At 42.9% G+C, this 118380-nt stretch overlaps 1 protein-coding gene across 1 annotated transcript; it reads right to left on the minus strand.

The window, feature by feature from the left end:
• Positions 1-10902: 10902 nt before the first annotated feature.
• cmya5 (cardiomyopathy associated 5) lies at positions 10903-107048 on the minus strand. The gene is made up of 14 exons (XM_045709108.1): positions 106173-107048; positions 94873-97696; positions 90713-91297; positions 76263-76358; positions 75747-75971; positions 71728-71750; positions 66001-66122; positions 65788-65922; positions 63739-63885; positions 63490-63637; positions 55355-55488; positions 55157-55274; positions 54823-54999; positions 10903-12124 (listed from the first exon to the last, which is right to left on the minus strand). Exons 1-14 carry the CDS (start codon positions 106268-106270, stop codon positions 11872-11874), a joined length of 5085 nt encoding a protein of 1694 aa, XP_045565064.1. The 5' UTR covers positions 106271-107048; the 3' UTR covers positions 10903-11871.
• Positions 107049-118380: the final 11332 nt, after the last annotated feature.

A 118380-nucleotide genomic window follows, 5' to 3' on the forward strand; every position in this document is an offset into this window, starting at 1 on the left:
GGCACAGCCAGAAGAGGACTGGCCACCCCTCATAGCCTGGTTCCTCTCTAGGTTTCTTCCTAGGTTCTGGCCTTCCTAGGGAGTTTTTCCTAGCCACCGTGCTTATACACCTGCATTGCTTGCTGTTTGGGGTTTTAGGCTGGGTTTCTGTACAGCACTTTGTGACATCAGCTGATGTAAGAAGGGCTTTATAAATACATTTGATTGACTGATTGATGTACAGCAATTCAACACAAAACTGCTGCCGACATCTTTCTCAATGCTATCAGTCTCAAACACAGACTAAATCCTCGATCAAGTGAGCATATGATAGTTCCATCATTATTATATCGAAAGAGAGCCCTTACAACACACACTCTATTGAATTTAGACTCCAATATGTTGCATTTAACGTAACAGGCGTGTGGATCACTTCTATATTCTGCACAGCCAGATACGGCTTATCGCCCTTTCCAGTGGTTGACAAACTTAAAAAAAAAAAAATGTAAGGAACTCAGTCCGGCTTTTAACTTACTCTTGAAAGTTGTAATAGTAGAATGCACAAATTGGGAAGTGCATCATCAGTTTTTTCTCGTCATGTCAGTCATTGCATACCTTTCCCCAATCCTGGAAGGGGGGCCTGAGTGAAAAAGTTTGGGAACACTTGACCCATTGTACAACATCAGGTCTTACCAACACAAGCCCCAGGATCTCTTTACACCATGATCACTCACTTTTCAAAACAAATGCCAGATGCACACAGAGGACATGTCTCAACTTTTCATTGAGAGGATTTTAGCATCTCAATTTTGTCTTTTCTTTAATGAAATTCCTGTACGGTTAAAATGTGTTTTGTACAGGAATCCTTATAGAATCCATTATGTTATTTTTCTTCTCATGTTTTCTTAATATAGTGTTATCCTGTTAGGTTGGCTCTGCATTCATAAACAAAATGTCATTGTTTGCTGTATATGTCATTGTTGAGTATTCAATCTTGTTCAAAGTAAATAGCCTACTTCCTGACCTTAAATAGAAACATTTTATAGAGAAGCCTAGACTTAACTATATCCTTTTAATACCAACAACCATGACATGACTGTGCTAAGCACAGAAAGAAAAGTTAGACGCATAGAATGTGGGATTAGGGACATGATTGCAGTGGCGACCCGTCATTCAGGGCAGCTGAGGCTAAACCCCACCTGTTCTGAGACACCTGTTTAGCAAAAAAATATATATACAGTACCAGTCAAAAGTTTGGACACACCTTATCATTCAAGGGTTTTTCTTTATTTTTTACTATTTTCTACAATGTAGAATAATAGAGAAGACATCTAAACTATGAAATAACACATATGGAATCATGTTGTAACCCAAAAAGTGTTAAACAAATCAATATATATATATATTTTTTAGATTCTTCAAAGGAGCCACCCTTTGCCTTGATGACAGCTTTGCACACTCTTGGCATTCTCTCAACCAGCTTCATGAGGAATGCTTTTCCAACGCATATGCTGAACTACTTTTCCTTCACTCCGCGGTCCAACTCATCCAAAACCATCTCAATTGGGTTGAGTTCGGGTGATTGGGGAGGCCAGGTCATCTGATGCAGCACTCCATCACTCTCCTTAAGGGTTAAATAACCCTTAAACAGCCTGGAAGTGTGTTTTGGGTCATTGTACTGTTGAAAAACAAGTGATAGTCCCACTAAGCGCAAACCAGATTGGATGGCGTATCGCTGAAGAATGCTGTGGTAGCCATGCTGTTGTCCTTAAGCCATTTTACCACAACTTTGGAAGTATGCTTGGGGTCATTGTCCATTTGGAAGACCTATTTGCGACCAAGCTTTAACTTCCTGACTGATGTCTTGAGATGTTGCTTCAATATATCCACATAATTTTCCTGCCTCATGATGCCATCTATTTTGTGATGTGCACCAGTCCCTTCTGGTCATTGCAAGAAATGTAATTAAATGCATGTCAAATGCAATAGAAAAAGGCACACAAAACAAACGATTAGGACAAAAAAAATGTATTGTTTCCCTTTGTGAGCTCAGAAAGTCACTGGAAGGTCGCATCTGAAAAACTAAATATAATGTACAAATTGTCTCTGTGCACTTATCATGTGTATTTGAAAATAAGGTATTTAAGCTACTTGACAGTTATGTGACAGACTCAGTGCACAGAAATCTACAAAAGATGAAGAATTAGAGGTTAATGTGTGACTACCCAATGAGGCCAGGTTACCTGATTTGGTTGGGCACCACTGTTAGCAACGGTTCCATCGGGTGAATTACAGGTTAGGACAACAAAATTGACAGGTGAGGATAATTAAAGTAGCAGGTTAGGTGAATTTACATGGCAGGTTAGGAGAAGTAGGTTAAGGTTAGGAAAAGGATTAGGGTAAGGCTTAGCTACAATGCACCCCGACCAAATCTGGTAGCCCAACCTAAACGTGATTCCAAGATTGCGTAGCAGTCGGAAGTGTGTTTGTCTTGTCCCGTGTTAGTCTGTAAATATTCTTTCTTTCGTTTTATCGTATATATTTTTATCTCACTTTCCATCTACGAACATACTTTCCTGCAACCCGCCTCACCCAATGTGGTACGGATCTGCTATTTTTTTATTCCTCATAACTGAAACCTCCATCAGCAGCTAGCCTGCAAACTAGCTACTAGTCATTGCTTGCCACCGGTAGCAGTCTTCACCTTTAGCTCAGACACTAGCCAGCTTTAGCTCGGACAATTCCCTGCCAGTCTGCACAGCGCAGTATCAACCCAGAGCATATTGGACTGCTTTTCTCCATCACATCACCGGATTCCTGCTGGCTTGCTAGCTAACGTTACGTGTATGATCTGTGTAGTAATATTATTCTTATCTCAGAAACCCATTTGCATTGCTAGTTATAGCCTAATGTTATCTAGCTAGCTAACATTAAACTTAGTTGGCTAGCTTTAGTTACCTGGAGATTCATGCATGGTGGCTAGCTATGACAATCAGTATGGGTTGGGATTATTGCCAAGTTCAAAACAACTGGGAACTCGGAAATCTACAACTTCCAACTTCAGTTCGTTCAAAACAACGGGGAACTCGAAAATAATTTTTTATAAAAAAAATAAAAACAAGCTCTGACTGGAATTTTGAACTGTCGTCCAACTTGGAATTTCAGCTCAGGAACTTGAGCCTCTTTCTAGAGCCCCGACTTTCCGATCTGAATATCACTGACATCCTGATTTGACTTCATATTTTTCCAAGTTCGCAGTTGTTTTGAAAGCACCATTGGGTTCAATGTTTAGCTAACTAGCTACATGTCTAAACAAAATACTCTACTTTGCCAGATGATTACATGACCCATCAAGTTAGCCCAGTGTGTCTGGGGGTGATTACGGTCATCTATTGTATTTCATGAACATGCGTACATGTTTAGACAATAGTGACCCATCCACTTAGCTGGCTATAGCCTTTCTTTCACATGACCCATATATTTATACAAGTGTGTCTGGGTAAGAATCATCTAATAATTATAAAATATTTATACAATATTTATCTGGACACTTTCTATTTTTTATATTGCTACTATGCAACTAACCATTTCACTGTACCGTTTACACCTTCTGTATCCTGTGCATGTGACAAATAAACATAGATTTTATTTCATATAGTGTGTGTTTACCAGAGGCGGTAATGTGAAGAAGAACATGACCTACACCAAAGTCAGATTAGGATATAGGCCAATGACTAGATAGTGTATTTTTCTTCTACTTTCACCACTTTTGTCTTGAAATATTTGGTTATTAACTACACTACCTTACTCACTCTGTTTAGCACATAGCCTCACATGTGAATCCTTAAAGAGATGGCCGGGGCTAAGGCTTAAGAGGTTGTGAACAATGTTGAATGGGTGTAGACAAAGAAGAGCTCTCCAGTGGATGTACCAAAACATTCAAGGGCCATTTTCTCAAAAGTGGGGTTACATGTTTATAAACTTTCAAAGCAGAATTACTTTCCCATTGTTCCTCAACTGCAGTGTATGATATACACTTTTCTAGCTCTGAACCTCTACTCTTTTATCCAATGTAAAAAACACAATTTCAAATTTTGCTACATAGGACCGGATCGAGCTGTTTGGTCACAAATGTTAATGAACATCAAACGTATACCTACAATGCAGATTCCTTGACCTCCAGTGTCTAATTTTTGACTCACAAGTTGACAGTTCCCATGTGGATAATGCAGAGACAGAGAGTCAGTAAAACAATTCCACACATCAGCGAGCTAAATTATACAAAATACTAACTTCCATTGGATGGGGTCTGTCCATAGGCAGTTAGGCTCCAGATCAGAAGGCTCCACTGCAGGGAAAAATGTGATTATTTCTAGCTAGAAATAATCTAGCTAGCTACAGTAGCTAACCAGTTCTGGCTATATTGCTGTCAGAGACACCCAGCCCTCACTAAAAAGATAGCTAGCAAGACGCATATTGCTTTGCAAGCAACATTTACCATTAACTAGCTAGTGTTGGCAATACAATTATATCTAACACATATGAACTCAAAGGTTTAATATCCCAAAAGTCTTACCTTGGTCAGTTACATTGTTCTGGTGGCAAGCTAAAGGAGCTAGCTAACTAACTAGATGTGTTAGCTAGCTCGGTGAAAACTCTTGCTTGCAGGCAGTTTAAGAAAATATCTTCTTCCTCTGTCACCCGTCAGGTGAAAAACACATTTTAAATTAATGTTATGATTATATTATCAAATAAAATGCCATTATCCATGAGAACGATTTTTGGCGCTGAAACCTGCAGTTCTTCATCTGGAGAACTTTCAAAATTGCAACAGCTGCTCTGTCAGTTGGAGGTGGGCTGGGGGCAGAGCTCAGAAGCATTTCAAATTGTGATTTACAGCTCAGGAGAAATATATTTCTAGGTTCATGTATCTCTTTTGGAAATAAACATAGCTAATATTAGTATGTTTAATAAATGGCAGGTAGCCTCAATAGCTGCATAATTGATTTTAAACTTTTGCATGCAAACCCCACTTTGGGATCCTAATGCCAAGCTACCAGAGGTCAATAGACTCAACATTAAACAATTCAGCATGATACATGTGGCGCAAAAATCTATTTAATTAACATATATAAATTGTATATATTTACATATATATTTTATGATGTGCTCACTTTCTATATTTAATGAATATATTCTGGAAATGTATGTTAATACATGTTGAATTCCCCGCATATATGTACACATTATAAAAAATGAGTTTTCCATATGGGGAAACAATTAGTGTGTAGACGATACTACTGTAAAAAGCTGTATGAGCTGTGGAATAGCAGAGTTTCCTGCACTTTGTAACACAGTGATGCAGCATTCCAGCAGCCTTACTCACCAACAGCTTTTTTTCTTTGTTTCTTTCTTTCAGAAACTCTGACTGCAATCTTTTTTCGTAAGGTAAGAGTTATAAATAAAGAGAGAGAGAGAGAGAAACTACAGTAAACTATTGCTCTCGTGAGATGTCAACAAAAGACCACATTACCTAATTTCGCATGTCACAAAAATTTGGTTCTGATGAACGCACGTCCCAATGGAAAAAGCTACAATGGAAAAGTATCCTATGCATCAAAATGTGTTTTTCACAAAAAAAATGTACTTGCCTAAGAGAGAAAGTTACCAGGCAGGACAATTCATTCGTTCAAGGCGCCCTATATGCTGCTCCTTGATCTGCGCGGTGAGGTATGGGGGGGTGCAGCTTTGTGAGCAAAAAGCCTTCAGCACACGGAGGGCAATATAACGTGACGCAAGACTACTTTTTGGTTGAGTACCCACTGAATCATCAATGCAATAATTCCAGACTGACTGTACAAACATAATAGAATTGATAAACATTTACCGGTCCGAAGCTTTGGTGGCTATCTTGGAGCTTTCATATCTGTGAACTGCTGCTGTGCTGTGCTCCTGACTGAGCTCTCACCTTAAGTAGCCTAGGGTCTATACTTGGGTCTAGTGACCTCTCGTGGACGTTTGGAGCCTTTCCATGCTGTAGATGTCACAACCAACGCCTCGACCACACTTAAAGTGTTTTTTTTGCGCATAATGGTAAACTGCCTCATCTGTATATATGTGCAACAGAAGTTCAACATTCACTTTCTGATACCATTTCTGTAAAGCAGCCTACGCATACAATTTGACAGATACGTTCGATAAATCCAACATATGCACCACATAGAAGCACTGCCTCTGCAACGCAATGCAGCAAGACAAAGGCAGCGTTCTATTGGAAATGAACGTACTTCTGGTGTACCAAAACGCAAGAACACTGTCGGTGTGATCAATGTGTAAGTGCAGTATGGGTGCATCCCAAAAATAGTTGGACGTATTGCCAAATTCTCTAAAACAACTTTGGAGGCGGCTTATGGTAGAGAAATGAACATTCAATTATCTGGCAACAGCTCTGGTGGACATTCCTGCAGGCAGCATGCTAATTTCACGCTCCCTCAAAACTTGAGAAATCTGTGGCAATATGTTGTGTGACAAAACTGCACATTTTAGGGTGGCCTTTTATTGTCCCCAGCAGCTTCTTGATATGCCACACCTGTCAGGTGGATGGATTATCTTGACAAAGGATAAATGCTCACTATCAGGGATGTAAGCAAATTTGTGCACAACAATTTTGAGAAATATGCTTTTTGTGCGTATGGAACATTTCTGGGATCTTTTATTTAACCTTATAAAACTCTTTAAATGATGTGTTTATATTTTTGTTCAGTGTACTTGATTACTGATTCCCCCTCTCTCTTTCCCTCTCTTTCTCTCTCTCACGAATATACACCGACAGGACTATTCACACAGTTCAGTCACTCAGCCATATCCAATGGACATGATGCTCTAAAGGTCCTGCACTACCATCTCCTACAACATCCTGATGAGAAGCATTAACCCTAGCCCCATGACTGTAAGTCTGCATATCTCTCTAACCCTGCTGTACCCTACTGTGCTGAGACAATATGACTAGAAGTGTTTTACAGTATTTTACAAATTTAATGCTCAACTGTGATTATTCTCTCTCTCTCTCAATTCAATTCAAAGGGGCTTTATTGGCGTGGGAAACACATGTTAACATTGCCAAAGCAAGTGGAATAAAGAATCACAAATTAACATTTAACTCTCCCTTTATCTCTTTCTCTCCCTCTCACTCTCTCTCTCTCTCTGTCTTGACAATCCTTACAGTTCACTCACAGATGATTCAGTTGAAGTCGGAAGTTTACATACACCTTAGCCAAATACATTTAAACTCAGTTTTTCACAATTCCTGACATTTAATCCTAGTAAAAATTCCCTGTTTTAGGTCAGTTAGGATCACCACTTTATTTTAATATAAGAATGTGAATTGTCAGCATAATAGTAGAGATTGATTTATTTCAGCTTTATTTAAATTTTATCACATTCCCAGTGGATCAGAAGTTTACATACGCTCAATTAGTATTTGGTAGCATTGCCTTTAAATTTGGTCAAACGTTTCGGGTAGCCTTCCACAAGCTTCTCACAATAAGTTGGGTGAATTTTGGCCCATTCCTCCTGACAGAGCTGGTGTAACTGAGTCAGGTTTGTAGGCCTCCTTGCTCGCACACACTTTTTCAGTTCTGCCCACAAATTTTCTATGGGATTGAGGTTAGGGCTTTGTGATGGCCACTCCAATACCTTGATTTTGTTGTCCTTAAGCCATTTTGCCACAACTTTGGAAGTATGCTTGGGGTCATTGTCCATTTGGAAGACCCATTTGCGACTAAGCTTTAACTTCCTGACTGATGTCTTGAGATGTTGCTTCAATATATCCACGTAATTTTCCTTTCTCATGATGCCATATATTTTGTGAAGTGCACCAGTCCCTCCTGCAGCAAAGCAGGATGCTGCCACCCCCGTACTTCACGGTTGGGATGGTGTTCTTCTGCTTGCAAGCCTTCCCCTTTTTCCTCCAAACATAAAAATGGTCATTATGGCCAAACAGTTCTATTTTTGTCTGGCTTTTTTATGTCGGGTTTGGAGCAGTGGCTTCTTCCTTGCTGAGCGGCCTTTCAGGTTATGTCGATATAGGACTCGTTTTACTGTGGATATAGATACTTTTGTACCTGTTTCCTCCAGCATCTTCACAAGGTCCTTTGCTGTTGTTCTGGGATTGATTTGCACTTTTCACACCAATGTACTTTAATCTCTAGGAGACAGAACGCGTATGCTTCCTGAGTGGTATGACGTCTGCGTGGTCCCATGGTGTTTATACTTGCATACTATTGTTTGTGCAGATGAACGTGGTACCTTCAGGTGTTTGGAAATTGCTCCCAAGGATGAACCAGACTTGTGGAGGTCCACAATTGTATTTCTGAGGTCTTGGCTGATTTACTTTGATTTTCCCATGATGTCAAGCAAAGAGGCACTGAGTTTGAAGGTAGACCTTGAAATACATCCACAGATACACCTCCAATTGACTCAAATGATGTCAATTAGCCTATCAGAAACTTCTAAAGCCATGACATCATTTTCTGTTTAAAGACACAGTCAATGAGTGTATGTAAACTTCTGACCCACTGGAATAGTGATACAGTGAATTATAAGTGAAATAATCTGTCTGTAAACAATTGTTGGAAAAATGTGTCTTGTGTCATGCACAAAGTAGATGTCCTAACCGACTTGCCAAAACTATAGTTTGTAAACAAGACATTTGTGGAGTGGTTGAAAAACTAGTTTTAATGACTCCAACCTTACTGTATGTAAACTTCTGACTTAAACTGTATGTAGGCTGGTTGATTGCACCTGCAGGCCTGTTTGAGAGACAACTGGACAGAACATATCAGAATTATTGTACTTCAGCTTAGATCCTCCTCTCCTTCCCTGTCTTTTAAGAAAATACCCTTCTTTACACTTCCTATTAGGCATGATGCTATCAGTGTGTCTGTCCATTTCTCTCATGTCGTGTGGTATTATCTCTCTTTCTCTCCAGGATACAGAATCCAGGATTCTCTCCAGGATCAGGGGAAGTTGTCTTGCTGTTGACACCAATTCCATCCTGCCAGGCCTTATTCCCCTCATACTAAACTTTGTTCTCTCTTGTTCAACTGCCCAATGTTTAAATTTGTTTCAAATGTGTTTTTTACTAAAGGGTGACAGATGACACTTGTATGGGGGATGTGGGTGTGGGGGAGAGAATGGATAGATGAGTGTAGATGGGTTTGGTTGAAGAAACTCCCTCTCCCCTACCTTCCTTCCTTCTCTTGATAGGGAATAAAAGTGAATGTTATTGCTGCATTTTACCTGTGATCCCAAATCAAATATTTTATGAGTTACAAGCTAAGACAAAATACATATATATATATATATATATATGACATTACTTTCTTACACATCTATTCACTACTGGCCAAATGCAGTCACCAATCTCTTCAGACAGCGTTTCTAGTTTTTAGGCCTGTTTAAAAAATCTAAGGTAAAGCACTTTATATTTCACATAATAATAATATTCGTCATTTAGCAGACACTTTTATCTAAAGCAACTTACAGTCATGTGTGCATACATTTTACGTATGGATGGTCCCGGGAATCAAACCCACCAGCCTGGCATTATAAGCACCATGATCTACCAACTGAACTACAAAGGACCACTTTGGATTAAGCTTAAAAAATGTGATACAGACTGTATTATTATGCTTATGTATGTGTTGGTACTGTATGTACAATGAGGAATCGAATATTCTTCAATCTGTCATGGGTTGAAGTTACCATTATAAATCCTGTGCCAAGTCTCATATATGGCTGAATTGTAGTGTATTTAAAGAATACACCTTGCGTTGTACAAATCTTATATGCTAGATGGCAGTAACATGCTACCACCTTCAAAGAGGTCTGTAAGAGTTTTTCTATTCGCCCTTCAAGTACTGAGCAAATGTCCAAATTAATGAATTCTCTGAATTTGCATTGCGAATGTTGCTTTTATGGATACTTGATATGACTGGTTGTGATCCAGTCACATATGGAACATGTGACATGCAATGTTGAGCCCCCAACTCCTGTCTGTCACTCACCCCATTAATAACTTAAACATATACAGTGGTGACCTGTCATTTTGAGCCTTCCTGTTTTGCATGTTATTTTGGCATTATTATGTGTCACATATCAGATTGCAAACAATGTAAAAATGTATATATATATATGATTGAGTTAACTTGTGTTGCAACACTTTTCCATGCCACATTTTTTGCATTCAGATCACGGTACGCATGGTAGCTTGTGTCAAATATAGTGGGGTGCCCTAAAACAGCCAAAATCAAGCTCTCTTGCAAGTTGCGTGACTCAGTGAGTCACGCAGTTTGTTTGCACGAGCCTTAAGAAGCATATTTGCTATTTTCTTTGTCTCCTGTATTTTATTTTAGGGTGGGTTGGGTTAGGTCTTTGCTGCATTGTCATGTATGCTTGTTCATCCTGTTTATTAAAAATAAATTGATATTTTCCAGCAAATATCTCCTTGAATTTGTCCAAGAATATTAATCTTTAATTTTGACCTAATGTTGCTCATTCATGATATTGTTTTAGGGCCAGATTCAATCCATAACGCTGAAGTTCAGCGCTATAGTGTAATTGAAATGTAATGGCAATGTTCTCTGTTCGTGGAGACTGCATTCATGGTAAAACGTGCATATGTCAGCTCAATTGAAAATTACCTTTAAAAATCAAGCGCGCTACAGCGCTGAACTTCAGAGACACGGATTGAATTGAGTCCTTAATCTTTTAGGAAGTGATGACATTATTTGTTGTAATTGCTCCTGATAACGGCATTCTCTGGTTCAGTGCATGCTGTCACATCAGTCCCAAGCTGTTGCAGTTGTCAGGAGTCGCCTGTGTTACAATGTGTTGTCTTTCAGTTCATAAAATTAAAGATCCTTCTAGATCACCTTAGGAGTTTATTCAGTGCTGTCTCAAATACAAAAATAACCATCTCTTCATCAGACTCTAACATGAACACATTCAACAAAGAGAAAAAACTCAAATTCATCATCATTCAGAAATGATTCCAAACAAATACACAAAAGAGATTGAACATATCTGTTTACAAGGTTATTTATACACCAGTATTCACAACATGAAACACAAGTAGTGCTATGGCATTAAACAAAATAGTTACTAGTGTCTTTATCCACACAATCTCCAAGTAATGCTAAATGACTTAAATGTAAATGTAAATGTAATGACCTTGCCTTGCTTTTACATGTAGCTCAGTGGGCTAACACAGTATTGAGTCACACAGATTACCTGGGTTCAATACCCTGGTAGTTGCATACAGTTTAATGTGCATCTCGGCAGTCTGTGCCTACTAAAGGCTCTAGGAGAGATGAGTAAGACTGCTGAGAAAAGAGAGAAGAAGATACTGGAGAAATTAAAGCACGCAAAACAATTGACAAAATATGTTAAAAAAATATAGCCAAAAGATGACTTAATACTAATCTCAGATGAAACATTTCACCTCAACAAGAACACACTCAGTCAAATTCACAAGAGAAATAAAACAGCAATAATTGATCGATAGATATTGACTATTGCTCCGATTATGTTTTTCCTATTTATAAAATATTTTTCCAATTACCTTAAAGAATTGCACTTACTTTCAAATCTATACTACTGAAGCAACTACAGTTCTTCCTCTCTCAGTCCTGTCTCTCTTTCATCACTGAGTCAGGGAATGTCCTGATACAGCTATAGGCACCACCCTCATCGGGGAGAGTCCAGAGAGACTGGCTATTGATTCCATTAAAACTGTAGCTATCACTGTTCTAGCTTTATAAAATGTGATTTCTATTAAATTCATGGGTACTTATGATCACATATCTTGCATAGGGAAGATGTGGTGCTTGGCTAGCTGTGCTTGGCGAAGTCGGCCACCTCCAGGGCCATGCTGACTTTCAGGCTGCCTGGCTGCTCCATGCCCAGGACAGGGTGGCATGGTTGGGTGAAGCAGTGGGCGAGGGTCCCGAGCAGCTGGCCACGCTGGGTGTCATAGAAGGACAGACGGCCATGCTTGTAGTCTAGCAGTGTGCCAATATGAGAGGGCACCTCCCCCACGAACACATCTGACTGAACACTGCCATGGAGCAGCTCAAACCGACAACTACAGAAAGACATGAGGGAATAAGAGAGAGGGAGTGAGAAAAACATTTTTTGTGATAATCTCACTGTCAGTTAACATTAGCCTAACGCAGGACTGTTTTAGTACCGTATCAGTAAAGGTTGCATAAAAAAACGCAGCAACAATGGTTTTCGATGGAGGTAGTACGTAGTGGGAGGGCCTTTGTGATGCTCTGTTTTTCCATCAGAAAAGTTGCATTTCCATCAAACAATTGAAAACGTAGAACACCGTTTTTACCTAATAACTTCTCCTCACCACTACGCCCTCAGAGCAGGCATATCGCTGGTTCAACACGTACCTGTGATTTTGTTTCAACGTGATTGCAATGTCAAAATAGGCTCCATTTCACCTTACAAAAACAATGTTTTAATACAGGGCGGGGCCATACTTGAACATTAGAAACAGTTTAACTTTAAAGAGAAATCAGCAGTTTAAACAATAACAATGAGTTCTCCACACCACTGTTGGGCAAATTCTAATTTGTTACCTTTATTTTACCAGGAAGACATATTGAGACCTAGGTCTCCTTTTCAAATGTGCCCTGCACAATACAACACATTAATACACTACATACAGTACCAGTCAAAAGTTGACACACCTACTCATTCAAGGGTTTCTTTTATTTTTACTATTTTCTACACTGTAGAATAATAGTGAAGACATCAAACTATGAAATAACACAGAATCATGTAGTAACCCAAAAAGTGTTAACCAAATGCCTTGATGACAGCTTTGCACACTCTTGGCATTCTCTCAACCAGCTTCATGAGGTAGTCACCTGGAATGCATTTCAATGAACTGGTATGCATTGTTAAAAGTTATTTTGTGGAATTTATTTCCTTCTTAATGTGTTTGAGCCAATCAGTTGTGTTGTGACAAGGTAGGGGTGGTATACTTTGTTAAAAGTTCATTTGTGTAATTTATTTCCTTCTTAATGCGTTTGAGCCAACCAGTTGTGTTGTGACAAGGTAGGGATGGTATACAGAAGATAGCCCTATTTGGTAAAAGACCAAGTCCATATTATGGCAAAAACAGCTCAAATAAGCAAAGAGAAATGACAGTCCATCATTACTTTAAGACATGAAGGTCAGTCAATCTGGACATTTTCAATGAACTTTGAAGGTTTCTTCAAGTGCAGTTGAAAAAACCATCAGCACTATTATGAAACTGGCTCTCATGAGGACCACCACAGGAAAGGAAGACCCAGAGTTACATCTGCTGCAGAGGATAAGTTCATTAGAGTTAACAACCTCAGAAATCAGGAATTAACCGCACCTTAGATTGCAGCCCAAATAAATGACTGATTTATTTAGAATTTAAGGCACACTTAACCAACATGGCTACCACAGCATTCTGCAGTGATACGCGATCCCATCTGATTTGCACTTAGTGAGACTATCATTTGTTTTTCAACAGGACAATGATTCAAAACACACCTCTAGGCTGTGTAAGGGCTATTTGACTAAGCAGGAGAGTGATGAAGTGATGGAGTGCTGCATCAGATGACCTGGCCTCCACAATCACCCGACCTCAACCCAATTAAGATGGTTTGGGATAAGTTGGACCGCAGAGTAAAGGAAAAGCAGCCAACAAGTGCTCAGCATATGTGGGAACACCTTCAAGACTGTTGGAAAAGCATTCCAGGTGACTACCTCATGAAGCTGGTTGAGAGAATGCCAAGAGTGTGCAAAGCTGTCATCAAGGCAAAGGGTTGCTACCTTGAAGAATATCAAATATATTTGATTTCCAATGGAAAGTATAGGGGCATATCCAAATCCAGCTCCCAGATTGCAATTCCTATGGCTTCCACTAGATGTCAACAGTCTTTGTTCAAGGTTTCAGGCTTGTTTCTTCCAAAATGACGAAGAATTATGAGTTTTAATACTGGGAGTTGTAAATCAGTTTGTGCGCGCACCTGCTAATATCGTTTTCCTACTGAACATAATATTTCATGCGGAACGAAGTATAGTTTAACTACATTTTAGGGTACCTGCGGAATACATAGAAACGTATTTTTCACTTGTTTTAACAAGATTTAGCCGTAGCTTTTTGGATTCTTTTCTCTGCATGTTGAACGAGTGGATTACTCAAAAATCGATGACGCCAACTAAACTGACTTTTTGGGATATAAAGAAGGATTTTATCTAACAAAACGACACTACATGTTGTAGCTGGGACCCTTTGGATTGCAAATCAGAGGAAGATTTTCAAAAAGTGAGTATTTAAATCGCTATTTGTGATTTTATGACGCCTGTGCCGGTGGAAAAATATTTTGATGTTGGGCACCGTTCTCAAACAATCGCATTGCATGCTTGCGCTCTAACTGCACTGTCCGATACTGTAAATCGGACAGTGCAGTTAGAACAAGAATTTAAGCGTTTAACCGATAAGACACTAGTATGTACCTAAATGTTTAATATCCATAATTTGTATGATTATTTATTTGAATTGTGCGCCCTCCAGTTTCACCGGAAGTGGTCGACAGGTGCCCCGCTAGCGAGACGCCTAGCCCTAAGTCTCCTAACCTGCTATGAAGAAGTCATAGCTATAGCGAAGTGGCTTGTTTTTAGGGAATCTCATCCATGGACTTTTTGGTAAGGACCAAATCTGAATCAACCATAGGCGTTTATTTTTGGTTCAGATTTGGTCTGATCCGGACTGGCCTTCATTTGGCCCAAACATAAACATCTTTGTTTGGTTTAGATTTGGTTCGGTCTCATTCCATGCATGTCACACCCTGATCTGTTTCACTTGTCCCTGTGATTGTCTCCACCCCCTCCAGGTGTCACTTATTTTCCCCTGTGTATTTATCCCTGTGTTTCCTGTCTCTCTGTGCCAGTTTGTCTTGTATGTTTTCCAAGTCAACCAGCGTTTTTCCCGTCCGCCTGCTTTTTGCCACTCTCCTTTTTCTAGTCCCCCTGATTTTGACCCTTGCCCGTTTCTGCTCTGTACCCGCCTACCTGCCTTGACCACGAGCCTGTCTGCCACTCTGTACTTCCTGGACTCTGAACTGGTTTTGACCTTTTGCCATTCCATGACCATTCTCTTGCCTACTCCTTTTGGAATAATAAGCATTGTAAGACTCCAACCATCTGCCTCCTGTGTCTGCATCTGGGTCTCACCTTGTGTCATAATGCATTTGATCTATTCAAGAGCAACCACACCTGATTAAATTTGTCTACTCATCCTCAAGCTCTTTAATCTCTCTGGATAAGGGCGTCTGCTAAATGACTAAAATGAAAGCTAGTTCAGCGCTACAGCAAAATTGTGAAATGCTTGTGGGTCCCCGAGGAGAGGTTTGAGAACCACTGAAGTAGATATTAACTAGGCTAGTCAGTGAGAACAAATTCTAATTTACAATGACAGCCTACTCCGGCCAAACCCAGACGATGCTGGGCCAATTGTGCGCCGCCCTATGAGTCTCACAGTCAGACAGATGTGATACAGCCTGGATTTGAACCAAGTACTATAGTGACGCCTCTTGCACTGAGATGCAGTGCCTTAGTCCGCTGCGCCACTCGGGAGCCCTGTTTTAAGTGTGATTTTGCTTACTAAGGTTTTCAGATTTTTGGGAACAGACTGAACATTAACATGACTGTTGATCAGTCAGTGCAAATTTTAATTAAAATGGCATGAAGAAAATTGCATTGAGGAAGGAAGGCACTGAATTAATGCATCATAAGGAAGAGCTGGAATTTTTTCTGGATGCTCAAACAGTTTTTCTGACTTTCCCAAATTGGATCCTTTGTTTGTACCCCCCGAAGGCAATTGAACTTATCCCAGAGGCTGCTCTAAGATGCAGCCGGCAGAGAAGAGGTATTCGGAGTGGACTTCTAGTTTGACTCAGGAGGCATGCACACCATCCACCGCTTCTAAGTATATTGCTCGCTAATGACAGTCCCTGGTAGACAAACTCAGGGCGAGGATCTTCTTCCAGAGAGACTAACATACTGTTTCACGGAATCATGGCTCTCTCTGGATATACTGTCTCCGTCCACACAGCCAGAAGGGTTCTCAGTACATTGCGCAGATACAAATAAAGAACTCCAAGGGAAGAAGGCAGAGGTATATGTTTCATGATTAACTACTCATGGTGTGATTGTAGTAACGTATAATAACTCATTTTCACCTGACCTAGAATACCTTGCAATCCAATGGCGATCGTATTACCACCCAAGAGAAATCTCTTCGTTATTGTCAAGGAACTACACTGGACTTTGTGCAAACTGGAAACCACATATCCTAAGGCTACATTTCTTGTAGCATGGGACTTTAACAAAGCAAATCTGAGGACAATGCTACTGAAGTTCTATCAACACATTGCCTATAGTGCCTAAAAACTCTTGGCCATTGTTACTCTCTTTTCCGGGATGGCTACAAGGCCCTCCCTTTGGGAAATCCAAGAACGACTCCATTATGCTCCTCCCTTCCTATAGGCAGGAACTCAAACAGGAAGTACTCGTGCTAAGGTATATTCAACGCTGGTCTGACCAACGTTTCAAGATAGTTTTTATCCCGCGGACTGGGATATGTTCCGAATTGCCTCTGAGAATGACATTGAAAAATACACTGACACGGTGATCGAGTTCATAAGGAAGTGTATAGGGGATGATGTTTTCACTAACGATTAAAACCTACCTAAACCAAACACCGTGGACAGATGGCAGCATTCATGCAAAACTGAAAGCTTGAACGATCGCATTTAACCATGTCAAGGTGACTGGGAATATGGTCCAATACACACAGCCCAGTTATGCCCTCCTTAAGGTGATCAAACAGGGAAAATATCAGAGGCTGAAGAAAATTGGCTTGGCCCCTCAGACCCACAAACTTTTACAGATGCACCATTGAGAGCATCCGGTCAGGCTGTATCACCGCCGAGTACGGCAACTGCACAGTCCGCAACGGCAGAGCTCTCCAGAGGGTGGTGCGGTCTGCCCAAAGGCATCACCAGGGGCACACTTCCTGCCCTCCTGGACAACTACAGCCCCCGATGTCACAGGAAGGCCAAAAAGATCATCAACCACCCGAGCCACTGCCTGTTCACTACGCTATCATCCCTAAGGCCAGGTCAGTACAGGTGAATCAAAGCTCGGACCGAGAGACTGGAAAAACAACTTCTATCTCAAGGTCATCAGACTGTTAAATTGCCATCACCACCCAGTACCCTGCCCTTAGTCACTATCCAAAGCCGACTACCACCCTGTTACTTTACCCCCCCAGCCAAACCCTCACCTAACCCGGGCGACGTTGGGCCAATTGCGCGCCACCCTATGGGCCTCCCGATCACAGCTGGTTGTGATACAGCCCGGGATTGAACCAGGGTCTATAGTGACACTGATGCAATGTAGTGCCTTAGACCGCTGCGCCACTTGGGAGGCCCACAAATAACCTTATTCATTACATTTTAATTTTATATCAAAATGAGAAAAAAACAATACATTCACTCAATAACATTTTATTTTTCGAAAACATTTGTATATTGTCCCATACAATTGTACTCTATTTTTTATTCAGAAAATTGAAATATACAGTGCTTTCGGAAAGTGTTCAGACCCCTTTTACTTTCACATTTTGTTACATTACAGCCTTGTTCTAAAACGGATTAAATAATTCCCCCCATCAATATACACACAGTACCCCATAATGACAAAGCAAAAACAGATTTCTAGAAACATCTGCAAATGTATTAAAAATAAAAAACTGAAATATCACATTTACATAAGTATTCAGACCCTTTACTCAGTACTTTGTTGAAGCACCTTTGGCAGTGATTACAGTATCGAGTTTTCTTGGGTATGATGCTACAAGCTTGGCACACCTGTATTTGAGAAGTTTCTCCCATTATTTTTACCCCATTTTCATGATATCCAAGTGGTAGTTAAAGTCTTGTCCCATCGCTGCAACTCCCCTATGGACTTGGGAGAGGTGAAGGTCGTGAGTCATGGGTCCTCCGAAACACTACCCTGCCAAGCCGCACTGCTTCTTGACACACTGCTCGCATAACCCGGAAGCCAGATGCACCAATGTGTTCGGAGGAAACACCGTCCAGCTGGTGACCGAAATCAGCTTGCAGGCACCCGGCCTGCCACAAGTAGTCGTTAGAGCGTGTTGGAAAAAGGAAAACCCTCCCCTAACCTGGACGATGCTGGGCCAGTTGTGCGCCGCCTCATGGGTCTCCTGGTCACGGTCGGCTGTGACACAGCCTGGGATCCAACCCGGGTCTGTAGTGATGCCTCAAGCACTGGGATGCAGTGCCTTAGACTGCTGCAACACTCGGGAGGCCCGTTTCTCCCATTCTTATCTCAGGTCTCGCCAGAGATTTTTGATCAGGTTCAAGTCTGGGCTCCGCCTGGGCCACTCAAGGACATTCGGAGACTTGTCCCAAGGCCACTGCTGCATTGTCTTGGCTGTGTGCTTAGGGTCGTTGTCCTGTTGGAAGGTGAACCTTTGCCCCAGTCTGAGGTTCTGAGCGCTCTGGAGTAGGTTTTCATCAAGGATCTCTCTGTACTTTACTCTGTTCATTTTACCCTCAATCCTGACAAGTCTTCCAGTCCCTGCCGCTGAAAAACATCCACACAGCATGATGCTGCCACCCCCATGCTTCACCGTAGGAATGGTGCCAGGTTTCTTCCAGACGTGACGCTTGGCTTTCAGGCCAAAGAGTTCAATCTTGGTTTCATCAGACCAGAGAATCTTGTTTCTCATGGTCTGAGAGTCCTTCAGGTGCCTGTTGGCAAACTCCAAGCGGGCTGTAATGTGCCTTTTACTGAGGAGGCTTCCGTCTGGCCACTGTACCATAAAGGCCTGATTGGTGGAGAGCTGCAGAGATGATTGTTCTTCTGGAAGATTCTCCCATCTCCACAGAGGAACTCAAGAGCTCTGTCAAGAGTGACCTTCTCCACCGATTGGCCGGCTCTAGGAAGAGTCTTGGTGGTTCCATTTAAAACTTCTTTGGGATTAATGCCCATTCCACAGGACAGTTGAGCTAACGTAGGCTAATGCGATTAGAATTAGGTTGTAAGTAACAAGAACATTTCCCAGGACATGGACATATCTGATATTGGCAATCTAACTGCACTGTCCAATTTACAGTAGCTATTACAGAATACCATGCTATTGTTTGAGGAGAGTGCACAATTTTAAACATGAAAAGTTATTAATAAAACAATTAGGCACATTTGGGCAGCCTTGATACAAAATTGACCAGAAATTCAAATGGTTCATTGGATCAGTCTAAAACCTTGCCCATACACTGCTGCCATCTAGTGGCCAAAATCAAACTTGCGCATGGATGGAATAATACATTATGGCCTCTTGCATTTCAAAGATGTATCATCTTTACCATATCTAATAGTGTTATATTCTCCTACATTCCTTTCACATTTCCACAAACTTCGAAGTGTTTCCTTTCAAATGGTACCAGGAATATGCATATCCTTGCTTCAGGGCCTGGGAATGTCATTTTAGGTGAAAACTGAAAAAAAGGGGCAGATCCTTTTAAGAATGATGGAGGCTGCTCTGTTCTTAGGGACCTTCAATGCTGCAGACATTTTTTGGTACCCTCCCCCAGATCTGTGCCTCGACACAATCCTGTCTCGGAGCTCTACGGACAATTCCTATGGCTTGTTTTTGCTCTGATATGTACTATCAAACGTGGGACCTTAAATAGACAGATGTGTGCCTTTCCAAATCATGTTCAATCAATTTAATTTACCACAGGTGGACTCCAATCAAGTTGTAAAGACATCTCAAGGATGATAAATGGAAACAGCATTCACCTGAGCTCAATTTCGAGTATCATAGCAGAGGGTCTGAATACTTAACTTATTTACATATTTTTTTTATTTTTTATTTTTAAACATTTGAACACGCAAAAAAACGTTTTGCTTCGTCATTTGGGGTATTGTGTGTAGATTGATGAGGAATACAATTAATTTAATACATTTTAGAATAAGGTTGTAATGTAAAAAACGGTGGAAAATTGATGGGGTCTGAACACTTTCCGAACGCACTGTATATATATATTTACATTTTGGCGACCCCCACTGCAGTTCCCCACTGTGGCATATCAAGATGCTGATTAAACAGCATGATCATTACACAGGTGCACCTTGTGCCTACAAGCATCCTAAAATGTGTTGTCACAACTTATGCCACAGAGAGCCTGCGATGGCATGCTGACTGCAGGAATGTCCACAAGAGCTGTTGGCAGAAAATGTTATGTTAATTTCTCTACCATAAGCCGCCTCAAACGTCATTTTAGAGAATTTGGCAGTACCAGCCTCGCAACCAAAGAACAGGACCTCCAAATCTGGCTTCTTCACCTGTGGGATCATCTGAGACCAACCAATATCAAGCGACCGGACAGCTGATTTAACTGTGGGTTTGCACAACCAAATAATTTTTACACAAACTGTCAGAAACCATCTCAGGGAAGCTCATCTGCATGCTTGTCACAAGACTGTAGTTTGTCGTCGTAACCAACTTCTGTGGGAAAATGCTCACCTTCGATGGCCACTGGCACACTGGAGAAGTGTGCTCTTCACGGATGAATCGCAGTTTCAACTGTACCAGGCAGATGGCAGACAGCGTGTATGGCGTCATGTGGGTGAGCGATTTGCTGATGTTAACATTGCGGACAGAGTGCCCCGTTGTGGCGGTGGGGATAAGGTATTAGGAGGCATAAGTTACGGACAACGAACACAATTGCATTTCATCGATGGCAATTTGAATGCACATTGGTACCGTGACGAGATTCTGAGGCCCATTGTCGTGCCATTTATCCGCCGTCATCACCTCATGTTTCAGCTTGATAATGCAAGGTCCCATGTAGCAAGGGAAATTCCTGTAAGCTGATAATGTCCCAGTTCTTCCATAGCCTGCATACTCACTAGACATGTCACCTGTTGAACATGTTTGGGATGCTCTGGATCAACTTGTAAGACAGTGTGTTCCAGTTCCCGCCAATATCAAGCAACGTCACACAGCCATTAACTTCTTTGGGATAGGGGGCGGTATTTTGACGTCCGGATGAAAAGCGGGCCCAAAGTAAACTGCCTGCTACTCAGGCCCAGAAGCTAGGATATGCATATAATTGGTAGATTTGGATAGAAAACACTCTAAAGTAGTTTCTAAAACTGTGAGTATAACAGAACTGAAATGGCAGGCGAAACCCCGAGTACATACCATCCCCCCCCAAAAAAATTAAAATAAATTCAGCCTACCACTGATTTCAATGGCTGGCATTTTTATTATAAGGCGAAACCATCCCAAATTGCAGTTCCTAGGGCTTCCCCTAGATGTCAACAGTTTTTAGAAAGTGTTTCAGGCTGGTTTAAAGAAAAATGAGGGAGAAGTTGTAGTTTTCTAGGTGGCTCCCATTTTGGCTGTAGTGTTTCCAAGCGCATGGCCGAGAGCGCGTTCTTTTTGTATATCTCCGGTAAAGACAATAACGATACTCCGTCTTAAATTTTATTGTTTATTTGCGTATTAGGGTACCTATTGTTTGATAAACGTTGATTGACTTGTTTGGATAAGTTTATTGGTAACATTTGGGATTCATTTTGAAGGAGGGAAACCGAGTGAATTTTTGACTGAAGCGCGCCAGCTTAACTGAATTTTTATGGATATAAAGAAGGAATTTATCGAACAAAAAGGACCATTTGTACTGTAACTGGGACATTTTGGAGTGCCAACAGAAGATCTTCAAAAGGTAAGGCACATATTATATTGCTATTTCTGACCGTGTTGCAACTCCCTATCTATACCCACGAGTCCTATATCGACATAACCTGAAAGGCCGCTCAGCAAGGAAGAAGCCACTGCTCCAAAACCGCCATAAAAAAGTCTGACTACGGTTTGCAATTGCACATATGAACAAAGATCATACTTTTTGGAAAACTGTCCTCTGGTCTGATGAAACAAAAATAGAACTGTTTGGCCATAATTATGTTTGGAGGAAAAAGGGGGAGGCTTGAATTAAGGGGGTGGCAGCATCCTGTTGTGGGGGTGCTTTGCTGCAGGAGGGACTGGTGCACTTCACAAAATAGATGGCATGGTTTAGTAAATTGGCATGGTAAGGTAAATTATGTGGATATTTTGAAGCAACATCTCAAGACATCAGTCAGGAAGTTAAAGCTTGGTCGCAAATGGGTCTTCCAAATGGACAATGACACCAAGCATACTTCCAAAGTTGTGGCAAAATTGATTTTATTACATTTTTTACTTTTATTTGACAAGGCAGGCCAGTTGAGGCTCATTTACAACTACGACCTGGCCAAGATAAAGCAAAGCAGTGTGACACAAACAGAGTTACACGTGTGATAAACAAACATAGTCAATAACACAATAGAAAAATCTATATACAGTGTGTGCAAATGTAGTAAGATTAGGGAGGTAAGGCAATAAATACGCCATAGTGGTGAAATAATTATAATTTAGCAATTAAACACTGGAGTGATAGATGTGCAGAAGATGAATGTGCAAGTAGAGATACTGGGGTGCAAAGGATTTAAAAATTACAACATGGGGATGAGGTAGTTGGGTGGTCTATTTACAGATGGGCTGTGTACAGGTTCAATGACCAGTAAGCTGCTCTGACAGCTGAAGCTTAAAGTTAGAGAGGGAGATAAGACTCCAGCTTCAGTGATTTATTTTGCAATTCCTTCCAGTCATTGGCAGCAAAGAACTGGAAGGAAAGGTGGCCAAATTAGGTGTTGGCTTTGTGGGTGACCAGTGAAATATACCTGCTGGAGCGCATGCTACGGGTGGGTGCTGCTATGGTGACCAGTGAATTGAGATAAGGCGGGGCTTTACCTCGCAAAAACGTATGATGACCTGGAGCCAGTGGGTTTGGCGAATATGAAACGAGGGCCAGCCAACGAGAGCATACAGGTCGCAGTGGTGGGTAGTATATGGGGCTTTGGTGACAAAACGGATTGCACTGTGTTTGACTGCATCCAATTTGCTGAGTAGAGTGTTGGAGGCTATTTTGTAAATGACATCGCCGAAGTCAAGGATCAGTAGGATAGTCCATTTTACGAGTATATGTTTGGCAGCATGAGTGAAGGATGCTTTGTTGCGAAATAGGAAGCCGATTCTAGATTTAATTATGGATTGGAGATGCTTAATGTCATTCTTGAAAGAGAGTTTACAGTCTAACCAGACACCTAGGTATTTGTTGTTGTCCACATAAGTCAGAACCGTCCAGAGTAGTGATGCTAGTCGGGAAGGCGGGTGTGGGCAACGATCGGTTAAAGAGCATGCATTTAGTTTTACTAGCATTTAAGAGCATTTGGAGGCCACGGAAGTAGTGTTGTATGGCATTGAAGCTCGTCTGGAGGTTTGTTAGCACAGTGTCCAAAGAGGGGCCAGAGGTATACAGAATAGTGTCATCTGCATAGAGGTGGATCAGAGAATCGCCAGCAGTGAGAGCGACATCATTGATCTATACAGAGAAAAGAGTCGGCCCGAGAATTGAACCCTGTGGCACCCTCATAGACTGCCAGAGGTCCGGACAATAGACCCTCTGATTTGACACACTGAACTCTGAGAAGTAGTTGGTGAACCAGGCGAGGCAGTCATTTGAGAAACCAAGGCTATTCAGTCTGCCGATCAGAATGCGGTGATTGACAGAGTCAAAAGCCTTGGCCAGGTCGATGAAGACGGCTGCACAGCATTGTCTTTTATTGATGGCAGTTATGATATCGTTTAAGACCTTGAGCGTGGCTGAGGTGCACCCATGACCAGCTCGGAAACCAGATTGCATAGCGGAGAAGGTACGGTGGGATTAGAAATGGTCGGTGATCTGTTTGTTAACTTGTTAGGGCTAAGGGGCAGTATTGACACGGCTGGATAAAAAACGTACCCGATTTAATCTGGTAACTACTCCTGCCCAGTAACTAGAATATGCATATAATTATTGGCTTTGGATAGAAAACACTCCAAAGTTTCTAAAACTGTTTGAATGGTGTCTGTGAGTATAACAGAACTCAAATGGCAGGTCAAAACCTGAGAAGATTCTGTACAGGAAGTACCCTGTCTGACCATTTCTTCCCCTTCTTGATTATCTCTATCCATTACAAAGGATCTCTGCTGTTACGTGACACTTCCTACGGCTCACATGGTTTCTCAGAAGGCGGCAAAAAGCTGAATCGTGGCTTTGCAGGCTCTGGCTGAAACAAAGTAGCGCGTTTGGGTAGTGGCTGGTTACAGTACTGTGAGACTCAGCCTCGTGCCCGCGTCGACCGAATGCTTTGTTTTCTTTCCTCTGTTTACCTAAACGGAGATTCCCGGTCGGAATATTGTTGCTTTTTTACGAGAAAAATGGCATAAAAATGGATTTTAAACAGCGGTTGACATGCTTCGAAGTACGGTAATGGAATATTTAGATTTTTTTTGTCACGAATTGCGCCATGCTCGCGACCCTGATTTACCATTTCGGATAGTGTCTGGAACGCACGAACAAAACACCGCTATTTGGATATAACGATGGATTATTTTGGACCAAACCAACATTTGTTATTGAAGTAGCAGTCCTGGGAGTGCATTCTGACGAAGACAACAAAGGTAATCAAACTTTTGTAATAGTAAATCTGATTTTGGTGAAGGCTAAACTTGCTGGGTGTCTAAATAGCTAGCCCGTGATGGCTGGGCTATGTACTTAGAATATTGCAAAATGTGCTTTCACCAAAAAGCTATTTTAAATTCGGACATATCGAGTGCATAGAGGAGTTCTGTATCTATAATTCTTAAAATAATTGTTATGCTTTTTGTGAACGTTTATCGTGAGTAATTTAGTCAATTGTTAGTAAATTCCCCGGAAGTTTCCGGGGGTATGCTAGTTCTGAACGTCACATGCTAATGTAAAAAGCTGGTTTTTGATATAAATATGAACTTGATTGAACAAAACATGCATGTATTGTATAACATAATGTCCTAGGGTTGTCATCTGATGAAGATCATCAAAGGTTAGTGCTGCATTTAGCTGTGGTTTGGGTTTTTGTGACATTATATGCTAGCTTGAAAAATGGGTGTCTGATTATTTCTGGCTGGGTACTCTGCTGACATAATCTAATGTTTTGCTTTCGTTGTAAAGCCTTTTTGAAATCGGACAGTGTGGTTAGATTAACGAGAGTCTTGTCTTTAAAATGCTGTAAAATAGTCATATGTTTGAGAAATTGAAGTAATAGTATTTCTAAGGTATTTGAAAATCGCGCCACGGGATTCAACTGGCTGTTGCGTAGGTGGGACGAATTTGTCCCGCCTAGCCGAGAGAGGTTAACTTGGCTTTCAAAGACTTTACAAAAGGTAGGGCAAGATAGATATAGGTTTGTAACAGTTTGGGTCTAGAGTGTCTCCCCCTTTGAAGAGGGGGATGACCACAGCAGCTTTCCAATCTTTGGGGATCTCAGACGATTACGAAAGAGGTTGAACAGGCTAGGAAAAGAGGTTGCAACAATTGCAGCAGATCATTTTAGAAAGAGATAGTCCAGATTGTCTAGCCCGGCTGATTTGTAGGGGTCCAGATTTTGCAGCTCTTTCAGAACATCAGCTATCTGGATTTGGGTGAAGGAGAAATGGGGGAAGCTTGGGCAAGTTGCTGTGGGGGGTGCAGAGCAGTTGACCGGGTAGGGGTAGCCAGGTGGAAAGCATAGCCAGCCGTAGAAAAATGCTTACTGAAATTCTCAATTATTGCGGATTTATTGGTGGTGATAGTGTTTCCTAGCCTCAGTGCAGTGGGCAGCTGGGAGGAGGTGCTCTTATTCTCCATGGACTTTACAATTTCCCAGAACTTTTTGGAGTTTGTGCTACAGGATGCAAATTTCTGTTTGAAAAAGCTAGCCTTTGCTTTCCTAACTGCTTCTGTATATTGGTTCCTAACTTCCCTGAAAGTTGCATATTGCGGGGGCTATTCAATGCTAATGCAGTACGCCACAGGATGTTTTTGTGCCTGTCAAGGGCAGTCAAGTCTGGAGTGAACCAAGGGCTACATCTGTTCTTAGTTCTACATTTGTTTTGAATGGGGCATGCTTATTTAAGATGGTGAGGAAAGCACTTTTAAAGAATAACTAGGTATCCTCTACTGACGGAATGAGGTCAATATCCTTCCAGGATACCCAGGCCAGGTCGATTAGAAAGGCCTGCTTGCTGAAGTGTTTTAGGGAGCGTTTGACAGTGATGAGGGGTGGTCTTTGACCGCGGACCCATTACGGACGCAGGCAATGATCGCTTAGATCCTGGTTGAAGACAGCAGAGATGTATATAGAGGGCAGGCTGGTCAGGATGATATCTATGAGGGTGCCCATGTTTACGGGTTTAGGTTTGTACCTGGTAGGTTCCTTGATAATTTGTGTGAGATTGAGGGCATCTAGCTAGCATCTAGCTTAGATTGTAGGACGGCTGGGGTGTTAAGCATATCCCAGCTTAGGTTACCTAACAGTACAAACTCTGAAGATAAATGGGGGGGGGGGCAATTAATTCACATATGGTGTCCAGGGAACAGCTAGGGGCTGGTCTATAACAAGTGGCAACAGTGAGACTTATTTCTGGAAAGGTGGATTTTTAAAGTAGAAGCTTAAACTGTTTGTGCACAGACCTGGATAGCATGACAGAACTCTGCAGGCTATATCTGCAGTAGATTGCAACTCCACCCCCTTCGGCAGTTGTATCTTGGCGGAAAATGTTGTAGTTGGGGATGGTAATTTCAGAATTTTTGGTGGTCTTCCTAAGCCAGGATTCAAGACATGGCTAGGACATCAGGGTTGGCGGAGTGTGCTAAAGCAGTAAAGAAAAAAAAAACTTAGGGAGGATGCTTCTGATGTTAACATGCATGAAACCAAGGCTTTGACGGTTACATAAGTCAACAAATGATAGCGCCTGGGGAATAGGAGTGGAACTGGGGGCTACAGGGCCTGGGTTAACCTCCACATCACCAGAGGAACAGAGGAGGAGTAGGATAAGGGTACTGCTAAAGGCTATAAGAACTAGTCGTCTAGTGCGTTAGGGACAGAGAAGGAGCAGATTTCTGGGTGTGGTAAAATAGATTCAGGGCATAATGTACAGACAATGGTGTGGTAGGATGTGAGTACAGTGGAGATAAACCTAGGCGTTGAGTGACAATGACAGAGGCTTAAGGACAACAAAGTCAAGGAATTGGAGTGGCCATCACAAAGCCCTGACCTCAATTCTATAGAAAATTTGTGGCCAGAACTGAAAAAGCGTGTGCGAGCAAGGAGGCCTCCAAACCTGACTCAGTTAGACCAGCTCTGTCAGGAGGAATGGGCCAAAATTCACCCAATTTATTGTGGGAAGCTTGTGGAAGGCTACCCGAAACATTTGACCCAAGTTAAACAATTTAAAGGCAATGCTACCAAATACTAATTGAGTGTATGTAAACTTCTGACCCACTGGGAATGTGATGAAAGAAATAAAAGCTGAAAATCATTCTCTCTACTATTATTCTGACATTTCACATTAAGTGGTGATCCTAACTAACCTCATTTCTACTAGGATTAAATGTCAGGAATTGTGAAAAACTGAGTTTAAATGTATTTGGCTAAGGTGTATGTGAACTTCCGACTTCAACTGTATCTGTATTCCCAGTCATGTGAAATCCATATATTAAGGCCTAATGAATTTATTGAAATTGACTGATTTTCTTATATCAACTGTACCAGCACAATCTTTGAATGTTGAGTTTGTTTTCGTTCAGTGTATGTATGTGTAATGTCTTGTACATCTCTCGCCAATTCAACACCCCCAGGTGTGAGCGCGCTTTGAGAAAGTTCTGGAGGTGACCCACTACACCCCAGGCTACATGGAGTAAATATTTGACCAATCACAGGAGGAGAGGAAGAGGATCAGCAATGAACATCAACAATGAGAGGTAGGCTACACCTGGAGTCATACTGTTGATAGGAGTGTGTGGATGATCTTTCTTCATCTCATCGCTCACTGATGGAAGAACACCCACATACCGGGCATGACCACTGACTGGCCTTAGTTCCAGGTGCAACACACACACACTCAGCGGGTGAATGGAAGTTAACACCTAATAGAGTGTACTGTAATATGGGATGATGTAGACTTCAGCCCCTTTGTTATTGTCAGAGTTAGTATAATGTAGTGAACATTGTTACAAGTAGGGTTGCAAAGGGTCGGAAACTTTCCAGTAAAGTTCAAAAAATTTAATGGGAAGTTAAGCCCGGGAATTTTGGAAATTTTGCTTAAATTCATCAACAAAGTTACCTTATAACAGTGAACCTTTTTTGTGGGATACACAAGGCAATTCTAGGTCTTGTGGCATATTTTGGTTACCTATCCCCAATTCAATGGAATTACAACCCTCTGCATGCACAGTGCACTCTTCCATCACATGTACAGCTGATTCTCAAGATCTTGCACACTAATGAGAACCTATTGAGCCCAAACTACTACACTGTCTAAGCCAAGGACGACATGCTTTCTGGTAAGTTTTGATGACAATACTGGGTGGGGTGAATATATTTTATACGTCATCCATTATTTTTTGTTAACTAGTAAATAGTAGCCTTCAGCAAAGTGTGCTTAAAGCATTTCTAACTTGTTAACAATTTCTGCTAGTTAGTTTTTGATACCATGTACCATTTAGCTTGCTTGAAGCCTGCTAACTGAGGGGTGTAAATTTAAAAAAATAACACGTTTCATTTTAAAACATTTATCTTACAAAGGAGTTGTTTAATCTAACTGCTTAACTATTTATCTGTACATGGAATTGTATTTGTTGTTTTTTTTACAATTTTTCCCCTAATCTTTACAGGAAAATGCCACGGGCACTATCTGATGTGTGGAGACATTTCACTGCAGCTAATGTAGAAGGAAAAGCTGTGTACATTTGCAAAAAAATGTGCCAAATCATATGTGAAGAATGCAACAAAGATGCAGAATCATCTGGCCAAGTGCATAAAGTTCCCTCAGCGCTCACAACAAGCAACCTCTGACAGAAGTCCCTCTACTTCTATTCGAGGTAAAACTTATGAATCAGACACCTTATCGATAGCAACAGCTCATGGTCCTCCTGGAATCAGAAGTTTTTTTGACTCAATGGAGGAACGTAGTCAGAGAAATGCTGATGAATGTCTTGCTCGAGCTCTGTATGCAACTGGTTCACCTCTTATGCTCACAGGCAATGTGTATTGGAAGACATTTCTGAATGTTCTTTGCCCAGCATACACCCCTCCAACCAGACATGCTTTATCTACTCATTTGCTGGATGCAGAGTTCAACAGAGTTCAAGTGAAGGTCAAGCAAATCATAGAGAAAGCAATCATCTCTGATGGGTGGTCGAATGTTCGTGGGTAAGGAATAATTAACTACATCATCTTCACCCCTCAACCAGTATTAGAAAAAGAGCACAGACACCAGGGACAACAGACACACCTGTCTCTACTTTATGTCGTGGAAAATTGCCTCAGAAATATAACACTCTTACAAGAACTTGTGACTTTAATACAGAGTAGCAAAGCCGAGCCCTTCCATGGAAGGACCCTATTACACACGCATCAGAGCCAAGCCCTTCCATGAAAAAGACTAAATTCTCATATTACAGAGTCCTATCTTTATAGGATTCTGTCTTTGCATAACGTATAGAGTCCCCTCCCTCTATATGAAAATAGCTTCCCTAGACCGTTCTTCACCATTATCGCTCCATATCAGTTCTTGCTTGTTAATGCCCACATCTGCCCGCTGTATAGGTTATAATGGTAGCAGGGCCTGGTCCTATATGTTCCATTCCTTATATAGCCATTCTGTCTCAGCTCTTCAAAGTGGACAGCCTAAATGCTGCTAATAATGGAAATGGAATCAGAGTCATGAGTTTTGCTCCCACAATTGCAGATGAGCTAAAGGCAGTCATCAATGACCTTGGACCACAGTAGGTATTTGCACTGGTGACAGACAATGCTGCGAACATGAAGGCTGCTTGGTCTAAAGTGGAGGAGTCCTACCCTCACATCACACCCATTGGCTGTGCTGCTAATGCATTGAATCTGCTCCTCAAGGACATCATGGCACTGAAAACAATGGATACACTCTACAAGAGAGCAAAGGAAATGGTTAGGTATGTGAAGGGTCATCAAGTTATAGCAGCAATCTACCTCACCAAGCAAAGTGAGAAGAATACGAGCACCACCGTTGGGGTGGTATTGTCATCATGTTTGACAGTCTCCTGGAGGGGTAGGAGTCTCTCCAAGAAATGGCCATATCACAGTCTGCCGATATGGACCGCCCCATCAAGAGGATCCTCCTAGATGATGTATTTCGGGAGAGTGGTAAGCAGCCTGAAACTCCTGAAACCTACAGAATTAGCCATTGCACAGATTGAGGGAGACAATGTCATCCTGTCAGATTTTTTTTTTTACCTTTATTTATACAGGTTTATTCTCATTGAGATAAATATTTATTTTCCAAGAGAGACCTGGTCCAATAGCAGCAAGGGGAACAATGTTTCAGACAAACCAAATTACATACACAACATTAAACAAAACTATAAACACACATACAGTACAACAAAAACATATTACATTTAAAAACACAAACATCTTGACTAAAAACAGCTGGCCTAAAAACAATTACACTCTTCTATAATATATACGATCAAGTGTTTGAACTCCGCCAACGAAACTAGATCACCACATTTTAAAATGTTCAAAAGAGAATTCCAGGACCACGGTGCTAAGTAACTAAAACTATTTCTCCCATGACCTGTTCTAATTTTTGGTACTGTTAGAAGCAATTCAGAATGGGACCGTAATTGATACTTATTTACTGACCGAACTAAAAAAGAACAGAGATAAAATGGCATTTTACCCAATATGGCCTTAAAATCAGTGTATACCAGTGTTTAAGCCTACGCAAGGTCAATGACGACCAGCCAACAGCGCTGTAGAGATCACAATGTGTTAGACGTTTCTGATTTGTAATGAACCTGAGGGCTGCATGATACACTGAATCAAGTGCTCTCAGGGTAGTGGCTGAGGCCTGCATATATACACTGCTCAAAAAAATAAAGGGAACACTAAAATAACACATCCTAGATCTGAATGAATGAAATAATCTTATTAAATACTTTTTTCTTTACATAGTTGAATATGCTGACAACAAAATCACACAAAAATAATCAATGGAAATCCAATTTATCAACCCATGGAGGTCTGGATTTGGAGTCACACTCAAAATTAAAGTGGAAAACCACACTACAGGCTGATCCAACTTTGATGTAATGTCCTTAAAACAAGTCAAAATGAGGCTCAGTAGAGTGTGTGGCCTCCACATGCCTGTATGACCTCCCTACAACGCCTGGGCATGCTCCTGATGAGGTGGCGGATGGTCTCCTGAGGGATCTCCTCCCAGACCTGGACTAAAGCATCTGCCAACTCCTGGACAGTCTGTGGTGCAACGTGGCGTTGGTGGATGGAGCGAGACATGATGTCCCAGATGTGCTCAATTGGATTCAGGTCTGGGGAACGGGCGGGCCAGTCCATAGCATCAATGCCTTCCTCTTGCAGGAACTGCTGACACACTCCAGCCACATGAGGTCTAGCATTGTCTTGCATTAGGAGGAACCCAGGGCCAACCGCACTAGCATATGGTCTCACAAGGGGTCTGAGGATCTCATATCGGTACCTAATGGCAGTCAGGCTACCTCTGGCGAGCACATGGAGGGCTGTGCGGCCCCCCAAAGAAATGCCACCCCACACCATGACTGACCCACCACCAAACCGGTCATGCTGGAGGATGTTGCAGGCAGCAAAACGCTCTTCACGGCGTCTCCAGACTCTGTCACGTCTGTCACATGTGCTCAGTGTGAACCTGCTTTCATCTGTGAAGAGCACAGGGCGCCAGTGGCGAATTTGCCAATCTTGGTGTTCTCTGGCAAATGCCAAACGTCCTGCACGGTGTTGGGCTGTAAGCACAACTCCCACCTGTGGACGTCGGGCCCTCATACCACCCTCATGGAGTCTGTTTCTGACCGTTTGAGCAGACACATGCACATTTGTGGCCTGCTGGAGGTCATTTTGCAGGGCTCTGGCAGTGCTCCTCCTGCTCCTCCTTGCACAAAGGCGGAGGTAGCGGTCCTGCTGCTGGGTTCTTGCCCTCCTACGGCCTCCTCCACGTCTCCTGATGTACTGGCCTGTCTCCTGGTAGCGCCTCCATGCTCTGGACACTACGCTGACAGACACAGCAAACCTTCTTGCCACAGCTCGCATTGATGTGCCATCCTGGATGAGCTGCACTACCTGAGCCACTTGTGTGGGTTGTAGACTCCGTCTCATGCTACCACTAGAGTGAAAGCACCGCCAGCATTCAAAAGTGACCAAAACATCAGCCAGGAAGCATAGGAACTGAGAAGTGGCCTGTGGTCCCCACCTGCAGAACCACTCCTTTATTGGGGGGTGTCTTGCTAATTGCCTATAATTTCCACCTGTTGTCTATTCCATTTGCACAACAGCATGTGAAATTTATTGTCAATCAGTGTTGCTTCCTAAGTGGACAGTTTGATTTCACAGAAGTGTGATTGACTTGGAGTTATGTTGTGTTGTTTAAGTGTTCCCTTTATTTTTTTGAGCAGTATATAACATCACTAAAATCTAAAACCGACAATTGTACATCGTACCAGCTCCTTCCTGGCCTCAAAAGAAAAACAAGCCTTATGCCGGTAATAAAATCCTATTTTCAGCTTGAGCTTCCTTATCAAGTTCTCTACATGCACAGTGAAGCTCAGTTTATCATCAACCCACACACCCAAATATTTGTACACGTTAACTTGCTCTATATTATGTCCAGCCAATGTAGCAATGACATGATTTGTAACATGCCTGGCATTTGAAAATACCATGCATTTTGTTTTACCGAATTTAGAATCAGCTTTAAAATCATACAGATTCTGTTCTATGATGTTAAATGCTCTTTGGGCATTTTCAAAAGCTAAAGATAAACTACTACCACTTGAATAAAGAACAGTATCATCTGCATAAAAATTAACATCCGCTGTTTCAATAAGATCCCCAATGTTGTTGATATACAAAATGAACAACAGTGGGCCCAAAATAGAACCTTGCGGAACACCTGAGCACACCTCTATGGACTCAGATTTGCAACCATCCGCCATTACACATTGTGTATGATTTGATAGGTAATTTATAAACCAATCTAGAGCATAACCAGTAATTCCACAACATTTTAACCTTTGCACTAACACAGCATGGTCCACGGTGTCAAAAGCCTTCGACAAATCAATAAAAACAGACACACAATGTAACTTCTTATCAAGAGCACAGTGGATGTCATTTAAAACCTTCAATGTTGCTGAAACAGTGCTGTGGCCAGACCTAAAACCTGATTGCATTCCATTTAAGATATTGTTTTCTTGGAAGTAGGTCTTTAGCTGCCTACTAACTAAGGACTCCAGTACCTTTGATAGTACAGACAATTTTGAAATGGGTCGATAGTTGTCAAGTAGCGAGGGATCTCCACCTTTCAGGAGAGGCAGTACAAAAGCAGATTTCCATAACTTGGGGATTTCCTTAACATCAAGCATAAGGTTAAGGGGGAGCAATGATGTCAGCGGCTAGGTGTAGGAGGCGGGGGTCTAGTTCATCAGGGCCAGGGGATTTGTTTTTATCAATTTCTTTCAGGGCGTTACACACTTCTGAAACAGAGAAGGATGAAAAGGAAAACCTGGTGAAGGAGTGCACAGGGGTGTCAGGTAAATTTATAGGGGGCTCAATTTTACCTTTGACCTTTTCAAATAAACTGCCTGCATCTAAAAAAAATGCTTGTTCAAGGCTTTCAGAATGGAGGTTCTCTCAGTTACAATCTGAGTGTCGACCAACAATTGTTTAGGAAGCTATGTATCTTTTCTGCACTCCAAACCTTTCTCTACTTGCCAAAATGTGGATGGATTATTTACATTTTGTGAAGTAGATTTCAGGTAGTGGTCTGCTTTCAATTTACGGATCATAGCCACACCCATATTTCGAAGATGTTTAAAAGCCATCCAATCATCTGCCAAACCAGTCCCTTTTGCTTTAGCCCACATAGCATTTCGTTCCCTTATGATTTTTGTAAGTTCCTTAGTAAACCAAGGGTTCTCTCTGCCCTTAATACTGCATTTTTTAAAAGGGCATGCCTATTGCATACATCCTGGAATGCGTTGTGGAAGTAAGAAAAGGCTAGTTCAACATCAGGGATTAATTCTATTCAATGCTAGATACATCATGTAAAAAACCTTGAATATCAAACCGCTTCCAGTTTCTTTTCATAATGACACGTGGAGACTGCTTGGGAATTTGACCATCTCTCACACAGGCAATAGCACAGTGATCACTTATGTCATTTGCAAAAATACCAGAAGCATTAAAACGATGAGGAGTATTGGTTAAGATCAAATCAATCAAAGAGGATTTCAGAGGATATTTTATATTCAACCTAGTTACACTGTTGACAATCTGAGTAATATTGTAGGTATTGCACAGAATGTTAAGTTGATCAGAGCTAGATGTTAGCCAGTCCTGATTTAGATCACCCATCAGGACAAACTCAGAATTGCCATTCTGTGATAACAATTTGAAAATACAATCCAGAGAGCCAACAGTAGCAGATGGAGGTCTATAATAGCAAGATACAACAATATTTAAAGATGAGCCAAGGTTTAGGTTCAAAGACAGATATTCAAATTGCTTAGGTATAGTAACAGAAGTCCGAATGACCCCATAGAACTTGTCTTTTACATATACAGCAACACCACCACCCTTAGATTTACGATCTGTACGAAAAACATTGTAACCATTTATGCCAATATTTTTGTCTGTAATAGATTTTTTAAGCCAGGTTTCAGAAAGCATAAATACATCCGGGTCGGCAGTTTTTATCCATATATTCACAAAATCAAGCTTCGGCAGAAGGCTTCCTACATTCATATGCAAAAACTTCAGGCCACTGACTACTTAATTCGGCAGGGGTAAGAATGTCAGGACCTGGATTAGACTGGACATTTCCAGACAAAAGAAGCAGCAAGATAATGGCAAGTCTAGATCGAGGGTTACAACACTTGGAGTTACAGACAGCACTTGAACGAGAATCCATAGTCACCAGAGTCTTTAACGCCACATATTTCAGGAGATGTGTGAAGTCCAGAGACATGGTTAAGTACCAAGAGAACAGTCCTGACATGTAACCGCAAGAGTCCGATTTCTCCCATATTGTTCGGGAGAAATGTGCGTAGTTCTCATGTGCATTTCCAGAGCAAGCGTGAGGTTTCTCACAATACTCGAGGGAGAAATTATCATATATTTCCTCATTCACAGTGCAACGGGCTCCAAATGTATCGCCAACATTGTAAAAGCCAAGGGTAGACACCAGCAAAATGAACAGCAGCATCATGTTGCCACAACAAAGGAGTTAAATACTTATTGTCACGACTTCGGCCGAAGTGTTGCAATGAGGAGAGTGTTGCAGTGAATTGTTCAGACTCTGCTTGCAGATGTAAGAGAAGAAATCCGTACTGCCCTGCACACTTCACTGTTGCTCCAAGCAGAGGAAACTGTAGTTCTGAAATACATCAAAAAGCGTGAAGACTTCTGCCTGAAGCCCATACACGCCGCAGCGTACATGTTGGACCCCAAGTATGCTGGAAAGAGCATCCTATCTGGTGCAGAGATCAACAAGACCTATAGTGTCATCAACACCGTGTCTCGCCACCTTGGCCTGGATGAGGGCAAGGTTCTTGGCAGTCTGGCGAAGTACACTTCCAAGCAAGGCCTTTGGGATGGAGATGCAATATGGCAGTCGTGCCATATCTCATCAGCCAACTGGTGGAAGGGACTTTGTTGATCTGAGGCTCTTTCCCCAGTTTCCTCCATCATCCTCCAAATCCCACCAACATCAGCCGCCTCAGAGCACAACTGGTCCTTGTTTGGGAACACACACACACACACACACACATAAGCATGCAACAGGCTGAACAATACAAGGGTTGAAAAATTGGTGGCCATCCAGGCAAACTTGAGGCTTTTTGAGCATGACAACGAGCCATCCTCAACAAGGTTGGAAAGTGACAGTTAAAGATGAGGCCTCAGAGTCTGATGTTCTCAGAGTCTGAAGTTCAAGAGGTGGACATTGAGGAGATCCAGGGAGAAGACATGGAAGCCTGAGAGGAAGACAACCAAAGCTTTAGTCTAGAAACTATAATTTTACAGATGTATGTTGAAAATGTTTTTGGGAGATGCGATGGATCATTGGGGATCATTCATTATTCTCTTTTGTTGTTCAGTGAAATCATCCCATGTGAAGAGCCAACTAATTTAAAGTTCAATGCTGTATTTTCTTTCGTCTGTTTACCTAAACGCAGATTCCCGGTCGGAATATTATCGCTTTTTACGAGAAAAATTGCATAAAAATAGATTTTAAACAGCGGTTGACATGCTTCGAAGTACGGTAATGGAATATTTAGAATTTTTTTGTCACGAAATGCGCTGTGCTCGTCACCCTTCTTTACCATTCGGATAGTGTCTTGAATGCACGAACAAAACGCCGCTATTTGGATATAACAATGGATTATTTGGGACCAAACCAACATTTGTTATTGAAGTAGAAGTCCTGGGAGTGCATTCTGATGAAGAACACCAAAGGTAATAACATTTTTCTTATAGTAAATCTGACTTTGGTGAGTGCTAAACTTGCTGGGTGTCTAAATAGCTAGCCCTGTGATGCCGGGCTATCTACTGAGAATATTGCAAAATGTGCTTTCACCGAAAAGCTATTTTAAAATCAGACATATCGAGTGCATAGAGGAGTTCTGTATCTATAATTCTTAAAATAATTGTTATGCTTTTTGTGAACGTTTATCGTGAGTAATTTAGTAAATTTTTAGTAAATTCACCTTATTTACATGGTTTTTAGAGTGAAGTACATCGGAAAAAAGCAAAAGAAAACTGCAAGACTGAATAGGAGAAAAAACAAGCAACAAACAAAGAAGATAGGCTTTTGAAAAATAACTATTTTTCATAAAATTGTAGTTATCTTAGCAAGCTGAATTGTTTACCAGTTGCTAAGCAGTTGCTAGGGACTCTTTTGGAAGAAGCTAGCTAGCTAACGAAGAACAACAAAGAATATCTAGTTAACAGAAGAAAAGAAAGAGAAAATCAGGACAGAAGAAAAAGGATATCAAAGTGAAACAGTTCTCTAAAGACAAAGGAGACAATAATACAAGAAACAACACTTCTGTAGCTTGTCAACTATGTGTCTGTCTATCCCTGTTCTCTCCTCTCTGCACAGGCCATACAAACGCTTCACACCGCGTGGCCGCTGCCACTCTAACCTGGTGGTCCCAGCGCGCACGACCCACGTGGAGTTCCAGGTCTCCGGCAGCCTCTGGAACTGCCGGTCTGCAGCCAACAAGGCTGAGTTCATCTCAGCCTATGCTACCCTCCAGTCCCTAGACTTCCTGGCGCTAACGGAAACATGGATTACCACAGATAACACTGCTACTCCTACTGCTCTCTCTTCGTCTGCCCACGTGTTCTCGCATACCCCTAGAGCATCGAGCCAGCGGGGTGGTGGCACTGGAATCCTCATCTCTCCCAAGTGGACATTCTCTCTTTCTCCCCTGACCCATCTGTCTATCTCCTCATTTGAATTCCATGCTGTCACAGTTACCAGCCCTTTCAAGCTTAAAATCCTTATCATTTATCGCCCTCCAGGTTCCCTTGGAGAGTTCATCAATGAGCTTGACACCTTGATAAGTTCCTTTCCTGAGGATGGCTCACCTCTCACAGTTCTGGGTGACTTTAACCTCCCCACGTCTACCTTTGACTCATTCCCCTCTGCCTCCTTCTTTCCACTCCTCTCCTCTTTTGACCTCACCCTCTCACCTTCCCCCCCTACTCACAAGGCAGGCAATACGCTTGACCTCATCTTTACTAGATGCTGTTCTTCCACTAATCTCATTGCAACTCCCCTCCAAATCTCCGACCACTACCTTGTATCCTTTTCCCTCTTGCTCTCATCCAACACTTCTCACTCTGCCCATACTCGGATGGTATTGCGCCGTCCCAACCTTCGCTCTCTCTCTCCCGCTACTCTCTCCTCTTCCATCCTATCATCTCTTCCCTCTGCTCAAACCTTCTCCAACCTATCTCCTGATTCTGCCTCCTCAACCCTCCTCTCCTCCCTTTCTGCATCCTTTGATTTTCTCTGTCCCCTATCCTCCAGGCCGGCTCGGTCCTCCCCTCCTGCTCCGTGGCTCGACGACTCACTACGAGCTCACAGAACAAGGCTCCGGGCAGCCGAGCGGAAATGGAGGAAAACTCGCCTCTCTGCGGACCTGGCATCCTTTCACTCACTCCTCTCTACATTCTCCTCTTCTGTCTCTGCTGCTAAAGCCACTTTCTACCACTCTAAATTCCAAGCATCTGCCTCTAACCCTAGGAAGCTCTTTGCTACCTTCTCCTCCCTCCTGAATCCTCCTCCCCCCCCCCTCCTCCCTCTCTGCGGATGACTTCGTCAACCATTTTGAAAAGAAGGTTGACGATATCCGATCCTCGTTTGCTAAGTCAAACGACACCGCTGGTCCTGCTCACACTGCCCTACCCTGTGCTTTGACCTCTTTCTCCCCTCTCTCTCCAGATGAAATCTCGCGTCTTGTGACGGCCGGCCGCCCAACAACCTGCCCACTTGACCCTATCCCCTCCTCTCTTCTCCAGACCATTTCCGGAGACTTTCTCCCCTTCCTCACCTCGCTCATCAACTCATCCTTGACCGCTGGCTACGTCCCTTCCGTCTTCAAGAGAGCGAGAGTTGCACCCCCTTCTGAAAAAAACCTACACTCGATCCCTCCGATGTCAACAACTACAGACCAGTATCCCTTCTTTCTTTTCTCTCCAAAACTCTTGAACGTGCCGTCCTTGGCCAGCTCTCCTGCTATCTCTCTCAGAATGACCTTCTTGATCCTAATCAGTCAGGTTTCAAGACTGGGCATTCAACTGAGACTGCTCTTCTCTGTGTCACGGAGGCTGTCCGCACTGCTAAAGCTAACTCTCTCTCCTCTGCTCTCATCCTTCTAGACCTATCTGCTGCCTTTGATACTGTGAACCATCAGATCCTCCTCTCCACCCTCTCCGAGTTGGGCATCTCCGGCGCGGCCCACGCTTGGATTGCGTCCTACCTGACAGGTCGCTCCTACCAGGTGGCGTGGCGAGAATCTGTCTCCGCACCATGCGCTCTCACCACTGGTGTCCCCCAGGGCTCTGTTCTAGGCCCTCTCCTATTCTCGCTATACACCAAGTCACTTGGCTCTGTCATATCCTCACATGGTCTCTCCTATCATTGCTATGCAGACGACACACAATTAATCTTCTCCTTTCCCCCTTCTGATAACCAGGCGGCGAATCGCATCTCTGCATGTCTGTCAGACATATCAGTGTGGATGACGGATCACCAGCTCAAGCTGAACCTCGGCAAGACGGAGCTGCTCTTCCTCCCGGGGAAGGACTGCCCGTTCCATGATCTCGCTATCACGGTTGACAACTCCCTTGTGTCCTCCTCCCAGAGTGCTAAGAACCTTGGCGTGATCCTGGACAACACCCTGTCGTTCTCCACTAACATCAAGGCGGTGACCCGATCCTGTAGGTTCATGCTCTACAACATTCGCAGAGTACGACCCTGCCTCACACAGGAAGCGGCGCAGGTCCTAATCCAGGCACTTGTCATCTCCCGTCTGGATTACTGCAACTCGCTGTTGGCTGGGCTCCCTGCCTGTGCCATTAAACCCCTACAACTCATCCAGAACGCCGCAGCCCGTCTGGTGTTCAACCTTCCCAAGTTCTCTCACGTCACCCCGCTCCTCCGCTCTCTCCACTGGCTTCCAGTTGAAGCTCGCATCCGCTACAAGACCATGGTGATTGCCTACGGAGCTGTGAAGGGAACGGCACCTCCATACCTTCAGGCTCTGATCAGGCCCTACACCCAAACAAGGGCACTGCGTTCATCCACCACTGGCCTGCTGGCCCCCCTACCTCTGAGGAAGCACAGTTCCCGCTCAGCCCAGTCAAAACTGTTCGCTGCTCTGGCACCCCAATGGTGGATCAAGCTCCCTCACGACGCCAGGACAGCGGAGTCAATCACCACCTTCCGGAGACACCTGAAACCCCACCTCTTTAAGGAATACCTAGGATAGGATAAAGTAATCCTTCTAACCCCCCCCCTTAAAAGATTTAGATGCACTATTGTAAAGTGGTTGTTCCACTGGATATCATAAAGTGAATGCACCATTTTGTAAGTCGCTCTGGATAAGAGCGTCTGCTAAATGACTTAAATGTAAATGTAAATGTTTGCACTTAGTGGGACATTTATCTTTTAACAGGACAATGACCCAACACACCTCCAGGCTGTGTAAGGGCTATTTGACCCAGAAGGAGAGTGATGGAGTGCTGCATAATTTGACCTGGCCTCCACAATCACCCAACCTCACCCCAATTGAAATGATTTGGGATGCGTTGGACCGCAGAGTGAAGGAAAAGCAGCCAACAAGTGCAAAGCATGTGGGAACTCCTTTAAGACTGTTGGGAAAGCATTCCAGGTGAAGCTGTTTGAGAGAATGCCAAGAGTGTGCAAATACTTATATTACACATTTAGTAAAGACAGCGTTTGCTTTCCAAACATTTTTCGCACGAAAAGGCAAACTGACAACCATAGACATAATCCATAGATGGGAAGTCCCCCTTCACATCAAGACATTGCTAGTATACCCATGAGTTTTACAGTCAAATTGCCATTGTTCGAGTTCCAAAACCCTTCTATGGATTATACTGTATGTCTATGGCCACAACACAACAGATCAAAGGAGCAATAGGAGTTGGAAAAAGGTGCTCGTGCACAATGGTACTTAGGTAAAAATACTTTCAAGTACTACTTTGGTAGTATCTGTACTTTACTATTTACATTTGACAACTTTTACTTCACAATGTTCCTAAAGAAAATAATGTACTTTAGTCCATTCATTTTCCCTGACACCCAAAAGTACTTGTCACATTTGGAATGCTTAGCAGGACAGGAAAATTGTCCAATTCACACACTTCTCAAGAGAACATCCCTGGTCATCCCTACTACCTCTGATCTGATGGACTAAATCAACATTTTATTTGTCACATGCGCCAAATACAACAGGTACAGTGAAATGCTTACTTACGTGTCCCTAACCAACAATGCAGTTAAAAAATACAGATAAGAAATAAAAGTAACAAGAAATTAAAGAGCAGCAGTAAAATAACAATAGCGAGATATAACAATTACTTCGCTACTATGGCCTATTTTTTGCCTACCTCACACCATTTGCACACACTGTATATAGACTGTTTTTCTATTGTGTTATTGACTGTACGCTTGTTTATTCCATTTCTAACTCTGTTATTGTTTGTGTCGCACTGCTTTGCTTTATCTTGGCCAGGTCGTAGTTGTAAATGAGAACTTGTTCTCAACTAGCTAACCTGGTTAAATAAAGGTGAAAAAAACAACAAAAACAATAGCGAGACTATATCCATATTTAGCTCGTCTGGTAGGCTCGTGTCACTGGGCAGCGCTCGGCTGTGATTCCCTTTATAGTCTGTTATAGCTTGCAAGCCATGCCACATCCGACGAGCGTCGGAGACGGTCTAGTATGATTCGATATTAGTCCTGTATTGACACTTTGCCTGTTTGATGGTTCGTTGGATGGCATAGCGGGATTTCTTGTTAGCTTCCGGGTTAGAGTCCCGCTCTTTGAAAGCGGCTGCTCTACCCTTTAGCTCAGTGCGAATGTTGCCTGTAATCCATGGCTTCTAGTTGGGGTATGTACGGTCACTGTTGGAACGACGTCCTCAATGCACTTATTGATAAAGCCTGTAACTGCTATGGTGTACTGCTTAATGCCATCGGAGGAATCCCGGAACATATTCCAGTCTGTGCTAGCAAAGCAGTCCTGTAGTTTAGCATCTGCTTCATCTGACCACTTTTTTTGTAGATTGAGTCACTGGTGCTTCCTGCTTTAATTTCAGCTTGTAAGCAGGAATCAGGAGGATAAAATTATGTTCAGATTTGCCAAATGGAGGGCAAGGGAGAGCTTTGTACACGTCTCTGTGTGTGGAGTAAAGGTAGTCTTGAATTGTTTTATCTGGTTGCACATTTAACATGCTGATAGAAATAAGGTAAAACTGGTGCAGCTGTTTCCCTGCGTTAAAGTCCAAGGCCACTATGAGCGGCGCCTCTGGATGAGCGTTTTCCAGGTTGCTTATGGCGGTATTCAGCTCATTGAGCGCGGTTTTAGTGCCAGCATCGGTCTGTGGTGGTATGTAGACAGCTATGGAAAATACAGATATAAACTCTAGCTAGATAGTGTGGTCTACAGCAAATCGTGAGATACTCTATCTCATGCGAGAAAAACCTTGAGACTTCCTTTGATATCGTGCACCAGCTGTTGTTCACATATATGCATAGGCCCCCGCCCAGTGTCTTACCAGAGGCTGCTGTTCTGTCCTGCCGATGGAGAGTATAATCCGCCAGCTGTATGTTCTTAATGTCGTGAAACATAAGATATTACAGTTAATGTTCCGTTGGTAGGATATACGCGCTTTTAGCTCGTCCCATTTATTTTCCTGCGATTGAACATTAGCTAGCAGGACGGAAAGCAAGGGAAGATTAGCCACTCGTTGCCTGATCCTCACAAGGCACCTGGATCTTTTTCCACAAAAGCTCTGTTTCCTTCTCCAGCGAATCACGGGGATCTGTGCCTGTTCGGGTGTCTGTAGTAGTATATCCCTCCTGTCCGACTCATTGAAGAACTCTTCGTCCAGTTTGAGTTGAGCAATCGCAGTTCTGATGTCCAGAAGCTCTTTTCTGTCATACGAGACTGTAGCAGCAACATTATTTACAAAAAAAGTTATGAACGCGAAAAAGTAAGAAATAAATAGCATGGTTGGTTGAGAGCTGATAAGACGGCAGCCCTCCCCTCCGGCGTCATCGTGATCATCAAGGAATGTGGAGTGATTTATACTTTTATAATTTCAGCAGTTACATTTACTTTTGATACTTTTTACATTTACTTTTGATACTTAAGTATATTTAAAACCTAATACTTTTACTCAAGTAGTATTTTACTGAGTGAGTTTCATTTTTACTTGAGTCAATTTCTATTAAGGCATCTTTACATTTACTCAAGTATAACAATTTAGTACTTTTTCCATCACCGCTCATGCGTTAATAACCGCACCAAAGACGGTAATAAGATAAAGATGACACTTCTTAAAACCTAATTCACACCATATCCTGCTGAATTTGCAAGATTACATTGCTTTGATTTCGGCACAAATGAAAAATGTGGCTTGGATTAATGTTTCAGCATTGTCTCAATGAAGAGTTCGGCATTCAACTAGTCATGTAAAACATGCACGCACAGTTACAAGCCTCCTAGAGTTAGTGGCAGTCGGACAAGCAATATCCAACGTCCTAGTATGGATGAATGGAATGCAAAGCTAATTGAAGCTGGCTAACAGAAGCTGGCAAGCTTAATAAAAGCCTGAGTATCTCTAGCTTGCTTTATAGTATCCCACTCTGGTGACAGACAGTGAGACACACACTAACATACAAACTAACCACCATTCCCTTGTATCTCTCTCTGTTAGTCTAATGGCTGGGATGCCAAGGAAAATGTTCAACTAGGAGACATACCGAGTCAACTCCACCTATGGCTTCCTCTACATGTACACATGAGTATCCTCTCCTCAGCTCCTCATTGTCTTTTTAGAAGGTTCAGAAATGCATTATTTGCCTCAACAAGCCCCCCATTTCCAACCAGAATACCTGTATACCTTACTGATAAGATAATGTTAATGTTCTCTCCTTCCCATCTATCCAACTCTTCCCCCTCAGAGTTTCTCTGGAGAGGCCTGCCTCGGATGAATGAGACCGAGGGCATCAACCCAACACCACCACCACCTCGTCTCACTGAAGAACAATGAAGGCAAGACTGAGGAGTACAAGTACAGTACCAAGGTCTAAGAGAGACAGGCAACATGAAGGAGTAGTGCTGAGGGCAGGTGGGTCACGAGAGGAATCACAGACATGCACTAACACATGATCACACACAAACATGTAACAGAGTTAAAAAATATGGTGTAAGCTCACTCCACAGCTTGCTTCAAATGTTGCGGATGGAGCCATCCATGCGGTACCTTGTAGGTGGCTCAAACCATTGGTACGTTGTTAAGGAGGACCGTCATGTGTGTTTGCGAGCAGAGGATCACTGGTTCAAACCCAGTGTGGGACAGGGACAGTGGAGGAAGACAGTTGAAGTCAGAAGTTTACATACACTTAGGTTGGAGTCATTAAAACTTGTTTTTCAACCACTTCACAAATTTCTTGCTAACAAACTATAGTGTTGGCAAGTCGGTTAGGACATCTACTTTGTGCATGACTTATAATTCACTGTATCACAATTCCAGTGGGTCAGAAGTTTACATACACTAAGTTGACTGTGCCTTTAAACAGCTTGAAATTCCAGCAAATGATTTCATGGCTTTAGAAGCTTCTGATAAACTAATTGACATCATTTGAGTCAATTGGAGGTGTACATGTGGATGTATTTCAAGGCCTACCTTCAAACTCAGGGCCTCTGCTTGACATCATAGGAAAATCAAAAGAAATCAGCCAAGACCTCAGAAAAAAATGGTAGACCTCCACAAGTCTGGCTCATCCTTGGGAGCAATTTCCAAACGCCTGAAGGTACCACGTTCATCTGTACAAACAATAGTACGCAAGTATAAACACCATGGGAACATGCAGCCGTCATACTGCTCAGGAAGGAGATGCGTTCTGTCTCCTAGAGATGAACATACTTTGTTGCGAAAAGTGCAAATCAATCCCAGAACAGCAAAGGACTTTGTGAAGATGCTGAAGGAAACATGTACACAAGTATCTATATCCGCAGTAAAACGAGTCCTATCTCGACATAACCTGAAAGGCCGCTCAGCAAGGAAGAAGCCACTGGTCCAAAACCACCTTAATAACCTCTCCAGCGTCTCGTCCCGTATGCGGGATCAAAATCCAGCGAAAACTCCTAGCGACATTAGCATAACGAAATTTAATATATATTTTTTTTCAAATATAGGACTGTCTCATATCGTTTTATAGATACCTCTCCTGAATCGACCCACGTCGTCCGATTTCAAAAAGGTTTTACAGGAAAAGCAAATCATTAGATTATGTTAGAGGAGTCCATCGTAAAAGCAGCAACATAGCCATTTTCCGACCAACCACATGCATCACAAATAACCAAAAAACAGCTAAATGCAGCACTAACCTTTTACAAACTTCATCAGATGACACACCTAGGACATCATGTTACACAATGCATGCATTCTTTTGTTCAATAAAGTTCATATTTATATATGAAAACAGCATTTTACATCGGCGTCTGACGTTGACTAACTATTTTCCCGTCAAATGCATCCCGGGAAACAGTGCTACAATTTACTGAATTACTATTCGAAAACATTTTAAAATGTAATATTGTCATTCTAAGATTTATAGATGAATATCTCTTGAAAGCACCTGTCATACCAGATTTCAAAATAACTTTACTGGGTAATCACACTTAGCGATAAAAGGGGATGCGATACTCAGAAAATGAGCTAGTAAATCTAGCTCGGCGCCATCTTGGAACAATCGCATATCACATCTAATCTTGTATAATATTGTCAATAATCGCTTACATTTAGTTGTCTTCATCAGAAAGCACTTCCAGGAATCCCAGGTCCACAATAGATGTATTTTCGGTCGAAAAAGTCCATCCTTTATGTTCCATTAGCTTGCTGTTGTTAGCGCGTCTGAATGCTGTATCCAAATGCTCTGCCGGGCGCGGGACAGCCGTTTCGAAATAAAACATTTTTTTCCCATTTAGGTTCGTTTAAACATGTCAAACGTTGTATAACATAAATCTTCAGGGCCTGTTTCAACAAGAGAGCCAATAAGATTCGAGGGGGACGATTGTATAGTGTTTCAAAATGTTTCCAAAGGTGGGGGTAGACAGGGCCGCCGGCGTCATAATGGTGATGGCCCTCCCCCTGTGACCAATTTCCAACGCGTCTCATTCACTGAGTTTCGACAGTAGAAGGCTCAAAACACTTTGTAAAGACTGGGGACATCTTGTGGAAGCAATAGGAAGTGCTCAATGAACGATAGCTCACGGTGTGAATAATAGGCAACGACGTGAAGTTGAGTCCACAATTCAGAATTCCACTTCCTGTTTCAATCGGTCTCGGGGTTTTGACTGCCATATGAGTTCTGTTATACTCACAGACACCATTCAAACAGTTTTAGAAACTTTAGGGTGTTTTCTATCCACAGGTATTAATTATATGCATATCCTAGCTTCTGAGTTGGATTAGTAGGCCGTTGAAAATGGGCATGAATTTTTTTCAAAATGCGCTGTGGCGCCCCCTATCCTAGGGTAACGTCAAGAGGATAAAAAGCCAGACTACGGTTTGCAATTGCACATGGGGACAAAGATCGTACTTATTGGAGAAATGTCCTCTGGTCTGATGAAACAAAAATAAAACTGTTTGTCCATAATGACCATTGTTATGTTTGGAGGAAAAAGGGTGAGGATTGCAAGCCGAAGAACACCATCCCAACCGTGAAGCACGGGGGTGGCAGCATCATGTTGTGGGGATGCTTTGCTGCACTTTACAAAATAGATGGCATCATGAGAAAGGAAAATGATGTGGATATATTGAAGCAACATCTAAAAGACATCAGTCAGGAAGTTAAAGCTTGGTCGCAAATGGGTCTTCCACATGGACAATGACCCCAAGCATACTTCCAAAGTTGTGGCAAAACGGGCTTAACCTGTTATGGCTAGGGGGCAGTATTTTCACGGCTGGATTAAAAACGTACCCGATTTAATCTGGTTACCACTCCTACCCAGTAACTAGAATATGCATATACTTATTACATATGGATAGAAAACACCCTAAAGTTTCTAAAACTGTTTGAATGGTGTCTGTGAGTATAACAGAACTCATTTGGCACGCAAAAAACTGAGACGGTTTCATGCAGGAAGTGGCCTGTCTGACAAGGTGTCGTTCTTCTTGTCTCTGTTTATTGAAGAGTGAGGATCTTAGCTGTCCCGTGACACTTCCTACGGCTGCCATAGGGTCTCAGAAGGCGGTAAAAAGCTGAATCGTGGCTTTGCAGGCTCTGGCTGAAAAAAAGTAGCGCGTTTGGGTAGTGGCTGGTTACAGTACTGTGAGACTCAGGCTCGTGCCCGCGTCGACCGAAAGCTTTGTTTACTTTCCTCTGTTTAGCTAAATGGAAATTCCCGGTCGGAATATTATCGCTTTTTTACGAGAAAAATGGCATAAAAATGGATTTTAAACAGCGGTTGACATGCTTCGAAGTACGGTAATGGAATATTTAGATTTTTTTTGTCACGAATTGCGCCATGCGCGCGACCCTTATTTACTCTTTCAGATAGTGTCTGGAACGCACGAACAAAACGCCGCAATTTGGATATAACGATGGATTATTTTGGACCAAACCAACATTTGTTATTGAAGTAGCAGTCCTGGGAGTGCATTCTGACGAAGACAACAAAAGGTAATCAAAGTCTTATAATAGTAAATCTGATATTGGTGAGTGCTAAACTTGCCGGGTGTCTAAATAGCTAGCCCTGTGATGCCGGACTATGTACTTAGAATATTGCAAAATGTGCTTTCACCAAAAAGCTATTTTAAAATCGGACACATCGAGTGCATAGAGGAGTTCTGTATCTATAATTCTTAAAATAATTGTTATGCTTTTTGTGAACGTTTATCGTGAGTAATTTAGTAAATTGTTAGCAAATTCCTCCGGAAGTTTGCGGGGGGTATGCTAGTTCTGAACGTCACATGCTAATGTAAAAAGCTGTTTTTTGATATAAATATGAACTTGATTGAACAAAACATGCATGTATTGTATAACATAATGTCCTAGGTGTGTCATCTGATGAAGATCATCAAAGGTTAGTGCTGCATTTAGCTGTCTTCTGGGTTTTTGTGACATTATATGCTAGCTTGAAAAATGGGTGTCTGATTATTTCTGGCTTGGTACTCTGCTGACATAATCTAATGTTTTGCTTTCGCTGTAAAGCCTTTTTGAAATCGGACAGTGTGGTTAGATAAAGGAGAGTCTTGTCTTTAAAAAGCTGTGAAATAGTCATATGTTTGAAAAATTGAAGTTTTTGTATTTTTGAGGAATTTGTAATTCGCGCCACGCCTATCATTGGATATTGGAGCAGGTGTTCCGCTAGCGGAACGTCTAGATGTAAGAGGTTAAGGACAACAAAGTCAAGGTATTGGAGTGGCCATCACAAAGCCCTGACCTCAATCCTATGGAAAATATGTGGGCAGAACTGAAAAAGTATGTGCGAGCGAGGACGCCTACAAACCTGACTCAGTTACACCAGCTCTGTCAGGAGGAATGGGCCAAAATTCACCCAACTTATTGTGGGAAGCTTGTGGAAGGCTACCCGTAATGTTTGACCCAAATTAAACAATTTAAAGGAAATGCTACCAAATACTAATTGAGTGTATGTAAACTTCTGACCCAGTGGGAATGTGATGAAAGAAATGTAATCTGAAATAAATCATTCCCTCTACTATTATTCTGACATTTCACATTCTTAAAATAAAGTGGTGATCCTAACTGACCTAAGACAGGGAATTTTTACTAGGATTAAATGTCAGGAATTGTGAAAAACTGAGTTTAAATGCATTTGGCTAAGGTGTATGTAAACTTCAGACTTCAACTGTATACTGTTTTTGCATTAGAACTACACACCCAATTCAAATCATCAACACTTGATAAGTTGATCATTTGAAATCGGCTGTGTAGTGCTAGGGCAAAAACTTAAATGCACCCGTTTGGATCCCCACGACCAGGATTAAGAAAATATGTTCCATCTAGACTAATCACATTCCCCAACTCACTTCTCCCTGGCTACTGTATGTAGACATGATCCAACTCTGTGATCACATTGACTATAAGTCAGTTAATGTTTGTGTATCTATCTGTTTTCTTTTCAGACCACAAGCATGCCTGTTAAAAACTTTCAGTGTTGTAATTCTGACACTATTAATGTTTTTCAGGTGATGGCGGTTTATCATAGAGATGGGCAACTCTGGTCCTCGGAATGCAATTTGTTTAATCAGGTGTGTTAGCTGGGGCAGGGGAAGTGTGACACCAATCAGGCCCCAGATGGCTGAAGTAACATGATGAGAATGACCAGATCGAGATGGAATCAACACTCCAGAATTATGTGATACAGGGCTCTTCTGGAGAGTTACCATCTTGTAGGTTCTCTCCAACCCTAATCTATACTGAACTAAAATAAACACAACGCAATTTCAAAGATTTTACTGAGTTACAGTGACATGTCTGGTGAGTATGCAGGCCATGAAAGAACTGGTTGGATATACTGCCAAAGTCTCGAATACGACGTTGGAGGCGGCTTATGGTAAAGAAATTAATTTTCAATTATCTGGCAACAGCTCTGTTGGACATTCAGCATGCCAATTGCACACTCCCTTAAAACAGCTGTGGCATTGTGTTGTGTGACAAAACTGCACATTTTAGAGTGGCCTTTTGTCCCGAACACAAGGTGCACATTTGTAATGATCATGCTGTTTAATCAGCTTCTTGATATGCCACACCTGCCAGGTTGATGGATTATCTTGGTAAAGGAGAAATGTTCACTAACAGGGATGTAAACAAATTTGTGGTCAAAATTTGAGTGAAGTACGATTTGAGCGTATGGAAAATTTCTGGGATCTTTTATTTCAGCTCATGAAACATGGGACCAGCACTTTACATGTTGCGTTTATATTTTTGTTAAGTATAGTTCATCTGATTCTAATAACCATCTGGTTGATAAGCTACAGGAGGGTACTCTCCAGTAGATCTGAACCGCCATCTTGTCCCCCCAACCTTGTCACCTCGCCAAATCAAATTAAAGTTTTTACTTGTCACATACACATGTTTTAGCAGATGTTATTGTGGGTGTAGCAAAATGCTTGTGCTTCTAGCTCCGACAGTGCAGTAATATCTAACAAGTTCACAACATGTACCCAATACACACAAATCTAAGTAAGGAAAGGAATTAAGAATATATACATACACCACCGTTCAACAGTTTGGGGTCACTTAGAAATGTCCTTGTGTTAAAGCAAATTTTTTGTCCATTAAAATAACATCAAATTGATAAAAAATACAGTGTAGACATTGTTAAATGTTGTAAATGACTATTGTAACTGGAAACGGCTGATTTTTAATGGAGTATCTACATAGTCGTACAGAGGCCCATTATCAGCAAACATCACTCCTGAGTTCCAATGGCACGTTGTGTTAGCGAATCCAAGTTTATCATTTTAAAAGGCTAACTGATCATTAGAATACCCTTTTGCAATTGTTAGCACAGCTGAAAACTGTTGTTCTGATTAAAGAAGCAAAAAAACTGGCATTCTTTAGACTAGTTGAGTATCTGGAGCATCAGCATTTGTGGGTTTGATTACAGGCTCAAAATGGCCAGAAACAAATAACTTTCTTCTGAAACTTAGTCTATTCTTGTTCTGAGAAATGAAGGCTATTCCATGCGAGAAATTGCCAAGAAACTGAAGATCTCGTACACCACTGTGTACTACTCCCTTCATAGAACAGCGCAAACTGGCTCTAACCAGAATATAAAGTGGAGTGGGAGGTTCCGGTGCACAACTGAGCAAGAGGACAAATACATTAGAGTGTCTAGTTTGAGAAACAGACATGTAACAAGTCCTCAAATGGCAGCTTCGTTAAATAAACTCAGCAAAAAAGAAGTGTCCTCTCACTGTCAACTGCGTTTATTTTCAGCAAACTTAACATGTGTAAATATTTGTATGACCATAACAAGGTTTCAACAACTGAGACAAACTGAACAAGTTCCACAGACATGTAGAACGACGGACCCTCCACCTCCAAATCGATCCCGCTCCAGAGTACAGGCCTTGGTGTAACGCTCAGTTCTCCGACGATAAACGCGAATTCAACCATCACCTCCGGTGAGACAAAACCGCGACTCGTCAGTGAAGAGCACTTTTTGCCAGTCCTGTCTGGTCCAGCGACGGTGGGTGTGTGCCCATAGGCAACGTTGTTGCCGGTGATGTCTGGTGAGAACCTGCCTTACAACAGGCCTACAAGCCCTCAGTCCAGCCTCTCTCAGCCTATTGCGGACAGTCTGAGCACTGATGGAGGGATTGTGCGTTCCTGGTATAACTGGGGCAGTTGTTTCCATCCTGTACCTGTCCCGCAGGTGTGATGTTTGGATGTACCGATCCTGTGCAGGTGTTGTTACACGTGGTCTGCCACTGCGAGGACAATCAGCTGTCCAGCCTGTCTCCCTGTAGCGCTGTCTTAGGCGTCTCACAGTACAGACATTGCAATTTATTGCCCTGGCCACATCTGCAGTTGTTTTCCTTTTATAGTCCGTGATTGTCTATAGACCCTGACACATACGTCTCGTGTCCAAGCCATTGAATTGCGACTTCACCTTGTCTCTATACTGATGTTTTGCCTGTTTGATTGCATTGCGGAGTGAATAACTGTTTGTATTCTGCCATATTCTCAGTCACCTTGCCATGGTTAAATGTGGTGGTTTGCATTTTCAGTTTTGCGCAAATGCTGCCATCTGTCCATGGTTTCTGGTTAGGGTGGGTTTTAATAGTCAGAGGGTACCACATCTCCTATACACTTCCTGATTAAACTCAGTCACTGTTTCAGTGTATTCATTTAAATAATTTTTGCAAGCTACCTAGAACATATCCCACTCCACGTGATCAAAACGTGGTCAGATTTGTCGAAAGGAGGGCAGAGGCAATGGCAAAAATGAACAGAAGCCTAGCTCCCAATACTGAGCTCTCTCTCCAATTGAACTTTTGTGTGTGTTTTAGTAATTTTGATTAGCAGATGGTGCCATGTGACTTCTGTTAAGGATGCTCTCATAAAAAAAAGTGTTAAATCACGTTTAACTACGTCAACATTTGTAATTGGCTGATACAGACTTTGTTACGTCCAGCTGGTGTTGTTAGCATAGGGCTAAGTATGTCAGGTTATGTGATGGGAAAAGCTAACAAATAGCGTTCTATCACATGGAACTACATAGTTGGTCAGTGACAAAAACTCTAAATGTAATCCATTTTAAAATCAGGCTGAACACTTTCTGAAGGCACTGTATGCCATTGCCCCAACTGTAGACCAGGCCTTGATGGAGCTACAACCTGACTTTGTTGTCTACAAAAACGTGTACTTAATGTGGACAAGACTAAATATATGTTGTTCTCTAATTCTCAACAATAGATCTGATGAACTACACATTTATACATTGGGTTTCTGCATATAAATACCTAGGCATTTGGATTGAGAAGGATATAACAAAAAAATATATACTGATGAATAAAGAAATCAAACATTTACTACAAAATGTAAATAGGATAATTTTGTGCCGAAGTATGTCACAACGTAAATGAAAGTTGAGTTTATTTCAATGGGAAAATGTTTGTTTTTTAATTAAGTAGAACGCACTCTTTATGACAGAATGTTAAATTTAGGTGAAATCAAACATTTTTTTGACCAAGTTACTCTTCTCAAAAGGCACCGAATTGGTGAAACAACCCTTGATGTATTTTGGACATTTTTTTTAAAGACATACTTTAAAAGACATGCTCTAGAACTTTGGCGACTACTAAATATTTTTTAAACCTCCCGCTTTGGGCTGGATATGTCAAAGTGTAGTTCATACATGCATAATCTATGAGCAGAATTACTGTTTTACCTCAATTAGCCAAGAAATCCCTTTTCTCTGAAAGCTGTGCTCCACCATTGTCCCTACATTTTCCCCCACGTAGCGTTTTCCCACTAGCAATTCAAGTTCTACCAACGAGCTTCAGCCCCTTGCCATTTGAGTGACATCTAGCAAGAGGCACATCATGCACACATAGCAGAGTAAAAGAGAGCAATGACGTGGTGCACATATGTCACATAGTATGCAATTTACGGGGACCACTTTTGGCTCGTGAGCACTACATTCAGAACTACTTGCTAATAAGTAAACAAAAGTACCGGAGAATCTCTTTAAACATTTTCTTCTCTAGAACAGCTGGACCGATCGGCACCAAATTTAGTAAGGAGCATCTCAAACATAAAAGGCTGTAACGTAACAAAATGTGGAAAATGTCAAGGGGTCTGAATACTTTCTGAATGCACTGTACCTTTATTTAAACAGGGAGTCACCATTGAGACCAGGGTCTATTTCACAAGGGAGCCCTGCATATACAATTCATAATACAAAATAAATAAAAAATCAGATACAAATTTACAGAATACAAATATTCAAGAAATACAGTGCGAAGGTCCCCAATCAATATTTGAAATTGTCCAAGCAGCACAAAAACATCCAATTGCAATGTATTTGTAGTTGGTTCCAGCAATGAGGTGCATTAAAACTAAGAGCGGATTTATCTAGTTGAAGCGCTTGAATGTTTTAATTCCTGTCCAATAGTGCCACCATGTGGTCAAACACGACTTTACAAGTTTGCTGGACTGACATCCATTTGAGTCAAACAGTTTGAGATATACAGTGAGCACCATAATTCATTGGACAGTGACCACTTGTTATTTTGGTTCTGTACTTTAGCACTTTGAGTTTGAAAGGATACAATGACGGTGAAGTGCAGACTGTCAGCTTTAATTTGAGGGTATTTTCATACATATCGGATGAACCGTTTAGAAATGACAGCACCTTTTGTACATGGTCTCCCCATTTTAAGGTACTACAAGTATTTGTTGAACTGGCTTCACAGATGTGTCGTTAGGCAGGAGTGTTCATTTGTGTCGTTAGTGAATGCAGTAGAGCTGTTGATGAATAGTATTGATTCTAGACTTTGCTATTGCCTTTGGAGGTTGTTGTTGGGGTGTGACAACATGAGGAAGACAGCAGTGTCGATTCAAATGAAGCTGGCAGTCATAAGGCTCAGAAATGAAAATCAATCAATCAGGAACATTGCAAAAACCCTGGGCATGCCTAGGTCAAAAATTTGGTTCATCATTAACAAGAAAAAAAACTACCGGTGAACTCAATTATGTCAAAAGATCCGGTAGACATACTACCTCAATCAGCCTGACTAACCGGTGTCTGTATGTAGCCTCGCTACTTTTACAGCCTCGCTACTGTATATAGCCTGTCTTTTACTGTCGTTTTATTTCTTTACCTACCTATTGTTAACCTAATACCTTATTTGCACTATTGGTTAGAGCTGGTAAGTAAGCTATTCACTGTTGTATTCAGCGCACGTGACAAATAAACTTTGATTTGATATTGCTTGAGAGGGTGTAGCCCTGGCCCCTTTACCGTCTTGCAAAGTGTTAACCTTGTAGGTCTTACCATCTCACAGGAATTTGCATTTGACTTTGCCCTTACGGAAGAAGAATTAATGCCAATAAAGAGAATAGGGTTTCTCGCAGCTTCGCTGCTTGAACCCCTAATAGAAAAGGCTGTTGGGAAAGAGGATAGATAAGAGATTGGATATAAATAAAGGAATAGATACCTGTAGGGTGTAGGGACACAATGCAGACACCAGGATGTGCTGTTCTCCCCCAGTAGGCTGTCCCGATTGGCTGTCTCATATGCCACTCCCACCCGGTATGCAGGACTTCTGGTCACATTGGTCTCCCAGTAGTGATGCCCCCTCATGGGTAACAACTCACCCAGGACAGATGGACATCTAGGGGTAAAACACACACACCACACTTAGCATCTCATTTATCCAGAGACCTGGCAAAATGTCAGCCAAGTAAAAGCATCACATTTGCATCAAACATTATATTGCAGAGCAGCACACACATCACAGACAGAAGATACCTGAGCAAGACAAAACTCACTCGTTAACCACATCCCCTCTCTCTGTGTATGTGTCCTGGGGGTAGTACAGGGTGGTCTGGTCCTCAGACAGTTTCAGGACAGGGTGAGCCGAAGCCTTCAACAGGTGGAACCTAGTTCCTGGATACAGTGTACAGAGGTCAGTATGTGTGGCTGTGTGTGTGCATGTTTGTGTATGTGCGCGCGGTTCTCGCCCTCACCCCTGGTAGATATGAGAGCAGCCTCGCTCTGTTCGCTGGCTCCAGCCTTGTTGACAGCTTTGATGTAGAACAGGTAGTTCTCATTGGGATGCAGTAGTACCCTCTGTTGTCTGCCCTGGATACCTGAGATAGACCTACACACATCCATGCACCCACCACACACACACACGAGGGATAATCATTGCTTGACATCTTTGAATGACGACATGATAGCAGTTTGTAAATGGAAACGACGGTTACGTATGCAACCACATTAATGTGAGCTATATGGATCACTCCAATATATTGGTATCACTGCGCGGCGGAAGGATACATCCGAGGTGAGGATTTACAGATTTACTCCCGTGTACACCTGTGTCACGGCTGGGGTCCGCCCCAATATACAGACCCATGGCCGCGACACGTTCTCTACATCATTTTTGAGGCGCCTCTAGCTCCATAGAGGTTTGGAGTGATCCATATAGCAAAAATAACCGTGGTTACATAACTAACCTTCGTTATGTATCACTATATTGGATCACTCTAATATATATTGGTATACCCGTACCAGATTAGTCGGTGCTAGAGGGACCTGGCCAGCCAGCGGCGAAGCCCCAGCGCGGGATCGAGACGCAGGGGCCATTAATGTGGAAGGGGAGGCAACGCCCAGGACCACTGACCCAACTGCAGAGGGAGGTGCCACATTTACCCGATAGTACCTAGCAAAGGTGCAAGAGGAAGCCCAGCTGGCCGCAGCACAGATATTAGCGAGGGGCACTCCTCTCAGAGCCCAAGACGCAGCCACACCTCGTGCTGAATGTGCCACCACAGATCCCAGCACTGGCCTGCCAGCCAGACAGCCAGGCGGTATGCTGTCGTAATCGTGTACACGATCCAGTGAGACAAAGAGCTGGTCTGTTGTTCTCACTGACCTCGTCCGCTCCACATTAGGCAGCCAGTGCCCTCACAGGGCACAGCATGCCGGAGGGAGGCCCAGACTCCCCCGCCACTGCCGAGGGGAGGTCATAAGCAGACAGGATAAAAAGGGATGTTCACATGTCTGTCTGACAGAACCTTTGGGAAGAATGAAGGGTTGGGGCAGAGAGATACACTCCTCCCCCCAGGGTCCATCCAGTAGCACTCAGAACTCACCAAAAGAGCATGGAGCTCACCCACCCTCTTCATGGAAGTAATCGCTACCAAGAAAACCACCTTCATAGAGAGGTGTTTCAGGGAGGCAGACTTCAATGGTTCGAAAGGCGGCTTTGCCAAAGCTGCCAAGACCACACAAGATCCCAGCTCGCCATTGAGCGGGTCATAACTGGACGCAGGCAACGAACCCCCTTCATAAACCTGGAGACCAAGGGATGGCGCCCCACTGGCCTGTCCATCCACTCCGCATGGCAGGAAAACATAGCGGCCAAATACCCTCATCCAAGCGAGACTGCAGGTATTGGAGGACATACTGCACCCCGCATGACTCAGGCACAATCTCAATACCAGTGCACCAAGAGCAGAACAATCGCCAGCGCAACTGGTATGCCGCGGTTGTAACCAGCGCCCTTGCGCTCTGCATGGTGTTCATTAACCTGTTAGGGCTAGGGGGCAGCATTGACACGGCTGGATAAAAAACATACCCGATTTAATCTGGTTACCACTCCTACTCAGTAACTAGAATATGCATATACTTATTACATATGGATAGAAAACACCCTAAATTTTCTAAAACTGTTTGAATGGTGTCTGTGAGTATAACAGAACTCAAATGGCAGGTCAAAACCTGAGAGATTCCTTTACAGGAAGTGGCCTGTCTGACCATTTCTGGAACTTCTTTGCCATCTCTATCATTTACTAAGGATCTCTGCTCTAACGTGACACTTCCCACGTCGTCCATAGGCTCTCATAGCCCGGGAAAAAGAGAATGTCGTCATTCCAGCCCCAGGCTGAAACACATTATCGCCTTTCTCAAGTGGCCCATCAAGAGACACTAGCTTATGCGCGTGACCCCGACCGCCCCGCCTTTGGGATTTTTTCCTCTGTTTGCCGAAAAGGAGATTCCCTGTCGGAATTTTATCGCTTTTCTAACGAAAAAATGACGTAAAAATTGATTTTAAACAGCGGTTGACATGCTTCGACGTACGGCAATGGAATACTTTGAATTTTATTGTCAGGAATTGCGCCAAGCGCCGACACTTCTTTACTATTTCGGATAGTGTCTGGAACGCATTCGAACAAAACGCTGCTATTCGGATATAACGATGGATTATTTTGGACCAAACCAACATTTGTTATTGAAGTAGACGTCCTGGGTGTGCATTCTGACGAAGACAACAAAAGGTAATGACATTTTTATAATAGTAAATATGATTATGGTGAGTGCTAAACTTGCCGGGTGTCTAAATAGCGAGCCCGTGATGCCTGGGCTATGTACTTAGAATATTGCAAAATGTGCTTTCACCAAAAAGCTATTTTAAAATCGGACATATCGAGTGCATAGAGGAGGTCTGTATCTATAATTCTTAAAATAATTGTTATGCTTTTTGTGAACGTTTATCGTGAGTAATTTAGTAAAATGTTAGCGAATTCCCCGTAAGTTTGCGGGGGGTATGCTAGTTCTGAACGTCACATGCTAATGTAAAAAGCTGGTTTTTGATATAAATATGAACTTGATTGAACAAAACATGCATGTATTGTATAACATAATGTCCTAGGGTTGTCATCTGTTGAAGATCATCAAAGGTGAGTGCTGCATTTAGCTGTCTTCTGGGTTTTGGTGACATTATATGCTGGCTTGAAAAATGGGTGTCTGATTATTTCTGGCTTGGTACTCTGCTGACATAATCTAATGTTTTGCTTTCGTTGTAAAGCCTTTTTGAAATCGGACAGTGTGGTTAGATTAACGAGAGTCTTATCTTTAAATGGCTGTAAAATAGTCATATGTTTGAGAAATTGAAGTAATAGGATTTTGAAGATTTTGAAAATCGCGCCACAGGCTGGCAGTGGATGTTACGTAGGTGGGACGAATTCGTCCCGCCGGTCCCATAGAGGTTAAACCCTCCTGTAGTCTTAACATGGACCATTGGTGCCATTCAGTGGCCAAGCCCACAGACTGATGCGGTGCGGCCTCGGATGCCACAGAGTTCCCCCGACCTGAGACAGCAGGTCTGGTCTCAGGGGAAGTTGCCAAGGTGTCCCAGACAACAGGAGAAGGCTGAACCAGGGTCGTCTGGGCCAGTATGGGGCCACCAGAAGCAGACGATGCTCTGCTATCCTGGTCCTGTCCAGCACAGCCTGGATTCAGGGGAAAAGGGGGGTAATGCCCAATCGTGAGCCTGAGTATCCAAGCCCAGAGGCCCTGGTGGCTCTGACATGGAGTACCACAGGGGGGCAGTGCGCATTGTCCAGGAAGGCAAACAGGTTCACCTGCACCCTACCGAACTTGTCCCACAGGTGCTGCACCACCTGGGGATGTAGGCTCCAGTCCCAAGGTGGAAGGCCCTCCTTCGAGAACATATCCACTGCCACATTTAGGATGCCAGGTACATGCGCTGCGCGTAGAGATGCTAGATGTCCCTGAGCCCAGAGAAGGAGGTCCTGTGCCATAATATGGAGGCACTGGGACCTAAGTCCACTCTGATGGTTGATGTAAGCCACCACTGTGGTGTTGTCGATTCTCACCAGGACATGTCTTCCCTTCAGATGTGAAGGAAAGACTACAGGGCCAGCAGTACAGCTCGGAGCTGTAGTGTATTGATGTGCCTGCCAGTCTAAGGGGGTAGCCAACAGCCGCTGGGCGACCTGGCCTTGGTCGGGTCCCAGGGGAATCAACAACAAGGCTGCCGTCAGCAAGCATTGGCAGGTTAGGGCAGATACCAATCACCCCTGCCGAAAGTGGTCGAAGCAAAATAAGATCGCCTGAACCCTTCTGGTGGTAGGCATGCTCTCATGAGAACTGAGTCCAGTTCCATGACAATGAAGGCATCAGATGATTCTTCTTGTCATGCATAATAATGCAAAGCCCACCAATGTGGGTCAGGAGCATGCCTCTGACAGGTCCTGGTTGGGGCACAAATCAATCAAACCAATCGTCCAGGTAATTGAGGATCAACAATCCTCGGGACGTGAGAGGTGTCAGGATAGCGTCCATGCACTTTGCGAAAGTGCGGGGTGCCAAGGAGAGGCCAAAGGGAAGAACCATGAATTCGTAAGCGAATCAGAGGTACTGCCAATGACCTGGGTGAACAGGAACATGGAAGTACGCATCCATCAGGTCCAGCATCACAAACCACTGGTTCCTGGACACGGCCTGCAACACGTGGGCTGGGGACAACATGTGGAACCTCAGTACCTTCAAGTACCCATTGAGGTTGCGGAGATCCAGAAATCGGTCAAAACCCTCTGTCTCTTTTTGTGACCACAAAATAAGTGGAGTAGAACCCACCTAGCGGTTCTCAATCCTGCGGATGATACCCTTGTCAGGAGTGTGGAAATCTATAGCCGCAGGGTTTTCTTCAGGGCGGCCACCGTGGTCCCTGAAAGACAGAGAACGGCACCAGAATTGGAGTCGGTACCTCTCGAGCACTGAAGACAACACCCATGGGGACTCCACACACACCTCCCACTTTGCACTTTGAGACCGGGAGAAGCGGCCGAGGCCGGGGAAGGGCGTGTCAGGGGACCTGCCGGGGCCTGCCTCTCCTCTGGCGCCCCAAGCGCATGGGTCCCCCAGGCACGTCCCTATGGCGGTGACGGTTGACACCATCACAAAGGGAAGCTCAGCCAAGCCAACAAGGCCACGGAACTGTTTGGCCATAATGGCCATCGTTATGTTAGGAGGAAAAAGGGGGAGGCTTGCAAACTGAAGAACACCATCCCAACCGTGAAGCACTGGGGTGGAAGCATCATGTTGTGGGGGTGCTTTGCTGCAGGAGGGACTGCTGCACTTCACAAAATAGATGGCATCATGAGGAAAGAAAATTATGTGGATATATTGAAGCAACATCTCAAGACATCAGTCAGGAAGTTAAAGCTTGGTCGCAAATGGATCTTCCACATGGACAATGACACAAAGCATACTTCCAAAGTTGTGGCAAAATGGCTTAAGGACAACAAAGTCAAGGTATTGGAGTGGCCATCACAAAGCCCTGACCTCAATCCTAAGGAAAATATGTGGGCAAAACTGAAAAGCGTGTGCGAGCAAGGAGGCCTCCAAACCTGACTCAGTTACACCAGCTCTGTCAGGAGGAATGGGCTAAAATTCACCCAACTTATTGTGGGAAGCTTGTGCAAGGCTACCCGAAACGTTTGACCCAAGTTAAACAATTTAAAGGCAATGCTACCAAATACTAATTGAGTGTATGTAAACTTCTGACCCACTAGGAATGTGATGAAAGAAATAAAAGCTGAAATCAAATCATTCTCTCTACTATTATTCTGACATTTCACATTCTTATAATAAAGTGGTGATCCTAACTGACCTAAGACAGGGAATCTTTATTAGGATTAAATGTCAGGAATTGTGAAAAAACTAAGTTAAAATGTATTTGGGTAAGGTGTATGTAAACTTTCGACTTCAACTGTATATGTGGCTCTCAAGTCCACATCAAAGACTCTGGGGGGGTCCCGCCTTCAGTCATGATGGGGACAGATGGAGAGTCCTCACTGTCCACCAGTTGATGTCCAGTGCAGTGGCTACCCAAGTGAGTAGGCCGCTCATAGCTTCTTGAGCCGCTCGGGGCAATGAAGCCCCGCAAGCGGCTTCAGATGGCCCATCAGCCTGGTAGCTCCGCTCACATGGTGAACAGTTCCAGCATCGTCTCCCAGGAACAGCCTATCTTTGGCCAACAGGGAACAGCTGTCGTTGCCATCGAAGCTATCAACCTCCTGATGCAGGGCATGCGCCCTCCGTTGAAGGTGGTCTCAGCGGTTTGTACAGGACTTGCAGCAGATGGGCTCTGCTTGCGGTGGCTCTGGCCACGCTTCCTTGGAAGGGTACTGGGCCCAGTAGAGGTATTAACAGCTCGCTGCCGCACCACTCCTGAGGGAGGGAGCTCGTCCCCAGCCTGGCCTACCCACTTGCGCATGGCCTCCAATCGCGCCAGGTGCAGGCGTTCTAAGAACACCACACAAAACAGGCATCCAGTATGGTTCAAACCCAGGCAGTTCATACACGAGGTATGCGGATCCCCAGGGGGATGCCACCATCACCCCTGTCACAAAGGGAAGCCATAAGCTCAGCCAAGCCAACTAGGCCATCGAGCAGGGGTCTGACGCCCTGGGAGAGCTATGTCGTGACCCGCTTGGAGGAATAGGAACCCGGTGAGGGATAAATTACCCAGTACCTCTCCTAACAGGCAGAAAAAAACAGAAAAAAAACCAGCAAGCAGGTAATGGATAAGATGTATGTGTGTTTTTGTTTCATGCCAACTGCGATTTTACCTAGAAGGATTCAAAACAGAACCATATGATGGAGTAAACTCTGGAGTTCCTTAACAAAGTTAATGTCTCAATGTAGTGGCAGCCCACCACCATACTCTTACATTCTGCAGGAGAAAGAACAAGAAAACCCTGTAGGGGAATTAGCAGAGAACCCGTTTAGGGTAATTAGCAGAGGACAGCATGTTAAAAGCAATTCACAACACACACAAAACAAGCCAGTCGGCAAGTTGTGTAAGGTAAATAGAGTTTGTGGCAGCAAGAGCCATCAATATATTAATGGATGCACACAGAGTCATAGTGTAACAGGCTGACTACACCGCTCACGTCGTATGCGCGAGCGTTGCAAAATAAATGTAGACATACATGTTATTCAATTATTGCACGCACACTGCTCGCGGGCGCCAACGAGTGTCTGCTTTGCCAAGGGCTAAAATAGAAGTCAGTTCTATTTGTGACCAGATCACACCGCAAGTCCTGCCTTTCCCATCTCCTCATTGGTTTGTAGAAGCAGGTACACACGTGCCATCTCCTCATTGGTTATACCCACGTGGGTGACTGAACGAGGTCAGTGGCAGTAATGCACCTAATTTATGAAAGTTGCCAATCACAATATAAAGTCAAAAGAAAAAGCTTGGAAGGAGGAGAGATGACTAGAAGCGATTCGGTTGACCGTTTTGTGTGGATTAATTGTCAGAGATGAGCACATTGTGCATTTCAGGTAAAATAACAACTCAATGTTTATATCCCAGGACAAATTAGCTAGCAAGTGCAAGCTAGCTAGCTAAATTGCCATACATGTTTAATGATTTTCGACCTGTCTTCAAGTTAATGTAATTGGTTCAGAGTTGGTTTTGATATTTTAACCTGATCGGGTTTGGTGTGGGGGGACAAAATACATTTATGCACGGTGGCGCGGTTTAGGTTCCGTGTAACGCTAACGACACACAAGCACGACAAACCACGGGGGGAGGATACAGATCAACCGCGCGCAGTGAGTGGCGCACTCAAGAGGAGGGGCTGGCCATGTGGCCAGCTGCTACATGGTGCAAACAACCAGTGAGTATACGTCCACGCAAGATATTACACTTACCAAGGGAACTTCAGAAAGTTCGTACCTCGGCCATCCGCCGAGAAAATGAAAGAGAACGTGTCGCGGTCATGGGGTCTATATATAGGGGCGGACCCCAGCCGTGATACAAGGTGTACACGGGAGTAAATCCTCACCTCGGATGTATCCCTCCTCTGCGGAGTGATACAAATATATTGGAGTGATCCCATATAGTGAAACATAACTGTCATTTAAAGAAGAGCTGTCGCAAAAAAAACCATGTTACTCACCCTAGCAGAGCTGGTTAGACTGTTTTCATTGTTATCAAGAAGGTTAGTAACTGTAACTCTAATAGCAAGAATTTACACCCAGCAATTATTACTGAAACCTGTCATAACAACAAGGTGTAGGTCGTTCGTAAACGTATAAATTATTCTGCACTCTGGGACTCTCAAACCAGAGTGTTCTATTATCGGATTAGGTTGCCAAAGTGAATTTACTCTTGGTAACTTGGAAACACCCACATCAAACCACGCCTCCAAGACACAAATCTCGTTTTCAGTGGCATTTTTGTGTGTATGCTTGAAGTGATGGAGGATATTAGAGTAGTACATAGTGTGTGTGTCTGGGGGGGTTGCATGCCATGTGTGTGTGCCTGTGTGAGACCCACCTAAGCCCTTCTCCCTCAAGGGCGTACTGTCTGCAGTACTCCAGGGTGTAACTCTGCGTGGGTGTTTGGTTGTCCACATTCCAACGCAACGTGGCCGAGTCCCACAGTATCGTACACCGCCCCGTATCAATCACTGGCACCGATGGGGCTGTCAACCAATTAATCAATAAATCACAGGAGAACCATGCATTGGTCCATATGACCACAGTATGACATCAGAAGACATTTCTGCTTTACCGACTGACTCACCAGTTCTGAAGGGTAGTCTCTCACTGGGCAGGGAGCAGCCGGTATAGTTGACAGCCATCACCCACACCTTATAAACCTTGTCAGGCTCCAGCTCCTCTAGAACACAGTAACTCTCCTTCACTGTCACGCGGTACTCATCCGACACCGCTGGGCAGAGAACACACACAGAGCTGTTAGGCTGCGTTTAGACAGGCAAATTCTGATGTTTCTGTTCTTTTGACCAATCACATCAGATCTTTTCACATTAGATCTTTTTCAGACCTGATTGGTAAAAAATACACATTTGTGAAATAAACATAAAATAGGGCTGCCTGTCTAAATGCAGCCTGTGTGTAGGCTACCACCTTGTGGGTCCTGCCTAAATGCAGCCTGTGTGTAGGCTACCTCCTTGTGGGTCCTGCCTAAATGCAGCCTGTGTGTAGGCTACCTCCTTGTGGGTCCTGTCTAAATGCAGCCTGTGTGTGTGTGTGTGTGTGTGTGTGTGTGTGTGTGTGTGTGTGTGTGTGTGTGTGTGTGTGTGTGTGTGTGTGTGTGTGTGTGTGTGTGTGTGTGTGTAGGCCACCTCCTTGTGGGTCCTGTCTAAATGCAGCCTGTGTGTGTGTAGGATACCTCCTTGTAGGTCTTGTCTAAATGCAGACTGTGTGTGTTTAAGCCTTCTCCTTGTGGGTCCTGTCTAATTGCAGCCTCTGTGTGTGTGTGTGTGTGTGTGTGTGTGTGTGTGTGTGTGTGTGTGTGTGTGTGTGTGTATGCTACCTCCTTGTGGCTCCTGTCTAAATGCAGCCTGCGAGTGTGTAGGCTACCTCGTTGTGGGTTATGTCGCTTATGCAGCCTGTTTGTGTGTGTATGCTACCTCATTGTGGGTCCTGACTTTATGCAGCCTGTGTGTGTAGGTTACCTTCTTGTGGGTCCTGTCTAAATACAGCCAGTGTGTGTGTAAGCTATCTCTTTGTGGGTCCTGTCTAAATACAGCCTGTGTGTGTGTCGGCTAACTCCTTGTGGCTCCTGTCTGAATTCAGCCTGTGTGTGTGTGTGTGTGTAGGCTACCTCCTTGTGGGTCCTGTCTAAATGCAAATTGTGTGTGTGTGTAGACTACCTCCTTGTGGCTCCTGTCTGAATTCTGCCTGTGTGTGTGTTTGTGTAGGCTACCTCCTTGTGGGTCCTGTCTAAATACAGCCTGTGTGTGTGTGTAGGCAACCTCCTTGTGGGTCCTTGTCTAAATGTAGCCTGTGTGTGGGCTACCTCCTTGTGGGTTCTGTCTAAATGCAGCCTGTCTGTGTTTGTAGGATATCTCCTTGTGGGTCCAGTTTAAATGCAGCCTGTGTGTGTGTGTGTGTGTAGGCTATCTCCTTGTGGTTCCTGTCTAAATGCTGCCTGTGTGTGTGTGTGTGTGTGGGGGGGGGGGCTACCTCCTTGTTGTTCCCGGCTACCTCATTGTGGGTTCTATCTAAATGCAGCCTGTGTGTGTGTGTGTCTAGGCTACCTCCTTGTGGGTCCTGTCTAAATGCAGCCTGTGTGTGTGTGTGTGTGTGTGTGTGTGTGTGTGTGTGTGTGTGTGTGTGTGTGTGTGTGTGTGTGTGTGTGTGTGTGTGTGTGTGTGTGTGTGACTAACTCCTTGTTGGTCCTGTCTAAATGCAGCCTGTGTGTGTGTAGACTACCTCCTTTTGGGTCCTGTCTAAATGCAGCCTATATGTGTAGGCTATCTCCTTGTGGATCCTAGCTACCTCCTTGTGGTTCCTGTCTAAATGCAGCCTGTGTGTTTAGGCTACCTCCTTGTGGGTACTGTCTAAATGCAGCGTGTGTGTGTGTGTGTGTGTGTGTGTGTGTGTGTGTGTGTGTGTGTGTGTGTAGGCTACCTCCTTGTAGCTCCTGTCTAAATGCAACCTGTGTGTGTGTGTAGGCTTCCTCCTTGTTGGTCCTGTCTAAATGCAGCCTGTGTGTGTGTGTGTGTAGGCTTCCTCCTTGTTGGTCCTGTCTAAATGCAGCCTGTGTGTGTGTGTAGGCTACCTCCTTGTGGGTCCTGTCTAAATGCAGCCTGTGTGTGTAGGCTACCTCCTTGTGGGTCTTCCATACAGTAGACCTGGAAGCAGTCTATGATGTCTCCAGGGTTGACCCTCCAGTAAACAGTCACACTGGTGCTGCTGGCTGAAGCACACTCCTGAGGCTGCAGAGACGGCTTCTGAGGAACTGAGACACACAGAGAGAGGGGGCAGATAGAGTTAGAGAGAAAGAGAAAGTGTTTGTTTCTGTTCGAGAGAGACCCACCTGGGATTCCCTTGCGTCGTGTGTGTGTATTGACTGCATTGCCCTTGGCGTAGTCTTCAAACACTAGTAGTCCCCGAGGACCCAGCTCCAGTGACATGGCTGACTGTAGTGCTTCTGTTAACCTTGGAGAGGCAAACAACAATTATGAGAGTGTTTGTGTGTATGTGGCAACGGTCATCGAAACAATTCTAATAAATGCAACAGTTGGACAGTGGTTGAAGATACTCAAAACTTTTAGCATTTTTACATTCCGTTAGATATTGACTGAATTATAGCACATAAAACGTTTTACTGGGACAGAGAGTTTGGTGGGAATATATGTATTCAGTTTGTCAAATGTCACCGTTTTTATTAGAATGCACTCATACAGTATATACATTTTCTTATTGTATCAGGTATTTATTTAATTTGTTGTGTTAAAATAAAGAAAATGTGCCTCATTTGCATAAATTCACTGGGTATACATATATGAATAAATTAACATAATGTGGTGTAACAGGACGGCAACCACTAAACACTTACTCCGTCTACCCTACCTACCTGCACTCACCTGCGCTGTCTAGACTGCCACATGAATTACTGTTGTTGTCACATTCTATTGTAAAATAAAATTATATGTTATTGGTCACATACACGTGGTTAGCAGATGTTAATGTGTTAATGTAAGTGCAGCAAAATGCATGTGCTTCTAGTTCCGACAGTGCAGTAACAAGTGTGTCAATAGCAGGATACCCTCAGACACTGAGAATACCAAACATTAGGAACACCTTCCTAATACAGTGGGGGAAAAAAGTATTCCCACTTAAAGTTCTCCCACTTAAAAAGATGAGAGAGGCCTGTAATTTTCATCATAGGTACACGTCAGCTATGACAGACAAAATCAGAAAAAAAATCCAGAAAATCACATTGTAGGATTTCTAATGAATTTATTTGCAAATTATGGTGGAAAATAAGTATTTGGTCACATACAAACAAGCAAGATTTCTGGCTCTCACAGACCTGTAACTTCTTCTTTAAGAGGCTCCTCTGTCCTCCACTCGTTACCTGTATTAATGGCACCTGTTTGAACTTGTTATCAGTATAAAAGACAACCTGTCCCCAACCTCAAACAGTCACACTCCAAACTCCACTATGGCCAAGACCAAAGAGCTGTCAAAGGACACCAGAAACAAAATTGTAGACCTGCACCAGGCTGGGAAGACTGAATCTGCAATAGGTAAGCAGCTTGGTTTGAAGAAATCACCGTGGGAGCAATTATTAGGAAATGACCACTGATAATCTCCCTCGATCTGGGGCTCCACGCAAGATCTCACCCCGTGGGGTCAAAATTATCACAAGAACGGTGAGCAAAAATCCCAGAACCACACGGGGGGACCTAGTGAATGACCTGCAGAGAGCTGGGACCAAAGTAACAAAGCCTACCATCAGTAACACACTACGCCGCCAGGGACTCAAATCCTGCATTGCCAGACGTGTCCCCCTGCTTAACCTGTTATGGCTAGGGGGCAGTATTTTCACGGCTGGATAAAAAACGTATCCGATTTAATCTGATTATTAGTCCTGCCCAGAAACTAGAATATGCATATAATTATTAGCTTTGGATAGAAAACACTCCAACGTTTCTAAAACTGTTTGAATGGTGTCTGTGAGTATAACAGAACTCATTTGGCAGGCCAAAACGTGAGAAGATTCTGTACAGGAAGTACCCTGTCTGACCATTTCTTAAACTTCTTTGCCATCTCTATCTATTACAAAGGATCTCTGCTCTAACGTGACACTTCCTACGTCTTCCATAGGCTCTCAGAGCCCGGGAAAAACCTGAATGTTGTCATACCAGCCCCAGGCTGAAACACAACACATTATCGCCTTTCTCAAGTGGCCGATCAAGGGACTGTGGGCTTAGGCGCGTGCACTGGCCGCCCCCGTCTTTGTGTTTTTTCCTCTGTTTGCCGAAAAGGAGATTCCCGGTTGGAATATTATCGCTTTTTTTACGAGATAAATTGCATAAAAATTGATTTTAAACAGCGGTTGACATGCTTCGAAGTACGGTAATGGAATATTTTGAATTTTTTTGTCACGAAATGCGCCATGCGCACGACCCTGATTTACCATTTCGGATAGTTTCTGGAACGCACGAACAAAACGCCGCTATTCGGATATAACGATGGATTATTTGGGACCAAACCAACATTTGTTATTGAAGTAGCAGTCCTGGGAGTGCATTCTGACGAAGACAACAAAAGGTAATCAAACTTTTGTAATAGTCAATCTGATTTTGGTGAAGGCTAAACTTGCCGGGTGTCTAAATAGCTAGCCCGTGATGGCTGGGCTATGTACTTAGAATATTGCAAAATGTGCTTTCACCAAAAAGCTATTTTAAAATCGGACATATCGAGTGCATAGAGGAGTTCTGTATCTATAATTCTTAAAATAATTGTTATGCTTTTTGTGAACGTTTATCGTGAGTAATTTAGTAAATTGTTAGTAAATTCCCCGGAAGTTTGCGGGGGTATGCTAGTTCTGAACGTCACATGCTAATGTAAAAAGCTTTTTTTGATATAAATATGAACTTGATTGAACAAAACATGCATGTATTGTATAACATAATGTCCTAGGTGTGTCATCTGATGAAGATCATCAAAGGTTAGTGCTGCATTTAGCTGTCTTCTGGGTTTTTGTGACATTATATGCTAGCTTGAAAAATGGGTGTCTGATTATTTCTGGCTTGGTACTCTGCTGACATAATCTAATGTTTTGCTTTCGCTGTAAAGCCTTTTTGAAATCGGACAGTGTGGTTAGATTAACGAGAGTCTTGTCTTTAAAATGCTGTGAAATAGTCATATGTTTGAAAAATTGAAGTTTTTGTATTTTTGAGGAATTTGTAATTCGCGCCACGCCTATCATTGGATATTGGAGCAGGTGTTCCGCTAGCGGAACGTCTAGATGTAAGAGGTTAAGCCAGTACATGTCCAGGCCCGTCTGAAGTTTGCTAGAGAGCATTTGGATGATCCAGAAGAGGATTGGGAGAATGTCATATGGTCAGATGAAACCAAAATATAACTTTTTGGTAAAAACTCAACTCGTCGTGTTTGGATGACAAAGAATGCTGAGTTGCATCCAAAGAACACCATACCTACTGTGAAGCATGGGGGTGGAAACATCATGCTTTGTGGCTGTTTTTCTGCAAAGGGACCAGGACGACTGATCCGTGTAAAGGAAAGAATGAATGGGGCCATGTATCGTGAGATTTTGAGTGAAAACCTCCCATCAGCAAGGGCATTGAAGATGAAACATGGCTGGGTCTTTCAGCATGACAATGATCCCAAACACACCGCCCGGGCAACAAAGGAGTGGCTTCGTAAGAAGCATTTCAAGGTCCTGGAGTGGCCTAGCCAGTCTCCAGATCTCAACCCCATAGAAAATCTTTGGAGGGAGTTGAAAGTCAGTGTTGCCCAGCGACAGCCCCAAAACATCACTGCTCTAGAGGAGATCTGCATGTGGGAATGGGCCAAAATACCAGCAACAGTGTGTGAAAACCTTGTGAAGACTTACAGAAAACGTTTGACCTGTGTTATTGCCAACAAGGGGTATATAACAAAGTATTGAGATAGACTTTTGTTATTGACCAAATACTTATTTTCCACCATAATTTGCAAATAAATTCATAAAAAATCCTACAATGTGATTTTCTGGATTTTTTTTTCTCATTTTGTCTGTCATCGTTGAAGTGTACCTATGATGAAAATTACAGGCCACTCTCATCTTTTTAAGTGGGAGAACTTGCACAATTGGTGGCTGACTAAATACTTTTTTCCCCCACTGTATAGAGCTGCAATCCCCCTCCCTTTGCCTTCAGAACAGCCTCAATTTGTCGGGGCATGGACTCTACAAGGTGTCGAAAGCGTTCCACAGGGAGGCTGGCCCATGTGAACTCCAATGCTTCCCACAGTTGTGTTAAGTTAGCTGGATATCCTTTGGTAGGTGGACCATTCTTGATACACACATGAAACTGTTGAGCGTGAAAAACTCAGCAGCGTTGCAGTTCTTGACACAAACCGGTGCGCCTGGCACCTACTACCATAAACTGTTCAAAGGCACTTAAATATTTTGTATTGCCCATTCACCCTCTGAATGGCACACATTCACAATCCATGTCTCAATTGTCAAGGCTTAAAAATCCTTCTTAGATCTCATACCCTTCATTTACACTGATTGAAGTGGATTTAACAAGTGACATCAATAAGGGATCATAGCTTTCACCTGGTCAGTCAGTCTATGTCATGAAAAGAGCAGGAGTTCTTAATGTTTTGTATACTCAGTGTATATTACACCCATCTAAACATACATTGTTTGAGAGATCAGACATATCACTATAATCCGAGTGTTCATTTTCATTGCATTCATTTCAGCATATCTAATTTGTAAAAATGTCAACTGTATTAACACCCATCAAAATAAAGTTGTCTTTCGTCTCTTTCTTGTTATGTAAGTGTCAAGAGGGTGTGTTAAATCCCCAATGAAGCTTTTGCATTCTTATAGATTCTATGGAAAGACAATGTATGACATTGAGCACATTTCAGCCATTACCGGGGTGTTTGACAGGTCATTACAAACATTTCCTCTGTCGTAACAGTATCGGGAAAATAAGACGGGCACAAGTGAGAGTTTGAAAGAGTCACAGGAGTAAAATGAAAGAAATCAATCCAGAGAGATTTAAGTGACAAGTGGATTTTGCACCCCTCAAACACAGGAAATAGATGGCTGCCAAAGACCTCAGGTGGGCAGGGCATGCACATTGCTAGTGTGTGTGTGAGACCCATTGCCAGAGACATACAGGTAACTGCCAAAATAAAGGAAACACCAACATAAAGTAATCTTAATAGGGCGTTAAATAGCTTCAATGCGTCTTGGCATAGATTCTACATGTGTCTGGAACTCTATTGGAGGGATGCGACACCATTTTGTTGATGTTTTGTTGATGGAAAACGCTGTCTCAGGCGACACTCCAGAATCTCCCAATTGGGTTGAGATTTGGTGACTGAGACACACACACACACACACACACACACACACACATACACACCCTTTAAACCCTGTATGCTCCTTTGTGACCTCTTTTTAAAAGTCACTGAGATCTCTTCTTGTAGTCATGGTAGCCAAAATGGGCTAAATGGGCAACTGGGCATTTTTATACATGACCCTAAACATGTTGGGATGTTAATTACTAAATTAACTCCAGAACAACACCTGTGTGGAAGCACCTGCTTTCAATATACTTTATATCCCTCATTTACTCAAGTGTTTTGTTTATTTTGGCGGTTACCTGTACCTGCCTGCAACACTTAATGTTAGCTTAGAAGCAAAACGTCACAGTCACATGCTATCAACAGAACCAGCTGGTTGGAATGTTAAATCAATCAACATGGTCACCAGGGTTGGGGTCAATTCCGTTTTAAAATCCAGTCAATTCAGAATGTAAACCAAATTCCAATTCCACATTTTCCTCATTGAAAATAATTGAATAGTATTGGAATTTCACTATTCTTCCTGAATTTAAATGGAATTGACCCCAACCCTGGTGGTCACTACACTCTGAATATGACCAACCCCACCAGTCAACAAAATGACGACACACACCTAAACAATAATTTTGTCCTTTGCTCAGTATAATCATGCTAGTATAGCTTACATCCAATATTGTGAGTACAGCTGACACGGTGCAGTTACCTCATATAGATGTCTTTGGATGTCTGTGGATAAGAGGTTTCATTAGGTACAAACAATAATAACCTACAATAATAACTGCAAGGTTTCCATCCAACTGCTTCCACCAATTCAACCTAGTTCTCAATGGGTCTGAAACTTCAAGCCCGGTCCGACCCAAGCCCGATGAGCTGAAGCCCGAGACCCAGTCCGACATCACAAAAATGTAATGAGCCCGAACTCGAAAAAAGCCTGATTTCTAGACAACAGCCCAACCTTTTCCTAGACCATGTTGCTATTTTGCGAAAGTTAACCAGTAGGCTATTCATTTACACTGGTGTTGACAACAACGCAGCAGAGATGGCACCGAGTGGGGTGAGGAGGTGAGAGGGAAAAGCCCTTGCCTTGTCTAAGTAAAGTGAGGAGAGGGAGAAAACCCAACTTGAATATAATCAACAACTGTTATATGTGGACTCAAAGTGTGTAAAACATCCATATATACAGTATCTTCATAAATTAGACAGATGCTACTTCTGATTCCATGAGCTCCAACGGTCTCATGCAGCCTATATAAGTACAAGTCAGTCAGTCATGCCTTTAAATACAGCTTTAATTTTGAAAATAATAAATGAAATGTTCTAGCTAATTAAGTTATGGCCTAAGTATTAAGACAACAGAAGAGAACACAACAGAAGAACAAGTCAATAACATAAAAATGTAGTCTTGAATAATTCAATTATAAATACATGTTCTGGATATTATTAGCTATAGACCTATGGCCTATATATTAAGACAACAGAACACAACAGAAGAAAATGTCTCTGTTCTCCTCGGGTCGATGGTCCGGCCTGCCACAATGAATATCCTTTCGCTGCTAGTGGCCGGGACGCAAAGCACCCATCTCTCTAACTTGGCTAGCAGTGGATATGTTGTGCTGTTGGACTTTCACCAGCCCAACATCTCTCTGTTATCCGTCATCACAGGTCACTTTACGATGTATTTTGTCACATCATCCTCTTCTTCATTCCCTGCTGTGACATTTTCCCACTCTGAAAAGTCAAGCTCTGCTCTCTTGGCGGGGGGTGGCACTGAAACGTCATCCTCTGTGGCCTGTGGAAGTGTGCTCATATGATCACATCTTGCCTGTCTTGGGGGGGGGGGCAGCATCCTGAGCTGGTTAAACTTGGGCCAGAGAAACGTTGCCATCTTGTGTAGATCTTTGATGTCCACCTTCCTCTCCAACCATTCACTGTGTCGTAGTCACACTGCAGCCTGCTGGCAGTGAGTCTTGCGCATTGGGCTGGCAGTGATGCTTTAGTCTCTCTGACCATTGACGGGTTAGCTGACAACATCATGAAAACGTTATATGCGCTTCAAAAGGGGCAGAAGGCCATGTGTTGTTATGGTTCTGAATGGCCAGATAGCTAGCAACAATGACAAGGAAGGAATGACAAAGAATGTGGTGAATCATAAGTGACTTGTTCCAGCGCATTTGATCTTGTTCTTGTTTTGAGGTGTTTTGCTAATATGGCTCAAATCTAACCAACATCTGTAATGATGTATTTGAGAAACAACTTCTCATTGTTCTACTTTAATTATGTTTTCAATAACCATTGGAAGCAAAATAAAGTTTACATGTTATCAACAATGTAAGCCAACCCTGTCTGTTTAGCCCCATAGTTGCGCATGCGTCGTTTTTGTTGCTACCAACTCGCCTATAGACACACAAGATTCAGTGTGGGGTATTTGTCCCCCTCCAGTTCCATCTGTGCGTCGTAAAACGGCTAGAGGAACTCCAGGAGAAACTGCAGGTCATCAGCTGCGATTTTCTCCACGGGCCTCCAGATTTTCATGCGGTTTGTTGTACACGTCCTGGACAGCGTACAAGTCAGGTAGACTGTGCTAAATCTTGTGTCCCCCATCTGAAGCAGGGTCTTCGAGAGTTGGGTAGCCAGTCCAGACTTCTTGACATACCTGATAGAGGCATGATTAACACATCATAAACTTTCAAAACCGGTACATGGCAAAATAAGATTGCCCACATAGTAAGGCTCTATGATATTAATTATATTCCTAAATACAATGTTGGTTTGACATGGTTGAACAAAATAATTAGGATAACATGTCATATTTATTTAAAAAATGTTATAGCCTACCTGACCAGGAACTTTGCTGCGGTGAGGGTTTCAGCGATGTCCTCAATGGCCAGTGCTGCTCCGTCAAGACCATGACATAGCACCATGTTTAGAACGTGGTCCTGACAGTCCAGCCTCTGATACGGTCGAAGGGCAACAACGATGTTGGAGCCGTGGTCAGTCACCCAAACAATTCTGCTCAGTGACATAGCGTCAAGGCCAAACTTTGTCATGAGCAGCTTCACCAACTCTCGCCTTATGTTCTCCTCAGTTTTTGAGTCTTCAGCTGGACACAGCCGTGGTCAAGTTTCTTTCAATTAACTGGAACTCTTCAGTTATGAAATGACATGTTGTCAGATAACTAAGCTTCCGATAGTCACCCACACTGTGCCCTCTTTCAGGTTATCCTTTACCTTATCTGTAAGTTCTTCTCTTTTGTCCTCTGCCATTCTCTTGCACCTGGCAGAGACGGTATCGTGACTGAGTAGATCAGCCTCTCCCATAAGTGGCTCCCACATATATAAGCTCCTGGCATCTTTGAAACGAAAACTGAAAAATGTGTTAGTCACTGCCTGTTTTGTTTTCTTTGACAGTTACCGTTTTGTTGACGAAGCTGACATAAAAGCTTTGCCTGAGTAGGCTGTCGCGCCACGGCATTGTGCAAAATGGTGCTGCAGGGAAGAAGTACCTGTCGTCTTGCTGTCATAACGTAGAACGGTCTCGCATCCTCTGCAATTGACATGGCCAGCTGATTCTCCCATTGTTTTAACAACCAAGTCGAATGACTTCCACACATCTGATTGGCATTCAATTCGCTGTAACATGTTTATAATGGTATAACAGAGTTGTTGTAACCAATGTATCCTATGTTCAGACCCTACCATATTGGTAAGTCACAGGTGTATGAATGTGTCATGTGAAAGAAGTATGGCAGGGAAGGCACAATTAGCAAATAGGGAATGTTTTTTGTCTCAACAAATGAGGGATTTTGGTAACATGACTTTTGAGTCAGAGAAACAACACGTAAGAAACAAGTTAATAATTGTTATTAGATAGCAGTTTCAGCACCCCGTACAGCGCAATACACACTGGAGCCTGTGCCTGCTCCTGCAGCTGACAGGGAGGAGGAAAGAGAGACAACTGCGCCAGTCACAAAGGCACGCACTGAAAAAAAAAAATTACACGTCGCAGAAAGTTAGAACCAGACCTGGCCCGAATCAATTCTTGAAAACACATGGCCAGCCCGAACCTGTAAGGCCCAGGCTGAAATTGATAACTTTAATCCAACCCTCTGAGAACTGATTATCTTAACGAAGGATGCATTTGTCAGTAGTTTCAAGTTTCTATGTCACATACACAAGTACAGTAAAATGCCTTTCGCACAATGCAGTAATCATTAACAATGTAATGCTAAAAATAACAAGGTAGAACAAAGTAAGTAAGCATAATATATACAGGGTCACTTCCAGTACCATATTTACAGTGTGCAGGGAAACTGGATCGATAGAGGTACAGTAGATACAGTATGTATAAGGGTAAGGTGACTAGGCATCAGAATATATGATAAACAGAGTAGCAGCAGCATATATGATGATTGTATGTGAGTGGTTGTGTGTAGAGTCAGTATAAATGTATGTGCATATAATGTGTGTGTGAGCGAATTATGAAGTGGTGTTTGTGCGTGTGTTGGATATAAAATACAAAGGTTAACTCAGACAGTCTGTGTAGCCATTTTGTTAGCTATTTAGTTAGCCTTTTAGCAGTCTAATTAGCACTACACTGTATTTGTGTGTGTGTGTGTGTGTGTGTGTGTGTGTGTGTGTGTGTGTGTGTGTGTGTGTGTGTGTGTGTGTGTGTGTGTGTGTGTGTGTGTGTGTGTGTGTGTGTGTGTGTGTGTGTGTCCCTCACCTGTGTGTCTGGGTCTATCTCTGCCTCTCTAGCGGTGGTGTCCAGTGTAACCTTGGCCTGGTCTATACTCTCCTGGAAGGAGACGATCTGGTCGTAAAGCTGCTCCAGCTTTGCCTTCTTTTCCTCCTCCATGCTCAGAGACATGGTGTTGTACTGCTCCATCACCAGAGCCATCATCTCCTCATTCTGAGCCTCCATCACCTCCTCACTGTCCCTGCAATGGTCCTGGGAACATAGAGATCAGGAGGTACAGGGGACAGAGAGAGGTACAGGGGAAAGAGAGAGACAGGGGACAGAGAGGGACAAGGAACAGAGTGACACAGAGAGGGACACGAAGTCTAAACTGGTCCGTTGGAAGAGAAACTGAAAGAGAAGGGTTAGGCCAGAAAAAAATCTGCAGGGAAGTTTTGTGGTAACACTTTGCATTATAACATGCATTATTCTACGCATTCAATAACACACAAGTAGACAGTTACTTGAGTTTGAGAAGATAGCAAATTCTCTCTCTTCTCCTACCTCTACAGTGTTGTATCCCAGCTCTAGTTCTGACACCAGATCCTCAATGTTCTCTGATCTCTCCTGCAGTTCTGAGATCCACTCACTCAGCCTCTCCTGGAATACGAACGGAGCACAGAAACACACTGAATGAAAACTTGAACTAGGAAAATACAATACAGGCTACTGTAAGGATGGGCTGTTTTAGATGCAGTGAACACAATAAAAGTGTTGGTTTTGCTCTTCTGTAAAATAAATATAAATAATTCAGTCTCTCCCCTTTGTCGCTCAACTCTCCATATGTAAGGACTATGTAAGTGTACTTGGGACACAAAACAATAGTTGCTGGTTCAAGCCCCTGCTGAGATGGCACCAAGGTGGTGCCGATAGAGATGGCAGCTTCGCTTCTAGTCCTTAGGAAACTGTGCAGTATTTAGATTTTTGTATGTATTATTTATTATAGTGTTAGCCCAGAAAACCTTAAGTCTTATTACATAAAACCGGGAAGAACTATTGGATATAAGAGAGACGTTAACTTACCAGCACAACCAGCACTACGATCAGGAATAAGACTTTCCCAAAACGGATCCTTTGTCTGCACCTCCCAGGGCATTTGAACTGATTCCAGAGGCTGACCCAAAACAACGCCGCCGGAGGAGAGGGTGCCGGAGCGGTCTTCTAGTGAGGCTTCGAATGCGCGCACACCACCCACCGCTCCCGAGTAAATTACTCGCAAATGTCCAGTCCCTAGTTAACAAAGTCGACGAAATACGGGCAAGAGTTGCTTTCTAAAGAATTATTCAGGATTGTAACATACTCTGTTTCACGGAAACATGGCTAGCTGGGGACATGCTGTCAGAGTCCATACAGCAAACGGGATTTTCAGTACATCATGCTGACAGGAATAAACATCTCTCTGGTATAAAGAAGGGCGGGGGTGTATGCTTCATGATTAACGACTCATGGTGTAATTGTAGCAACATACAGGAACTGAAGTCCTTTTGTTCACCTGACATAGAATTCCTCACAATCAAATGCCAACCGTATTATCTCCCAAGAGAACTCTCCTCGGTTATCGTCACAGCCGTGTATATCCCCCCGCAAGCGGATAACAAGACGGCCATCAAGGAACTTCACTGGACTTTATTCAAACTGGAAACCATATATCCTGAGGCTGCATTTATTGTAGCTGGGGATTTTAACAAAGCTAATTTGAGAACAAGGCTACCTAAATTCTATCAGAATATTGATTGTGGTACACGAGCGAGTAACATGCTCGACCATTGCTACTCTAACTTCCGCGATGCTTACAAGGCCCTCCCCCACCCTCCTTTTGGCAAATCTGACCATGACTCCAGCTTGTTGTTCCCCTCCTATAGGCAGAAACTAAAACAGGAAACGCACGTACTTAGGTCTATCCAATACTGGTCTGACCAATTGGATTCCACGCTTCAAGATTGCTTCATTCACGTGGACTGGGATATGTTCCGGTAGCCTCAGATAATAACGTTGACGTTTACGCTGACTCAGTGAGCGAGTTTATAAGGAAGTGTATAGGAGATGTTGTACCCACTGTGACTATTAAAACCTTCCCTAACCAGAAACCGTGGCTTGATGGCAGCATTCACGTAAAGCTGAAAGCACGTACCACCGCATTTAATCATGGCAAGGGAAATATGACCGAATACAAATAGTGTAGTTATTCCCTCCGTAAGGCAATCAAACAACCAAGGTGTCAGTATAGAGACAAAGTAGAGTCACAATTCAACGGCTCAAACACGAGACGTATGTGGCAGGGTCTACAGACAATCACAGATTACAAAATGAAAACCAGCCCTGTCGTGGACATCGACATAGCGGCCCGCTACCAAAGACTTTGAAAGTTCCTTCAAGTGCAGTCGCAAAAACCATCAAGCGCTATGATGAAACTGGTTCTCATAAGGACCGCCACAGGAATGGAAGACCCAGAGTTACCTCTGCTGCAGAGGATAAGTTCATTAGAGTTACCAGCCTCAGAAATTGCAGCCCAAATAAATGCTTCAGAGTTCAAGTAACAGACACATCTCAACATCAACTGTTCAGAGGAGACTGTGTGAATCAGGCCTTCATGGTCGAATTGCTGCAAAGAAGCCACTACTAAGGACACCAATAAGAAGAAGAGACATGCTTGGGCCAAGAAACACGAGCAATGGACATTAGACCGGTGGAAATTTGTCCTTTGGTCTGGAGTCCCAATTTGGGATTTTTGGTTCCAACCGCGGTGTGAGTGAACAGATGATCCCCGCATGTGTATTTCCCACCATAAAGCATGGAGGAGGTGTTATGGTGTAGGGGTGTTTTGCTGGTGACACTGCCTGTGATTTATTTAGAATTCAAGGCCCACTTAAGTGACTTAAGATACCGTAGAATAGTATACATATGTATACATATAATAGTGTACACAGTGTATACATATGAGATGAGTAATGCCAGATACACTACCGGTCAAAAGTATTAGAACACCTACTCATTCAAGGGTTTTTCTTTATTTTACTATTTTCTACATTGTAGAATAATAGTGGAGACATCAAAACTATGCAATAACACATATATGGAATCATGTAGTAACCAAAAAAGTGTTCAACAAATCAAAATATATTTTATATTTGAGATTCTTCAAATAACCACCCTTTGCCTTGATGACAGCTTTGCACACTCTTGGCATTCTCTCAACCAGCTTCACCTGGAATGATTTTCCAACAGTCTTGAAGGAGTTCTCACATATGCTGAGCACTTTTTGGCTTATTTTCCTTCACTCTGCGATCCAACTCATCCCAAACCATCTCAATTGGGTTGTGGTCGGGTGATTGTGGAGGCCAGGTCATCTGATGCAGCACTCCATCACTCTCCTTCTTGGTAAAATAGCCTTTACACAGCCTGGAGGTGTGTTGAGTCATTGTCCTGTTGAAAAACAAATGATAGTCCCACTAAGCCCAAACCAGATAGGATGGCGTATCGCTGCAGAATGCTGTGCTAGCCATGCTGGTTAATTCAGTCCTACTTACATTTGTGTTTATTGGGTTTATGTTGTGTAATTTGTTAGATATTACTTGTTGCACTGTCGGAGCTAGAAAAACAAGCATTTGCTACATCTGCAAATAACGTGCATGTGACAATCAAATTTGATTTGATTTGAGAAGGAGAGGGGGGCAGTCAGTGGCGGTGTCCCTGAATTGTCTTCAAAGTGGGCAAAGAAGGTGTTTAGTTTTCTTTTTGTTGTCCGTAATTGCCTGAGCCTCTTGCCTGAGCCATTGAATTTCAACTCCACTTTGTCCCTATACCGACATTTCGCTTGTTTGATTGCCTTGTGGAGGGAATAACTAGACTGTTTATATTAGGCCATATTCCCAGTCCTCTTTCCATGGTTAAATCTAGTGGTTCGCGCTTTCACTTTTGCACGAATGCCGCCATTCATCCATGTTTTTTTGGTTAGGGTAGGTTTTAATAGTCACAGTGGGTACAACATCTCCAATGCACTTCCTTATAAACTCACTCACCGAGTCATCATATAGATCGGTGTTATTCTCTGAGGCTGCCCGGAACATTGCCCCGTCCGCGTGATCAAAACAATCTTGAAGCAGTGATTCCGATTGGTCAGACCAGCGTTGAATGGTTCTAGTCACGGGTACATCCTGTGTGAGTTTCTGCCGGTAGGAGGAGCAAGATGAAGTCATGGTCGGATTTGCTGAAGGTAGGGCGAGGGAGGGCCGTGTATGCATTGCGGAAGTTTGAGTAGAAGTGGTCAAGTGTATTGCCCGCGCGAGTGCTGCAATCAATATGCTGATAGAATTTGGGTAGCCTGGTTCTCAAATTTGCTTTGTTAAAATCCCCAGCTACAATAAATGCAGCCTCAGGATATATATCCAGTGAAGTGAGGGCCGTCGTGAGGGCCGTCGTGGTACCTGCTTGAGGGGGTATATACACAGCTGTGACGATAACTGACGAGAATTCTCTTGGGAGATAATATGGTCGGCATTTGATTGTAAGGAATTCTAGGTCAGGTGAACAGAAGGACTTGAGTTCCTGTATGTTGTTATGGTTACACCATGAGTTGTTAATCATGAAGCATACACCCCCATCCTTCTTCTTCCCAGAGAGATGCTTATTTCTGTCGGTGCAACGCATGAAGAAACCCGGTGGCTGTACCGACTCCGACAACATATCCTGAGAGATCCGTGTTTCCGTGAAACAGAGAATGTTACAATCTCTGGAAGGCAACCCTTTCCCTAATTTCGTCCACCTTGTTGTCTAGAGACTGGACATTTGCGAGTAGTATACTCGGGAGTGGTAGGCAATGTGCCCTTCTACGGAGCCTGACCAGAAGACTGCTCCGTCTGCCCCTTCTGCGTCGCCGTTGTATTTGGTCGCCTACTGGGATCCGATCCATTGTCCTGGGTGGTGGTCCAAACAGAGGATCCGCTTCGGGAAAGTCGTATTCCTGGTCGTAATGTTGGTAAGTTGACTTCGCTCTTAATTCCAATAGTTATTCCCAGCTGTATGTAATAACACTTGTAAGAAATAATACATAAACATACATAAACTCTAACAATGGGAGCCGTTGTCCCAAACGCGAGAAGGCAGGCGATAAAGCTTAGGTTCAAAATAATATTTTGGACAGATTTTCTCCCATGCCCCTCCCCCTACCACTCACAACAACAAAGATGAGAGATCACTTCTTCCTCTCTGACAAACTGTTTCAACCTGCTATTTGCATTTGAGGTTTGGTCCAACAGAATCGGTCATATGGACACCAAAACACATGGAGACATTATTTTACTGTAATAGAGGAGATGTTAACCTTTTGAACCATACACTGTTTATGTTTCAACTCCTCAAATTCTGAGCAGAGCAGACTACTAAAATGGATGTACCAATGAACATTCATTCTGGGAAATTAATGCTCAGTCTATTGCGCGTGCATTACGGTATCATTTCCTGGGTGGTTATACTAGCTGTTTAGTCTGTTTTATAAATGTGCAATAAGCATAAAATAATTATATAGGGAATTGGCAACTCGTTCTTATTCTGAGAAATAAGGTAGGTCACTTGATTTCAACATCTGAACAAAGTGGACAGGCTAGCATGCTGTTCAAACAGTTGGAGATGGACAGAAGGTTGTGTTCATAACAATTCAACTGTTTTGCCTTGTTAGCTGATACAATTTTTCTGTACAAATCTATTTGGTTAAATGTTTTTTCTATGTGGAAGAGAGCGCATTCTTTGGTATTTGTCTCCGGTAAAGACAATAACGATTCTCCGTCTTAAATTTAACCTCGATTCTCCGTCTTAATATTCCGACCGGGAATCTGCGTTTAGATAAACAGACAACGGAAAACAAAGCATTCGGTCGAAGCGGGCACGCGCCTAAGCCCATAGTACTCTGAGTGGCCACTTGCCAAAAGCGATAAAGTGTTTCAGCCAGAGCCTGCCTCGATATCGTTCAACGTTTTCCCGGGCTCTGAGACCCTATGGAAGACGTAGGAAGTGTCACGTTATTGCACAGATCCTGAGTCTTCAATAAAAAGAGCCAAGATGAAACACTACTTCTCAGACAGGCCACTTCCTGCTTGAAATCTTCTCAGGTTTTGGCCTGCCATAGGAGTTCTGTTATACTCACAGACACCCTTCAAACAGTTTTAGAAACTTTAGGGTGTTTTCTATCCAAAGCCAATAATTATATGCATATTCTAGTTACTGGGCAGGAGTAGTAACCAGATTAAATCGGGTACGTTTTTTATCCAACCGTGTCAATACTGCCCCCTAGCCCTAACAGGTTAATCAATTATTTACGTATTAGGGTACCTAAGGTTTGATTATAAATGTTGTTTGACTTGTTTGGAAAAGTTTATTAGCCTCTCTAGGGTAGGGGGCAGTATTTTAGAATATGCATATAATTGTTTGATTTGGATAGAAAACACCCTAAAGTTTCTAAAACTGTTTGAATGGTGTCTGTGAGTATAACAGAACTCATATGGCAGGCAAAAACCTGAGAAGATTCTGTACAGGAAGTGCCCTCTCTGACCATTTCTTGGCCTTCTACACTCTCTTTATTGAAAACAAAGGATCTCTGCTGTAACGTGACACTTCCTAAGGCTCCCACAGGCTCTCAGAAGGCGCCAGAACATTGAATGATGACTTTGCAGTCTCTGGCTGAAAAACAGTAGCACATTTGGTAAGTGGTCGATCTGAGAACAATGAGACGGGCGCGTGTGTGCACGTGAAGAGTCCATTTTAGATTTTGAGTCTTTGAACGAAAACAGGGTTTCCCGGTCGGAATATTATCGCTTTTTTACGAGAAAAATCGCATAAAAATTGATTTTAAACAGCGTTTGACATGCTTCGAAGTACGGTAATGGAATATTTAGAATTGTTTTGTCACGATACGCGTCCGCGCGTCACCGTTCGGATAGTGTCTTGAACGCAAGAACAAAAACAGAGGATATTTGAACATAACTATGGATTATTTTGAACCAAAACAACATTTGTGGATGAAGTAGAAGTCCTGGGAGTGCATTCTGACGAAGAACAGCAAAGGTAATCCAATTTTTCTTATAGTAAATCTGAGTTTGGTGAGTGCCAAACTTGGTGGGTGTCTAAATAGCTAGCCCGTGATGGCGAGCTATCTACTCAGAATATTGCAAAATGTGCTTTTGCCGAAAAGCTATTTTAAAATCGGACACCGCGATTGCATAAAGGAGTTCTGTATGTATAATTCTTTAAATAATTGTTATGTTTTTTGTCAACGTTTATCGTGAGTAATTTAGTAAATTCACCGGAAGTTTGCGGGGGGTATGCTAATTCTGAACGTCACATGCTATTGTAAAAAGCTGGTTTTTGATATAAATATGAACTTGATTGAACAAAACATGCATGTATTGTATAACATAATGTCCTAGGAGTGTCATCTGATGAAGATCATCAAAGGTTAGTGCTGCATTTAGCTGTGGTTTTGGTTTTTGTGACATTATATGCTAGCTTGAAAAATGTGTGTCTGATTATTTCTGGCTCGGTACTCTGCTGACATAATCTAATGTTTTGCTTTCGTTGTAAAGCCTTTTTGAAATCGGACAGTGTGGTTAGATTAACGAGAGTCTTGTCTTTAAAATGGTGTAAAATAGTCATGTTTGAGAAATTGAAGTAATAGCATTTCTAAGGTATTTGAATATCGCGCCACGGGATTCCACTGGCTGTTGAGTAGGTGGGATGATTTCAAATACATTCCAATATTCAATTACAGTGGTATTAACCCCCTTGGATTTTTGTTGCATTACAAAGTGGGATTTAAATGAATTGAATGTGATTTTTTTTCTGTCATTGATCTACACAAAATATTCTGTAATGTCAATGTGCAAGTAACATTCAAACATTTATTTTCATTAATGAAAAATACAGGACTAAAATACCTTGATTAGAGGTATATTACCCCAGGTCAATACAGGTTAGAAACACATTTGGCAGTGATTACAGCTGTGAGTGTGGATTGTACAATATTTGCCCATTATTATCTTCAAAATTCTTCAAGCTTCAACCAAAGCCTAGAAGACAGAGTATTCCCTCAGGCCTGGAGGGAGGAACACCCTTTAATGGTTGAAACAGCAGACCAACCAGCCTGTTCCGTTGCTTAGCACACTTTCAGAAAAAATGATGTTCCACCAAATACAATGTCATTTTACAGAAACAAATTAACAACAGACTTTCAGCATGCTTATAGGGAAGGGCACTCAACATGCCCGGCACTGACACAAATGACTGATTATTGTCTGAAAGAAATTGATAATAAGAAGATTGTCGGAACCGTTTTGTTAAACTTCAGTGCAGCTTTTGATATCAATGATCATAACATATTGCTGAAAAAATGTAGGTGTTGTGGATTAAGGGCCCGCCGTGTTGCCCTGTTCTGAGCCAATTGTAATTTTCCTAGGTCCCTCTTTGTGGCACCTGACCAAAGGACTGAACAGTAGTCCAGGTGTGACAAAACTAGAGCCTGAAGGACCTGCCTTGTTGATAGTGTTGTTAAAAATGCAGAATAGTGCTTTATTATGGACAGACTTCTCTCCATTTTAGCTACTGTTTTATCAACATGTTTTGACCATGACAGTTTAAAATCCAGGGTTACTCCAAGCAGTTTATTCACCTAAAATTGCTCAATTTCCACATGATTTATTACAAGATTTAGTTCAGGTTTAGGGTTTAGTGAATGATTTGTCCCAAATACAATGCTTTTAGTTTTTTTATATTTAGGACTAATTTATTCCTTACCAGCCATTCTGAAACTAACTGCCGCTCTTTGTTAATAACCTCTCTTGGGTATGTGGGACGTGACCGAGCCCACCTGCGGGACACACTATTCAACAGCCAGTGAAATAGCAGACTTCTCAAACATACAACTATTATATCCCATTTTAAAGATAAGATTCTGATTAATCCAACCACATTGTCCGATTTCAAAAAGGCTTTACGGTGAAAGCATAGCATTAGATTATGTTAGCACATCACCATGACAAGAAAAACCACACAGCCATTTTCCAAGCAAGGAGAGGCGTCACAAAAACCAGAAATACAGCTAAAATGAATCACTAACCTTTGATGATCTTCATCAGATGGCACTCATAGGACTTCATGTTACACAATACATGTATGTTTTGCTCGATAAAGTTCATATTTATATCCAAAAACCTCATTTTACATTGGCGCGTGATGTTCAGAAAATGTATTGCCTCCAAAATTTCCGGTGAATGAGCACATCAATTTACAAAAATACTCATCATAAACGTTGATAAACTTTACAACAGTTATTGAAAGAATTATAGATAGATACACTTCTCCTTAATGCAACCGCTGTGTCAGATTTCAAAATAGCTTTACGGCGAAAGCACATTTTTCAGTATTCTGAGTACAGAGCTCAGCCATCAAAGCAAGCTATACAGTTACCCGCCAAGTTCTGGAGTCAAAAAAAGTCAGAAATAGTATTATAAATCACTTACCTTTGCTGATCTTCGTCGGAATGCACTCCCAGGACTGCCACTTCCACAAGAAATGTTTGTTTTGTTCACTAAACTCCATATTTATGTCCAAATACCTCCGTTTTGTTCGCGCGTTCAGTCGAGTTATCCAAATGCGCCATGTTCGCGCATTTTGTTGAGACGAAAAGTCCAAAAAGTTATACTACAGTTTGTAGAAACATGTCAAACGATGTATAGCATCAATCTTTAGGATGTTTTTATCATACATCTTCGATAATATTCCAACCGGACAAATCCTTTGTCTTCAGAAAGGAAAAAGAAAGCACCTACGGCCACGCGCATGAATGATCTAATGGCACTCAGCCAGACACCTGGTTGAAATGACTGTCATTCCCTTCCAGGTCACAGTAGAAGCCTGTAACAATGTCCTAAAGACTGTTGACATCTAGTGGAAGCCTTAGGAACTGCAAAATGACCACAAAGTCACTGTTGTTTGAATAGGGAATCAATTAAAAAAACTACAAGCCTCAGATTTTCAACTTCCTGGTTGGATTTTTCTCAGGGTTTTGCCTGCCATATGAGTTCTGTTATACTCACAGACATCATTCAAACTGTTTTAGGAACTCCAGAGTGTTTTCTATCCAAATCTACTAATAATATGCATATCCTACCTTCTGAGTCTGAGTAGCAGGCAGTTTAATTTGGGCACGCCTTTCATCCGGACGTCAAAATACTGCCCCCTACCCTAGAGAAGTTTTAAGTGTTGCAGTAATTTCACTCACTAGATGACGTGTATAGTGTTGTAGACACACTGGCTTTACTCAACGCCCGTGGCAAGTCACTAGTAAAAACTGAAAAAAGTAAGGGGTCTAGACAGCTGTCCTGGCGAATTCTTGGATTATGTTGGAGAGGCTTCCATCAAAGAACACGCTCTGTGTTCTGTTAGACAGGTAACTCTTTATCCACAATATAGTAGGGGGTGTAAAGCCTCATACGTTTTTCCAGTAGCAGACTATGATTGATAATGTCAAAAGCCGCACTGAAATCTAACAAAACAGCCCCCACAATATTTGTATCATCAGTTACTCTCAGCCAATCATCAGTAATTTGTGTAAGTATCGTGCTTGTTGAATGTCTTTCCCTACAAGCGTGCTGAAAGTCTGTTGTCAATTTGTTTACAGTACAATACCATTGTATCTGGTGAAAAAATGTTTTTTTCCAAATGTTTACTAAGGGTTGGTAACAGGCTGATTAGTTGGTTATTTGAGCCAGTAAAGGGGGCTTTACTATTCTTGGGTAGCGAATTACTTTTGCTTCCCTCCTGGCCTGAGGGCACACACTTTATAGTAGGTTTAGATTGAAGATATGGGCAAATAGGAGTGACAATATCGTCCGCTATTATCCTCAGTAATTTCCCCTACAGGTTGTCAGACCACGGTGGCTTGTCGTTGTTGATAGACAACAATCATTCTTTCACCTCTTCCACACACACTTCACAGAATTCAAAATTACAATGCTTGTCTTTCATAATTCAAATCAGTTATACTTGGATGTGTAGTGTCAGCGTTTGTTGCTGGCATGTCATGCCAATGAAAAAATCATTAAAGTAATTGACAATATCAGTGGTTTTGTTATGAAGGAGCCATCTGATTCAATGAATGATGGAACTGAGTTTGCCTTTTTGTCAAATTTTTTATTTAAGGTGCTCCAAAGCTTTTTACTATCAATCTTTATAGAATTTATGTTTGTTTCAAATCAAATCAAATGTTATTTGTCACATGCGCCGAATACAACAGGTGTAGACCTTACAGTGAAATGCTTACTTACAAGCCCTTAACCAACAATGCAGTTTTAAGAGAAATACCTTCAAAAATAAGAAATAAAGTAACAAATAATTAAAGAGCAGCAGCAAAATAACAATAGTGAGGCTATATACAAGGGTGTACCGGTACAGAGTCAATGTGCAGGGCACCGGTTAGTCGAGGTAATTTATGTAATATATACATGTGGGTAGAGTTATTAAAGTGACTTATGCATAGATAGTAGCAGAGAGTAGCAGCAGCGTAAAGGGGGGGGGCAATGCAAGTAGTCTGGGTAGCCATTTGATTAGTTGTTCATTAGTCTTATGGCTTGGGGGTAGAAGCTGTTTAGAAGCCTCTTGGACCTAGACTTGGCCGTCCGATACCGCTTACCGTGCGGTAGCAGAAAGAACAGTCTATGACTAGGGTGGCTGGAGTCTTTGACAATTTTTAGGGCCTTCCTCTGACACCGCCTGGTATGGAAGTCCTGGATGGCAGGAAGCTTGGCCTCAGTGATGAACTGGCCATACGCACTACCCTCTGTAGTGCCTTGCGGTCAGAGGCTGAGCAGTAGCCATACCAGGCAGTGATGCAACCAGTCAGGATGCTCTCGATGGTACAGCTGTAGAACCTTTTGAGGATTTGAGGACCCATGCCAAATCTTTTCAGTCTCTTGAGGGGGAAAATGTTTTGTTGTGCCCTCTTCACGACTGTCTTGGTGTGCTTGGAACATGTTAGTTTGTTGGTGATGTGGATACCAAGGAACTTGAAGCTCTCAACCTGCTCCATGACAGCCCAGTCGATGAGAATGGGGGCGTGCTTGGTCCTCCTTTTCCTGTAGTCCACAATCATCTCCTTAGTCTTGATCACGTTGAGGGAAAGGTTGTTGTCCTGGCACCACACAGCCAGGTCTCTGGCCTCCTCCCTATATGCTGTCTCGTCGTTGTTGGTAATCAGTTCTACCACTGTTGTGTCATCAGCAAACTTAATGATGGTGTTGGAGTCATGCCTGGCCGTGCAGTCATGTGTGACCAGGGATTACAGGAGGGTTTCATAGTATAATTTCTTATTTTTATTGAGATAAACACATGATTTCTAAATTTGCAGTACGTTTACCAATTGGTTCTGCAGCCAGACTTACAGTATTTGCCATTCCTTTTGCCTCATACCTCTCAACCATTACATTTTCCAATTCCTCATCAATCCACAGGGATTTAACTGTTTTTGCTGTCATTTTCTTAATGGGTGCATTCTTAATAGTAACTGGAATAAGCAATTTCATAAATGTGTCAAGTGCAGCGTCTGGTTGCTCCTCATTACACACCACAGACCAACAAATATTCTTTACATCAACAACGTAGGAATCACTACAAAACGTATTGTATGACACTATATTAGGCCCAGCCTTTGGAACTTTGGTTTTCCTAGATTTGACTAACATATTTTGATCACTACATCCGATGGATTTGGATACTACTTTAAAGCAAATTTCTGCATCAATAGTGAAGATGTGATCAATACATGATTATGATGTCATTCATGTCCTGTTTGTAACTACCCTGTTAGGTTGACTGATAACCTGAACCAGGTTGCAGGCACAAGTTATAGTTTGAAGCTTTTTCAATATTTAAATCACCCAGAAAATGTATCTTGAATGTTTTGGTACACCTACTGGAGAGCTCTTCTTTGTCTATACCTATTCAGCATTGTTCACACCCTCTTAGAGCCTTAGCCCCACCCATCTCTTTAAGGATTCACGTGAGGCCATGTGCTAAACAGAGTGAGTAGTTTAGTAAACAACCAACGATTTCAAGACTAAAAGTAGTAAAAGTAGTAGCCAACAATGAGGAAAACTTCAGGTAAAAATACACTATCTAGTCCTTGGCCTATATCGTAATCTGACTTTGGTGCAGGTCATGTTGTTCTTCAAATTACCATCTCTGGTAAACACACACTACATCAAAGACAATCTAAGTTTATTTGTCACATGCACAGAATACAGAAGGTGAAAATAGTTCAGTGAAATGGTTACTGCATAGTAGCAATATCAAAAACAGAAAGTGTCCAGATAAATATAATTTATAATTACTAGATGACGCTTACCCGACACACTAATCTAAATTGATGAGCCATGTGAAGGAAATGCTATAACCACCTCCCAGCCACATGTAGCTATGTGGAAGGGACACTATTGTCTACACATGTTCATGAAATACAATAGATGGCCATAATCACCCCCAGACACACCTGGCTAACTTGATGTGTCTTGTAATCATCTGGCGAAGTGGAGTCTTTTGTTTAGACATGTAGCTAGCTAGCTAAACAATGAACCGGCATAATCCCAACTCATACTACTACCAATACAAACATTGTCATAGCTGTAGTATGAATCTGCAGGTAGCTAAAGCTAGCCAACTTGGTTCATTGTTAGCTAGATAACATTTCTGATTCAATTAATATTACTACACAGATCATGTAAATAAGAATTTGTTCTTAACTGACTTGCCTTGTTAAATAAAGGAAACATAAAATAAAATTACCTGAAACATGATAGCTAGAGCACAATGAGCCAAGTGTAAAGCCTTGTGTTGTAGGTTATTGTCCTGCAGATAGGTGAATTCCTCTCCCAGTCTCTGGTATTAAAGCAGACTGAAGCAGGTTTTCCTCTAAATAAGGAGGCAGTTACTCAGTGATGTGTTGTGTTGGATTTGCCCCAAACATAAGGCTTAGCATTTAAGGCCAAAAAGCTTATTCCTTTGCCGTGTTTTTATTTTTTTCAGTATTAATTTAGTGCCTTTTTGCATACATAAGCATACATATGTTTTGGTTAAAAAAAAATCTGCATATTTTTATTATATTTTCACTCTCATTTAGGCCATTATTGTGGAGTAACTACAATGTTGTTGATCCATCCTCTGTTTTCTCCCTTCACAGCCCTTGAACTCTGTAGCTGTTTTAAAATCACCAATGGCCTCATTCTGCAGCTCAGCTCAGTGACGACTCTGTCTTTGTTGTGTCTGGGTGGTTTAACACATCATCCACAGCATAATTATTAACTTGACCATGTTTAAAGAGATATTCAATTTTATTGTATTTTATTCAACCTTTATTTAAGCAGGAAGGCATGCTGAGACCACAGTCTCTTTTGCAGATGAGCCCTCCATAAACACATCAATAACCAACAATCATATGAAACAAACACTTGAATCATTGTCGAATTTGTTATTGTTATCCATTTACCAATCACTGCTCTTCTTTATGAAGCTTTGAAAAAGCTCCCTGGTCTTTGTAGTTGACAAAAAAATCACAAGTAAATCCATTTCAATCCCACTTTGTCACACAACAAAATGTGAAAAAATCCAAAGGGGTGAATACCCACTGTACTTGTTCAAATTTATTTTGTTTTGAAATGTATTGAAAAGTAATACCTGAAATAGTATTTCAACCCAGGTCTGATCCACAAGTGTTGTATCTAGTTGTATATTGCTCATGATTTACATTGTTTTATGCATTTATGTATAATTGCACTAAATGTGGTGATGCTGTGCTGTTGAGTATAAGATGCAAGACAAATTTCCAGGAAGGGACACAATAATGAATTACCTGAATTGTGACATGGGGTGATGTGAATAGTGTACTCTATCCACTAACATCTAACTTTGTCACTCACCCTGATGTCTTCGTAGGCTGTCTCCACACTGGTGACCTCATGATCCTGGTGTCCTCCAGACAGTCTGTCAGTCTCAGAGAGCAGACAACCACAGCCCAGACAGAAGCAATCCATCCCCTGTAGGGCAGCAGCTGCTCTGGCTTGGCTCTCCTCCTCCGCATCGAATATCTCATAGTCAGCCTCAATGGGCTCCTCGTAAGCGGGGAGATCCAGCCCTCTCTCTTCTCTTACCCTCTCCTCCATCTCTCGCTCCTTCTGCCTCTCCATATCCATCAACAGGTTCTCTCTCACCCTTTCCTTCTGCTTTTCTCCCTCCAATACCAACTCCATCTCACTCTTCCTCTCCTGTCGCTCCTTCTCCTTCAGCCTCTGATTGTTGCTTTCTCTCTCCCTCTCCTGTATTTCCTTCCCCTCTCTCTCCTGTCTCTCCTTCTGCTCCCTCTCCTGTCTCTCCTCCTCCCTCAAACACTCCATCTGTTTCTCCTTGTCCTCCCTCTCCTGTCTCTCCTTCTCCCCCCTCTCCTGTCTCTCCCTCTCCTGTGTCTTCTTCACTTCCTTAAGCCTCTGCCTCTCCCTTTCTCTCTCTCTCTCTTCCCTCTCCTTCTCCTCCCTCTCCTTCTCTCTCCTTCACTTCCTTCAGCCTCTTCCTTTCTATTTCCCTCTCCAACTCCATCTGTCTCTCCCTCTCATGCCTCTCCTTCTCCTTCTGCCTCTCCCTCCTCTCCTTCTCCTCCTTCTGACTCTCCCTCTCATGCCTCTCTTTCTCCTCCTGCATTTCCCTCTTCTTCTCCTGTCTCTCCTTCTCCTCCCACTCCTGTCTCTCATTCACCTCCTTCAGCCTCTGCCTCTCCCCCTCTCTCTCCTGTCTCTCCTTCTCCTCCCTCACCTGTCTCTCCTTCTCCATCCTCTCCTGTCTCTCCTTCTCCATCCTCTCCTGTCTTTCTTTCTCTTCCTTCACCCTCTGCCTGTCTTTTTCTCTCTCCCTCTCCATCTGTCTCTCCGTCTCCTGTCTCTCCTTCTCCTCCCTCTCCTTCAGCCTCTGCCTCTCTTTTTCTCTCTCCCTCTCCAATTCTATCTGTCTCTCCCTCTCCTGTCTCTCATTCTCCCTCTCCCTTTCTCTCTCCTCCTCCTCACTCTCCTCCTTCAGCCTCTGCCTCTCCCTTTCCCTTTCCCGCTCCAACTCCATCTGTCTCTCCCTCTCATGTCTCTCCTTCTCCTGTCTCTCTTTCTCTTCCTTCAGCCTCTGCCTGTCCTTTTCTCTCTCCTTCTCCATCTGTCTCTCCCTCTCCTGTCTCTCCTTCTCCTCACTCTCCTCCTTCAGCCTCTGCCTTTCCCTTTCTCTCTCCCGCTCCTCTCTCTCCTTCTGCCTCTGCCTCTCATTTTCTCTTTCCCGCTCCAACTCCATCTGTCTCTCCCTCTCCTTCGTCTCCTTCTCCTCCCTCTCCTTCAGCCTCTGCCTCTCCTTTTCTCTTTCCCTCTCTAACTCCATCTGTCTCTCCCTCTCCTGTCTCTCCTTCTCTTGTCTCTTTTCCTCTTCCTTCAGCCTCTGCCTGTCCCTTTCTCTCTCCCTCTCTTGTTTCTCCTTCTCCTCGCTCTCCTCCTTCAGCCTATGCATCTCCAACTCCATCTGTCTTTCCCTCTCCTTCGTCTCCTTCTCCTCCCTCTCCTTCAGCCTCTGCCTTTCCTTTTCTCTTTCCCTCTCCAACTCCATCTGTTTCTCCCTCTCCTGTCTCTCCTTCTCTTGTCTGTCTTTCTCTTCCTTCAGCCTCTGCCTTTCCCTTTCTCTCTCCCTCTCTAGTCTCTCCTTCTCCTCGCTCTCCTCCTTTAGCCTCTGCCTCTCCTTTTCTCTCTCCCTCTCCACCTGTCTCTCTCTCTCCTCGCTCTCCTCCTTCAGCCTATGCATCTCCCTTTCTCTCTCCCTCTCCAGCTCCATCTGTCTCTCCCTCTCCTGTCTCTCCTTCTCCTCCTTCAGCCTCTGCGTCTCCCTTTCTCTCTCCCTCTCCAATTCTATCGTTCTCTCCCTCGCCTGTCTCTCCTTCTCTTCTTTCAGCCTCTGCCTCTCCTTTTCTCTTTCCCTCTCCAACTCCATCTGTCTCTCCCTCTCCTGTCTCTCCTTCTCTTGTCTCTTTTCCTCTTCCTTCAGCCTCTGCCTGTCCCTTTCTCTCTCCCTCTCTTGTTTCTCCTTCTCCTCGCTCTCCTTCAGCCTATGCATCTCCCTTTCCATCTGTCTTTCCCTCTCCTTCGTCTCCTTCTCCTCCCTCTCCTTCAGCCTCTGCCTTTCCTTTTCTCTTTCCCTCTCCAACTCCATCTGTCTCTCCCTCTCCTGTCTCTCCTTCTCTTGTCTGTCTTTCTCTTCCTTCAGCCTCTGCCTGTCCCTTTCTCTCTCCCTCTCTTGTTTCTCCTTCTCCTCGCTCTCCTCCTTCAGCCTATGCATCTCCCTTTCTCCCCCCTCCAACCATCTGTCTTTCCCTCTCCTTCGTCTCCTTCTCCTCCCTCTCCTTCAGCCTCTGCCTTTCCTTTTCTCTTTCCCTCTCCAACTCCATCTGTCTCTCCCTCTCCTGTCTCTCCTTCTCTTGTCTGTCTTTCTCTTCCTTCAGCCTCTGCCTGTCCCTTTCTCTCTCCCTCTCTTGTTTCTCCTTCTCCTCGCTCTCCTCCTTCAGCCTATGCATCTCCCTTTCTCTCTCCCTCTCCAACTCCATCTGTCTTTCCCTCTCCTTCGTCTCCTTCTCCTCCCTCTCCTTCAGCCTCTGCCTTTCCTTTTCTCTTTCCCTCTCCAACTCCATCTGTTTCTCCCTCTCCTGTCTCTCCTTCTCTTGTCTGTCTTTCTCTTCCTTCAGCCTCTGCCTTTCCCTTTCTCTCTCCCTCTCTTGTCTCTCCTTCTCCTCGCTCTCCTCCTTTAGCCTCTGCCTCTCCTTTTCTCTCTCCCTCTCCACCTGTCTCTCTCTCTCCTCGCTCTCCTCCTTCAGCCTATGCATCTCCCTTTCTCTCTCCCTCTCCAGCTCCATCTGTCTCTCCCTCTCCTGTCTCTCCTTCTCCTCCTTCAGCCTCTGCGTCTCCCTTTCTCTCTCCCTCTCCAATTCTATCGTTCTCTCCCTCGCCTGTCTCTCCTTCTCTTCTTTCAGCCTCTGCCTCTCCTTTTCTCTTTCCCTCTCCAACTCCATCTGTCTCTCCCTCTCCTGTCTCTCCTTCTCCTCTCTCTCCTTCAGCCTCTGCCTCTCATTTTCTCTCTCCCTCTCCAATTCTATCTGTCTCTCCCTCTCCTGTCTCTCCTTCTCCTTCTCCTGTCTCTCTTTCTCTTCCTTCAGCCTCTGCCTGTCCTTTTCTCTCTCCTTCTCCATCTGTCTCTCCCTCTCCTGTCTCTCCTTCAGCCTCTGCCTCTCCCTTTCTCTCTCCCTCTCCAATTCTATTGTTCTCTCCCTCGCCTGTCTCTCCTTCTCTTCTTTCAGCCTCTGCCTCTCCTTTTCTCTCTCCCTCTCCACCTGTCTCTCCCTCTCCTCGCTCTCTTCCTTCAGCCTATGCATCTCCCTTTCTCTCTCCCTCTCCAACTCCATCTGTCTTTCCGTCTCCTGTCTCTCCTTCTCCTCCCTCTCCTTCAGCCTCTGCCTCTCATTTTCTCTCTCCCTCTCCAATTCTATCTGTCTCTGCCTCTCCTGTCTCTCCTTCTCCTGTCTCTCTTTCTCTTCCTTCAGCCTCTGCCTGTCCTTTTCTCTCTCCTTCTCCAGCTGTCTCTCCCTCTCCTGTCTCTCCTTCTCCTTCTCCTGTCTCTCTTTCTCTTCCTTCAGCCTCTGCCTGTCCTTTTCTCTCTCCTTTTCCATCTGTCTCTCCCTCTCCTGTCTCTCCTTCTCCTCCTTCAGCCTCTGCGTCTCCCTTTCTCTCTCCCTCTCCAATTCTATCGTTCTCTCCCTCGCCTGTCTCTCCTTCTCTTCTTTCAGCCTCTGCCTCTCCTTTTCTCTCTCCCTCTCCATCTGTCTTTTCCTCTCATATCTCTCCTTCTCCTCCTTCTCTTCCTTCAGCCTCTGCTTCTCCTTTTCTCTTTCCTTTTCCACCCGTCTCTCCTTCTCCTGTTTCTCCCTCTCCTGTCTCTCCTTCTCCTCCTTCAGCCTCTGCCTCTCCCTATCTCTCTCCCTTTCCAATTGTATATGTCTCTCCCTCTCCTGTCTCTCCTTTTCCTTCTTCTCCTTGTCCTCTGTCTCCTGTCTCTCCTTTGCCTTCTTCAGCCTTAGCCTCTCCCTTTCTCTTTCTAACCCCATCTGTTTCTCCTTCTCCTGTCTCTCCTTCTCCTCCCTTTCCTGTCTCCCCCTCTCCTGTCTCTCCTCCTCCTTGAGCCTCTGCTTCTTTCTCTCCCTCTCCAACTCCATCTCTTTCTCCTTTTCTTTCTCCAGCTCCCTCTCTCTCTCTAGATTAGAGTTAGGGCCTGGGCACAGCTGTTTTCTCTCTGTCTCAGACACCATCATCTCTCTTGCCTCCTGCTGCGAGATTATCTCATACTCCAGCTCTTCTGCAGTCTCCCTGTGCAGCACTCTCTCCGTGAACCCAGCGTCAGTGTGCAGCTCTATCTCTGAAACCACAGTTTCTCTGTGCAGCTCAGAGAGGTCTTCCTGAGGAGCAAAGCTCCTGAGGGGAGTGAACACCCACTCGTCCTCACCTTCCAAGTCCTGCTTCTTCATTGGCTCTTCCTCCTGTCCCTTATCTCCCTCAGCAGGGGCAAGAGGTGACGACCATCGCGCCGCAGCTTCTGCAGGAGGGGCAGTTGGAACTACTTCGGGTTCAGGATTGTGTTTGAAGGACTCCTCCGCTACACTCACAGGCTCCTCAGATCTATTCTCTACTTTTTCAACTTTGTTTGCTTCAGCTAGCATTTCCATTCTATTGATTGCTTCAGCTGCAATTTCAGATGCCATTTTAGTATCATCTGATACTTTCACAATATCTACTGATAAATCAGTAACTGCCTTGTGAAACACCCTGTGTAGCTCCTGTGCTCCTGCTATGGCCTCAGTTGGATCTTTAATAGCATCCTCTGCTCTTACAGGTTCAGATGCTTTAACTACAGTCTCTGTTTTACTTTCAGTTGTCACCTGGTTCACCTGTACAACCACAGGCTCCTGAATTACAACTGGTTTTGCCACTCTAGACACTTCTACTTCGTCTAGTTTTTTCACCTCCTCTGCCTGAGCTAGTAGCTCTGTTTCATGGGATACTTTATCTGACACTACCTCCTCCTGGCTGTCAACCTCTGACTCATGTGCCTCAGGTGTTGTCTCACTTTTAGCTTCCTCTACCACATCAACCTTCTCAGGTTTCTTTCCTGTGACTAGATGGTCCTTCTCAACTTGAGACACTTTGCGGTCTGTATTTACAGACTCAGAGTCTTTATCAGGACCAGTTTCCTTGATGTGCAGCAAAGATTTCTCTGTTGATTCTTCCATCTCTGTTGATTGCTCCATCTCTTTATATCTTGCTGGTTGCAGGTACCCATTCATCTCTGCAGCTTTGATCTCCTCCTTACACTCCTCCTTCTCATCTTCTTCTTCTTCTTCCACCACTCTCGTTAGGAATCCGGTCAGCTCAAACTTACTCTGCGACCACATCATTAGCCCCTCCCCTTTACCATCCACTTCTTCTGATTGGTCCTCCACATTGGGAGTCTCGTCTTTCAGGATAAACTTCTCCAGGTATCCGTCTGTTTCCTCTGAATCAGACAGTCGCCTCTGGAACGATCTGTCCGACCCCACGCTCTCTGCCTCTGAGCCTTCCTCGTCGCTCCTCCTCCTCTCCCCCATGGCGTCCTCGTATAGGTCGGAGTAGAGGAAGGACATGGCTGTGGGTTCCTCTAGCAGGATGGGATCAATGATCTTAGGGGGTCCCGGGGAGAGGAAGATGGGGGTGAGGATGCTCTCCTCTCTGCCGAACAGCGCTGACCCACTCTCCTTCAGAGACCTCAGACTCTCCCTTCTTCCTTCCTTCCCTCCCTCCTCTTCCTCTTCTCCCCTTTTCATCAGGTCCTCTGGGGGTGCGTGGTGTTTGTTCCCGTAGAACACCTCATCCAAACGCTCGCTGGCAATCTCCATGTCTGTGACAAACACAAAGTCATCGTCCGGAGCTGCAGAGAGGCTGTCTGTGGCTGTCATCTGCCCCAGATTAGGCTCCTCTCGTTGGGGCTTCACGGGTGCCTCGTCTCCCACTGGCTCTGGAACCTGCTGCCCAGGAACCACCTCATCCAGCAGGGTAAACGCCTCAAAGTAGTCCATGTTGCTGGTGCCGTCCTTGTGGCTGTGAGGCCCCTGTTGCTCTGTGGGTTCTGAGGGCTTAGACTCTCCTACTCCTTCTGTGCCCTCCTGTACCTCCTTCATTTCTGGGTAGTCCTGGGCAGGTAAGGCCTCAGACCCCCGCCTGGATTTGGACCTGATCCTGGGTGTCTCCTCCAAGTAGGACAGGTTATCCTGCAGCTCAGTGCTCTCCTCCTCGTCCACTGTGGGCAGTTTGGACGGGACTTTGATGTTGAGGATCTCATAACCCTCTGAGATCAGACTAAACAGCTCCTGCTCTTTGTCTTTCACTTCCCCTGACTCTGTGTCTGACTCTACACTCTCCACTCGGATGTTTGGCACAGACACCTCAGCCATCTCAGGCCTCTCCACCCCCAGTGCCGAGCCAGACCTGGAGCTCCCGGGTCTCCTTAGCCTCTCCCCCAGCCTGGCCTTTCCTCTCGTCCTCTTCCTCCTCCGAACTATCTTGTCCTCATCGAAGACAATGGTGATTTTGCCCTGTGCACCTCCACCACCGGTAGCAGAGCCGTCCAAACTGTAGGTGTCAGAGCTGTAGCTGGCCTCCGACGCCCAGGGGGTGGAGCATCGGCTGGAGGCCGTTTCCCAGACTATGCCGCTGTCCTCACTCTGAACTGTCACCATGGAGAAGGACGGGTCCACCATCAGACACTGCAGCTTGGGCTTCACAGACTGGTCCTGGACCACCTCCCGCAGACTGAAGAAAGGAACAGGGAGTTAGATGAGTTACTTTGGAACACATAAGAACATAGGCCTACAAGAGAAATGCACATCTGGGTTAGGGTTATCGCTTAACCGTAGCTCTGGGAATCTTAATTGTACAAATCCTATTATTTGGCAGGCAGGGAATACTATTTCTAGATCAATTCTAGTGCAAAGAATCTACACCCCACTTTGTTCAAGCTGATCCTCTCCAATGGACTCAGAAGTTGAAGCTAAAAATGTGTCAATTTGGGGCATTCAAAGGGGAGAGTCAATAGGCAGGTTTCCATTGCCCCAGGTTTATTCAACAAAATCAACATCCCATTGGGCACACACTGGTTGAATCAACGTTGTTTCCACGTCATTGAACCAATGTAGAATATACATTGAATTGATGTCTGTGCCCAGTTGGATGTGTAATCGAAATGGCAGCTATAGGATAAATGTTCTAAAGATCAACAACATTTTTATCTGTTCAACAGAGTTGGATTTTTCTTTTGTTGAACTTTCTTAATTTGGATAGTAGATGCTGCGGTACACCTTTTGTAATATCCAGGAAAGTAGACCGGACACCATCACAAATCACGCATTGTGTCCTGTCACAGATAATTCTCTAACCACTTGCAAGAAGCCTGATCCAGGCCTATTTCAGTCAAGTCAGTCTTTGAATGAGAATGTAATGGTCAACAGTGTCGAAGTCCATGGAAAGGTTTATAAATAAGGCAGCACAATGGTTTTTATGATCTAAGCAATTTAACACATCATCTATAACAAGCGTAGCAGCTGAAACTGTGCTATGTCTGGGTCTAAAACCAGACTGGTGCACATTTAGAATAGAATGAGAAGTTTAAAGTTCTTAGCTGAGAGTTGGCCAGGGATTCTAAAACTTTCGAAAGGCAAGATCATTTATCTAAGTCAAAATGATCTACTCCGTTGTGTAGGGGGAGGACATGTGTCACTTTCCAGATCTTAGGGATAATACCAGAAACAATTGTCAAGTAAAAAATATAGGCTAATGATTCTGCAATAAGTGGGGCAGAGAGTTGCAGTAAGAAGGGATCAAGAGAATCAGCCCCTGTGGATTTGTTAGCAAGGCACTTACTAAATCATAGATATAAAATGGTTGAAATGAAAATAGAGAATGTGTATCTGGCAGTGCGTCATTTTCAAAAGTCTGTTTCGAGGGGAATAAATGACTCCTTGTACTGGAATTAGAGGAATTTCTCGAAACTATTCTTTAAAATAGATGGCCAGCTGAGACAAAATGGTGTTTCCATCAGACGCTACGTTCTCTGTGTGAGCTGAACTCAGTCCAGTTTTCAACTTAGTCTTGAAAGTTGTAATAGTAGAATGCACAAGGTGCAATTTCGAAATTGGTCATCAGTTTTCCTCTTGTCATGTCAGTCATTGAATACCTTAGAGCTATTTATAACTTGGCAGAAACGTCCAGATCAACTAGCCCATGTCAGCTAACGTTTTTAGCTAGGCTTTCAGAGATTTAAGTACTTTCCAGAAGTTTGCTGGATTCCTACTATTCTCAGATACACAGTTCAAGAAGTACAGTATGTTGACTTTGCTTTCCAAACCAATGATAGACATCTACAGTGCCTTCAGAAGTATTCACAGCACTTGACTTTTTCCACATTTTGTTATGTTACAGCTTGAATTTAAAATTGATTACATAGAGATGTTTTGTTACTGGCCTACACACAATACGCCATAATGTCAGAGTGGAATTATGTTTTTCAAAAGTTTTACAAATTAATTAAAAATTAAAAGCTGAAATGTCTTGAGTCAATAAGTATTCAACCCCTTTGTTAAGGCAAGTCTAAATAAGTTCAGGAGTAAAACTGTGCTTAACAAGTCACATAAGTTGCATAGATTCATAAGTTGCATAGTTGCATAATGACTACCTCATATTTCTACCCCACACGTACAATTATCTGTAAGGTCCCTCAATCGAGCAGTGAATTTCAAATGCAGATTCAACCACAAAGATCAGGGAGGTTTTTCAATGCCTCACAAAGAAGAACACCTATTGGTAGATGGGTAAAAATAAAAAAGCAGACATTGAATATACCTTTGAGTATGGTGACGTTATTAATTACACTTTGGATGGCGTATCAATACACCCAGTCACTACAAAGATACAGGCATCCTTCCTAGCTCAGTTGCCGGAGAGGAAGGAAACCGCACAGGGATTTTACCATGAGACCAATGGTGACATTAAACAGTTACAGAGTTTAATGACTGTGTTGGAGAAAACTGAGAATGGATCAACAACATTGTAGTTACTCCACAATACTAACCTAATTTACAGAGTGAAAAGAAGGAAGCTTGTACAGAATAAAACATATTCCAAAGCATGCATCCTGTTTGCAACAAGGCACTAAAGTAATACTGCAAAAAATGTGGCAAAGCAATTAACTTTTTGTCCTGAAAAAAAAGTGTTATATTTGGGGCAAATCCAATACAACACATCAGTGAGTACCACTCTCCGTATTTTCAATCATAGTGGTGGCTGCGCCATGTTATGGGTATGCTTGTAATCATTAAGGACTGGGGAGTTCTTTAGAATAAAAAAGAAAAGGAATGGGCCTGAGTAAAGGCAAAATCCTATTGGAAAACCTTGTTCAGTCTGCTTTCCACCAGACAATGAGAGATTAATTCACCTTTCAGCAGGACAATAACCTACAACCTACAATGCCAAATCTACACTGGAGTTGCTTACCAAGAACACAGTGAATGTTCCTGAGTGGCCGAGTTACAGTTTTGACTTAAATCTACTTGAAAATATATGGTAATACCTGAAAATGGTTGTCTTGCAATGATCAACAATCAATTTGACATAGTTTGAAGAATTTTTAAACAAATAAATGGGCAAATGTTGCACAATCAGGGTGTGGCAAACTCTTAGGGACTTAGCCAGAAAGACTCATCACTGCCAAAGGTGCTTCTACAAAGTATTGACTCAGGGGTTAGAATACTTGTGTAAATTACATATTTTTGTATTTCATTTTCAATAAATGTGCAAACATTCATGAAAACATGCTTTAATTTGTCATTATGGGGTATTGTGTGTAGATGGGTGAAAAATATTTAATCCATTTTTGAATTCAGGAACAAGTCAAGCAGTTTGAATACTTTCTGAAGGCAATGTATTTCTCAAATGTCTATAGGACTGCCAGTCATACATGGTATCAGTCAATTTAGCCTTAGCCCAAGCAAAATGTATTTTCTGTAATTTTTCGTTAAATGTTTGCATGCTTATCTACAATTGTTGAACAGAGAAGCAAAACAATTTAGGGCCTGATCCGAGTCAGATGACACAATCCCCGAGTCACACAACCCCAGATCAGACATGAAATGTTGCTAATTCAAATGCCCAAAATGTCTCAGTAATTGGTATTCAGACTTACCTTATGCAGGTGCATATCAGGCTTAGCAGGTGTGGTTCCCCTGCACGCACTGAATAAATGTAATTCAACCCCTGAAAACCCTCCCACTTGCTGTCCAACAGATTTTCTTGTAGAGTTGTGTTCAATATGGTTTTCAGTACATGTATCTAAAGCCATCCCTTTAAATTGGGTGTAGCTTTAATTTGAATCCAGTCTTCGTGAACAGTGCCATGGTCCAGGTTTAAGCTGCTACGGTATGGTATGCATTCCATTATGATTCAAATAGGCTACGTCCTAAATTAATTTGTTAGCCTAATATGATCCACTAATGCTAGTAATCCTTAGGAACAAAGGCTACTGATAGTGGCTAATATTTAACACGATACAAATTGTAAAAAATACATTGAAAAGTCTGCCCGTACACTGTAATTAAAAATTATAGAAATTATAAATCAACTCGGTATGTTTGGTGCTAGACTGTAATTTGCGCATGGCTACAGAAGCTATGGCTCTCCAAATTTCATCCCTGCAAGATTATAAGGCCAGCATTTCATAAACGTCACTGTGGAAAAGGTGATATATTGATATGCTTAAGTTTGCTGCCATATGACTAGTTACAGATTTGTCTCCTGAAATCATTAGGTAAAATAAATCTAAACAATTGTCATTTATATTTACAATCCCCTTATCCAAACGGCTTACTCATTTACCTATAGTAGCTCTTATCATTAGCTCTTGTCAATTTGTAAATTACAGTGCATGAAGAATGTTGCTATTTATATCGGGAAAAATAAAGTAGATGACGACATTATTCATCCTTTCATCGCGCGTGAAATTGTTGGAATTCTTTGGGAATTAAGTTAAGGTCAGAATACGGCCTATCTGTAGACACACCGCCGCCATACTTCATTTCTTTGATCTCCACCCCAAAAGAATAGCATGCTATTCTCATGCCTAAGTTCAAGATCAGAATACACGTAGAGAGAAAAGTGCATAAAAAGGGAATGCCATTCCATTTATGCGTGCTTAACTCTGGTGGTAATTCCCCCCTTAGTGCACAAGGCAGAGCCGAGGGAGGGAGATAAATTCCCACTAGTGTTAGCTGGGCTTTATTACCAAGGTCTACAGTCAAGATTAGACATTCAAATTGCTTAGGGAAACATTTAAGCTGCACATAACGAATATGACGACACCACCACCTTTGCCAAATCTGTATACATTATAACCAGTCAGAGACACATCAGTATTCGACATAGACTTTATTAACCAAGCTTCAGTAATAATAAGAATGTCAGTGTTGGTTTGAGAAACCAGAGTTACATTAAAATCTATTTTCAAAATCAAACTTCTGGCATTTACGTCAATCAAATCAGCAAGAGTAGAGCAGGCCGGTGCTCAGGGTTGGAATATCCATTGCAGTGTGGAATGCAGTCTAGTTGTATTTACACCATCCCAGCAGATATCTTAAAAAAATAACTTCCGCTCTGTGCTTTTCCGAGCATGCACTTCATTTGATTGAGACCGGTAATGAATTGGCCTTGTCAAGCATCATTCTAATGTTCTTCAGTAGAGGGCGCTAGTGGTCTTAAATTGTGAAAGTCCCAAACACAAACTGTATAGTCTTTTGCAATTGTAATGGTATTGAGTTGGGTTGGGTTTAATGGTAAATGTCACTAATCACACTGCATATAGAGCTGTTTTCTAATAATGTTATTGGAAATATAAAACTGCCATGCAATGGTTTACAATTTTTATATTTTATTAGGGTTGTTAGAACCTTTAGTCGCTAAACCATTTCTCCAACAAAGTTTTAGTCTTGCAGAAAAAGTTCATTGCACCATAGGGATAGCCCTCTCAGAAGGCTGCCTTGTTGGACTATTCAAGAAAAGTTGGGTTGAAGCATTAGGTTGCTAAGAGAAAGACAACATGAATTGCTTTCATGAAGGAATGACTTGAATTGTGAGGATGACCACACAATTTATTTACCATGAACAAAATGTATTGGTTTTCTACCCGAAGTTGCAAAGGAAATGCGATCTATTTAATAAAAACAAGGGACCAGCAAAATGTCTGGCAGCATAGCAGGAACAGCAGCATCTAGTGGTCAAAACCTGGTATTTTCACACTAATTTATGGTAAAAATTGCAAGAGACTTCAATTACAAATTTCTCAGAACAGAGGAAAATAACCATCACCAAATTCACAAGGAATACATTACATAGTATGAAGAAACAATACTCCAAACGGCATATTCATACTACTTGTCAGACATGTATCACGTCACATCACATGTATCACATTACATACCCTACATTACTAATCTCATATGTATATACTGTACTCTATACCATCTACTGCATCTTGCCTATGTTGTTTGGCCATCAGTCATTCATATATATTTTTATGTACAGTGAGGGAAAAAAGTATTTGATCTCCTGCTGATTTTGTATGTTTGCCCACTGACAAAGAAATGATCAGTCTATAATTTTAATGATAGGTTTATTTGAACAGTGAGAGACAGAATAACAACAACAAAATCCAGAAAAACACATGTCAAAAATGTTATAAAATGATTTGCATTTTAATGAGGGAAATAAGTATTTGACCCCTCTGCAAAACATGACTTAGTACTTGGTGGCAAAACCCTTGTTGGCAATCACAGAGGTCAGATGTTTCTTGTAGTTGGCCACCAGGTTTGCACACATCTCAGGAGGGATTTTGTCCCACTCCTCTTTGCAGATCTTCTCCAAGTCATTAAGGTTGAGGCTGACGTTTGGCAACTCGGACCTTCAGCTCCCTCCACAGATTTTCTATGGGATTAAGGTCTGGAGACTGGCTAGGCCACTCCAGGACCTTAATGTGCTTCTTCTTGAGCCACTCCCTTGTTGCCTTGGCCGTGTGTTTTGGGTCATTGTCATGCTGGAATACCCATCCACGACCCATTTTCAATGCCCTGGCTGAGAGAAGGAGGTTCTCACCCAAGATTTGACGGTACATGGCCCTGCCCATCGTCCCTTTGATGCGGTGAAGTTGTCCTGTCCCCTTAGCAGAAAAACACCCCCAAAGCATAATGTTTCCACCTCCATGTTTGACGATGGGGATGGTGTTCTTGGGGTCATAGGCAGCATTCCTCCTCCTCCAAACACGGTGAGTTGACTTGATGCCAAAGAGCTCCATTTTGGTCTCATCTGACCACAACACTTTCACCCAGTTGTCCTCTGAATCATTCAGATGTTCATTGGCAAACTTCAGACGGGCATGTATATGTGCTTTCTTGAGCAGGGGGACCTTGCGGGCGCTGCAGGATTTCAGTCCTTCACGGTGTAGTGTGTTACCAATTGTTTTCGTGGTGACTATGGTCCCAGCTGCCTTGAGATCATTGACAAGATCCTCCCGTGTAGTTCTGGCCTGATTCCTCACCGTTCTCATGATCATTGCAACTCCACGAGGAGAGATCTTGCATGGAGCCCCAGGCCGAGGGAGATTGACAGTTCTTTTGTGTTTCTTCCATTTGCGAATAATCGCACCAACTGTTGTCACCTTCTCACCAAGCTGCTTGGCGATGGTCTTGTAGCCCATTCCAGCCTTGTGTAGGTCTACAATCTTGTCCCTGACATCCTTGGAGAGCTCTTTGGTCTTGGCCATGGTGGAGAGTTTGGAATCTGATTGATTGATTGCTTCTGTGGACAGGTGTCTTTTATACAGGTAACAAACTGAGATTAGGAGCACTCCCTTTAAGAGTGTGCTCATAATCTCAGCTCGTTACCTGTATAAAAGACACCTGTCCACAGAAGCAATCAATCAATCAGATTCCAAACTCTCCACCATGGCCAAGACCAAAGAGCTCTCCAAGGATGTCAGGGACAAGATTAGGAGCACTCCCTTTAAGAATGTGCTCCTAATCTCAGCTCGTTACCTGTATAAAAGACACCTGGGAGCCAGAAATCTTTCTGATTGAGAGGGGGTCAAATACTTATTTCCCTCATTAAAATGCAAATCAATTTATAACATTTTTTACATGTGTTTTTCTGGATTTTTTTCTTGTTATTCTGTCTCTCACTGTTCAAATAAACCTACCGTTAAAATTAGAGACTGATCATTTCTTTGTCAGTGGGCAAACATACAAAATCAGCAGGGGACCAAATACTTTTACCCCTCACTGTACATAAAAATATATATGAATGAGTGATGGCCGAACGGCATAGGCAAGATGCAGTAGATGGTATAGAGTACAGTATTTGTATTTCATGTTTTGCAAAATGTGGTCTAAGATATGTATTTGAGCATTTGATCATTGCTGTTATGCTATAGATACGTTTCAACACAGAGCGAAAAAGTGCTTGTACGCGATTGCCAAAAACTGTATAACAAATGATCCTATATGCACTGAGCACTCGCTTTGTCCAATGGTAGATAAAAACTGGGAAGGCTAGTGTCCCCGAACGTCATCGTGACTGGGGCTGAGGGACAACTATCTATGTAGCTACAGTAGCAATATTCAGGATAACCTAATTAGAAAGTAAAGCACTAAACTGTGTGATTGTGTAAGGCCTAGATTCAATTAGATCAAGTGTTAACCGGTGATTACTGACACACGCATACTGATGTTTCGGCGGTGTCTGAGTTGTAACTGCCTGGAAGTTGTCAAACCGGTGAGCACCTGCTCTTGATCATTGTCACAAAGCCACACCCGTCCCAAGTTCAGAATGAGAAAATGTAGGCTATATAGAAATAATGATGCTCAAATTGAAAATCATTAAACAAAATAATGAAGGTTTTCTATCAGACTAATCGCTTTACAGTGTTCGAACTTGTAAACAAGCCTGCATAGGATTTCTCGTAATGTGACTCCGTGCAGCCATTGGCAATGGTTGCTTTAGGTATAATGACAGGAGTCGCTTGTGGATTTGACAGCTCTAACGTAGTTTCACCTCCGACATGGCCAAAACAAACAAAACAATAGCTATGCGGATGTCAGCTAAAGAGGATCTGAATTAATAGAGCACTAATTGTCCTAGTGTTGGAGAGTGTGTGTGTGTGCTCCAGTGAAGCACTTAGCTGAAATTCAAGCACCTGTTCCTGAGTTCCTCCACGTCGTCTTCATCCTCCTCAACGACGGCCTCTGGCAACTCATGCTCCTGTAATTCCGTCAACGCCATATCAGAGTCCATTTTTGTAGTTTATAGCAGGTTTCAGTATTTTTCCGTAGTTCCTGATGTTTTCTAAAGTTTCTTGTTATTTTTCTGTTGGTATCTGACCCTCTTAGAGTATTGGAGTCCTTCCTATTTGTGTCATTCCAAGCTGAGAGCTATTCGCCTGACTCAGCTAGCACTGGAAATAGACTGACAGAGGGACAGAGCGAGACAGGAGAGGGCTAAGGGAGAGAGGGGAGGGGAGGGGAGAGAAGAGAGGCTGAAAGAGAGGAACAGAGGGGTGAGGAGTGTGAGACAGGGCACTGTGTCTTTCTGCCCCCTGCGTTTCAGTCTGTGGACCTACAACAACACCCTCAGACTGAGACGTAACATGTCACTCACTGCAACAACTGTTCCCAAAGATACAGCGCCAACAGTATCTAAAGCTGTGCAAGTTTGCTCCCTGTGTGCAACAACTCAGAGGGAATTATAAATCAATGTCCACCAAATGGTGGGTCCTGGTTACAAACATGACATGGTCATAACACTAAAATAGCTTTAAGTGGGTCACAGTGCCACAGTGTTCTAGTGGCAGCATAGATCAGGGTCAGTGTGAGTTTAAAGGGATAGTGCGAGCATGCTAGCTGTTCTGGTAGACTTCCAGGCATTGCGCTAACGCTAGTTAGCAATGGCTCGCGAAACTATTTTTTAACTTCCTTCAAACTACACTCAGAGACATACAAATGGTATCTCTGATGAAGGAATAAGTGCTAAAACGTGTTAGCCTTCCCGGACAAAAATAAAAAGGTGAAATCGGGTGACATTTTTTTTTGTATTTTAAAGTTGCACTATGCAGAAATCGCTCCGCCATTTCCTGGTGGCTAAAACTTTAATAGTTTGCCTAATTTCAGTTTATGTTACAAAATAAACTAGTATTGTGTTGATAATCATTGTACCATCTAAACCGGTGTGAAATATATTTTCCATAACCAAAAATATTGTTGTTTCAGCTGTTTAAAGCTAGTGTTCGAAAAACCAAAAGTAAAAGATGCAAAAACAAAACTTAAGAACAGCAAGCATAGAAATAGCTTGTTAGACTGGCTTTCAAATAGAATGATAAATCTATAACACACATTTCTATGTGAATAAAAAATAAAATTGGAGTGCCGTTTCCCAATGTTCTTGAACTTTCATTTGAAAGTATCCATGAGTTCATCGGACTCTGGGTAAGTAGAAAAAGGCCTTACCCTTTTACACTTGTGGGAATTGGCCTATAGGGATAGGGCTACATTGAAATGTTTCTCAAGGAAGAAATATGAAAAGCATATGCTCAAATGCATACATATAAGCATGGTAGCAAATGAAAGGGAACAGTTTGGAGATTATGGGAAAATTGAGGACAACAGGTCATCTGACAAGACTGAATCCAAATGTTACACTGTTGATTTTATGTATATTTGACATTTACTGTACTTTAACACATTTGTTGATCATCTGAAAATACTTTGGATACATTCAGTAACGTAACAATATTTTGGGTTTGGGTGAGAAGACTAACTGGTGTCTCCAAGTGGTCAGACACCTCTCCAAAGTGTGCACAGTTCCTAAGTAATTTCAAAGCACTTTCAAGGCACTCTCCTAGCTGTGCCGTTGAAGAACTAGAGCAAGCACACTTGTAGTTGCTTTGTTTGGAACACAACCCTGCATCCCCACCATCACACAATTATTGTTATTGTTTACGCAATCCCAAAAACGGCCCATTATAAATCGCAATCTGGGTCAGGTGGGCATCAGCGGACAGGCTGTGTGAAGGCAAAACTTCTGAAAGGATAGCGTATAGGACCATCACGGGAGAGAACAGAGGCAGCTGTTCTAAAAGCTAAAAGCATTGTATTTGGCACAAATCATTCACTAAACCCTAAATCTTAACTAAATCTTGTAATGAACAATGTGGAAATTAAGCAAATTGTGGTGACTAAACTGCTTGGAGTAACCCTGGATTGTAAACGGTCATGGTCAAAACATATTGATCCAACAGTAGCTAAGATGGGTTGAAGTCTCTCCATAATAAATCGCTGCTCTGCCTTCTTAACAGCACTATCAACAAGCCAGGTCCTACAGGCCCTAAGTTTTGTTGCACCTGGACTACTTTTCAGTCGTATGGTCAGGTGCCACAAAGAGAGACTTAGGAAAATTGCAATTGACTCAGAACAGGGCAGCACGGCTGGCCCTTAAATTTACACTGAGAGCTAACATTAATAATATGCATGTCAATCTCTCCTGGCTCAAAGTGGAGGAGAGATTGACTTCATCACTACTTGTATTCGTGAGAGGTATTGACATGTTGAATGCACCGAGCTGTCTGTTTGAGCTACTGGCACACATCTCGGACACCAATGCATACCCCACAAGACATGCCACCAGAGGTCTCTTCACAGTCCCCAAGTCCAGAACAGACTGTCGGAGGTGAACATTACTACATATAGCCATGACTACATGGAACTCTATTCCACATCAAGTAACTCATGCAAGCAGTAAAATCTGATTTAATAAACAGATAAAAATACACCTTATGGAACAGTTACAAACATAGGCACAGATACATGCATATACACACGATAGCATATGTACTAAACCCTTTTTCAGGACCCTGTCTTTCAAAGATAATTTGTAAAAATCCAAATAACTTCATAGATCTTCATTGTAAAGGGTTTAAACACTGTTTCCCATGCTTGTTCAATGAACCATAAACAATTAATGAACATGCACCTGTGGAATGGCCGTTAAGACACTAACAGCTTACAGACTGTAGGCAATTAAGGTCACAGTTATGAAAACTTCGGACACTAAAGAGGCCTTTCTACGGACTCTGAAAAACACCAAAAGAAAGATGTCCACGGTCCCTGCTCATCTGCGTGAACGTGCCTTAGGCATGCTGCAAGGAGGCATGAGGACTGCAGATGTGGCCAGGGCAATACATTTCTATGTCCGTACTGTGAGACGCCAAAAGCAGCGCTACAGGGAGATCGGTACATCTGAACATCACACCTGCGGGTCAGGTACAGGATGGCAACAACAACTGCCCGAGTTACACCAGGAACGCACAGTCCCTCCATCAGTGCTCAGACTGTCCGCAATAGGCTGAGAGAGGCTGGACTGAGGGCTTGTAGGCCTGTTGTAAGGCAGGTCCTCTCCAAACATCACCGGCAACAACGTCGCCTATGGGCACAAACCCAACATCGCTGAACCAGACAGGACTGGCAAAAAGTGCTCTTCACTGAAGAGTCACGGTTTTGTCTCACAAGGGGTGATGGTCGGATTCGCGTTTATTGTCGAAGGAATGAGTGTTACACCGAGGCCTGTACTCTGGAGCGGGATCGATTTGGAGGTGGAGGGTCCGACATGGTCTGGGGCGATGTGTCACAGCATCATCGGACTGAGCTTGTTGTCATCTGGATAAGAGCGTCTGCTAAATGACGTAAATGTAAATGTAATGTAAATGTCATTGCAGGCAATCTCAACGCTGTGCGTTACAGGGAAGACATCCTCCTCCCTCATGTGGTACCCTTCCTGCAGGCTCATCCTGACATGACCCTCCAGCATGACAATGCCATCAGCCATACTGCTCGTTCTGTCCGTGATTTCCTGCAAGACAGGAATGTCAGTGTTCTGTTTGGCCAGCGAAGAGCCCAGATCTCAATCCCATTAAGCATGTCTGGGACCTGTTGGATCGGAGGGTGAGGGCTAGGGCCATTACCCACAGAAATGTCCGGGAACTTGCAGGTGCCTTGGTGGAAGAGTGGGGTAACATCTCGCAGCAAGAACTGGCATATCTGGTGCAGTCCATGAGGAAGAGATGCACTGCAGATCTTAATGCAGCTGGTGGCCACACCAGATACTAACTGTTACTTTTGATTTTGACCCCCCCCCCCCTTTGTTCAGGAACACATTATTCCATTTCTGTTAGTCACATGTCTGTGGAACTTGTTCAGTTTATGTCTCAGTTGTCTCAGTTGAATCTTGTTATGTTCATACAAATATTTACACATTTTAAGTTTGCTGAAAATAAATGCAGTTGACAGTGAGAGGACGTTTCTTTTTTTGCTGAATTTATATACACACGTACACATGGATTTTGTGTTGTAGATATGTGGTTGTAGAGTTGGAGCCTGAGGGCACACAATGTGTTGTGAATGTATTGTAATGTTTTTTTAAATTGTATAACTGCCTTAATTTTGCTGGACCCCAGGAAGAGTTGCTGCTGCCTTGGGATCCACAATAAATACACATTTGAAAGCTTGTTCTATTGCCAACATGACAAGGTAAGTTATAAAATAAAATCTTAGTGTTAGGTTTTCACAGCACAATTCAGAGAAACGGATCGTCATTTTGTTGCGCATAGAAAGGAGTCATGCGTGCATTCAGGTGCGTGTTCCGAGGCAAATTTTCTTCATAAGACAAACATAGTTCAGAACAACCCAGGGTATGACGCCATGTCATCTAGTAATTGTACATCAAACAAAGTGATCATAAACATTGACTGCATATGAGTTTTATGATATGGAAATGTGAAGTGCAAATTTGGACTCACGGGTGTTTGGCTTGCTTGTATGACATCAAAGTGGTATTAATTCTAATCCTCAACGTCTCATCTTTCAAAATATACGGAACAAAAATATAATTGCAACATCCCTCTTAATGAGAATTTCTCCTTTGCCAAGATAATCCATCCACCTGACAGGTGTGGCATATCAAGAAGCTGATTAAACAGCATGAACATTACACAGGTGCAGGTTGTGCTGGGGACAATAAAAGGCCACTCTAAAATGTGCAGTTTTGTCACACAACACAATGCCACAGATGTCTCAAGATTTGAGATAGTGTGCAACTAGCATGATTACTGCAGGAATGTCCACCAGAGCTGTTGCCAGAGAATGAAATGTTAATTTCTCTACCATAAGCCACCTCCAATGTCATTTTAGTTAATTTGGCAGTACATCCAACCTTCCTCACAATCGAAGACCACATGTAACCACACCAGCCCAGGACCTTAACATCTGACTTCTTCACCTGCGGGATCATCTGAGACCAGCCACCCGGACAGCTGATGAAACTGTGGGTTTGCACAACTGAAGAGTTTCTGCACAAACTGTCAGAAACCGTCTCAGGGAAGCTCATCTGCGTGCTCGTCATCCTCACCAGGGTCTTGACCTGACTGCAGTTCGGCATCGTAAATGACTTCAGCGGGAAAATGCTCACCTTCAATGGCCACTGGCACACTGGAGAAGTGTGTTCTTCATGGATGAATCCCGGATTTAAATGTACTTTGTGTGGGGGAGCGGTTTGCTGATGTCAGTGTTGTGAACAGATTGCCCCATGGTGGCAGTGGGGTTATGGTATGGGCAGGCACCAGCTACGGACAACACACATTTTATTGATGGCAATTTGAATGCCGACACCGTGACGAGATCCTGAGGCCCATTGTCGTGGCATTCATCCGCCACCATCACCTCATGTTTCAGCATGATAATGCACGGCCCAATGTCACAAGGATCTGTACACAATTCCTAGAAGCTGAAAACGTCCCAGTTCTTCAATGGCCTGCATACTCACCAGACATGTCACTCATTGAGCATGTTCGGGATGCTCTGGATCACTGTGTACGACTGCTTGTTCCAGTTCCCGCCAATATCCAGCTACTTTGTACAGCCATTGAAGAGGAGTAGGACACCATTCCACAGGCCACAATCAACAGTCTGATCAACTCTATGCGAAGGAGATGTGTCATGCTAAATGAGACAAATGGTGGTCACACCAGATACTGATTGGTTTTCTGATCCACGCCCCTACCATTTTTTAAAAGATATTCGTGATGCATATCTGTATTCCCAGTCATGTGAAATCCATATATTAGGGCCTAATGAATTCATTTCAATTGACTGATTTCCCTATACTGTATGAACTGTACCAGTAAAACCTTTGAACTTGTTGCGTTTATATTTTTGTTCAGTGTACATCAAGTCCTCTTAATTTACAGCATTTTCCTCATTCGGACAACAAAAATGTTTTAATAGTTGCCCAATTAACAGGAGGGAAGGGGGCTACTTCTTGTCGCGTGTGGTGCTCAAGTTCAAAACGGCTGTCAGTCAAAACCCATACAGCGCTGTGAAGCGCAGAGCCTGAGCTCTGTCATAATTTATAGCATGTTACTGTATAACCACTGCGTTCCAATTTAGGAGCTTATCAGTGTCCAAACCTGCCATTTTAAACATGTATACAGGTGTTGAGTATAAAGGGCTAATTGACGAAATCTTGCAGCTATCCCTTTAAGACTAGATTCTCCGTGTCTGGGTTAAATATAGGCACTGTACCCCCTGTAGCACAGGCGTGAACAAACATACATGCACACACTGCTGTCTGACTGACACCGTGTCCCTCCTGATGCCAACACTATACACTGGTCATAAAACTAACATAATTAGGCATCAAAATCACAGAGAGACAAGCTTACAAGGGTCTGGGAACCTAGTGGTCTCAGCCTCAGTTAACATTTCATTTCAATGAAATACGCAGGGACACAATAATTTTTCTTATCACTTAAATAAAACATTGAAAGTGTGTTCAGTACAAAAAGTCACAAGGAACCACATAAACAAAATATTACCAATAAAAGTAGCTATACTCACGTCGAGGTGAGAGTAGATTGTCGCACTGGTCTGTCTAGCAGTTAACTGATCACATATGAGTGACTGTCTATGTTTAGAAGAACAAAACTAGTCGCTGAATCAGACACAGCATTGACCTGAATTCAATCATAGGAAAATAAAGGGTTTGAACAGAAATGTCTTAGAATTCCCCCAATATAATTAACTAATTTGAAAAATACAAAAAGCTTCCCAGCAAACCGGGAACATTCCCAGAACATTAGCCAAGATTCCCATTAACTTCTAGTTAGGATTTTATATAACATTAGGATGATAACATGTTTTTTTTGTTGAATTTAAAATAAATGTAATGTCCTTAGAAAGTTCTCCTAATGTTAAAATGTTGTGCATAACAGCTGTAACATCCACCACAGAACATTCTTCAAACGTTCTCATTAGGTTTCCAGGTAATAACAATGTAAAAGTAATGTTTTTAGAACATACTGCTGTAACAAAATGTGAGAGCAATAGAAATGGTTCTGAGGAAACATTACAGGAACATTCTCTTAATGTTGATGGAGATGTAATTAAAAACACCCATAGCAACAAGCAGGGAATATTCCCACAATGCTCTCATAATGTTATAGTGTGACGTTATGACATGATTGTTCCAATAACGCTCCCTAAACATTCTTCAGCGGTCATGTCTGGGTTCAATTAAATTGCTTATGAGAGAACATTACTAGAACATTTCCCTAACATTAATGGAGATGTCATCCGAGACAGCTATCCAAGTATAGAATCTTAATTTGACCAGTTTCTCACAGCAGGAAAATAATCCTGCAGCAACAGGAAATGTGAATTACTATGTGGATTATAATTAATGGTACATTTTGTATAGGTTGATACAATTTTCATTTGGGCAAAAAAAAGTCTGACATTTTAATGTGGAAATTACAAACTTTAGAAGCATTTTATTAACCTTAAATACAATAAAAGTTTTAATTTCCTATGGTGCAGGAAAAAGTATCCTACAACAGGGTGGTCAAATTAAGATCCTGTATTTATAACAACCAACAGCCCAGCAAACTGGGAACATTCCCAGAACATTAGCAAACATTCTTATGAAGTTCTAGTTAGGTTTTGAGATTTGAGAATGATAACGTCCCACAAACATTCAAAGCATTGTTTTGATCACCAAATATTAATTTCTACGAATAAAAAATAAATAATAATTGTTGGAATGTTCTAAAAACTATCAAAGAACATTACACTAAGGATCTCATTAGGTTGCCAGGGAAGGTAATAACACAATTATCCGTTAATGTTCTTAGAACATACTGCCGCAACAAAATGTGGGAGCAATAGAAGTGGTTCTGAGGAAACACTACAGGAGCATTCTGCTAATATTGATGGATATGTTATTCAAACACATAACAGCAAGCAGGGAATATTCCTACAACTGTCTCAAAGTTATAGTGTGACATTATGACATGATGGTCCTAATAACCTTTCCTGTTGGAGCAATATAAATTGTTCTAAAAAAACAATGATTTATTTATTATTCAGTTAATGATGTTGGGAGATATTAATACTAACACCTAATACAACAAGAAACATTCCTGCGAGACTCTTATGAAGTTATTCTTTAAAGATTATGACATGATGATCCAGAATTGTTCTAAAAATATACGTCAATGATAATGGAAGTAGTTTTGAAAACATTGCTTTTAAATTCTGTTAATATTGATGTGTGTTGTTACATTATTATATGAAGTTGCCAAACTTTTAAAGAAATGGCATTTCAATCTTCTTACGTCATTATATTTTATTAGGGTACTGTCCAAACATAACTATAGCTTTTTTAAAGAATGGTAATCAAATAGATTTGAACATCGTCAAGCCCTGTAGGCTACTTAGTCTGCTGCGCCACCAGGATCCTAATGTTTCCAGTGGATTTCCCATTGTATTGAAATACACTGCTCAAAAAAATAAAGGGAACACTTAAACAACACAATGTAACTCCAAGTCAATCACACTTCTGTGAAATCAAACTGTCCACTTAGGAAGCAACACTGATTGACAATAAATTTCACATGCTGTTGTGCAAATGGAATAGACAACAGGTGGAAATTATAGGCAATTAGCAAGACACCCCCAATAAAGGAGTGGTTCTGCAGGTGGTGACCACAGACCACTTCTCAGTTCCTATGCTTCCTGGCTGATGTTTTGGTCACTTTTGAATGCTGGCGGTGCTTTCACTCTAGTGGTAGCATGAGACGGAGTCTACAACCCACACAAGTGGCTCAGGTAGTGCAGCTCATCCAGGATGGCACATCAATGCGAGCTGTGGCAAGAAGGTTTGCTGTGTCTGTCAGCGTAGTGTCCAGATCATGGAGGCGCTACCAGGAGACAGGCCAGTACATCAGGAGAGGTGGAGGAGGCCGTAGGAGGGCAACAACCCAGCAGCAGGACCGCTACCTCCGCCTTTGTGCAAGGAGGAGCAGGAGGAGCACTGCCAGAGCCCTGCAAAATGACCTCCAGCAGGCCACAAATGTGCATGTGTCTGCTCAAATGGTCAGCAAGAGACTCCATGAGGGTGGTATGAGGGCCCGACGTCCACAGGTGGGAGTTGTGCTTACAGCCCAACACCGTGCAGGACGTTTGGCATTTGCCAGAGAACACCAAGATTGGCAAATTCGCCACTGGCGCCCTGTGCTCTTCACAGATGAAAGCAGGTTCACACTGAGCACGTGACAGACGTGACAGTCTGGAGACGCCGTGGAGAACGTTCTGCTGCCTGCAACATCCTCCAGCATGACCGGTTTGGCGGTGGGTCAGTCATGGTGTGGGGTGGCATTTCTTTGGGGGGCCGCACAGCCCTCCATGTGCGCGCCAGAGGTAGCCTGACTGCCATTAGGTACCGAGATGAGATCCTCAGACCCCTTGTGAGACCATATGCTGGTGCGGTTGGCCCTGGGTTCCTCCTAATGCAAGACAATGCTAGACCTCATGTGGCTGGAGTGTGTCAGCAGTTCCTGCAAGAGGAAGGCATTGATGCTATGGACTGGCCCGCCCGTTCACCAGACCAGAATCCAATTGAGCACATCTGGGACATCATGTCTCGCTCCATCCACCAACGCCACGTTGCACCACAGACTGTCCAGGAGTTGGCGGATGCTTTAGTCCAGGTCTGGGAGGAGATCCCTCAGGAGACCATCCGCCACCTCATCAGGAGCATGCCCAGGCGTTGTAGGGAGGTCATACAGGCACGTGGAGGCCACACACACTACTGAGCCTCATTTTGACTTGTTTTAAGGACATTACATCAAAGTTGGATCAGCCTGTAGTGTGGTTTTCCACTTTAATTTTGAGTGTGACTCCAAATCCAGACCTCCATGGGTTGATAAATTCCATTGATTATTTTTGTATGATTTTGTTGTCAGCACATTCAACTATGTAAAGAAAAAAGTATTTAATAAGATTATTATTTCTGAGCAGTATACTTTAATTATGATCCAAACTATGGTCATATGTCTTCGTACATACAGTACCAGTCAAAAGTTTGGACACACCTACTCATTCAAGGGTTTTTCTTTATTTTTACTATTTTCTACATTGTAGAATAATAGTGAAGATATCCAAACTATGAATTAACACATATGGAATCATGTAGTAACCAAAAAAAGCGTTAAACAAATCCAAATATATTTTATATTTGAGATTCTTCAAAGTAGTCACCCTTTGCCTTGATGACAGCTTTGCACACTCTTGGCATTCTCTCAACTAACTTCATTAGGTAGTCACCTGGAATGCATTTCAGTTAACAGGTGTGCCTTGTTAAGTTAATTTGTGGAATTTCTTTCCTTAATGCGTTTGAGCCAATCAGTTGTGTTGTGACAAGGTAGTGTTGGTATACACAAAATAGCCCTATTTGGTAAAAGACCCAGTCCATATTATGGTAAGAACAGCTCAAATAAGCAAAGAGAAACAACAGTCTATCATTACTTTTAAGACATGAAGGTCAGTCAATCTGGAAAATTTTAATAACTTTTTCTTTAAGTGCAGTCGCAAAAACCATCAAGCGCTATAATGAAACTGGCTCTCATGAGGACCGCCACAGGAAAGGAAGACCCAGTCCATTAAAGTTAGCAGCCTCAGATTGCAGCCCAAATAAATGCTTCACAGAGTTCAAGTAACAGACACATCCCAACATCAACTGTTCAGAGGAGACTGCGTGAATCAGGCCTTCATGTTCGAATTGCTGCAAAGAAACCACTACTAAAGGACACCAATAAGAAGAAGAGACTTGCATGGGCCAAGAGACACGAGCAATAGACATTAGACCGGTGGAAATCTGTCTTTTGGTCTGATGAGTCCAAATTTGAGATCTTTGGTTCCAACCGCCGTGTTTCTGTGAGACGCACAGAGTAAGTGAACGGATGATCTCCGCATGTGTGGTTCCCACCTTGAAGCATGGAGGAGGGGGTGTGATGATGTGGGGCTGCTTTTTAAATTTTATTTAACCTTTATTTAACTAGGCAAGTCAGTCAAGAACATATTCTTATTTACAATGACGGCCTACCAAAAGGCCTCCTGCGGGGACGGGGGCTGGGATTTTAAAACACACATCCATCAACATTAGCAGAATGCTCCTGTAATGTTTCATGGTGACACGGTCTGTGATTTATTTAGAATTCAAGGCACAGTTAACCAGCATGGCTACCACAGCATTCTGCAGCGATACGCCATCTCATCTGGTTTGCGCTTAGTGGGACTATCATTTTTTTCCTAACAGGACAATGACCCAACACACCTCCAGGCTGTGTAGGAGCTATTTGACCAAGAAGGAGAGTGATGGAGTACTGCATCAGATGATCTAGCCTCCACAATCACCTCACCTCAACCCAATTGAGATGGCTTGGGATGAGTTGGACCGCAGAGTGAAGGAAAAGCAGCCAACAAGTGCTCAGCATACGTGGGAACTCCTTCAAGATGGTTGGAAAAGCATTCCAGGTGAAGCTGGTTGAGAGAATGCCAAGAATGTGCAAAGCTGTTATCAAGGCAAAGGGTGGCTAATATGAAAAATCTCAAATATAAAACATATTTTGATTTGTTTAACAATTTTTTGGTTACTACATGAATTAGTATGTGTTATTTCATAGTTTTGATGTCTTCACTATTATCCTACAATGTAGAAAATAGTAAAAATAAAGAAAAACTCTGGAATGAGTAGGTGTCCAAACTTTTGACTGGTAGTGTCTGCAAAGATAAAGACCACAATCTGGAAGTCAGAGTAAAGGTGTACATAGCTTTAAATGTATGTTAGTCCCTTCCCAATGGCGCTATGGATTAATTCCAGGGATAACACTCCAACACTCCCAGGTCCGATCCCCGCTTGAGACTATGGCAGAACTGTTTGTACAATAAATTGTCATGTAATTACAATTAATTGCCAGATGTGTTTCTACATGGATTGTTGTACAACTAACTTTGTCAACAGTA

This window comes from Salmo salar, chromosome ssa26 (genome assembly GCF_905237065.1).
Source record: "Salmo salar chromosome ssa26, Ssal_v3.1, whole genome shotgun sequence".
In the NCBI taxonomy this organism is placed as follows: Eukaryota; Metazoa; Chordata; class Actinopteri; order Salmoniformes; family Salmonidae; genus Salmo; species Salmo salar.

Coding starts and splice junctions, on each gene's coding strand:
- cmya5 (XM_045709108.1), bottom strand. CDS start 106,270: ATGGACTCTGATATGGCGTTGACGGAATTACAGGAGCATGAGTTGCCA. Junction 76,359..90,712: donor CAGCCTACGAAGACATCAGG/GTGAGTGACAAA, acceptor TTCGTATTCCAG/GAGAGGCTGAGTGAGTGGAT. Junction 75,972..76,262: donor TGGGATACAACACTGTAGAG/GTAGGAGAAGAG, acceptor CTATGTTCCCAG/GACCATTGCAGGGACAGTGA.